The sequence below is a fragment of the Alosa alosa genome, chromosome 16 (genome assembly GCF_017589495.1).
Source record: "Alosa alosa isolate M-15738 ecotype Scorff River chromosome 16, AALO_Geno_1.1, whole genome shotgun sequence".
Taxonomy (NCBI): Eukaryota; Metazoa; Chordata; class Actinopteri; order Clupeiformes; family Clupeidae; genus Alosa; species Alosa alosa.
Window position 1 is genome coordinate 2,746,713 of NC_063204.1, and position 140,436 is coordinate 2,887,148.

Genomic DNA, 140,436 nt, shown 5'->3' on the forward strand with positions numbered 1-140,436 from the left:
CAATTAGGTATGATACTTTTGGAAATTGATCTTAATGCCTTAATTTAAAAAAATGAGGAAAAATCCAGCCTTTAAGGACAACAATTTTCTTTGTGAATGAATAATGTATCGTAAATAAATAAGTGTTCCTTAAAGGTTGGATTTTTCCTCATTTTTTTTTATTTATTACTTACATTAAGATCAGATGATTTTAAAATGTATGTGTATGCTAAGGTTATGTTAACTTATGAGCACAACTGTAGTACTCCATTACTTCTAACTGTTGCACCTGACTTCTAGGCTGCTATTGTGGGTTTGCTTTTATTTGTCACACAAGCTGAGTTAATTATATTCATGGACAGGGTCAATTGTAACATATGCTTTCTTTCTCTTTTACAGACACCTGACTTTTACTGAGTCCCTTTTCTGGTTTGTTTTGATGAACTAGAGTGGTGGGCACAGAAATTTTGTCGATGGGTCAAACATTCATACACTCACACTCACTCACACAACCACACTTGTGGATTTGTCAAGCAACAAATCTTTGTATATAATCTGTTGTTCATTGAATATGCTTAATAAATGTTGTCTTCTTTGACTTGTACATCATGTTTTATGTATATATTTTTGTATTACAAACCAGTTTGGTTAAAACAATGCATAGCAAAGGGCATTTGTCATGTTCACTTAAGCAAGAGTTAGGAAAACTTAAATTTTCAAGGCAACCAGGTTACTTTTGTGGAAAAGTTAGATCAACTTCATAAAGCTTGTTGTATTAAGTAAAATGTTTGGTCAATACAAATTCAAAATACTAGTCAGTACGACTTCTATGTTGTTAAGTTAATGACAACTTGAGTTGACTCAACTCAACTAGGTTAGTTGGCATGATGCATAATTTAAGTTGCATCCACTAAATAGAATGTTGTGTCAACAATGACTCCTTAGTTGATGGAACAGGTCATATTTGTCAGATCAACTAGCCATCTCAAGTTGACACAACTTATTTGCCTCATTTAGTTAACTCATTGTATTATTTTCAAGTAACTCAAAATTCTAAGGCAACCAGGTTACACGCGTTTTTAAGTTGAATCAACTAATATTTTTTTTACAGTGTATCCATAGTCAAGATTAAACGTTATAGTCTAGCTATAAGTGAAAGTGACATGACTCGCTGAGGAGAGACGTTGCAAGCAGGCTAGTTGACTTCGAGAAAAGAATATTAGGCTACAGAAAAGAATACAGGATTTTTTTCTCCCCCGGCAGTAAAGACAGTAGATTCAGTGTTTAAAATGTAAATGCCAACTAATGGTAGGCTAACTATGCATATGACCATCCAGAGGCTGCTGATCTGTCAAAAATTATGAAGATCAAGATGGTTTTAATGTTGCTGTCATTATTACCACAAACACGAATTGATAACGAAACCATGGCGATCGTGGGTTATATCTTGCCTGTTTATTAGGCCATGCACCTGTTAGAACTCTGTGTAGCATGCATAGCCTACTGCCAGTTATATACCATCACCAACTAGTTCGCACTTTGGATATATCGTTGGATTGTGAAAAGCCCAATTTCGAATACCAAACGACAACAGATGAGGTAGGATGCATCTTTTGCAATTAGTCTTTGGCAAGCCCACGACCTCACGTAGCCTACGGCTCAGTTTCTGTTGGTGTCAGGCAATGTGGCTGATCTAGCCCAAATCCACGAATTTCGTGTTGGTGAGACCTGTTGCCTATCAGTAGACATGTCATCTCGAGTTCCACGACAGCTTAGCTAGTGCCACCGAAATATGACACTGAAATCCTTTCACTATTGGAGTCGCTCAGATAGAAACCGCTGTAATTGGTGGTTAGGACACTTTTGCTGTGGAGAGGAGACGCCATAAGTTAGGCTACTCAGAAATTGTTTGCCATTTTAGGTCATTGCAGCCTAATTATATTTTCAAGCCAAACATCTCTGGTGTGGTTTTGACAATCAGAAAAGCAATATACTGAAATAGTTTAATGATGTAAAGTCACGTGCTATGGGTCTGGTGTGTGTGCGCGCGCAGTTTTTATTGATGAGTCGGAGTGGCAAGTGCTGCGCATGGTTGCAGTGGAATGTGGCTGTTCTCGCTCTTAGGTCTACCAGAGGGTCTACTCATACACGGCGCTGAAATGGCGTATTTAGCTGTCTAAATTCGAATCATATCATGCTAGGAGGGGAGAAATCGTCGGACATCCATTATTTGTTATTCAGCACCCCTGGTCAAAAATATGTTCCCGCGCGCCTGTTCTGTGTCTGCGTGAACTGCTACTCTCACTGCTCCTTGCACGCACCTAGGCAAGTGGGCGTGTCAAGCAGGCAGCTCTGAGTGAGTGAGTGCGCAGGCAACGTCAACATATAGTAGTTCTTTGCCGACCGTCCTCGGCCTTGTGGATAAAACAAAAGGTGAAGTGGAATCTGCAACTATTTCGGATACATCGCGAATAGTGAAGGCAAGCCATCAGGTATACAGAGGCCCGTTTGTGAAATATGTTTCAAAGTCATTTAAAAGCAGTAGGCTACGCATGGAACTTGGCTAAACACCTCGCAGACATATCCCAACATTTTTGTTCAAAGAACGGCAGGTTAACGAATATGCTATAGAAAACACGACTACATGGTTAGTGCCAAGTTCTCTTCTGTTTTAGTCTAGCCTAAGTGAAACGAGTAAGGTTCTCTGGGATAAAGCAAACCTTCCTTCATCAATGAATTTTGACGAGACATAACGAGCTGTAATCATTTTGGCGAGACATAACGAGCTGTAATCATAGCCCAGATAGCAAAATTTGACCGGCCCACCTCTGGCCCACTACCTTGCCTCAGGGTTTTGTGAGTGTTGGCCCAGTTCTGGCAACAATGGCCCAGTTACTGATAACTGACACAAAGAATTTCCTCTGGCCCAGATGTGGCCCACACACTGCAAAATGACTCTCATTGTTTCTGTTGGCCCAGGTCTGGCCCACACACTGTAAAATGACTCTTATTGGAACTGTTGGCCCAGGTGTGGCCCACACACTGTGAAATGACTCTTATTGTTTCTGTTGGCCCACACACTGTGAAATGGCTGTCATGCATTCTGTTGGCCCAGGTCTGGCCCACACACTATATAATTGAGTGTTGGCTGGGCCTCTGGGCCTGTACTGGCCCACGCACTATAAAACTGATCTGACTGAGTGTTGGCTGAGTGTCGGCTGGGCCTCTGGGCCTGTACATTTGTCATATACAAAAACACAAACAATTAAACATTTTAAAACTGTATAATGATTCAAAGAAATAAATTATTCTAAATTAACATACAAGGATACAAGGATACAAGGAAGTTTATTGTCACATGCATATAGTTACTGGAAGTAAGAAATGCAGTGAAATTATGTCTGGTGTCAGCCTATTTGTGCATTAATGGGGTCAAAAAGTGCAGTAGAAGAGGGGTTTAGTAGATTAAGTGGCAAGGGCTGCATTACATTAAACATTTACAGAAATATTCTATCTCTCTCCCTCACTCACTCACTCTAAAAGAGTAATTCCATTGTCAGTAAGTTGTGGGTTGTGAGTTAAGTGTTGTGCTAGTGCTTTAAATTCTGTATTTTTGTACCATGTACCATGACCTACCCAGCTACATACATGCACACACACTCACTCTCAAAGTATTTTTCAATAGCAGCAACCTTTGCCACCTGCCTTCTTTTCTGTTGTCAGCTTCATTGTTGCCTCCACCAGTTTCAGCAGCACTACCAGCTGGGGGTGTCTCCAAATTGCATTTAGGTATAAAAGAATATTATAAGATCATTATGAGGTCTAAAGCAAGATTTCAACATGTCATCTGTCAGAGAAGTTCTGTTTGTCCACTCAAATATACTTACAGAAAGCCACCCCAGCTCTCTGTGGGGTTGATCAAAGAGTTCTTTCCATCCATCCTTCAATTTGAGATGCATGGACAGCATGTCATTTCAAAAGAAAAGAAAAAAATCATTAAACTATTTATCCTTTACTGTCTGACAAAATATTACTAAAGCCCAGTCTTGCCACTCTGCAGCTGTCTTGGTAACACCTCCCTGGTAGTTATTTTGGGCAACATTGACATTGTGTGATTGTCATTGGTAATATATCAGCATTTAACAATCACCAAGAGCAAGACATATTTTTCAACACGTACAGACCTGAAGCACAAAGGCTTGTGGACTTCCTTCACAAGAGCCTTGTGGGTGCTCCAGTTGGTTGGCCATGTTTTCAACAGCGCATGTTTCCTGCCCACTCCTGTTCTTTGCTGACATAATGGATGAGGCAAACCAAAAGCATCTAAAAATGACATCACAAAACACAGGCCTAGATGAAAGCTGATTCCTATGATTTGGCTCATCTAAACAAAAACGGATTACTTATTCTATTAAATCAATGTACAACTTACCAAAAGCTCTTCAGGTCTCCTGTTTTTCCAACACAAGAAATGGTTCACACATGTATACACGGGTAGCCTTCTTCATCCAAAAGAGTGCAGGCAGGTCTCTGGTCAGTGTGGCCTGGATTCTGAGGTGTACATTTAAAAAAAGTCACAGTAACGTTAGGTTAATGGAAGTATATGTGTTCAAAATGATTACATGATCATAAACAACCCCTCAGTACAAAATACAGAACGACCTTAAAATACAGATTTTGATGAGTTTTACATGACCAGGACAGGACCCACCCTGCTACCATCTCTCTCTCTCTCTCTCTCTCTCACACACACACACACACTCTTAAGGCATACAGTCTCAGTCCTGCCTGCCTAGTGCCTGAAGTTGGATAGATAACGATGAAATGCCCAATTACCAATCGCTATATTCTAAGTCAAGCAATACTGGTTAACTGTTAAGCTATTTCTAAAATGATTAGATCACACTTTTCTTTGAAAACCACATAATTATGCAAGTATAGCTAACGTTACAGCACTGAACGTTTTTGACCACCAACACTGACGTTAACGGTAGCAGCTAATTAGGCCAACAAAGTAGGCTAAGAAATCATAACGTATGTTACCGCTTAGCTTCGGCCATCGTCAAGGGGGGTTAGATTGAAACACCCATTCTTGTTATGCTACTTGTTAAACTTTGTCTGCAATAACAAGCCTACGTACATTCATAATGATTTACATGCAATAACAGGTAAAGGTAAAGTTGCATGTTACTTACCACAGGCAGTGTCCAAAACGAGACAGTTTCGCGCCGTCCTGCTGGTTTCAAACTGAACAGTTGCTCTGCTCGTGGCTCTTCCACATGTAATAGGCCGACAGTCACTTTACAGAATTGGGCCATGTACGCTTAGCGCCCGGCTGTCGCTAAATGTTTCATTTTTTGCCGCCAACAGTCGCGACACTGATCAGTGTTCGTTCCTGAAGTATCGGGCCACACACTGTATGAAATCCGCCTGCCGAGATTGATTCAAAAACTGGCAGTAGCCCATCAAACCCCAATCGGGCCAAATAAAACACTCCAGTAATCAGCCCAACTACTGCGCGTCAGTGTCGGCCCATTCAAGGGGACAGTGCCTCAGCCGACCTGAAACTCCGCCGACAGTGGCAGCACTCAGCCAGGATCGGGCCGACTGTGTTTACTGTGCTTCAGCCGACTCGGACCTCAGCCGACACTGCCAGCACTCAGCCAGAATCGGGCCGACTATGCTTGCTATCTGGGAGGGTGCTAACGTAATGAAAGCGCAATGTTCACGCCAGAATAACATTACCATAACTTGTAAACAATCTATTTCATGTTCGGTCAGTACTACTGGTAATATTTGTCATGGCATGTAGACTGCAATTTGTTCAATAAGTATTGCCCAGATGTAGGATAGGCTACCCAAATGCGCCAATTAAAGCCCACAGCATATAATACCACCAAAGCGTGTTGAGTCCTAATAATAATAGCGGGTTATTGTTACGCTTGTAGCAAATCATGTTATCAAAGAAATAGACGAGGGCTAATGTAGGAAATGCACACAGACATATTGCAACAGGTAATGGTGTAGGCCTATTTGACGAAGACCTGAGTGGTTGGAACGTCGACGGTACACTGGGCTTAAAGAAGACTATCCTCACATTTTTCCCTTTGCAACTGTCAAAGAAATCCCATGAACACGGGAAGGCCTAGGGAAGCCTATACTGTACATCAGCCTAAAGATTAGGCCCCTCTGCATAGCATTCAGTGATTTGCATGCAGTAATTTCAACACTGACCTAGATCTAGCCTAGTTTGGCTATTTAAAGCTACTTTATTGGCAAAACACAACACAATGTAAATTAACTATAACAAAAAATAAAAGACTTAATCACACAAAGTAGGCCTATTATTTTACTGACTATAAAAATAATAATTATGTAGGAAGTTTAGAACCCAGAATTGACCGGCACACTACAAAAGTGCACTGAATTCAACTCAACAAACAAATGACTCAATACACTTGGAGGAGGTATGAGTCCTTTCTTTTCCAGATATCTTAGGATTTCGCCGTAGTATATCGTTTCAGTATCGAGCATCGTGATATTTATGTCAGGTATCGTATCGAAGTCATAATTTTGGTATTGTGACAACACTATTTGGAATTCTAAATGCAGTTTATTATGCTCAATGCAGCTCATTGCACTTCTAATGGAGGGTGATGTGGTACAACATAATGACTGAGCTAGGCTTAAGGCTACAGTAGAATGCAATAGGCACAGTGATGGCTCATGATGCAATACAAGGAACAATCATAGCCAGAATTTTGTTTAAAGAAGACAAAAGGTCAAAGTCTGGTCAATTGTGATAGAAATGCTGTAACTTTAGGCTTAGGCCTACTCATTAAAATCAACAGAGAGCCCACTACCTGTATATTGTAACCCAAAACTTAAAGACATGTCAAGATAGGCTACACAGTGCAGCTACTGGCCATTTTGGCACAAAAAATGTATGGTCGTCGGTCCAGTAGTGGGCCGGTCCAGGAGAAAATTGCCAGGGCCGAATTTTGTTCCCAGTCCGACCCTGTTTGCACCACTGGTTAGATGTAAAACAGCATTTCGTTTCAGACCACTGTTACTTAATTTGTGCATTGACAATAAAGTATTACATGAACTAAAGATGACTAAAATCTTATGTAGAAGAAGAAACATTCACAAAAAATCCATCCATCCAAAAATGACCTTTGTTTTTGATAGCTGTTGAAAACGGCATGGAACTGACAGAGATGTTTTTGTTAATAAATAAATAAATAAATAAATAAATAACATTATGCTGATACCTCTTGCTTTTCCCAAATACAATGTAGCCTACAGGTGTAAGTGACCTTTCATCAATCCAGTTGCAATGGATGAACTGTGATGAACTGCCCTACTTGTGATTGTTTAGAGATTTTAAAGGTTTTATAACAATGCTACAACTTCTTTGGCTATTCTACAATCTATTCACCTTTTCAGCACCAGTAGGCTACTTTCTGTGCAGCTGCACACACACACTCAGGCATGCCAAACAAGCATACACAAAAGTTTCAAGAGTGGGGGATGGAGTAAAATATGGAGACAAATTGAAGTGTGATTTATTTTCGCGGAACGGATGTACAGGACTGAGCGGCGGTCAAATTTTTTTTTTTTAGTTTTTTTTTTAGTTTTGACACCTGTGCCTTCCTTTAGCAACAAGGCATCCATGACAGCTAGTGGCCTTGCCAAATAGACGCACACAAATCACGACGCTAATATGCGAGGTTCTAGTAGGCCTACTGGTTATGGTTTTGTGCTATAAATGAATAATAGCAAGTTTTAAGTTGACTTTTAATTGCATAGTTATTTTTTGTCAACATACACGCACAACCTATACTGTCGTTAAAAGTGAGGCCTAAGCAAAATAGGCTACAAGGCTGTCTGTGCGTCACAAACACGACTGACCCCCTTACTCAACAGTTCGCGATGATGACAATATTATCATTATTATAATTTTATGTTAACACGCTCAGTCAAAACCTTCTGTCGCAAATTGTGAAAAACATTGTTGTACATGTCATAACAGACGGGATAATAAATTGCATAGGCCACGGTTTATATTGCGTCGCTTTACACATAATGTTAGTTGCATTGATTAAAAACTGTAACAATAATAGTACATCGGGTGGCATAGCAGGCTGTCTGTTCAAGTCATAGGTGACACCCAAAATGAATGACCTCCCCTGACAAGAGTTCGCGATAGTTAGAAATTGTCTACATTGATGCACGGAAAGAACACAGCCTACGTTTCTTCTCGCACGAGCTCACAATATCATATCCAAAAAAGTTATTGGGCAACCTCATCAGCTGTCTCGATTGTGTCACTATAATCCAACTTTTAGACAGTTAATCCTCCAGACGTGTTCTTTTTTTTTTTAAGCAAACGCCCCAGGCCAATGAGACAAGCGTGTAGCTACAACATAAACAAAGCGAAACTCATGGCTGACGTATCTGAGCGGTCACTGATTGAGACACATAAAGTTCTCAAGAACACTAAGGTCTTTAAACATTTACCATCACACACATTCATTCATTAAAAAAGGAAAAGAAAAGGTGATAGCCTCCCCCCCCCTCCTATTTTTTTTCTCATCGGATCTGCATCGATCTCAAATATGACATTTCTAAAATCAAATTGACGGAAATCCGTCCTTGAGCAATCCAGTACCTATTGACCCACCCAAATTATAGCCATAGTGGTACAACCCCCAAAATTAGTAGGCTATCTCAATTTGAAACACAAATTAAATCATGTCGCTCAAAAGACAAGTTATATAATTTCAAACATATTATCTTTCTCACTGTTTAAACAGGTTGAGGTGACCTTGTAGATCCTTGCCCTCTTCCTTCTTACTTGGGATTCCTGTGGAGACGGTCCGGTCCTCAGGCTAGGCCCCCACTCTGGTCTCAAGACGGAGACTATGGGGCTGGGGAATCTGTCCCAGGATGATCAGTCAGCTTTGCCTTGAATTCCGGACGTTGTCAGCCAAGGAATCCCATCCTCGTCGCCATGTATGTGGAAGAATTTTTAGCTTAAAGGTCTGGAAAAACTGAGTCTGAAATAAGGTTTGTCTTTCTTGTTAGTAGTTAATTCATCTCTGCGCAGAGAGGTCTCATTTGCATCAGGCAATCAGGATACAGAGACAAAGTCTGTGCACCCAAGAGACAATCAGTTGTTTTCTCACACACACATTTATACCTCGCACAGTATCATAATCTCATTGTATCATTGTATCATTACACCCTCTCTGAACATACACATGACTTGGTCAATACAATGGGTTATTTAAGAATCAAGGACATTAAGAACATTTCTAACGTCATATAACACACGATTTGCCATCGGACCATTATTGAAACCGAAGTATCAAATAATAAGAACTAATAACTTTAAGAACTAGATTAGTGTCAAACAGAAAGAGTGAATTCACACTGCATTAGAGATCAATTATAAGGAACATCACGAGCTAGGCTAAACACAGGAGAGTCCGTTCAAAAGTGTGAAATCATACAGAAACACAAGTATCAAATCAAAGTTTAAGGGGACTCTTTGTCATTTTCCCCTCACACTACACAACGCCTTTTCAATGTCCAATTCAGGCCTACAGAAAATGTTTGCTCTTCAAAGTAGGCTACACCCTCATGGTTTACAACATTAGTTCCCCAAAACTACCAAAAGTCTTTTGTTCCCAAAGACCACAGGTGGGTCGCAGGAGATTTAATTTGGATCGCCAGTATGTATTATGTAGCCTATAGTCATGATGTATGTCGTGCAATAGCCATGGAATTCAGCCAGGAAAGCTAGCAGCTTTCTATTAGGATCTAGTTACTATACCACAGTCATAACTCCATCTGTACATTACATGTAGAATATAGCCTAAAACAGTAACTCTCAAACAGAGGGGCAAACACGTGGCAGGGTTGGGATGACATGGACATCTCGCAAAATGAAACAATATTTTTGTGGGCCGCCTGCCACGGACCTCGCAGTTGCAAAATGCAAGCAACATGAATCAGAACCTCTTGTTCTCATATTTATTCATTTCACATTCTTACAACATCACAACACCAATGCTTAGCATAAACAAATCACACGTTTAGCTCCAGAGGAAAATGCGGATTTAACTTTCCAAATAAAGAAACCTCCACAATTAGGCTACAATATAACGATTTGAGTTATTTGCACAGGCTATGATTAAATTGGAATTGACCGTGTTATGGATCTATTTGCCGTGGCCCACTGGTTAGCACTCTGGACTTGTAACCGGAGGGTTGCCGGTTCGAGCCCCGACCAGTGGGCTGCGGCTGAAGTGCCCTTGAGCAAGGCACCTAACCCCTCACTGCTCCCCGAGCGCCGCCATTGAGCAGGCAGCTCACTGCGCCGGAATTAGTGTGTGCTTCACCTCACTGTGTGTACACTGTGTGCTGTTTGTGTTTCACTAATTCACCGATTGGGTTAAATGCAGAGACCAAATTTCCCTCACGGGATCAAAAAAGTATATATACTTATACTTATTTGTCTGTCTGCAACACAACATCTCTCTTTTAGAAATTCAGGATTTCAGGAACAGCTTGTTATGCAGAAGACCACTGTAACCCTTAGCATAGCGAGAATATCACTAAATTTATCGTTTCGGTAGGTCAGTCACTTTACACCTTTCCAAGCTGATTGTACACAAAAGGTAACACAATCTGTTCAAAGCAGGGTGAGGACAACCTGAAGTTGTGTCTACAAAACGCAGATAATTGAACAGCTTTGAAAATATTTAATATTAATATAATTGAGATAGCAGAATTGTGGGAAAACTGAGGAGTCAGTGCATCACCAAACCCTATATTAGTAGTAGCCTATTTACATATCCATCCAAGATCCAACCACCTAGATGGTGGTGGCAGCGCAAAACGGGAGCAAGGGGCCCTTCATGCACTGTAGAATGGTTAGATACGTTTGAGAATCGTTAGCATAAAACATCAACGTTTTGGGCAGTATTTGGTGGTTGCATGTTAAATCCGAAGTGAATTGGGTCGCGATGGTCTGTCATTTTTGAAAAGTGGGTCCCCAGAAAAAAAAGTTTGTGAAACACTGGTTTACAGTGCGCACAACGACATCACGGCGCAACGTGCGTTGCTATTGGCCTGAAATTTGAGAATCGTCACCAAATATTTCCAACCCCCGTGCCGCTATAAAAGGAAGAAAGAAACAAAGACAGCTTAGCACAGCTGAGTCGGACAGCATCAATACTGCATGCAATCTCCCTTCAGGAGGGTCAGGATCCGGTCCATGCATCAGCCCGACTGAGCAGTGATGACAGCATAGGATGACAGTCAGGTATGAAGCACTGCACCATGTTGCTAACGTTAACGTTAACTGCTTTCACACACACACAATATAAAATACACAATGATAAATATAAAATTCAATATCAAAACACTATTATTTACACGATTACTCCTGAAATAACTGCTATTAACTGCACATTCACTATATAAAAATCACTGTTTGGAGGAAAGGGTTCGCGTGCTGTCGCAGGTTGGAAATTGTTCAAATGCCAATTTTGCGCTGGTTTGTCCTTGCTTATATTATTCAGTGAGGCGCGGTGGTTTATGGGATGAGTAGTTCCTTCGCTCGGAAATGAAAATATGTACAGTCTTGTACCTTTGACTTTTTTTGGATTAAAAATATTTTTGGATACAAAATACAGAGCCATTTCCTTCAACCCAATAAAATACAAATGACAAAATACTATTTTGCATTTGAAACACATATGACATGTTTCAGAAATACTACCCATCCCTGGGAACAGGCAGATTACATCTTTATAGTTGGCCATATAATGACATACTTACTGTATTTCACCAGTTAGGGCACAAAAATGGCCAGTAGCTGCACTGTGTAGCCTATGTTGACATGTCTTTAAGTTTTGGGTTACAATATACAGGTAGTGGGCTCTCTGTTGATTTTAATGAGTAGGCCTAAGCCTAAAGTTACAGCATTTCTATCACAATTGACCAGACTTTGACCTTTTGTCTTCTTTTAACAAAATTCTGGCTATGATTGTGCCTTGTATTGCATCATGAGCCATCACTGCACCTATTGCATATACTGTTGTTAGCCTTAAGCCTAGCTCAGTCATTATGTTGTACCACATCACCCTCCATTAGAAGTGCAATGAGCTGCATTGAGCATAATAAACTGGATTTAGAATTCCATATCCATATTTCCAGATATTTTGGTAAAAGTAACTTAAACGTAATACAATAGTAGTGTAATTACAATTCAGAGACAGTAATATTATAATGTAATGAATTACTTTGAAATGACAGTAATAAGTAATACATAATATATTACGATTTTGAAGTAACTTGCCCAACACTGATTAAACCACATGTCACTGCTTGACTAAAGGAAAAATATAGGCTACTGAACATTCATGGAGATCGTCTATTAGGAATGTTTGGGTTCTAAAAAATCTAAATGTTTGGGTTCAGTTTATGAAGTGTTGCTACAGCATGATACTGTGTGTTTGTTATTTATGGGGGGGGGGGGATGTTTGTTATTTATGGGGGTCAGGGGATTTTGGTATCGGTCCAGTAGTGGGCCGGTCCAGGAGAAAATTGCCAGGGCCGAATTTTGTTCCCAGTCCGACCCTGATAGGGACTAGGCCTACGCGGGAAAACAATACCTAAATGTCCCCTTCTTGTATCTCCCAGTGAACCGAAGTCCAGTTCCCTCAACACCAGCGAAACGCCCGTTTACCTCAGATCTAGCGCTTCAGTCAAACGACGAAACTTAACTATTCCAGTTATACCTCAGATCTGGCGCTCCAACTCTACAGTTTAGCTAAACATTGAGGTGATTCCAAACAAAGCAGCAATCCGACACAGGGATTAAAGTGAAAAAAAAATTGTTTGACTGAACTTTTTTTAGGCCATAAGTCATATGTTGTTCATATCTACCTATAGAGATAGCAGGTTTTTAATGTACAAAAAGATGCAAACAGCAAAGTATAAAGGGAGTATTCGCCTTATTCACACAGCGGCCACTGTTTAAACCAAAACGAGGCTACAGGGTACACTTCCTATATAATTAATGCCACCTACAGGTGAATGCATAGCTCATAACAATCCTATGGTTTGTGTACCCTGTAGCCTTGTTTTAGCCGCCAATGGCCGCCATGTGAATAAGGCGAATTGAGAGTGTTCTTGATTGAGATTGAGTGTTCATGATGAACAAAACAATATTTCAGTACCACCCCTGACCATTGCTGATTAGCCATTGCTGTTCTTTTCTACTGCAGAAATATTGTAGAAAGGCTTTAACTTACACTCTTATTTAATTACTTCAGGCCAAAAGTGTTTAAAGGGGAGATTTTTTTCTTGTTAATATGCAATTCAACACCAAGTAAAATCTATAAAATTAAGTTTGCAAGACTTCCCATTTCCTCATCAAAGTAACGAATAAAAAAACCTAGATATTGTTCATATTTCCATTTGTTGCCTCATCCGCATTTAATGAAAGCATTGTAATTTTGAATTTTACAGACAACTCAGTTTTCCAATGAGCAGCAATACTGTGTGTGCTCATGCAGGAGGTCTGCGCATGATAACGACAATCTGGAGAGGGCGCTTTTGTCTTCCGCAACAGATTGAATATGGTTGACAAGAGGTTGCGATATGGTGAGGGACAGGTCGTGTTGTGCTATGAAAGAACATGCGTAGCCTACTTTCTGAGCGCAAAAACGGTCAGCCATAGATAAACGTAGCCTACCTCTGTCGTGGTGGCTAGTTGCACCAGGTATAGGGAAGATGTCCTGAAGTGCACGATATGGCGGTCTTCTGATTGTTGGCGTGCTAAAACGTTTTCCTATTGCATCCATAAACAATTTTCTTGCAGCAAACCGCGCAAAAGCCAACCCCTGGCACTTTCATTTCTTTACACCATGGCTTGTTAGTTCTCCCCCGTTTCCAAAAGCCGCACATCTCCATTTATTTTTTAACTTTTGACACCTGTGCCTTCCTTTAGCAACAACGCATCCATGACAGCTAGTAGCCTTGCCAAATACGCACACAAATCATGACGCTAATATGCGAGGTTCTGGTTGGCCTACTGGTTATGGTTTTGTGCTATAAATTAATAATAGCAAGTTTTAAGTTGACTTTTAATTGCATAGTTATTTTTTGTCAACATACACGCACAACCTACTGTCGTTAAAAGTGAGGCCTAAGCAAAATAGGCTAGGCCTACAAGGCTGTCTGTGCGTCACAAACACGACTGACCCCCTTACTCAACAGTTCGCGACGATGACAATATTATTATTATTTTATGTTAACACGCTCAGTCAAAACCTTCTGTCGCAAATTGTGAAAAACATTGTTGTACATGTCATAACAGACGGGATAATAAATTGCATAGGCTATGGTGTATTGCGTCGCTTTACACATAATGTTAGTTGCATTGATTAAAAACTGTAACAATAATAGTACATCGGGTGGCATAGCAGGCTGTCTGTTCAAGTCATAGGTGACACCCAAAATGAATGACCTCCCCTGACAAGAGTTCGCGATAGTAAGAAATTGTCTACATTGATGCACGGAAAGAACACAGCCTACACTTCTTCTCCGAATTCGCACAAGCTCACAATATCATATCCAAAAAAGTTATTGGGCAACCTCATCAGCTGTCTCGATTGTGTCACTTTAATCCAACTTTTAGACCGTTAGTCGTCTAGACGTGTTCTTTTTTTTAAGCAAACGCCCCAGGCCAATGAGACAAGCGTGTAGCTCAGTGGTCCCCAAACTTTTTCTTCCGAGGGCCAGCTCACTATGCCTGGCTCTAAGAGAGGGCCAGAAACTCGGAGTATATCAGTAACAATAGCTTAGTGCTGTGAACAACAACAGTCTACCTTAGTTGAATATTCCATTACTTTTAATCATTGGCTACTGCAATTTAATATCATTGTTAGCTGTGTTTATATTGCCATCAAACCATGTAAAATGAAGCTCAAATTAAATAATAAAAAGACATAGCATTCCCAAAAGTATTAGCAGGGAGTCCCAAAAGTATATTTTATTTAAAATGTGTGAACTCTGTGTTTTTGCATACACAGCTCAAGTTGTGAACAAGCAATATCCTACAAATAATTTAAAGTTCTCAAACTATGAGAGTTTAATGAAGTCCTGGCAAAAACATCTGAAATGACTACCATTAACTTTCACTCAGAACTTTGTGAATTTGTATGAACATTTGAAGAGTGAATAAAAAATAGAAATAATTATCCCAGAAATTCCCAGAAATATGACTTGAATAGAAGTTAGTTAGTTATTAACAATTAACTGATAAACTTTTAGAATACTTTGAGCACTGATGCAGTTAGCATAGGCCTCTTACATTGTTTGCAGGTAGGTTCATTCCGTTTTCAAAGGCAAACGCGGAACAGCGCCAAAACAACCACCAGTGGACAAAAAGAGTATTACATGTGTATTGTTAGACTCGCCATAGAGAATGAATGGGGAAAATTGCGGAGGTTATAGTTTGACGATGTCGTACTCCCGTGCGGGCCAGATGCTATATACACAGACATGTTTTGGGGGGCCACCCAGAATGAGGTGGCGGGCCGTAGTTTGGGGACCACTGACCTAGATGGTGGTAGCGCAAAACGGGAGCAAGGGGCCCTTCATGCACTGTAGAATGGTTAGATACGTTTGAGAATCGTTGGCCTAAAACATCAACGTTTTGGGCAGTATTTGGTGGTTGCATGTTAAATCCGAAGTGAATCGGGTCGCGATGGTCTGTCATTTTTGAAAAGTGGGTCCCCGGAAAAAAAGTTTGTGAAACACTGGTTTACAGTGTGCACAACGACGTCACGGCGCAACGTGCGTTGCTATTGGCCTGAAATTTGAGAATCGTCAACAAATTTTCCAACCCCCGTGCCGCTATAAAAAGAAGAAAGAAACAAAGACAGCTTAGCACAGCTGAGTCGGACAGCATCAATACTGCATGCAATCTCCCTTCAGGAGGGTCAGGATCCCGGACTGACTGCGAAGGGTAAAACTCCTGAGAAGCGGATGAAGAAACTCCTCCTGCTTCGGTTCACATACAGAGGACTTGTCAGAAAAGGGAAAAAGAGCAAAAGAAGAAAATGGCAAATTTTAATTTGCGGAAGGCCCAACCAAATGATGTACCAGACATATTACGACTCATAAAGGTAGGAGGACTCCTACTTCCTGTATGCAACTCGCACTACTCTTTTTTTTGTTTCCATTTGGTGTCTGTGAATTTGATCATATTGAACTATAGACTGTCAACTGTTGGCTGGATCAGCTGTTTTGCATTAGGCATTGCTGTGTGGGTGACGTGTAAGTTGGATGACAACTCCAACTTGCGATCACCTAGGCTAGAAACAAATGTTTTTGTTCGTAACATTTATACTTTAAATTAAACTATCCAAATCACGAGCCATTAGCCTACGTTACAAGATGGTATCACGGCTCACCGGCTCTTGTTTACATTTCTAATCTGTGGGCTGTCTGTAATTCTGCGCATGCGCTTAAACTTAAAAAATAAATAATAAAAAAAGTAGTTGGGGGGGTCACTTTTTTTAAATTCAAAGGTGATTTCATGTTCTGTTGACAGAAATCTTAATCATGCTTTTGTTCAAATTAAGGAACTTGCTAAATACGAGGAGATGGAGGAGAAGGTAATTTTGACAGAGAAAGGTGAGTTATGACATTAGGTAAAATAATATAATCCAAGTACTTGAACTGTTTTGAATTTATATAATAAACAACAAAATCTTTTAGATTTGCTGGAGGACGGATTCGGAGATCACCCGTTTTATCACTGTATTGTGGCTGAAGTCCCAGGAGAGCAGCAGAAAAGAGAGCGTAAGATGGACGTCTTTGATGGCTAGTTTTTGTTGGCTGGTTTTTGTGTCTCTCTGCCAACTCAAGTGTTTGTCTTTCAGCATGTTCATAATTATAGCTTCTGTTCACTCCATCTGATTTTCTACATTAACAGATCATGCAGTGATTGGATTTGCCATGTACTACTTTACTTATGATCCTTGGATTGGAAAATTGCTCTACCTTGAGGACTTCTTTGTAATGGAAGAATACAGGGGTGGGTGACCTTTCTATAGCCTAATGAAGCCTATTCCAATACTCAGCAACACACCAGAGAGCATTAGACAATGTCAGATACTGACATACTGTGTTTATTTGTCAGGATTTGGAATTGGGTCTCAAATCCTGAAGCATCTCAGTCATGTAAGTTTTCTAATGAGTTCCCTCTTTTCAGACCTCTTGATATCACGGCATGGCCACAATGGTAAACATCTTCATTAGAGTCTCTCTCTCTCTCTCTCTCTCTCTCTCTCTCTCTCTCTCTCTCTCTCTCTCTCTCTCTCTCTCTCTCTCTCTCTCTCTCTCTCTCTCAGATGGCTGTGAAGACTCGCTGCAGCAGCATGCATTTCATCGTGGCGGAGTCCAACAAGCCGTCCATTGAGTTCTACAAGCGGCGCGGGGCCTCTGACCTGTCACTGGAGGAGGGCTGGCGGCTGTTCAAGATCGACAAGAAGCACCTTCTCAAGATGGCGGTAGAAGAGTGAATGAGCCAGCACGCGACTGAGCTGGCCCGGCACCTGGCCGGGCGTGAACACAGGAGAATCCCTCACAGGGTTCTCTGGCTCTGTGGGGCTCAACTTGTTCATTGTCGTCATTTAATTGTCATTTAATTGTTATTGTTTTGCAAAGACATTTTTATTAGGTAGTGACTAGATTCAGTAACCATCATCTGTCATGTTTTTATTTGCCATAGAATCTTTCTGGAATGATTTTTATAGTTGCTTTTAAAATATTTTAAATCCTACTTAGTTACTTTATCACACATCCTACCCTATCAGTGTGCTCTAGGGAGGGTTTTTCCATATAGTGCATTGTACTAGAAATATGATCATTAGGTTGTGAATAAAAAAAGCTTTTCTTGAGTTTTTGGTTTTCATCTTCAAGATCAGCAGCAGTAAAGTAGGTCACCATGTGCTCCCTGAACCTGTTTGTGAGAGGTTATGCTTTGCAAGAGGCAGAGGTTCCAACCAGAGATGAGAAGGGCTGTTCTATTACATAATCACTCACCCACTCAGCCCATAAAAACCAATACAGAGGGAAGGGATCTCCTTCAGTTGGAGTCTCTCAGCTACTGATGCAGATTTCCTGAGCCCCATACAAACCCTGTAGAGGAAACTAGACAAATATAGAAGTGAGACTTGAGGACCTGTTTTGGAGGCAAGGAGTCACAAAATGACTGTGTGTGGAGAGTGTCTGTGGGTCAGGCCGTGCGGTGCAGTGTGCCTGAGAAGATACTGTATGACTGTTAAACTGCAGTCATGGTTTCAGTACTTCAACTTCCTGAAATTAAAAGATTTGCAAGTGACTGTGCACACAACACGCTTCAGAGGTTTAGCTAAGGAAGTGCGACACCCAAGAGACTTCCTGTGTGAAGTGAGACATATCTTGAGTTCAAAACCTTTCACTTTTGGATTTCATGTGCCTTCAATTGTTTGATCATTTGAGACCCCGTTAAATACAGTAACAGCAGAAATAGGGCATTGCTTCTCAACCTGTTTAGAAATTGCTGTTTTGAACTTTGTTTTATGGCATGGCCGTAAAATGTGGTTTGATTACCCTGAGAACATTCTGGTAATAGGTAACCACAAGCCAATTATAGTTTAGGCAATATTAAAATAATGAGTTGTGCTCATGTGCACCTGTCCAGTATAAAAGCATGTCTTCAACATCACATCACCAACATTGATGGCTTAGGATCTGGATCTAGGGTACCATGGATTACTCAGGTCCTTATATCAATCAGAGACACCATCATAAGACTCTCACAGGAGTAGTCTGTTGATATGATAAAGCCCTATTACATGTGAGATATCAATCAGAGACACCATCATAAGACTCACAGGAGTAGTCTGTTGATATGATAAAGCCCTATTACATGTGAGAGATGATGAAGTTACATAAGCTTCACTAATGGTATTGTGCTTGTGGTGGTCAGAATGATTTCTCAGGGTTTCTAGTTGATGTTCCTAGATATGACAGCGATATATAAGCTTTTATACTGTAAGAGTGTAGACGCAAATGAATGAAACTGCTCTGAGAGATGTGGCTACAGTGTCAAATATATATATCGTTTTTTTGTCAAATCCTCTCTGTGTAACAGCTCAATTACAACAGAATATGTAGTTGAATCAGTATGACTAACAGAAGAGTACACCATCCATTAAAACCTATCAATGCATGCCTATCCTGTAAGGAGCATTTATATACAGAGAGGTGCATGGCTGTATCTGCTTTATGAAGGAGTTCAGGGGTCGCCTGTCTACTTTTGCAGTATTCTTTATGGCTTTGTTTTGGGTTATACAACCTAAAATTACTCACTTAAAAGCCCTGCAACCATGTGGCTATCGAGGAAATAGGTGTGTCAGGAACGTTTGATGAAAATGTGTTTTGAAGTGATTAACACCGGGAAGGTTACAGTTGGTACCCCAGGGGCACACCTTCACTCTAGGGACAAATATAAACGTTAAAACTGACACAGACACGAACAAAGCCGACTATAGGCTTCCATCGGTGAAACCCAGAAGTATAAGCAAGTTATATGAAAAAATTAAGTTTATTAAAGTAATAAAGTAAAATATATTAAAGTACCGGTAATAAAGTTTGTATCTCTTATGGTTATGGTATTTTGCAGGTGCTTTTTTTTCCGAAAACGACTCAGAAACATCAGCTATTCTTGTATCCAAAGCAGATGCTCTTAAATGGAAGTGTGACACCAACCCATGTGCGCCACAGGAACAATGTGATGGCTTATCAGTAGCGCGCTAAACTTCCAGCCTAACTGAAGGTTCTCCCTATATTACACAAACAGAATGGCTCATTTAATTACGCAGGTTACAGGTTAACTTAGGACATATAAGTTAGAAGGCTTAACATTAACAATGTATTACAAGTAACACTATGCCAGCGCCAAACTAAGCCTTTAAGATCAAATTGTTATGAGCCAGCTGCCATACTAAATTACACTTCTTCTGGAGAGAACAATAGTATAGTACTAGTGTAGTTAAGAACACATTTCAGAGTCTAAAGCATTTTATTGAAACTGTAGTGAGTACTTTGGAGATAGAAAATAACTGAGCAAATGACTTCCTTTGAAGCCACAAACAAACGAAAAAACAGACTTACTTTCCATCTGTAAGCCGAAAGTTCAACTTTCACTTTTGAATCGCAAAGGAAGCTACCGCCTTGATGTTCTCCGACTCTTACATTAAACAGTGCTTCGTCTTCACCAATACAAAAACGTTGTGTCAACAAATTAATATAATGCATTTACTGTATATACAAAATATAGACACAAACAAAGCCAAATGACATTAACCAGAACCAGAACATCAGCGAAGCAGTCCAGCGAAGCAGTCCAGAACTTTAGTGTTTTAACTCCTTGATCCCTGATCATAATCTTAGTAACTTATCCTCGTCCATATACTCACTTACCATAAATTGTTTTACCCAAGTACCATGATGTGTGTGTAATATGACATTTAGAAGCAAAGTCAGATAACCCTTTATGTTTTTTTTAATTGCTTAACTGAACTTCCTTCAGCTAAACAGCTAGAAACCACATGGCTGTCTGAGACATGACATGATGGTGATGTGTGAGACATGACGGTATGTCACTTGAAGCCTCCCAATGTGTTATTAAGACCCAACAAGTAATCAAAAAATATTGCACACATCAAAACTCTCTTTAACGTGTTATCTCTTCAACATCATCCTGTAACTGACCACAGAATCTCGTGTTCTATACATCTACAGGTCTTCCGTCCAGTGCAAAAATAACGACCCTAGAAGTGGGTTTAATAAATATAAACACAAGCTAAACAAGGGTGCCTGTCACCTGCTGGGCGTGTGTGTGTGTGTGTGTGTGCAACACAGTGAGCATGGGTAAACAGTTCCAGGAGAAGAAACACACTTCATGAGAGATGGCTGACTGTGTTAGTGGAGGGTGCAGGAGACGACAACACTGCGGTCAGCCTTAGGACTTGGGGCTGCTGGACTTCTTCCTCTCCGTCTGTGGACGGACAGGAGATAAGGGCATTTGTTTAGTCCTTCGTCCACTACGAGACTGAAAGGTCATGTGTTATGTGAAACATAACAGCCACATCAATATGACTACATATGAATACATTGTAGTGGAAGAGTTGACACGGTCTTACTGTTCCCAAAAGAGAAGACATTTTCTTCCAAAGGTCCTCGGCGTGAACACGTCCCTGGGAGCCCCAGGTGTGGAGCTGGTCTTTGGTCGTCTGGACATCAAACAAAACAAGGACATTACCTTCAGTATGCCGTATTCGATAGGAATCACAGTTTTTGCTGGGCTTGTGGAAAGTTTACGGTGAGGTCAAGGTTATGAGAGCACAAAAAAATAAAACTGAAAACACTCAAGGTCATGCAAATACAAAACCCACACAAAGAAAACACCGTAAATACAAACCCTTTTGACAAAGTATGTGACTTCATTAAAAATAACATAACATACGCAGATTGAACATTTTCAGACCAGCTGGGATTATTTCCATGGAATACCATTGAGCTAAAAATGAACAAGACTTATCAGTCCATCCATACGTCTCTCTTTTCCTTTATCAGTGTAAAAAAGGGAACATGGAAAACTACTCAGAATCCCCCCAACCAGCGCCGGCAGCACCAGCGCCGGCAGCACCAGCGCCCGCGGTTTCCACACTTTGACATTCCCTCAGGAAGCCATCAGGAAGGGACGTGGGTTAATCAAAACACACCATTCACAGACAGCCCTGCCCTCGGGGACGAAGGGTCATGACCCTCAGCACTCACACTCAGAGACATGGCCACACACAAGAGGCCAGCTCTCCTGGCTCACAGGGGCCCTGCGCTTTCTCCCCTTCCTCTCCGTTAGAGGAACAACCAGCAAAACATTCTTGAAATAACCGTCATTGAACAGTGTTCACCTCGGCTCTGCTCTTTGGAGAGTGATAGAACTGTGTATTTTGCCTGGTTGTGACTGATTATAAATTGATTCGGGTCTGATGTTTCTTACTGAGAGAAGAAAGAAACCAAAATACTCCACAGGTACCAAAGAGAGTGAACCTGATGCTTAAATCATCTGAATTACGTGGAATAATCTGACCGAGGTCAGTGGCTCCGCGGGTGTAAACAAAGCAAACGCTGACGGACAGCACAGTCATCTTACCATGGCCAAGGACGCGGCATGCTGTGGGTAGAACACGGACGCACTCAGAGCCATCAGTGTTGTAGGAAATAGGAACCTTCTTACTCTGTAGCCTAAAACACACACACACCCCACACACACACAAACACACACACACCATACACACACTTGAATGAACATTTATATCCTCAGATACTATCCTACCATCAAAAACAGAATGCTAGCCTGATGTTCTCACCGTTTACATGTAATGCAGTTTATCCTGTTAACATTTGCGCAACTCTTGTACATATAATGAATAATCATCAAGAAAATGGCTTTTCAATCCTGTGAAATATAATTTGGTAATTCTCACCATAGCCTATGTATAGAAAGTTTCTGACAATAGCGTATTGACTAAGATACTACTGTACCTTTGGCCAGGTAGAGTCCAAGGATTCCCGAGAAACCGATAGCTCCCAAACTGGGAAACAATTTGGGTGGAGGGTCATTCAGTAGCTCATTAGCATCTGCAACCAGAGGAAATTGTGTTAGCTTGGCCAAACTCCACCAAATGTCTTCACTAATGACACTAAGTAAACACCGGTGTCTGTTGAGATACGGGTTTGTCAGGCAGGGGCTACCTTTTGCAAGTTGCAGCGAAGTGCTTATAGACGGCTCCACCGTTTCATACACTTCCTGTGATGAACAGACAGACGGAGATGAGGAACCCACAGGCAGGTCAAGAACAGATTAAAGTCAACCAGCAAACTACTGCTGGTTATTGTTTAATGACTGATAAAAGTCTAGACATATTGCATGTGCTGGTCATACCTGGACTTTCTCCATTGCAGTAGCACCTGTTTGCTGAGGAAAAATGTGCACAAATGTCAGTGAACAGTTAAGTCAAGACGGGTGCAATATCTCCCATATGCAACACCACAATATCAACTAGAAATGCAATATCTCCCATATGCAACACCACGATATCAACTAGAAATGCAATGTTGCTATTGAAGTGTTTAGTCCAGACGGGTGCAATATCTCCCATATCATATGCAACAACAAAAACAACAACAGCAAAACAACAACAAAACCAGAAGACAACTGCCCGCTGCTGGGTTGCATCTGGGCCCCAGCGTTCAGCCGAATGAGCACATGTCCATGGTGATCAAGCCAAACCATAGCTGGTGCCCACCTGGCACAGTGATGTGTAGGGCTCCGCCGCCTTCCTCAGCGTGGCGATGCCCTCCACCACATGCCCAGCCGCCGGCTCCTGGTACTTCAGCCGCGTCTGAGGAGCTGTGTAGAGGGACAGCTGCAGAAACAAGAAAAAAAGAAACAAGGTTATCGAGACAGGATGCAGCACTATGTATACACAGTTGCAAGATTACAGGAAACAACATGGCCTGCTGTGGACGTCTTGGCACGGTGTCTGCACTTCAGCACATTAGGGAATTGATAAGATGGCCTACACTTTAAGTTCAAATATTATTAGTCTATTCATGTGTTTGTATGAGAGAGACTCTTACTTCATCGATCATTAACGTGTCTTTATTCTGCTTAGCCTCATTGGCAGCAAAGACGGTCCCAGACATCATACCAAGAACAGGAACTGCCATTGGCAAAGCCACCTGTTCAGATGGAGAACACAGGAGAGCTGTCAAAGTTAGGGGGAGGACAAAATATCAATACAACAATAGATTCATCTTTATTAATCTTTTGCTATGTACTGAGTGTTGGAGAATCGCTGAATATGTGTGAACATACTTATTTAATCAGGTTATGGTTATGGTTCTTAGCAGATGGTTTTATCCAAAGCCACATACAATAGGCCTACAATTATACCAATAAAATAACCATTATCATTGAAAATCAAAAATGTTAAGCAGCCATATGTTTACATAAAAAAATAGCCTACTAAGAATTGCAATAGAGTAAATCATTTTAACAGAATGGAAACAACAGCAAATCGACACTGATTTGTAACCATAACCCTGTGACCCTGAAGGAGATTCTGGTTCACACTGGGGCATTACCAATCTACGTTTTTGATACCGAAAATGACCAATGTGTCCACAACGTCCACTGACATTGCCCATTGCCCATGGCCTAAAATGAAAATGACCATACATCTCCAAAATATAAATTATATAAATAAATACATTATATTAAGGGTCAGGACATGGGCAGAATATACTGGATGTAAAAGGCATTTTGATTAGGTCTGTCTTGAGAATCTAAGAATGCTAAATATTTGCAGCTTTTAAGAAGTGCACCCACAACATACAATGGATATTGATACTATCGAAAACGCCTCCCTGGATTTGCAGACCAGGAGACAAGCCAAGTTGATTATGTATGTTAATTACAAGCGTCTCTGGCATAAAGGTCTCAAGCTAGCGTTTTCCTTTTCCTCGTGACTTTGACGGGATATCACTGTGAGATGAGAGTGGAGGGTGATGCTAACCGGCTAACATACCTAACATCTATTCTAACAGGATCCCCGCCTTACAAAGAAGGTCAAAAACCACAGCATATTTGAACTGATTAATATGGCCAGACATTCATATATTTCGAATATTACTTTTTCCCAAGGCTTTTGCTACATTACCAGTTTTCCGACGTTTGACATAACGTTGGCTGGAAGCTGACGGTTCATCATCTTGAAGTCATACGGCAAGCATAGTAGGTCAGCCCATTCTCGTTTTCTTGTTTATTTGACATTCATGATTTTGATGTTCATACCAAATCCAACAGCGCCACACTGTGGACAGTCTGTGCCTAACAGTCAAAAGCCTCTTGCTGACTAAAACGAGTAGCGCACATTTTTAAATAGCCTACACAGAGCGTTTTTGAAATGATTGTCAACTAAGATCAACAGTTGTCAACAGTCACATTGAACCCCCTGAAAACATCTATGTAAGATTGTGAGGGGTCTTAGCCTTCTTATTTCAATATTCAGGTGCCTAACTTGCAAATACACTGCATTGTAGGTAGGCTACTCTCTATTCTGGTCAGACTGCTGAAATTTGAACTCAACAGTCCATCATATTCACAACTCGCTCTATTGCTACTGAAGATACATTTTTGATCAAAATTGTATTGCTTGGCCTGAACCATTTCATTTGCTCCTAAAAGTAGAGCCAGCCAGGGCTCTTGTGAACACCCGTTTTTGGAGAGAGAGAGAGAGAGAGAGATGCTGAAAATAAACTGTACTTGAATTGTAAACCATCCCTTTAACTCAAAGGTGCTTGTTCAGTTGCCTATTTGAACAAGGACAAGATCCATACTTCATTTTGGATTCCTCCATCAATACAAGTATAGATTTATATACAAATCCATTCACTGAACCTGATAAAAACACACTCAACTGAGAAGCTGAACAATATGAACATTTATTTCTGGAAAGAAATTACAAAGTGTCCAAATAGTAGTGAATAATTATGTTACCAACATGTTTCTTTAAGCAACTTGATTTAGCTTTTTTTTCCCTCAGATACAGTTACAGGGTGATGTTCTACCAGTACTGGTCTTTTTTTCCAACCTGCAAAGGGAAAAGGTGACAAGTTTAAAAAGCTAACAGCTGTGCCCCCGAGTAGCCTATTACATTTTGGTCTGCACAGTATATAGAATTTGTCAAAGACCGTTATTTTGGCATATCTATGTACATGACACTGACAGAACCAGGAAGATCAGATGAGAACAGGTTCATCTCCAGACGTCTCGGTCGCTTGGATGACAGGTGTAGGAAGAGAGGAAGAGAGGAAGGACGGACAAAACGCACACAATGTCATAAATATCATACGAGTCCTCTAATCCACTTATGCTGATTATAATCGTCAGTAGAAATGATGGACTGAGCGTGACATGGCAGGCTGCAGAAATGCTAATGTGCTTTAGCCCTTTAGCTCGTGGGGACAAAAGTGATGGGAGTCAATGGGATACAGCAGCTGGTTTCTGTTCAACAGATTGGGGGTGGACACCGCAAGCGGCCGGACCCACAGAGAATAAATAGAGAAGGGGACAAAATAGCATAAATACAGGCAGCAGAAGTTACAACCCTCAAATGATCAGTCCCTCTCCCACGTACGGGCAGCAGAAATGATCAATCCCTCTCCCACGTCCGGGCAGCAGAAATGATCAGTCCCTCTCCCACGTACGGGCAGCAGCAGGAGTTAAGACCCTCAAATGATCAGTCCCTCTCCCACGTACGGGCAGCAGAAATGATCAGTCCCTCTCCCACGTCCGGGCAGCAGAAATGATCAGTCCCTCTCCCACGTACGGGCAGCAGCAGGAGTTAAGACCCTCAAATGATCAGTCCCTCTCCCACGTACGGCAGCAGCAGGAGTTAAGACCCTCAAATGATCAGTCCCTCTCCTACCTGCAGTCCAGTCAGCAGTGAAGAACCCAGTGTTATTGCAGTGTTGACACCTCAAGAAGTGCAATGCTTGTCAACAGCATTTTCCCCATCGTTTACAAGAATATATCAGCTGACATCAAAAAAGCAGCCAGAGAAATACAATGGATAAATTAACGGGGTAGTGTTTATTTCCTCTCTCTTGTTTGTTTTTCATGAGATTGGGTTACTGACCAGGCCGAGGGGACAGGATGAATTGGTTGAAGCTTTGGGATAGGCTTTCCTGCAGATGTTTGCATATACACACATACCTTTCTCTAACATATACCCTCTCACTTCCCCAAACACATAGAGCGCTAGATGACAGGAAGTAAGAATGATGTCACAGGAAACAGGATGAGAGGGGTGACATCATGTAGTGGACAGGGAACATGGAAGTTGGTTCAACTGAGTAATGCACCAAAAAAATAACCCAGAACCTTTTTTTGTTGTTCTTTATCTCCCTTTTCTGAGAAAGCTAAATTTGAAAATGGCAAGATGGACCAATAGCCGTGGTCTCCCTTGAATCAGTTAAGACTAAAAAGTTGCTGTTTACTGGTTGTTCTTATGTTGTCTTTCTTTCTTTTTTGTTTCTTTGTTTGTTTGTTTAAATAAGCACTGGCCTACGGATTAAACGCTTCATCAGTAATGTAGTATTATTTTTCACACCTGTAAACGTTTTCTGTTCATTGTCCTGAAAACAGATGGTGGAACTAGAAAGGAGGGAGGTGGGGGGGTGGGGGTGGGGGCAGGAAGAGGGTCGGACGTCCGGACGCCCTCCCTGTCTCAGCTGCACCGCCTGACGTGTTCCAGCACATACTCCGGACGCCCTCCCTGTCTCAGCTGCACCGCCTGACGTGTTCCAGCACATACTCCGGGAAGTGCAGGCTGCACACCTGCAGCCCGTCCAGTTTGCAAGGCATCCTGGGATACTCGTCCTCCTTCCACTTGTTTTCCTCCGGGTCGAACGTGAGGATGGAGTCGCTATAGTGGCCGTTATAGCACAGGCCGCCCAGCACCATGATCTGCTTGTCTAGCACCGCCACGCCGTGGCCACTGCGGCCGATGGGCATGGACGCCAGGATGGTCCACTCGTCCGTCTCCGGGTTATACACCTCCGTGGACGGGCAGCCCTGCGACTCGAAGGAGGCACGCAGGATGACGCACACGCCGCCGAACACGTAAAGCTTCCCGTTGTGTGCGATCATCTTGTGGAAGCAGCGGGCGTAGTTCATCTTGGACTTGTTCTCCCAGCAGCTGTTGAGGACGGGCGTGCGGCGCGCACGGTGCTCTGGCGCCCCCTCTCTGCTGGGGTCGAACACGCACACCTGCTTGGAGGTGGACGACGAGGTGATGCCGCCGGTGATGTAGAGCTTGCCGCCGAGCACCGTGCCCTCGTGGCCGTACTTGTTGACCGGGTACGGGTCCACGAACTCCCACTTGTCCTCCACGATGTCGTAGCGCTCCGTCGAGTAGAAGGTCTCGTCCCGCGTGCGGCCCGCCACCGCGTAGACGTACTTGCCGATCACGCCCACGGCGAACTCCGAGCGCGGCACCGACATGTCGGCCATGCGCAGCCACGAGTTCTGCCGCGGGTCATAGCGGTACACCTTGGACGAGGCGTGGAACTCGCCGTCGGGGCCCAGCTCCTCGCCGCCCAGCAGGAAGACGAAGTTGTTGACGATGGCCAGGCAGTCGGGACGCAGCGGCACCTGCGGGCCCTCCAGCTCCCACCACACCTTGGGCCGGTGCAGCAGCAGGATCTTGCTGTTGACCATGCTGTGGCCGATCATGCCACGGAACACAGCGGTCTGCGGACGCACCGAGCGGATCCGGTTGGACTTGGTCATGGCCAGCGGCTGCTCGTTGACTTCGTGGAAGTAGTTGAGCGCCTGGTCCACTTCCTGCCGCAGCTGACGGGAGTACCGGTAGAACTCCGAAGTCTTGACCTGGGCAACGGAAGAGTGAGAGAGAGGTGAGGGACAAGCTGCAGACCAACTGACCAGCTCCAACTGGAACATAGAAATATGCAAGTCATCTCGTCTTGATAAAAAACAACACTCGGCTTTAGGCCTTTGATGTCGTTTTAATTTAGTGCAACTGTTTACATACTCTCTCTGCAACAGCTGAGTGCAACACCAAATAAGCATGGTTTGCCCTTAAGCTCAACAACACTTTGATGCTGAGGGCGTTGATAGTCCAGGTATGTTTCTTTGACAGGGGTGTTATTATCCTCTGAAGGTGATGTCATTTCTACGAGATCAACGAGGCACTCTTGAGACCAGGCTCTGCAATGGTCACTTTGGGTCATTGCATCTCACACAGGAATTTCTATTTCTAGATAATGTCTTTAAACACAGGTTGAACTTGAAGTAGCCAACACTCTAGGTAGGTCGATTATGTTCTTGAGCATTATATTATTTGACGAAATGCCAGAAAATGGTGAAACAATGTCAATGAGCGTTTCCAAAAACCCAGGAATATGTCCTCAAATGTCTTGCCTAGTCCACACACCAAAGATGATACGTTTACTACAAAAGAAGAGTAGGAGAGGAAGACAATATTTCAGTTTAAGGAGGTCAAATCAAAGACTTTTGAGGCTAATTCCTTAAAAAATGACACAAACTGATTAACGACTCCATCAACAACAACATATTTATAAAGCGCTTTCCAAGGCACCCAAAGTGGGAACCTCAGTAACCACCAGCAATGTGTAGCACCCATCTGGCTGATGTACGGCAGCCATTATGCGCCAGAACGCTCATCACACACCAGCTTGAAGAGGAGAGTGAGGGAATGGATGAATGAGCCACCAAAATAGTTGCCGATTAATTTAATAGTTGACAACTAATGAATTAATTGATAGATTCTTGCAGCCCTCCTCTCAGGGTCCAGAGTATATCATATCATATATCATTTTTTTCCTTGGTGGAGAAGAGGAGATACCACTGTCGTGATAATGACCCCACAACTATGATTTAACTGGTTGGGGGTCACAGAATGGAAGTATTGTTGATACTCTATGTGAGACGGCCATTTTGAAATAAGTCACATGGGCAAATGTCTGGGTGACTCATAAAGGTGACCCATGGTGACTCATAAAGGTGACCCATGGTGACTCATAAAGGTGGGCAATATAGACCTAAAACTAATCACGATACTTCATTAATATAAAAATAGAACCATTCCCAACTGTTTTCTCGGCCACAAATAAATCACATCCGCTTACAACTCCAGCTTCTGCCATGCTTGCTCTTGTTCCACCTGCAGACTGGCATCTTGCAGCGGATATGTAGACATGGCATCAACTAGCCGATATGACCCATGTAGACATGGCATCAACTAGCCGATACGACCCATTCACAGGGAGGAATAGCGCCACCACATGGCACCTCCCTAGTAGTGCTGCACAATGCACTGATACTACAAAGGTATAACAATGGCCTGAACATGTTATGATACCCATACACATGTTAAAATACCCCATTTCATAGATACCGTTACATTAACAATGATATATAAGTTTTATTTACTTCTAGTGTTATTAATTATATTACTTCTATTATTGATGTTTGATTGAAGGTTTTTGCCTGGTATTGTTTCAGCATTGATATTCAATTCAATTCAATTAAAAAGGGCACGGGGAGTAGCCCAGTAACCCTCCACACGTGGCCATAATGAGACAATAAAGGCCATACACACCTAAAGACGGGATGCATTACTGTCTAAAGTGCAATGAAATGCACTGGACAGTTCATGTTTAAAGGAAATTAAGTTCCATTGAAGTGCTCAAGTGCAGCAGTATCGAGATATTTACACCAGCGACAAAACACTTCAGTTCCGCGCCCAGTTTAGCCTACCTGGAAGGCATGATATCGTACCAGGTCATAATTCTGGCATTGTAACACAACACTAATCCCTGATATCGTACGAAGTCATAATTCTGGCATTGTAACACAACACTAATCCCTGATATCGTACGAAGTCATAATTCTGGCATTGTAACAGGACACTAATCCCTGATATCGTACGAAGTCATAATTCTGGCATTGTAACACAACACTAATCCCTGATATCGTACAAAGTCATAATTCTGGCATTGTAACAGGACACTAATCCCTGGCCTTCTGACTGACCTTCTCAAACACGTTGGCGGGCGTCATGAGGCAGAAGCGGAGGTTCTGCACCACGGCGTCGGTGTGTCTCCAGCGGCGGCGGTCGTGCCGGAGCCAGGACTGCACGGCCTCGTACAGCTCGATCTCAGGGAAGCGGCTCAGCTTGTCGCTGTCCAGGTACGCCATCAGCTTCTCCAGGCTCAGGTAGGACAGGAAGTCGGGCCGCGCCATCAGCGGCACAAAGTTCTCCAGCAGGAAGTTGTCCAGCTGCTCCTGCACGCCCTCCACCCCCACGCTGAAGTCCTCCAGCAGCCGCATGACCTCGGCGCAGTTGTCCAGGCAGATCTTGGCCAGCAGGAAGGAGCAGCAGAACTCCACGGCCTCTGTGAGCTGGACGTACATGGCCGCCTGGAGGATCTCCTGCACCGTGGGCATGCTCAGCTCCAGCGAGCCGTAGTACATGAAGCGCAGCACGTGGCCGAAGCCGGCCGCCGTCAAGCCCTTCATGTGGATCTTGTCCTGGTCGCGCTCGCGCATGTCGGCGGTGAACATGACCCGGAAGTAGTCGCTCTGGGTGGCCAGCAGGGCCTTGTGCGCCTGGAAGTGGTGCTCCTCGATCAGCAGCGTGACGTCCAGCAGCAGACGCTCCTCGTACAGGGCCCGGAAGCCGGACGACACGCTGCCGTCGTGTACCTGGGAGAGGTACACCTCCACGTCCCCCATCACACACCTGCACGGGCCGGTCGGAGGGGCAGAGTTAGGAATGTTGCCATGCTGAACACACACTTTGACATCCATGTGCATACAAACTCACTCACACACACACACACACACACACACACACACACACACACAAAAAAAAAAAAAAACAAGCAAGGAAGGGAATCATGCGATGATCTAATAGAGTAGAGAATTCCCACTAATTCCCACATCTTGTGAATGGCCGTACGCTGCATTTGTTTAAGGCTTGTGAATATATATCAGAATATATATCATGGTCGGTTCACCAAAACAGAGGCAGCACACTAGAGAATGCTAGCACAGCAATTAGAACTTAGAGAGAGCGCCAACAAAACCCAATGCCTCTATGTGTGTGTGTATATGTGCGTATGTCTGTGTCTGTGTGTGGTGTGTGTGTGTGTGTGTGTATGTCAGAGAGAGAGTGCAAGAGAGAGAAGAGAGAGAGAACTTGATGAGTGTGCACTGGCGAGACTATACTACTGTTAACACCAATGAGGAAAAAAACCTTGTGAGACCTTGGAGACATCGAAGCCTCAGCAATTTACATTGGGAGCTGCTCGAAGCCAAACAACCTTGGAAACACACACATATATGCACACACTATCCTTCTCATACACACACACAAACACACACTCACCTCTGATTGGCCACGGGCATGTCACGGGGGGGAGGCCGAGCCAATCAGAGGACAGTGCCCCTTGTGCCCGATGAGAGAAAATCAACTTGCTCTTTTCAGGGGTGATTCACCTGAATGACAAACCCGAAGACAAGCCCCAGCCAAGTAAGCGATTTGGAAACACACTAGTGAAATTTATAGGGCAAACAGATTTCAGAAATGATCGTGTCAATTTACAAGCAAACATCCCTAGATAAATTTCATAGAAGCGAAGCTGAAGCCTCAAGCCATGAACTTTCAAAGAATCATAACAGCACAGTCTGACCTGGACCACAGTGAAAAGGAATAAACAGTAGTAAGCTACACTGAAGCCTAAGAAATTCTGCTCAGGCTTCAGGAATCTGAAAAAAGGTTTAACTGCCATTTTTCAGGCCTCTTAAAATATGTAATATCTGCAAATGAAAATAGATGGGTGCCCAGGAGAGACTGTAGCGACGTGAGGATTCCTACAAGCGAGCAGTTTTGTGGGAGAGGGGTGTTTTGAGGCCTGTACCTTTTGGGGACGTCCTGGCCAGTCGCGGACTTCGCTGACAACGCGCTGAAGGGACGCTCACATTTCCTCAGCTTGAGTTTCCCCTGCTCTGGATAGGGGCACAGAGAACCTTCATGGGGAAGAGTGCATTTTGACGTACCACTGCAACAGGTGAACTCATAACTCAGAGAGCAAGGATTCAGTAAAGGAATGACAGCATTACGTCAAGTGCAAGGCACTGTGCAATTTCTGATACAAAGGATAACCTACGCGTTACAAATGACCACCAACAAACCTGTGTTGGCTAGTTTGTAAAACAATGTCGGTAAACTTCATATTACATTAATTGAACTTAAACTGGGATAGCGAATCGGGACTACAAAAAACATATGTAAATGTGTATTCGTAAACACATGTGCTGGCATAAGAAGACACGTTTATCTGGTGCTAGTACAGTGAGAGCACCTGTCATAACATACCTTTTACAATGGTAGGCGCCAGCTAGTTAGCTTACAGATAAGCAATCCTCTAACGTTAGGCCACCGACACAGGAATCTGCCTTTCTCGTCATATTTTATCGCGTGAATTATCAACCGCTAGTGATTATTGAAAATATGGTTGTAATTTTGCAATATAGCGGATACCCGAGTTTGACGAACAACACATCAATCAAGAGTATTGTCTCTGCACAAACTAGCTCTACCTCGGCGATGCGACTCCACACAACCCCTCTTCGACCAGGGAGCTCGAGGTTCTTCTGACATGGAGTGCCGGTGTGTATCCCAGATCAAGGGAACAAAATATGAAAATAAATCATCAGTGCCGCTTCGCTGTCCATTGGTGTCACTCTACGTCTTTCCATCAACGTTATTTATGTAGGATAATAAAATTGTGTCCATCTAATGCATCCATCGCCAACATAGACGCCATATTATTCTCTGCACTGACGTAATTTCCGCAAGTATAGCTCATTCGAACGGAACTGTAAACAGGCGTTGGGGGTTGTAGAAAGGACCTGAAAATGATAACTCATCGTGTCTATCTATCACCGCCTATGTCTCAGCAACATCAAGGAAGACTCTTTTACTTTTTAATGTATTCCCTATTTTGTGTGTGAAGGCTGCCCGCCGTTCTCTGCGAGTTTGTTGTCCATAGTCATTAAAGATGCTCCCACTGACCACTGTCAGTGAAATGGGTCAAGTGCACCTCGCAAATCTGACAGCCTGTTTGCCCTGCATGGAAATTTCATGACTTAACTGATAGACTGTTATTGTCCCTGCTGGCATTTGGATGCAGAAGGAAACAGATCAAAGCGTATGGGGGGAAGAATTATAGAGACAAACAGAGTGTGTGGCCCATGGCCCACAAGCTGAAATTGCCCAAATGCACCCAAAAAGTAATTGGGCTTGGTGGAGCAATTTGATCACCACAAACAGTGAAACACTACATGTTAAATGTTTCAAATCGTGTTTATCCTGACGTAGTGATAAAAAAAAAGCCTTTGCCATGAAGGTCATGCATGTTTTCTTATAGAGACTGACCTCACAGACAGACAATGGGAATTTCACCATAATTTCCAAAACAGAGCATCGTGCTGACAAACAGGCATCGGCACTATGAAAATCAGAATAAAATGTGAAGTGGCTGTTAGAAACATGTTCCCTTCCCTCATTCTCCACTCCCAACTTTGTTGTTGCACTGAATTAGCCTACAGCACAGCATAGGCTACTGATGGAAATCACAAAACTTTTATGTCGCTTTGTACCTAGGTATCTAATATTGGCCCAGGACAAATTGACTCATGGGGTATATAGTAAAGGCCCATATAACATCTAATGTTATTTTCAGTAAATAAAAAAGTAGAATTGTGGAACATTAATTAGTTAGGCTAATGATGATCCTGCATGTTCCTAATCTCAGTGGTATCTTTGTGCCACTAGTGCCACTCTTTGTGCACAGTTGAATTTCCCCTGGGGATCAATAAAGTATCTATCTATCTATCTATCTAATTACAAAAACTGTTTCTGCATTGAAACAGACAGAGCCTGTGTTAAGTGGTTCAAAGTGTCTCCACTTGGTGGTAGTATTATCCAATATCTACAGTGAGAAGAACTCTCATATGCCGCTGAAGTGCTATTGGATACCCGAAAAACCCGAAATGGTAAAAATAAAATCAAAATGACTTAACTTCATTTAAATAGCATCAACATGTCAGATGGAATGGTGGAGAGCACTGTACAAGGATGAAATCACAAAATGATACAGACATGTTCAGGGCAAATGGGGTCCAAGTGTGGACCCAGGTTTAGTGAAGGACGTGTAAGGCGTTAGATACAGGTCTGCAAAAGTGCAATATGTACACGATATGATACATAGATGGTATAAATACAAGTTTGAAACCCAATTGTTGAATCAAACGACGACAACCTCGAGAAAATCACACAAGAGTGTTTAAGGTAAAAAGGAAGGCATGAACAATGCCCTGGCCACATCCCCTGACAATGTACGCAGGCCTATGGAACCCCCCACAAAAGGCAGGAATACATTAATAAATCAATAAGGAGTGGGGTTTGAATAAGGAGATAAGGAAGGCATGCAAAATATACAGTTGTTGAATATTGACCTTTCTGACTGTTTTGCCTTCATTCATCTCAGGCTTTGGGTTAAAAATAAATAAAATGGACAGGGTTTGTATTAACTTTGAAAATATTTTAATTATACTGATTAGGGGTGTATTACTTATAGAAATGACAAATACATGCAAACTAAACTAAACCTATTTTAGAGACCAATGACAACTCTTGCTCCTATCTGAGCTTTGAAAGCTACCAGATGACCATCACAGTGACTTGGCTGGTGTAATAATCTGAACTGCATTCTATCCGGTTCAGTGAGGGATAAGGGGAACCTAACAATATTCTGACTTACTGATCACTGTGTTGGATCACCTGAAGATGGTTTGCTGAAAAGGGCGCATCAGGAATTGACTGATGTTTCATTTGCTCCTCTAAATCCTCTGTTGATTGGAGAGTCAGAGGAACCAAGTTCAATGAGGCGCAAGACTGTGACAGTTCCTTGGCTTTTGAATATGCTTTTGCATGCACATTTGACACACGATATGCTATGATTTTAAGAGCTCTCATCATCTTCACCAGCAACTTTTTTGTGCAATGGATCTTTTTCCTTCCACCCAAAAGCATTGGATCCAACACTGGATAAGACTCATAAAGCTTGGCCAGGCTTGGTGTAGCTATAGCAAATTATTATGATAATTTTTATAATTGTGTAAGTTGTCTCAATAAAAATCATTTTAATAGGCCTACAGCGGTACAGGCTGCTGTCAGTTCCTTGGCTTCTGAATATAATGGCTTCTTTTGCACATGCGTTTTTGTTTTCTGGCTGCCAGTATTTGGGAAAAAACGTAATAATAATTCAGTTGTCTCTTCCACCTTTGGCACAACATTTAACACAGATTTTTGGCCATTATTTTAAAGGCTCTCATTATCTTTGTGCAATGGTTATTTTCCCTTCCACCCATGAAAGCATTGTATCCAACATTGGATAAGAGTCTCATAAATCATGGCCTGCTTGGTGTAGGCTACCTATCATAATAGCAAATTATTGCAAGATAGTAGTCTATTTTTTGTCACAATAAAAAAAAAATGTAATACAACCTAAGTGTAGACTACTCCTTACCTATTCCTAGGTCCATGGGCTGTCTCAGTCAAGTTGAAAAACTACAAATGCAATGTGTGTGACGTATTTGTATAGGAGAAGGACCCGTAAAAGTTTGCGCAGGTTTTTGTTTGAAATGTGTCTAAACTCTAAAGAAAACGCGTGTTCTTCGTGGGACTTACCATTTTAACCATATAATACTTTATGCAGCTACCTTAAGATTTATAAATAGTTATTAGTTCCTAAACAAGCACCATTTTTACATATTTGCTTGGAGCTCAGGATTGCATCATCCGTGCCTGCGCTCTTCTGTTTTTAGTGTCTGTTAAAAACAAAACTGTATGATTTTAAAACGGCAAAGAACTTCAAATGTCTCAATAATTTAATGAAATTCTGGAATAAAATAGATGTTTCTCGTCGTTACAGCAACTAATTAAAATAACTAAAGCAAGCAGCCAGGCGATTTATTTGGACTACTTTAATTCCTTTTTCCGTTCAAGATGGCGGGTGACGAGTCTGGAGTAACGCTGGGCCAGCCACATCTAGCGAAACAAGACCTTGGTAGTTTAGTAAGTGTATATTTTATTTATCTAACAAATTGAAATGTGTCTTGGATTCGGCATAATTGTTTCTTGCTGTGTGAATGTATTCGTTTAGGGGCTAGACTGGTACCTCGCATGCCGGTAGCACATGATACTAGTGATGGAGCTTGTGAGGACCCCATTGATAAAAAGCTTTGGATGGTGTCAAGCTATGTCCACGACTGGCTACACCAGTTGAGCTGTAGCATATGCGCTTTGTTTTGGAATAATCAACAATTGTATTCTGTGTTGTCGTATGTGAAGTATCTATTTCACTACAAATGAAGTGAAACAATATAGCCACATCCATTTCCCCCATAAGATCAGTCGTGTCTAGCTAGGTAACGTTAACGTTAGCGAAGGCGTCAACGTGAGTAACAATATGTTCGACAGCTAACGTTACTCCTATAAATGACATCTCTATATTGTTTTGAATGATTTGTCATTTTTTTATGATAATGTTGGTAAGGTTGTTTGTGTAGATGACATTTTGATTAGCTGGTATTCTAAATAGAGGGGTTTCATATGACGGTGACACCCGACAGTCATGTATGCTCTTGTTCCATGTGTAGTATCAAGACTTAGTAACGTTAGTCAAAACAGCCAAACAGCGGATATTCTGGTGTGTATTTACAATGTTGATTCAATTTTCTTCATTATTGTTTCTTATTTAGGATGTGAGCACACTGACTCCGCTATCCCCCGAGGTCATTAGCAGACAGGCCACCATCAATATTGGTGAGATACTAAGCAACATTTTGGTAATTCAAAGTAACGAGTAATATGGACTTTGATAGAATGTTGTTCTCTGTGTTCACTGAGCTACAACGATTTGAATTTGCTAGTACTTTAAAACAATCTTGATTAACTAACTATTAGCCATATTTGATTGCTTTCTTTTCTAACATTCATTGTATGTGCAAACTGTCACTGCACAGACAGTAATATTTCCTGTTTTGTGATGTTAAGCAGTGGCTAACCGTGGTTGTCATTACCCAGGTACTATTGGTCATGTGGCTCACGGGAAGTCTACTGTGGTGAAGGCCATCTCGGGTGTCCACACCGTCAGGTTCAAAAATGAGCTCGAGAGGAATATCACCATCAAATTGGGATATGCCAACGCTAAGGTTAGTGCAGAAGCCACTTCAGTGATAAGTCGTGCATGTGGTGTAAGAAAGAATGCACTGCATCAGTGCAGCTTACTTAAAAAGTAAATAACATGCCATTTGTTTCCCATTTTAGGTCTACAAACTGGATGACCCCAGCTGCCCTCGGCCTGAGTGTTACAGGTCATGTGGAAGCAGCACACCTGATGAATTCCCCACAGACATTTCTGGCACTAAAGGCTACTTTAAACTTGTCAGGTAGGATTGTCATAGAAGTCTACTCTCACGGAAAGATGAGTTTTTTTTTTTTTTTTTTTTTTTTTTTTTTTTTTTATTAATTAGGTCTGCTCTAATGTGCTCTGTGTGGTCTCTTTCAGACATGTTTCATTTGTAGACTGTCCTGGTCACGACATTCTGATGGCCACTATGTTGAACGGTGCAGCTGTCATGGATGCTGCTCTTCTTCTAATTGGTGAGCTTTATATTTACATCACGCTTATGTCAGAATTTCTCTTGATGACAACTGAATTAGATCTAAAAAAAAAAAATGTCATATTCAATATTAATGGCGTTCTGGGCTTTCCTCTTCATCATTTACCTGCATAACTCTGACATCCATTCAGTTAATCATGGGACTGGGACACTGTATTGCACATTAGCTTTAATGGGGTTTTCCAGTTGAGTGTGGATGAGGGGAGCTGTGCTGTAACACCACGCTCAGGTCTAAGTGCCAACACGGACCCCGGTTTGAATCTGACCTGTTGTAATATCCAGATTCCCCCCATTCTCTCTCTCTCTCACTCATTTTCTGGTACTCTTCAGTTTCATATCTAAATAAAGGAATTGGTAAATGGATGTTGCAATTTTCAAATCGTTACAATTTCATGCCTCACATTCAGACATTGACACACACTCATACACCAATGGCAGAGGCTGCCATGCAAGACACAAAACATGTATATCGGGAGCTCTTTGGGGTTCAGAATCTTGCGCAAGAACACTTTAGCAGGCTCAGGAGGAGCCTTGCTCAAACTGAATGGCTCCTCCGAACTTCCTGAACCACCGCTGCAAAAGGCACTAAAAATACATTGGAAGAAAATAAAGTGCCCTGTGAGCATTGTCTGTCATTCATGAACAAGTTGGTGACAAGTCGGTCTTCTTTTTAGCGGGGAATGAATCCTGCCCACAGCCTCAGACATCAGAACATCTGGCTGCCATCGAGATCATGAAGCTGAAACACATCCTGATCCTGCAGAATAAGATTGACCTGGTAAAGGAGAGCCAGGCCAAGGAGCAGTACGAGCAGATTCTGGCCTTTGTGCAAGGTATGTCCGTCTGTTTGCTCATTATCTGGTGTGGGTCAGGACTGGTAGTGAGTTTGGGTCCGTCTGCTTGCTCATTATCAGGTGTGGGTCAGGACTGGTAGTGGGTTTGGGTCCGTCTGTTTGCTCATCGTCAGGTGTGGGTCAGGACTGGTGGTGGTGGTGGGTTTGGGTCCGTCTGCTTGCTCATTATCAGGTGTGGGTCAGGACTGGTAGTGGGTTTGGGTCCGTCTGTTTGCTCATCATCAGGTGTGGGTCAGGACTGGTGGTGGGTTTGGGGTGTTCTGGAGAGCATGGAGGTTATTTTCCGATTTCAAAAGGGATGAACTAGTACAGCGCTAATTAACTAACTCTGATGAGACCAATGCTTGTATTAGTGTAGGCTAGTTACTGTGACAAAATTGTCACTTGTCATGCAGTGATGTCTGTTTGAAGGTCAGCTGATGAATGGGATTCCAGCCTTCCTCAGTTTTTAGAATTTAGTCAGTATTGATAACTGATGCAATGAGTGAGTCAACTTTCATTTGACAGTATGTGGTTTTGTTACACCAACCTCTGGCTTCTGCTCTGGCGTCAGGGCGAGTTGTCCTCAGGCTCTTTTGTTTCAATTGTTTTCCTAATCTGCCATGTTGTTGTGTAAATCCGTTGAGCCTGCGCATCGCTTGTTTAACGGAGGACTGGAGGCTATCTGAAATGGCTTAGAACTGGAAATGAAGGAAGTCCACTACCGCAGGGATGTTCAGCCAGTGGCCCGCCCCAGTGGCCCACTAGTGATCTGCGGAGCCGTTGAGCCTGGCTCCTGACCACCAGTGGCCACCGTTGAGTTTGAGTTGAGAATTTGCACTCAATCACCTAGTTTTTGTCCAGTTTTAATGCAATCTAAATGGCTGGAAATTACAGGTGAATATTAGAGATTTGTGTCGTGGCAGTCATCGTGTATACAGGTGAATATTGGAGATTTGTGTTGTGGCAGTCATAGTGTATACAGGTGAATATCGGAAATTAGTGTCGTGGCAGTCATTGTGTATTATTACAGATGCATATTGAAGATTTGTGTCTTGGCAGTTGTAGTGTATTATTATTTTTGTGTCATGTTTCTGTCGTGCTCTATCGTGCACACGACGCAAGGTGGTTCAAAGCGCAACGCAAGGTGTATTCTTATCTTACACCCAGTCAGTGACGGATTTTGCGCTATGCCCTCCACTTTTATTAAACCTTACGCCCAGGGGTGTGGTAATTAGCAACATAAGTTGTGGTCTGGTGCATGATCCAAAATTCCAAGAAATAATAGAATAACCAAGAAAAACCTGGTCTATAGCTAAAGGCGCATATAAAGCACAGCTGACTTATCAGCACAGCTGATTATGTTTGGATAGAAATGAATAACATTTAGTTCTAAGGGAAGTTGAGCAACACCCAATTTCCGACGGCTTTCAAAGCAGTCTAGTCTTGAATTTCAGTGTCAATCAAAAGAGAAAGCAGCTAAGATCAATATGTTGCATGGCAACAGGAAAGGCGTGCCTTGCCAGTCTTCAAGGGCTTTCAACCAGTTATATACGGTCAATGGCTTTAAACCAAGCTTATTTTTGCAGTCATCTGTTTCTCAATGTATTGATTATTGTGTTGTCTATAGCATTTCATAAAATGGTCAAAAATAGCTGTTTCCCAAAGCCCAAGATGTCCTAATATATTTGTCGTCATCTCATAGATATTCAGTTTACATTCAGAGTTAAGAAACCAGAACATGTATAGCTTAATGCCTGTGCAGATTACACAAAAATCTTGCCGATTTTTGTCATGATTTTGTCGTAGCAGTCAAATTTTCAGTGTCGTGCCGGAATATGAAAGGTCCGGAATGACGCCAAAGGAGGAACGTGCCTTGTAACGTGACGTATTCAACGACCGGCGATTTATTGTCTGTGACGTTCCATGACCAAAAATCTAACATGTTAGAATTTTTGAGGAATCTCCTACGACTCCACGCGATGGGTAGGCTACAATAGGCTACCTGATCTTGTAATGTGGCCAATCTCCTGACCAAGATGTTTCAAGAATTTTTTTGTTCTCTGATTGCCTAGTCTGACATGGTCAATCGTATAAGACCATCGGTGAAGACAAAAATATGTAATCTGCGTAGACCATAAGAACATTAAATTATTTTTTTTCTTCTTGGCACTGCAATTTATTTAATAATTGACAACTAATTGATTACTTGTTGCAGCATAAAGTTATTTAAAGTTCTAAAACTTCATTTTTACATACTTAAATTTGTTTAGTTTGAACCTTAATTATCTTGTCGGTTCAGTTTTTTTACTTCAAGTTGTGGTTGTAAGATTAACATAAAATGCCTCCCATCCTTTTCAGGCACTGTGGCAGAGGGAGCCCCCATAATTCCAATTTCTGCACAGCTCAAGTACAACATTGAGGTGGTTTGTGAGTACATTGTGAAGAAGATTCCTGTGCCTGTTCGGGACTTCATCTCTGAGCCCCGCCTAATTGGTAAACACTCATCATGCCAGTCTTATTCCTGCTTGTGTTTATGTTGTTGTGTGTAAACGGTATGCTGTTTGCAGTCGGTATCAAGCAAGGCTTTTCATTTTGCAGTCATCCGATCCTTTGATGTCAACAAACCCGGCTGTGAAGTAGATGACCTGAAAGGGGGTGTGGCCGGTGGAAGTATTCTGAAAGGAGTGCTGAAGGTAATAATAATAATAATAATAATAATAGGTGAAGGCACTAAAGTGTTATTTCAGCTAATCTGGTTTAGTTTTAGTAAATGCTTCTTTTCCCCATGCTCTCCTTCCTTTCAGATTATCATCTTATCTCCCTAACATTAACACATTTCTAGGGGTGCACCTGAATCTCTACTGTGGTATGCATTTGGCCGTGTAAGGCCTGCTAGCGTAATGACACGTTAGGTTTATAGGAAGTGGGCAAGTTTTGCTTGGCTACGGTATGGCGTAGGTGTCTCCTTTCCTGTTGAGGAGTGAATTCTTTTCCTGGCTCCTTCTAAAACTCTATGTGAAAAATCTATAGTTTCAGTCTATGGGAATGATCCCTGAGGGTAATTGTCACATCATAGTCCGGAATGTTCTAATCACATATTTGTGACCGTACTCAACAGGTGGGACAGGAGATCGAGGTCAGGCCTGGTATCGTCTCAAAGGACCATGAAGGCAAGCTGATGTGCAAGCCCATCTTCTCCAAGATTGTGTCCCTTTTTGCAGAACACAACGACCTTCAGTATGCTGTGCCTGGTGGCCTGATTGGTATGTGTTTTATTGTATGCTGTGCCTGGTGGCCTGATTAGTATGTGTTTGAATTACTTGTCTGTCTGTGCCATCCTTGATACTTGAAAGCATCTTATGTCATTGCATCCATTATGTTCTGTTTTTTTTTTTATTGATTTTTTTCAAAATCGTTGACTTACATCATCAATGTATCATGTTAAATAGTTGTGTTCTCAGTATTGACAAAAAAAAAATCATGAGTATGACCTTAACCATAGGGCAATTCCACGGAAAATGGACTTTTTGTCACATCCATAACGCCAGTGAAATGCCTTGGCATTTGTATGATGTGAATGATAACATCATTTTTTGTGCATTTTTCTTATGTACATTCTTCAGCCAAAAATAGCAAATGCTCAAATTTCTTGTAATCATTCACATCATACCATACCATCACATTTTATTGCCGTTATGGATGTTACAAAAACCATAATTTTCCATGGAATTGCCTCATAATCGAGCCGCCCTGATCCTGTCTGCAGACTTTATTGTCGTTGCCGTGCTCTTAACAGTAAAGTGCTTTAACCTGCAGTTCAGATTATTGTTGGATGCCCCCTGCTGACACTGATTCTCAACACTTGTTTTGCGTCCCCAAGGCGTGGGCACTAAGATCGACCCAACACTGTGCAGAGCTGACCGCATGGTGGGGCAGGTCCTGGGTGCCGTCGGAGCATTGCCCGAGATCTTCACCGAGCTCGAGATCTCGTACTTCCTGCTGCGACGGCTACTGGGCGTGCGCACTGAAGGGGACAAGAAGGCGGCCAAGGTGAGCGTCGAGACTCTCACAGGAAAACTGTGCCAATGCAAGCGCCTGTCAGTGAAATTGCGGTATGACAAATGAGCAAAGACTGCTCTCAACATCAACCATGGCGATGCATTGCGTTCTGTAGATGGCCGTAGACGGCCATATTTGCAGATAAATGTCACTTGTTCAACTCGTTTATGCTTGGAATTAGTGTTAGTGAGAAATAGACGTTGTACATTCTAAATAAGTCCTTAAACACCAAAACATTGAAATGATGTGTGAGCCAATTATCTAATGATAGCAAGCTAACTACCCTCCACTACCAGCTAATGGTGGTGACTGGTTGTTGACCTGTCAATCTGGCTTCAGTGTATAAACACCCCTGACTGTCTGCAAAACCTACGGCAAGCGTTAACTCTGTATCGTTTGAGACTCAGAAGGCATATCTCATGGAAATGTGCCCTCCATTGATTGAATCACTCAGGAGGAAGAGCGCCAGCAGGGTTTTGGGAGAGACCTGGGTCAGGCCAAGGTTGCGGTCACTACGTCTCTGTGTTCTTTGGTGAAACACCGAGCCCCAAACTGCTTGAAATAGGATTTTTAAGGATGACCTGTGGCGGCAGTACAGCATCACTAGATAAATGCAATTACATTTTCAGTATGCTACTACTTTCTGTAACACTTTTGTTTGCTGTTAACAGTTGGATGGGTTATGCAAAGAATGTTTTGGCTAAATCCATTTTAGTTTAATTTTTATTGTTGGATAGTACCCAGATAGTAAAATCAGATCTGCAGATATCGGACAGAGATGTTCACAAGTCATTTTTTGGAAGTCTGAAGTCTTTGAGGGGCAAGAGTGGATGTAGACTTGTGACAGGCAACGTATCAAGTATGCTTTAATGGAGCTAGCTTCATTTTGTTGATCTTCTGCTACTCAACACATCCCTCTAGCCCTCGGACCTGGTGAAATATTAACCTAAGTCTGTCGCATCATATGGCCAACTAAAAAGATGCAATCTGCCTGTTCCCAGCATCAGCCCGACACTTTGCAATGGTTTGCTTGTTACCTGTGACTATAGTTTAAGTTTATGGTCTCTTTCACATTAGCAAGCGACTGACCTATCTGGATGCGTTTTGAGATGCCTGATGAAATTCAATGTTGTTGAACCGGCATCATTTATCCCTTTCATGTAGCACACCTTGCATGTAGCTGTTCTCTTATTTCATGCGTTATTTGCTTATGCATGTGTGAAGTTGCACATTATGGCAAAGGGAACATACAGCTCCTCATATGTTTCCCCAACGTATATGCACCAATAAAATAAAATACAAATACATGAACAAATTTAGATCTAAAAAAGCAATAGATGAAAAGCATGAAATGGATGAAAAGCATGAAATGCAGGTTGTTCACCAGTCTCGAAGCTGGAGTCTGAGTTAACTCTAAAGTCTTTTGAGGTGGACTCGCAAGTCAAGTATGAAGTCGCTGTTTGAGCGATTTAAGTGACTCGACTCGAGTCCCTGAGATCGGATTGCCGCTGATGACTCGCCGCTTCTAGGTCTCTGGACCACTATCGACTATAACTTAACTTCAACTAAAAAATAGAAAATAATTCACTGTTATTAAAAATGAATGAAGAAATACAGCTAAACAAATGAAAACCGACGTGCATTGACCACAAGTGGCAACCCACCAGTGGACCGCTGGACAACTGCTCCCTGCAGGTCGACAGTGGTCCACCGGCAGGTTGCTATCTGGGATTTTGAGCACCTCAGACCAGTGGTCCACCGGCAGGTTGCTATCTGGGATTTTGAGCACCTCAGACCAGTGGTCCACCGGCAGGTTGCTATCTGGGATTTTGAGCACCAGACCAGTGGTCCACCGGCAGGTTGCTATCTGGGATTTTGAGCACCTCAGACCAGTGGTCCACCGGCAGGTTGCTATCTGGGATTTTGAGCACCAGACCAGTGGTCCACCGGCAGGTTGCTATCTGGGATTTTGAGCACCAGACCAGTGGTCCACCGGTAGGTTGCTATCTGGGATTTTGAGCACCTCAGACCGTTTGGTTCCAATGCCTTATTGTATGTGACAAAACTGTTGTTTGTGAAAACGTGTGGGTTAATCCCTGTGGACTTTCAACAAAGTATCACCCCCCCTTCCCCCCTTTTTGGGCTACAGGTTCAGAAGCTGTCAAAGAACGAGGTGCTGATGGTCAACATAGGATCTCTGTCGACTGGCGGTCGCGTGAGCGCAGTGAAGGCTGATCTGGCCAAGATTGTGCTCACAAACCCTGTATGCACAGAAGTAGGAGAGAAGATTGCCCTGAGTCGCAGAGTGGAGAAACACTGGCGGTGAGTGAATCCATTTGTAAAACAGTTTTGGTTCATCAGAATGGACTCCACTTGTTCTCCTTACACACTGTGTTGTTTTACACGTGACTTGTCAGTGGGGAAAGCTTATTAATAATTAAGCTTTTAAGACCAGTGCACATTTTTCTGATATCCTACAGTGGCTGAGTGACATTTGATTGAGTTGACATATTCAAAATTAAGAGACCACTGCAAATTTGAATATGACCGTCAACTCATTCGAATGTCTCTCAGCAACCGTAGGATGACATCAGAAAAATGTACAGTGGTCTCATAATTGTTTTCCAGAGCTGTATGCATGTAGCAGTTTATAGAACTGCTGCATAAAGCTTGTACATCATGTGTAAGTCTATGTATCTAAATTAGTGACTGCCTGACTTTTTCTACATGCCAAGTGCCACCTTTCCTGAAAGAAGAGTTTTGTGTGCGTCATGCTCTACCTGTGCTGATGAAACGAATTTGATTGTCTTCCAGTTTGATCGGTTGGGGACAAATCAGGAGGGGAGTGACCATAACACCCACAGTGGACGACGACTGAGACGTCTGCTGAGAGAGTGTGTGTGTGTGTGCGCGCATTGGAAGGCTTTTGTCCCCCATCAACGAGACAACATGCTTATTAAACCATTTTACTACACCATGCAGCCAGTGAGCTGCAGAGTTCAGGGCAAAGGGAGGGAGCTGATCTCTCAAGAGGGGAGAGAGGGGGGAAGGTCTTGTGTTGAGATGAAATGTGATCTTGATGGCAAGACTGGCCTGATTTCTACATGCTACCCAAAGCTAATGGCAGGGTTTCACAGGTTTGACAACTATAGTGAACATCTTTCAATTATATCTAATAAAATGTTTTGGATCAAATGCCTCTTTGTGTTCATACTTCATACAACTGATGACATACAAACTCTTTTCACAATCAAGTTCCACATACCAAGTAATGGAACACAGACCAAGTAAATTGACATGGTCCATGGATGCTTTTCCTGTTAGAAATGAAAATTATGGAAATGGATGAGAGACTCATTACTGGCAATAATTTATGAGCTAAAGCAAAAGGTTTTGAAATATATCTTCATGGGTGCATCTTCTCTGAAGAATGGAACAGGACAGAACCTGGAAGAAGTTGTATTTAGGTTGAAGTGCATCTAATAACACATTTGATATATTTGAAATATTTTATTATTTCACAGCTATAGTGATTTTTTTTTCTAGTGTGAGTACGGTAAAACACTTCACCATGAAAACAATTCCATTCACAGGATCATTTTGGAATTCAATCATCTGCATACTGAATCTTGATGGGGTACTAATGCATTTACAAACAGATTGAAAGCCATAAAATTAACAAAAAAAATTTAAAAAGTAATTCTCTCAACTTAAGGCACCTCTGCATACGTATTTTTTCCTTTTTGCAGCGCTCAGCGTAAAACCCACATCGTTTCTATTAAATTTGAATAAATCAAAGGTTGCTTTCACAAACGGTGCATGTGCATTCGCTTATTAAATGCATTGTAATCAGACACCGAAACATAATTGCAGTTTCACAGGTTAACTTGCAGGTTTATAACATCAGTAACTTAACGTTAGTTGTACTATAAAGATCCGTTACGAATATAAATACAATTACATGCATGCGTTGACAGAAACATAAATACACATGGTACATGTCTGGGAATATTATAGTGTTTCATAATATAATACACAATTGCATTTTAGTGACTGTGCCAGCGTCTGAACGTTCCCTCGCATCTCACAGCTAACGTTAGCGCGCAAGCTAGCTAATAAATGAAAACTAGCTAATCATTGCGTCGGGCATCGTTCAGCATTTATGTGCCGTAGTGTCCACGATACCGGTTGACGTTAAAATGCATTTGGATACCTTCAATAAAAACGAAACACTTAAATCGCAAACATATCGTTCTTTATATCCAGTTTTAACCGACACCGAAACAAATTCCACCGTGGCCTGTTCGAGGAACTAATGCCAGCTGCTCCACAGCCCCCTTCCGCATTTTCCTGCGGCTCTAAGACTGTGACGTGTTGTGCTGACGGCGGCCTAGATGCTGGAGGAGCTGGGGGCTGCATCGTATCTTTGTGCATCAGTGGAGCTCCGAAAAGCTCGGCCCCTCCCTCCCGGAGCCTCAGCGGCCCGCCCTGCTTACACAATCCCCCGTCTGAGTCCTGCCCGAGTCTGGTGAACCTGTACGGCCTGTGGAACCGCGAAAATACAGGCCGCAAATTACCAAAATCTGGTAAGCATGCGAACTTGGTGTAATGCAGTGTTCATGTTAACTTGTTTGTAAGCCACGTCGAAAGGATTGCGTTTTCGCTACCGATGTACATTTGTTATTTTTTTTTAATCGAAAGAGAGAAAGTCGAGACGCGGGCCCTTGTTTGCAGGCAGCCCAGGCCTCAGGAGGCCGCAGCTAGGCCGTGAGGAGGATATGGAGATTCTTCGAATTTTGTGTTATGCTTTGTAGTTAGCTATTTACTCGTTATCGGTTGTTCATTGTTTGTGAATTCACTACTGCAGTGTTTTTGAAACATATATCAGGCTAATGGCGAATTTGAATAAAATCGCCATTACTTGAAATACGGTGTTGCTAAAGGGTGGCGCTCGTGTCGTGTTTTGGTGTTGTGAACTCGATTGTCAGGAGGTGGGGATTAAGCGCCATGTTAGCTCTGGTGTTACGCATTTTTGCGAATAAAAAGAGAGGAGGGTCCGCACCAACAGTGCTAGCGTGGTGTAGTAGCTATAGTTAATGGGCGGAGCAGTTCCTCGTCGGGTCTATGTTTACTATTATGCCTTGTTGCAACATTGTTATGTTATAGAGCAATGTAATCCAAAAATGTACACGGAAGTGCACTCATATATTAATGTACATAGGCATTTAATAGCACTTCTGTGATGAGCAAAAAGCAAAAGTTTAACCTAGAGCCTTTTCACGTTTTTACATTAAAGTTGGGGATTTTGCTAAATTATGCACTGCAAACCTATATCTTCACAGAATGTCCACCATTTAATAATAAATATGATTTGCAATAAAGTGTCTTTCTATCTATCTATCTATCTATCTATCTATCTTGTATGTGTCTGTTAAGTGAAAGTTTAGTCAAAAATGCGAAGACATTGTAGCTAACCCTGTGTCACATTTTTGGAGAGCATAGTGAATGCTTTTGTTTTTACGCTGTTTGCTGTTCTCAGTGTATCTACAAACCTTAATCATCCACCATGTTTATTTATACATATTGTGTATTTGTCTTACATTTACAACAGGACAACACCCAACACAGATGAGGAGGAAAGACAATGGATGAAGTGACTGCTCTCTCCATCCATTCTCAAGAGCCCAAGATCATCTTTCATGGATCAGGTAATCTTTTGTGGGTCAGTTTTTGGAAAATCTCTGTAGTTGACAACTTTGTTTGCGGTGATGCAGGCTTTGCTAGTTTAGTGATTTAATGATAACCCTGGGTAAGTTAACTCAGAGTAAGTGGCAAACCTCCTACAACAAGAGCCCTATGGCATTGTTTTGTTAGGAGAATGAAGCCATACAGCTCTTCTATTAGGAGGTTTTACCACTGACTCGTAGTTAACTTACCCAGGTTTGTCACTAAACCACGTACTTGGAATACCCCTCTGGTCATAATTAAAGCTATCATCGAGTCGTCCACTTGCCACCCCTACACACACACACACACACACACACACACAGAAAGTAAATCAGCTCTCGCCCTGATCTTGGTCGGTCCCTCAGGTGGCGATGGCGAGGATGATGATGGGGTGGTGGTGGAGCTGCAGGAGACCGTCCTGGTGTCGGACATCGAGGGCGAGGGCATGACTGTGCACAGCTTTGCTCCCGAGGAGCTTGTGATCCAGGATGCCATCGAGGATGTGGTCGCCGAGTACGTGCAGTGTACCGAGGATGACGGGCTGGAGTCGGCCATCGCAGTGGAGACATGCGACATGTCGCCCGACGGAGTGGCGCTCGAGGACGAGGGGCTGCAAATGGACGACAAGCCGGATCAGGAGGACGGATGTGGAGATTATCTGATGATTTCATGTAGGTGAAAATACTTTGTTTCCGTCTCACCACTCTCTGCTGTTGTTTACTTGGGCATTGGCCCTGTTTTGCAATGTTGCAACAGCCTAGCGAATAGTGGAAGGCAGAGTCCAGCTTGGCATGCCATTTATCTGGACGGATGACAGACCATGGTATAGGGCAACACAGGGAAAGTCACACCAGGATACCAAGTTACAACTTAATCACTGGACAGGTGCACAATATTCACACAATTGCATAATTATATTCACACTCACGCTCAGACTGCAGTATGGGGTCTCTCATTCGACAGCAACAAACTCTCAACCGAAAACCCCCCATTGCTGCAGTATATTTATCATAAGAAAACCCTGTCAAGGTTTGACTTTGTACCTTGTGGTGATGTTTAGATCTGGCCTTATTGGTAGAAGTGTAACTACTCTACGGAGGAGAAATGCTGAAGTTGATGTATGTAATTTACTGTAGTTCCCTCATAATGGGGCTATGTTCACACGTTTGGTCCTTCTGCAGTGGACGAAGCGGGCAAGATGGTGACGGGCGATGGGGAGAAGGTCACCATGGAGACGGCGTTGGCGGAGCAGGACGGGGAGGATAAGGACGAAGATGGCCAGGAGGTCATCAAGGTGTACATCTTCAAAGCTGACTCGGGGGAGGAAGACCTCGGTAAGATCTGAACCATTCCTGTTTCCATGACTACTAAAGATAGCCGTGTACAGCACCTGCAATAATGAATTCCTTAATAGGGTGGAAAAGTAGTTTTGTCATTAGGTTTGTGCTGCAGTTCATGCTTTTGAAGTGCTTGTGTGGTTAGCTTGTGTAATGAAGGCGAACTGAGCTAGCATGCTAGTTGCCCGTGTAAATCCTCACACCCCTAACCTTAAGAACGCTTCTAACCGCTGAGTTGGAAGACTGGGCTTTTAGCTCAGTGGTTAGAGCGCTCGACTCCCATGCCGGTGTGTGTGGAGGTGTGCGGGTTCGAGGGCCGTGAGCGGCGGACGAATTGCGACCTCGGTTACACTTGGAATGAGCTGGTGGACATGGTTTGAAGACATTTTGACATGAAATAGTAGGACAAGCACAGGAGTTACTAACACATTTGATGAAGTCTGCTAAATTTAAGTGTAGCAGAATCAGAACCTTCATTAATGTCATTAGTAACGCCTCGGCCTGTCACATATAATCTCAAAGATGGCTACGGTGAATAAGGGCCATATGCACTTTCCAGCTTCCTTAAACTCTCTGACATATTGAAAGCTATACAGATAAGAAATTTTTTTTTTTTTAACAAATTTAGGAAGGCTAAAGATGAGCAGATATTTAGTGAGTATAAGAAACAAAGAAATGAGCTGAACCGAATGATTAAGAAAGCCAAGACAGGGTTTTTCAATGACAAGATAGAGGAGAATAGGAACAACCCTAGAAAGTTATGGAAGGCAATAAAACTATTAGGATACAGCAACAGAGTGAAGACAAAATCTTTCAACCTGAGTTTGGAAATAGGAGGTACTGTTATATCTGACAAATTAAAAGTAACAAATAGTTTAAACAAATATTTTACAACCATAGCCAACACTTTGGTGAATATGTTGCCCAGTCAATCAGGGCTCTATGGGGAAAGTCATGTGCAGGATTTTTATCAAAAGAAGGGAGTCCAAGCAGATATGTTTTCCCTTGTAAAAGTAACAAATGAAAACATTCTAAGTAAGCTTAAAAATCTCAATCCTAGCAAAGCAACAGGTCTTGATAATATTCCCACAAGATTCATACGAGATGCTGCAGAAACTATTTCTCCTTGCATAACACATATTACCAACCTGTCCATAGAACTAAGTAAGTTTCCAATTGAGTTCAAAGGGGCGAGAGTAACTTTCAAATGAAAAAGGGAAGCAAAGTAGATCATGGAAACTATCGTCCCGTATCCATCTTATGTTATCTGTCAAGTCATTGAAAGGGTTGTTCATGAGCAAATAGATAACTACTTATCATCACACAATCTTTTGTACGAATTCCAGTCAGGATTTAGAAAATCTCATTCTACAGACACTTGCTTACTTTACTTAACAGATTACATTAAAAACAAGTGGATGAAGGGAAATACTGTGGCATGGTTATGTTGGAGCGTCTGACACTGTGAACCACTGAATTCTTTTAGTCAAACTTAGAGCCTTGGGTTTTAATTCTGCATCTCTACGTTGGATCCAGTCTTATTTGGGGGATAGGGAACAAGTGGTAGATGTGAGTGGTACTATATCAACTCCTCTTCCACTTACATGTGGGGTCCCCCAGGGAAGCATCCTAGGCCCGTTATTTTTTCTGCTGTACATAAATGACATGAAGTCAGCATGTGATTGCAATCTGTATCTTTACGCGGATGATTCAGCTCTTTTAGTGTCTCATCGCAATAAAGCAGAGGTAGAGAAATTACTTAGTTCAGAACTTCAGAAAGTCAGCATTTGGTTATCTGAAAACAAATTGTCTCTTCATCTTGGTAAAACTGAATCAATACTATTTGGATCAAATGATAAGCTAAGGAAGTCACCAGGATTCAGTGTGGTAGTTGGTGATTCTGAAATAACAACTAAGGAATCAGTAACTTACTTAGGCTGCATACTTGATAATAAATTATCTGGGGAGTGCATGGCTCTAAAAGTTCTGTCTAAAGTAAATCAGAAAATAACATTTCTCGAGATTCTTGCTGGGGTCCTAATACAATGCCACTTTGATTATGCCTGCACTTCATGGTACACAACCATTCCTAAGATTTTCAAACAGAAGCTGCAGACATCACAAAACAAATTAGTGAGGCTTATTCTTAAACTACACCCATACACATACCTCAACCCGGCTCATTTTAGTAGTCTTAAGTGGCTCAAAGTAGAGGATAGAGTAACATATATAAATATAGCTGCAAGCAGCAATGTGGGGGCCAAGCAGTTGAGCAAGAGTTGTCATGGCAACCCAATGTTGTTACATTATACACACACCCAATTAACCCCCCATCCCACACAGACACACATACACAGATAAACCTCCTCTCCCACACACCCCAATAGCCCCCCACACATACGCATACCTCAAACATCACCAAATGTATTGTGCATCCTCAGGTTGTAGTCACAAGTCCACATACCAAGTTTGGTGTCGATACGAGAAAGTGTTGATAATTATAGTGCCTCTAGTGGTCAAATGTCAGTAAATATATTGGAGCGTCTTCAGGATGTGGTCCCGAGTCCTTGTACCAAGTTTGGTGTCGATACGAGAAAGTGTCGCAAATTATAGCACCCCTAGTGGTCAAACGTCGCAAAATTGATTGTGCATCCTCAGGATGTTGTCACAAGTCCACATACCAAGTTTGGTGTCTATACGAGAAAGTGTTGATAATTATAGCACCCCTAGTGGTCAAAAGTCACCAAATTTATTGTGCATCCTCAGGTTGTAGTCACGAGTCCACATACCAAGTTTGGTGTTGATACGAGAAAGTTTTGCAAATTATAGCACCCCTACTGGTCAAAGGTTGCTAAAATTATTGTCTGTCCTCAGGATGAGGTCCCAAGTCCATATACTAAGTTTATTTTCAATATGTGAAAGCATTGCTGAAATATGAGCCCACTTCTTGTAATTATAGCGCCACCTATAGGTCAAATGTATTGAGCCTCCTCCTTATTGGGTCCTGAGACCCTGTACTGAGTTTGGTGTTGATACGCGAAAGCCTTGCTGAGATCACTTCACTTCCTGTTTGGCAGCTTTGCCGCCAAACGTGATTGGTCGTCACAGGCAACCGGTTTTGAATATGTCTCCAAAAAGCAATGCATTTATGAGTCAAGGTCTGACGATCATCTGCGTCAAGTTTCGTGAAAATCAGAGAAACTTTGTGACCTTTGATGCCTTTTAAGTGTTTTTGATGACATCCAACATGGCGGTTGGATCATTTATGTTGACGTCACATGTTGGCATGTGGCGGCCTAAGGACCTCTCAAGGTATTAACAGATATCACTAATATGCTTTAATTCTAAACACATGACCCGTTACAGGCTAAAACTTAATTTTGGTAATTATAGCGCCACCTATAGGTCAAAAGTCATCAAATGTATTGAGCCTCCTCCTTATTGGGTCCTGAGACCCTGTACTGAGTTTGGTGTTGATACGCGAAAGCCTTGCTGAGATCACTTCACTTCCTGTTTGGCGGCTTTGCCGCCAAACGTGATTGGTCGTCACAGGCAACCGGTTTTGAATATGTCTCCAAAAAGCAATGCATTTATGAGTCAAGGTCTGACGATCATCTGCGTCAAGTTTCGTGAAAATCAGAGAAACTTTGTGACCTTTGATGCCTTTTAAGTGTTTTTGATGACATCCAACATGGCGGTTGGATCATTTATGTTGACGTCACATGTTGGCATGTGGCGGCCTAAGGACCTCTCAAGGTATTAACAGATATCACTAATATGCTTTAATTCTAAACACATGACCCGTTACAGGCTAAAACTTAATTTTGGTAATTATAGCGCCACCTATAGGTCAAAAGTCATCACATTTATTGAGCCTCCTCCTAATTGGGTCCTGAGACCCTGTACTGAGTTTGGTGTTGATACGCGAAAGCCTTGCTGAGATTAGTGTTAATTTCGTCAGACGAGACGAGAGGAAATATGTTAGTCAACAACCTTTTTTTTTCATGACTAAGACGAGACGATGACGAGACAGCAGTAATGTCCTGAAACACTGACTAAGACTATCTTAAGATGCATTATTGTTGACCGAAAAAAGACCGAGACTAAAATGTTTTGCATGAAATAAAAACTAAGATAAAATCTCTCTTCATTTTCATCTACAAAATGAGAAGACAGAATATCTAGCTGTTACGTTTTCAAAATATTCCGAATGAGTTCATACGCAACAGCTTTCCTGTAGGCTAGTCTACGTGCTGTTGCTGCAACCCTGTGGCTGCAACACGAAACTACATGGAACAAGAACACTGGAGATTTCTGCCAGAGTTAGCAAGCTAACTACCTAAGCTGTATGCCACAATGCTATATACCCAGAAGTTGAAGCTTCTCTCATACAAATTAACATCCCCCAGAATGTCCATACGAAAATGTTCATCATGTAATGTCAACTATTTAACTAGTTAGACTGATGATGCAAAGTTTGCTAGCAAGTAAGCTAATATGGAAAGTTCGCTAGCAAGTTAGCTATGGCTAAGATGGAGAGTCTGTTTGGGGAACGTGTTGTGTTTACGATATAAGCCATCTAGCGAGGCGGAGTAAAACATTAATACTTTGGTCTACGACAGTGTTTCTCAAACTTTTTCAGTTTCAGGACCACTTAACTAACCCTAGCTAAAAAAAAAAAAAAAAAAAGATTATACCTTCTTCAACAGTAGCCTATAATTAGTCTACACTATAGGCCTACTCACTGAACCACTTTGCTTATTGTGTGGATTCATACTGTATGATTTAAACTGGCATATCTTACATAGACAGTGTTGCAGAACTGTTTTTACATACAAGTTGGTTCAATATTGCAAACAACTCATCTATATTATATTTTACCACGCCTGCTCGCTGGACCACTTGGGATAGCTTTATGGACCACCAGTGATTCCCGGACCACACTTTGAGAAACACTGGTCTACTTTAATATGACAGTGGTCCATTCAAATCTTTTTACATCTATGGTCAAATCCCAGCCGAGCTATAACTGTAGCTCGACTTACCTGTGCATGTAAACATACTGACTGACAAAAAATCAGAATGAGTAATTATAACAGACGAGTAGCCCTGTGGACACACAATATTGTTGGAAAATTGAGATGTGTGAAACACTATTTGACTCAAATGGTAATCAGAAATAATTTGTTATAAAAAAAAAGACTAAAATGTGTTGACTAAAACTGACTAAGACTAAGATACCTTTAGTTTTCTTTTGACTAAAACTAGACTAAAATGACGAGACTTTTAGTCGACTAAAACTTGACTAACAAAAATTATATTTGAATGACTAAATATGACAAAGACTAAAAAGGACATTTCGTCACAAGACTAGGACTAAATTAAAAATAGGTGACAAAATTAACACTAGCTGAGATCACTTCACTTCCTGTTTGGCGGCTTTGCCGCCAAACTTGATTGGTCACGACGGGCGATGGGTTTTGAATATGGCTCCAAAAAGCAATGCATTTGTGAGTCATGGTCTGAAGATCATCTGCGTCAAGTTTCGTGAAAATCGGACGAACTTTTTAACCTTTGATGACTTTTAAGTGTTTTTGATGAAATACAATATGGCGGAAGATCCAACATGGCGGAAATTGACGTCATGGGGTGCGTTGAGTTCGGTCTCATCCAAGGATTCCAAATATACCTTAATATTGAAAATGTGATGTACGGTAAATGCATAGATGCAATTCAACATTTGAAACGTTGGTGGCGCTAGAGCACTCCAGGTGCAGACATCAAACTTTGATAAATTAAAGATATGACTGTACCGAATCAATGTGCCAAATTTCTCAACTTTTTACTGTACAGTTCAATGGCAAATGAGCGTTTCGTTATAATAATAATAATAAGAAGAAGAAGAATACGTAGAATCACTATGGGTTGCCTCGCAGCTTCGCTGCTTGGCCCCCAAAAATGTGTATGGTACATAGAATAATTAAAAACAAAGTAGCTACATATCTTTGTAATTATTTTTCTCAGGTAAATGCTGCTCACAGTTACTCAACAAGGGGTAGTACCACTGACTTTGTTCTATGTAGATTTAAAAGTTGCATGGGTAAGGGCTCTTTTCTGTATTCAGCAGCCATCATATGGAATAGGTTACCAGCAGCAGTAAAGTCAACAGACAATACTGATCATTTTAAGGCATCCCTAAAGAGCTGGCTGAGCAGTAGACCGTAGTATGGTTATTAGAGTTACATGCACTGTATGTACTGAGCAGTAAACAGTAGTATGGTTATTAGAGTTACATGCACTGTATGTACTGAGCAGTAGACAGTAGTATGGTTATTAGAGTTGCATGCACTGTATGTACTGAGCAGTAGACAGTAGTATGGTTATTAGAGTTACATGCACTGTATGTACTGAGCAGTAGACAGTAGTATGGTTAGTAGAGTTACATGCACTGTATGTACTGAGCAGTAGTATGGTTATTAGAGTTACATGCACTGTATGTACTGAGCAGTAGACAGTAGTATGGTTATTAGAGTTGCATGCACTGTATGTACTGCACTTCCTTCTCTGTTTTATGTTGTATGTCTGGGGATGCCTGGTCCTTCTCTGTTTTATGTTGTATGTCTGGGGATGCCTGGTCCTTCTCTGTTTTATGTTGTATGTCTGGGGATGCCTGGTCCTTCTCTGTTTTATGTTGTATGTCTGGGGATGCCTGGTCCTCTCTATGTTGCCTTGTTTTATTTTTGTTTTATTCCTCCACATACCACCAACATAATTACATTCACTTTAAGACGTATGCCTTCACCACATGCCTACACCTGCAAACACTGACACACACCACCAAATGCACACATCTTAAGGACCACAATGGAAATAAGCCCTGTGGCTTTATTGTGTTTATCCTTTTGACTGATAATTGTACAAAGTCATTTTATTTATTTATTTATTCATATAAGCATCATCCTTTGTACAAAATTCATCATGTCAATAAAGAATTTCAATCAATCAATCAAACAGCCCCTTCTGTTTCCTTACCCACAGGCGGGACCGTGGACATCGATGAGAGCGAGCTGGATGTTGATGAAGGTGTGGAGCTGGTGGACTCGGCCGGCCTTCCTATCAGGGAGAAAATGGTGTACATGTCTGTCGGAGATGCCCATCAAACTCAGGATGAGATCAGTAAGTGCCGCTCACATCTTTGACCTCTACGACATTAAGCTGATATCTGACACATTTAGGGCAACGTTGGTTCTGTCACTGTATTGCCCAGCAGATTGTACGGTTTGTCGCCATTACTAGATGACCTCCAGAAGATCTAGTAACAGGAAGGCTGCTCCGGGCAGGTAACTGAGGCATTCTGTTTGCGTAGCATCAACTAGTGTCCACTGTAATCTAGACTACACTAGATCGCGGTGCGTATGTTGGGGGAAAAAATAGTCCAGTCTTCTAAAACTATTGTTACGCTACGTGAACGGAGTGCTTCAGTTGCAGATCCGGTGTAGGCCGGGCCCGAGAGCTACTAATCTGTTTTACGAGCCCGTGTCAGATATTCAGAGAACTGACCAGTTTATCTCTCCAGCTGCAATGTAGACTTACGCAGCGACTGTAACTGCATGACCAGTAACAGATAGACATGACCGACTTGACCAGAGGGAGGGTCACAAAGGAGCACCCCTGTTCTGTGTCTTTGACAGATGTGGCAAAGATTTCGGATGAGGTTTACATGGAGGTGGTGGTGGGAGGAGAGGAGGCGGGGAGTCACCAGCGCTCGTTCGACAGCGCCTCGCTGAGCAAGGAGTTCATGCCAGTGGCGTGGGCTGCGGCCTGTGGTCAGTTAGGAGCATGCGTTCGCTCATCAACAAACAACCAGCTCATTCATCCTTTTAAGCACGCTTGTTAGCGGCTGAAATGTAAAGGGGCATGTGGGTTTGGGATGAATATTGGAAGTTTGGCTTTAAGAAAGTATTGGAACTAAGTATTGGAACTAAGAAAGTAATTAAACGTTTTAAGAACTGTTAACCCTTTGTATAAAAAAAAAAACAACTTGGGAAGAAATAAATAATCGCCTGTGTTTAGAACACTCTTGACCCCTGTGGCCGTATTTAAATGGTCAACCATTGAATTACTAGTGAGTAAGTTGGGCCTGCGGGGTCAGTGGACTCCAGGTCACTCCTGCATGGTGTAACTTTGGCTGGACATCTGCTTTCAGGTGGTGAGGAGAGTGAGACCTGCGAGACGAGGAACGGGGCAGCCAGCGCTCTGCTCCACATTGAGGAGTCGGATGTTCTCGAGAAGATCCACCGCCAGCGGAGCAAAAACAAGAACCGAAAGCGCTCGGAGCTTCATCACGTTCAGACAGGTACACTCTTCCCCTGGAATGCTCTGAAATAACTCGCTCTACCTGACACGGAACATACCACTCACCTCCTCCCGTGTCTCTCTCTGTCTCCCGCTCTGTCCAGCCATCATCATTGGGCCGTACGGTCAACCACTGACCGTCTACCCCTGCATGCTCTGCGGCAAAAAGTTCAAGTCGCGCGGCTTCCTGAAGCGCCACACCAAGAACCACCACCAGGACTCAATCAACCGCAAGAAGTACCAGTGCACGGACTGCGACTTCACCACCAACAAGAAGGTCAGCCTCCACAACCACATGGAGATCCACGCACTCAGCAGCAACGCGGCGGTGGCGGCGCCCTTCGAGTGCGAGATCTGCGGCAAGGAGTTCAGCCAGCAGGCGGCGCTCTTCTCCCACCGGCTGCAGCACCACCACCGCGAGCCCAAGCTCCAGATCTCGCCGCCCGCCACCACCAAGATGCACAAGTGCAAGTTCTGCGACTACGAGACGGCCGAGCAAGGGCTGCTCAACCGCCACTTGCTGGCCGTGCACAGCAAGAACTTCCCGCACATCTGCGTGGAGTGCGGCAAGGGCTTCCGGCACCCGTCGGAGCTCAAAAAGCACATGCGCACGCACACGGGCGAGAAGCCGTACGCCTGCCACTACTGCGACTACAAGTCGGCCGACTCGTCCAACCTGAAGACGCACGTGAAGACCAAGCACAGCAAGGAGATGCCGTTCAAGTGCGACCGCTGCTTCCAGACGTTCGCCGAGATGGAGGAGCTGGTGCAGCACGGCGTGACGCACGAGGAGGCCAAATCGCACCAGTGCCCGCACTGCGGCCACAAGAGCTCCAACTCCAGCGACCTTAAGCGCCACGTCATCTCGGTGCACACCAAAGACTACCCGCACAAGTGCACCATCTGCGGCAAGGGCTTCCACCGGCCGTCGGAGCTCAAGAAGCACTCCATCTCCCACCGCGTTCGCCGGCTGCACAAGTGTCGCCACTGCAGCTTCAAGATCGCCGACCCGTTCGTGCTCAGCAGGCACATCCTGTCGGTACACACCAAGGAGCAGAAGGCGCTGTCCGACAAGCAGGCGGCCGGCACAGCGGCGAGCCTGGCCGCGGCTTCGGCCAAAAGGACCTTTGGGGTGGCGGCGCCGGCGACTCTGTCGTCGGGGCCCAAGAAGGCCTTCTCGGCCGGGGCGGCCGTGATGAAGGGCCCCCGGGAGCGCCGCGTCTACCAGTGCCAGTACTGCGAGTACAGCACGGGCGACGCGTCTGGGTTCAAGCGCCACGTCATCTCCATCCACACCAAGGACTACCCGCACCGCTGCGAATACTGCTCCAAAGGCTTCCGACGGCCCTCGGAAAAGAACCAGCACATTATGAGGCATCACAAGGACCTGGTGTCTCCAGAATGAACTGACGATGTAAATGCCTTGCGTTTAAGGGAAGGGGGGGAGGGGGTGGGGAGAGACTAACCGCCACCACTATGCTGATTCCCAGCCAAGCCGCTGGAAGAACATCAGCTTCCCTGTGGGTCAGTGTTTGAAGCAGCCCAGCCATCACACTGCTTTGTTTGGTCCCTGTTGAAATTGCTGTTAAGTGCTACGTTAGGACTCTGAAATGGAAAGCTTCCACAGAGCATGAACTTGGCTTATCTGTGAGGCAAAGACTGAGGTGTCGGAGCCAGAACTATTTCCTGTTTGTTGAACGTTACAAGTGGTTTTGTTTTCCTCGATTTAGTTTTTTTTTATATAAATATATAAATTCTTTTCCATCAATGCTCTGCAATGTGCTGGCTCAAGTGTGAATGAAATGTAAAACGAATGTGCCGGATATAAGTTGCTTTGACTTCTAATGCCTTCAGCAAAATACACGGCACTCAAGGAAAGAGTTCCATCATGCAGCCTAAGTTCATTATTTTTAGTAATTATGTTCACTAACAGTATTTGGACATGATGTATCTGCCATTTCACTTAGACAATCATGGGAAAGACTTTTTCAGTCACATACACACACACATAAACTCGAAATGGAAGTTTTAAGAGGCCGGACTATCCACTTATTTAGACCTTTAACTTTTGAATTAGTCGTGTCTCTATTCTGAAAGCAGATCGAGAGTTCCAGTAAAGGCCTGAGCTCTCTGTATTTTCAGTTTTATTGTATGTAAGGTTTTCATTTGATGTCTAAACACTTCCACTTCTGCCTTTCCACTTGGCTGCTGTTTTCATTTTCCTGGTGTCATGGACTCATCTTGTGATGACGAGGTGTTGTGCGTTTCTCAATGTGGATGTGTGCTGGCGTGCTCCAACAATGAGAATCATCCTCACTCTACCTGCGGTGCTAGTGATGTTTTTGTTTAAGAGAGTCTAACAGAGAATAATTAGTTTGGACAAAATTAGAAACGTATATAAGGCTGGTTACTCCTGAAGGACATGGTATAACACTATTGCTTTGACCTGACCGCTATTTAAATTAGTCTTCTTGCCCTCGCTGCAGAGGGAGAAGTGCTATGTTGTCCGTTTAACCAGCAGCACAGGCACAGGGCCAAATGTAGCCTTGAAAGGTGGAAGACGCAGTTCAATGAGATTACAGTACTGCGGGTTGTTCATGGTACCTTTGACTCCCCCTAACCGATGTCACTAACCCCGATCACAGTTGAATGGTCGCTCAACAATAACATCTTTCAGACCCTACTATGGCCACCTGTGGTTACTGTTTTCATTTTGTTTGCATTGTCAAGGGGAACATGAGTATATATTAGCATTTTTTTGTATGCAAAGTTTCACTTACAACTATTGTTGATGTAAAACATTTTAACAGAGCTAAAGAAATATGTTGTGTAATTGTATTGGAGGTAATTGTAATAGCAAAACGAGTATTAAACAGCAGAAGATTTTTGCCTGTTTCACTATGGTTTCCTTTTCTAGAAGTTGTTTATCCCTACGTATCATATTTTACACACTGTGCTATGCTCTACATGTGTAGGAGCCTCACCACCTATACATTACAAGAGCCAGAAGAACACAGCAGCACACCTTGTGTTTCTCACTTATTTTAATATCACCAAAAATATTTAAAAATGTACATACAAAACAAGCTGTAAAAAAAAAAAAAAAAAAAAAAAAAAAAGAATACATTGTATGAAACAAGTGAGGGAAGTTACATATCACAGTGCGGAATGCATTTGCAAAGGTTATAGAGTAGAGCAGGGGGAATGCATAGAGGAGTCGCCACAGGTGTGTGTGTGGATCGCAGGCTGGATTTATTCAGCGGCACACTCACCTTCAGAAAACAAAGCAAGAACAAGTTTTTTTTTTTATTAGACTGAAAAACGCCAGCAGAACTAGTTGCTTGTTCACTACTAGATGTATTGTTGTAGGTGTGTGGTTGTTCCCATGCTTACCATTAGGGGGCAGAATGGCAACGTTCTCGGGGGCAATTCCAGTTTCCAGGCTGAACTGTTTGAACTTCTCCAGAAGCTCAGGGCTCAGGTCAGCACTGCGTCCTGCATCGGAAGCAATAAATAAACGGTCACAAAGCCATGCCAGCTGCGATCTCTTATCTGGACGTTCTAGTTAGTGTCTTTATAGTATCATGAGTTGAGCCCATACCGTAAAGCTTGTTCAGGACCTCAGAAACGCCATCTTTGGTTTTGACCGTGTAGACGAGGGCAAACTCGTCGTATTTGGCATCCACCACACGCATGTCATTGTCATTGTTCCAGCCTGTGAAGAATCCCCCAGAATATGGCACACTGAGTGGCATGCAGTGTACAAAGCCGCCCGCTCACTAGGATCTGATCAGTCATACAAATAGTCAGAGGTGTAAAAGTCCAGCCATGTTTTGGTTACACCTGTGCGCGTAACACAGGTGGTTTCACTATCTACCTGGCTTAAGAGTTGTGCAAATTAGAATCAGCTGATTAAGTGAATGGTTGGAACAAAAAATGTGGCAGGACTTTTACTTTCTGAAGCCAGACTTTTACACCTGTGCAAACAACACATTTCAGGCACATCACACATCGAGTTGAAGACTTACGCTGGCTGCGGAAAGTGAAACGTCCAGGAGTCTCGGTCTTCTTGGCCAGGTGGGTCATCCTCCAGCAGGACCCATCCGAGCTGAAGAGAGAAGAAACTGGTCATGAGACTCCTTAAAACAATGACAGTACTTTTAGTCTGTGTTGCAGTGCAGTGTTTGGAGACTTGTAGTGGGACAAAAAAATAAAATAAACAAATAACTGATACAAATAGGTATTCATAAAAAAATATGCAAAGGATAATTCATACTAAGTTCTAATCAACTTACTTCAGGTTGGCATAGGTGAGGTCCAGATCACCTCCTGCAGTAGGAGTGAGAATGGCATTGCCCATCTTCATGCTGGCTTTGTGGTTGACAAACCACTGAGCATTTGTGGCGAAGCCAACCATGTACCACTTTCCTGCCATCTACAGAAAGGTGCAGAGAGCAGCTGTTAAGCAAAGCCAAATCATGTTCAGATCCACACACATCTGTAGAAACATTTCCAGTCCTCATCCCATAGCTGAAAAGCATTGGGGCATTTCACATTTTGAACAATGCTTCAGCTCACCTGCTGTAGGTCGAAGTGAGCCATGGGCATGACCTCGGCGAAGGTGAAGGCGGAGCACAGGAGGACTCCTAGCAACTGGAGAACGGCCATCGTCATGGTAGCGCTGGAGAGGCTTCCTCTGGGGACGAGTGAACCAGGCTGGTGTGGGAGATGTGAGACTGCACTCGTCTCCGACTCCTGTTTTATGCACCAAAGAAAGCCGGCCCCCAAACCCCCCGGACTCCCCTGCCCTGCCCTGCCCCCCCTCCCCCTTCCTGGGTCTGTCTCCAGCGTTCAGTCCCACCCTGCCCTGGAGCTCTGTCATGCAAATTGCAGCCGTTACACAACCTGCACATGTGGGCTCTGGACTCGCTTGTGGCTACAGGGTATCAATAGGGTATGAATTACCCCCACTCCCACCCCCACCCACTGCATGCCTGCAGGGAACAGAACCTAGTGCTTTCTGGGGGCTGATAGAGCAATTTGATGAATAAGCAACAGGTTTGCATAAGGGCTTTTAGTTTCCTTTGTCAAATAACATGCACGTTTTAGAAGCATGTGCTTCTCTAACATCGAACAAAATCATTGCAGTGCTCAGAAAATGAATACAGGCTGGATGAGAACTCTTAACATTTAGGGGTGTTTATTTCTACATTTTTAATGTATTTAATACAGATGTTATGGTTATGGTTATAGTATTTAACAGACACGTTGTCCAAAGTGACTTACAGAATATGAACACTACAATAGTTAAATAACAAATGTGTTTTTCATTAGTTGTGTAACCTTTTTTTTTTTTTTTTTGAAGGTACAGGCCGAGTCTTGTTGAAGGAGAGTTATATCACAGAGTGAAAATGGCCGGAGACGTTTTTTCCTCCCAGGAGAGGTGAAATGGGGCCACTTAGCCTAATCTCCACCTGGTTTCATATGCAGCCTTTATCATATCATTCATATACAGCCCAACTTTTAGTGTTAATATCTCAATTATTGGTTCAAAATTTACTGGGATGAAAAATGGGCTTTGTTAATATCTTTGAATTTCTTCTTAAATATAAAGACAGTCACAGAAACAATTTTGCAAACAACTCAACTAAAATTGCATTGGGACTACGAAGATCCGTGGTTGTGAACAAATGTGATTTCACTGTTGCTCCCAAACCGGCTACTCCAGGAATGTCGTTCAGGACAGAGACGGACAATGATCCATTACATGACTGAAAGAGAGCGACAGAGAACACGGTTTCCATTACATGAGTAACTGTATATAAATAAGCGTGAAATTATTCCAGGATCTAACCTTTTGCCAATTAGGCTATTATGTCATATTGGTCCAGGCTTCTTAAGTAAAAGTTATGCAACAATGACAACATGTGCCTGTGAAAACAACGTGATGTTTTCGGGAAGAAGTATGCGGCTGGATTGGCCTCTTGGCTTTCTCCAAAATGTGGTGCTGCACCAATCTCCTTCCTGTGATTCGCTGAGCTAAAGAAGCAACTAGAAACCCCGCGCTGTATTTTGCCACTAGACTAGTGGCTATACCTGTGACAACATGCTTGCGTGCGTAAACGTAATCAAAATCGATACATCCATAGCCTAAATGTAAACAGCTCAGCTTGTTACAGTAACACTGTTTCATCAGGTCATGTGGCAAGGCGCAAAGCGATGGAAACGAATGCAGTGTGTAGGCTATTGCACACAACGGTGCCAACTTGTGGTTTTCCTTTGTTAAAATAAAATATCTCATTGACCAGCATAAATGAGCAAAGTTGAATTCATCTGAAATTCAGGTTGCAAAACGATGAATAAATAAATCTACTTTTATAAAAACGGCAATTCACAGTTGTTAGATCTGTTACATCCATATTCATATTGCCCTCTTGTTTTATGAAGTAATTTTCATTTTTTGCAATAAAAAAAATACTCCAGAAAACACCTTCTTTAATTTATTAACAAAATTAATCAGATTGTGCCCAAAGCTCGTGACCGTGAACCCCTTCAGATACGATAATTATTGTTGTAGGCAAAAAAGAATAAATAAAAATAAACACAAATAAACAACAATTTGTAATGCAGCAATTTGAAACGTTACTCATTCAACACATAGCTCATTTTGCAATGCAGATATTCAAAATAATGGACACAAACAAAAACATCATCGGCTATTTATATTTTCATAATTTAAAGTGGTTGCTTAAACAAAAACTTGCACGCAAACATGTGAACCCCTTTCAGTTTAAAGCCTGTTGCATCTCCAGCATTCACCAGCTGCCTCTCAGTCTCTCGTATAGGCCTATCTTACTTTGGGCCTCTCAGTCTCTCGTATAGGCCTATCTTACTTTGGGCCTCTCAGTCTCTCGTATAGGCCTATCTTACTTTGGGCATTTTATCACAGGCATTCCCAGAACCACATTGTGATCTGAACTAACTTACTTGGCCAGATTTCAGTATGTGAGTCTTGTTTTTACCAGTCTAGGGTTTTTACCAGCCATTCCTTGGTTAGTGTTCAAAAGGAGGCTCGTGAGACAGCCACCCCAACTTTTCCTAAACCTTTCCTCAACTTTTCCTCAACCTTTCACTACAGTCTACTATAGTTTCACACCTCCATCAGTCTACAGGTCTCACACCTCCAACACCTCACCTTCTTTTTACAGTGAGTGTTGTCAGAGTGCTCTGGTTGTTTTCTTGTTGTATGACCCATTGTCGGTCCAGCTTCAAAGGACTGCTGATGTTCCATTCATGCATATCTTTATAGGCCACAGTTCACAGTTCCCTTAATTGGGCTGGGGTCATCCATGCCCAGAAGAGAAAAGGCAGGCCCATATTCTCATTATTATACTTCACTGAGCGAATTCTGTTTTTGTTCAAATTTGGACTCACCTGTCTTATGTCTTGTGGAGAGGGTTTGTCCAGGTGCCCCAAAGTGGAAATGGGCAGCATGGATATTTCTTAGAGCTTAAGAACAGATAATCTTCCTATAGCAAGCCTCCCATCACTGGTGCAGCTATTTAATGTTCTTTACATTGTTAAAGTGTGCAGTGAAAAGTCTGCAAGATGCTATGATTGGACCGGCTTTTATCTGGTTTATTAAGTGTCTTGGGGATATTTAGAGGGATGTCCATCTGGAGGCAGGGCGAACCCTCACTTATCCTTTTTTGGGACTGGATGACCCCCATAACTCCTGAGAAATTCATGAATGGACCACTATATATATAGTATATACAGTGGCCTAATAGTTTGAAACTGTGCTTACAATGGGTCATGTAACCCCCTCCCCACACACACACAGGTACGCCCCCCTCCTCTACACACCTACCCTCCCATACACACACAATATACCTTTTCAATTACTACTTTTAATTTATTCTTTAAAGTTGAGCTGGCTCTTGAGCACAAGAATTTCATTACTTATCATTCTTTTATGAGTTATAATTATTTTATGAGTACATGGCAATAAACTTGAATCTTGAATCTTGTAACAAGGAAATGACCCAAAAGGGGCTGTGGTAGTGTAGTGGTTAAGGAGCTGGGCTAGCGTGCAGTAGCCTGAAAGTTGTTGGTTCAATTCCCGGCTTCCACCGTTGTTCCCTTGAGCAAGGCACTTAACCCCAAGTTGCTCTGGGGACAATGTGATCCCTTGTAATATGACATATGTAAGTCACTTTGGTCAAGAAGTGTCTGCTAAATGTAATGTAAAAACATCCCAACAACACATTCTGCCCATGTAACATTCCAGACCTATATTTGGTTCTGCAGGAGAAGAAGACTATAGATAGAGATAGATATCTAGATAGATAGATACTTTATTGATCCCTAAGGGGAAAGATCATGTTTGATTGAAGTCATTGTAAGAGCTGCCGCAGGTTATTGACTGAGGGGCTTCCCATATTTGCACATGTTGGTCTGAGTTTTTTTTTTTTTTTAAACCAACTTTAAGCGATGAAAGTGAATAGATCATATTTTTTGTTTGTGTCCGTAATTTGGAACGTCTGCGTTATATTTATGGGCAATAAGGTTTTTCTAAAAGATAATATAATGATCATCTGATGAGTTCACGACCTGCAAGTGGCGCAGTACATGAGCATCAGATCTCCTGCACTCACCAAGCACATAGTCCTCATCAGCGGTCTCACAGAAGCCTGAAAGCACAAGTTATTATTGTGAATATATGAAACATAATGCATCAGGGTGAAACTTTGAGTTGAAAATTGGGAGATTGAGCCCTCTGTGCTCCTTTACAGTTTGAATAATCATGATGATATGGGGGGGGGGCATGATGATATGGTTATTAGGGGTAGGCATGATGATATGGTTATTAGGGGAGGGGGGGGGCATGATGATATGGTTATTGGGGTAGGCATGATGATATGGTTATTAGGGGTGGCCATTTTCTTTATTATTGATCAAATATGTATCATATTTTAGACATATGAGAAATATGTTAAATTAGTCCACACATTAATTGCAGGCAGCTGCGAGACTTACTGTAGCCTGGGAACTGGAAGACATAGTCCAACCCAAGGCTCTGTTTGGCTGCAAGCTCTTCAAATTTATCTGCAGTAGAGTCGGGCACTTTTGGGGACCGACCTGGGTGATAAATACAAACTTAAGATTTCCATCAGTTCCCCCAGTTTCACCATGCAGTAGCGTCACTACAATGACTCCCATGTGTAGTGTGTGAGAAGTGGTTTTAAAGGTACCAGGTACCTACCATATAATTTCATGGAGATCTTTCCTTGCCTTTGATAGTACAATATGGCATAGGAGCTGTGGTCTGTTTCAGCAATCACAATATCAATGTTTTTCTTAGGATTCTTGTCTATGAAACATAACAAGTAAAGGCATTATACTTTTATTTAAAAATTATTTGACTGAATTGTTTGCAGACGCTTTGAATGGACTAACATTTCTTAAGTGGCCAACAGGTTGTTTACTAACTTGATAGGGTATAGGGTGTGATTGTATTTGTGGGCAATACTAACTTGAGAGGGCATGGGGTGTGATTGTATTTGTGGGCAATACTAACTTAAGAGGGCATGGGGTGTGATTGTATTTGTGGGCAATACTAACTTAAGAGGGCATGGGGTGTGATTGTATTTGTGGGCAATACTAACTTAAGAGGGCATGGGGTGTGATTGTATTTGTGGGCAATACTAACTTAAGAGGGCATGGGGTGTGATTGTATTTGTGGGCAATACTAACTTAAGAGGGCATGGGGTGTGATTGTATTTGTGGGCAATACTAACTTAAGAGGGCATGGGGTGTGATTGTATTTGTGGGCAATACTAACTTAAGAGGGCATGGGGTGTGATTGTATTTGTGGGCAATACTAACTTGAGACGGCATGGGGTGTGATTGTATTTGTGGGCAATACTAACTTGAGAGGGCATGGGGTGTGATTGTATTTGTGGGCAATACTAACTTGAGAGCAAAAGTCTTCCTTTGGATTTAGTGGTTTGGTACTCTTGCCTGATCTCCCAACACTGCTGGTTACTAAAAATGAAAATAAAAAATGGATGAGGACATATTCCTTTCCCTTCTTGCCAGCATTTGTTGAAATAGATGATTAAAAAATAACAAATAGACTACTGCTGACATCCATGTTGAAGTACAGTTTGTTTTGTGAACATTAGAAAATTAGGAGCTATTTAAGGCTACATCAATCACACACACATTAAGTGTTGAATAACAAGTGCCACTTCTGTGGTAAATACAACCAACTATCCACAAGCCCTTGTTGACATGTTTATGTCAAGTTAAGTAAGCTGAATTTCGGTTGTTGCTGCCGCGCAAGACCACAAACTATGTGTGTCACGTCGGTAAACACATCTCCTCAAGCCCAAGCAGGAACTCTGCACTCCACTCTTTAACCATCAGGATGGGACTGCATGTTTTTCAGAGACCTTTTAGGTCTATGAAACTGCATGTTTATTTCGCACAGGATAAACAACAGATGGGCTGGTCGGCAACTTGTTTTCATTTCAAATGTGCAGAGGCTGTGTCATTGCATTTAGGACACAAAAACCATGCCTACTGGCCTCTGTCTAAAATACTTGGTTTCATTTATCTTCTCCACATTGATTTAAAACATAAAACCGACATGTGCGCTTGTGTTCTGCATGCACAAACCTCCCTCAACTGGCAGGGAATTATTCAAGGAAGGTAAAGGTAAACTCCTGCCTTGCTTTGTATGACAATTACATCTTCATTTCAAAATCAATACATTTACATTGGGAAGATACTTGTATTCCGGCTGCTTTTAAGGTAGATTAAAGTCCTACCACTGGAGAGTAAGGAGAACCCACCTTGTAGATAGATAGATAGATATTTTATTGATCCCCAAGGGGATCATGTATGAGTGCAACAATTCCCAGTTTCAAATCAACATGTGACAGCATTGCGCCATACTAAATCAGTGTAATGTTCATTAACGTTTCACTTTTACATGTTGTGTTTTAATACTGTTTTTAGAGAAATCACACTTCACAGTTTTACCCAACAAGGCCCCCCCTGGTGGTGAACTCATATACTCACAGTTTCCTGAAGGTGCTCACCAACATGGGAGCATCGAAGGTGGTGGGTGGTGTCAGGGATATGGTGGTGCTCTCCACCTTAAAACCGTTCTCTAGGAGGAAGGGGCATTTGGAGGCAGCGCTAATCAAGTACCATTTCCCCGCCACCTGGGGAACAGAGATGATCTGAGCGCTACAGAGCAGCTTCAAACACAGCAGAGGGAATGTGCAACAGCACACAGATGGTTGATGCCAAAGCATAACTGTACCTGGTCCAGGTCGAGGTTGGGTGCTACGGTGATCTTGTCAATGGTGTTCTCCGTCTGGTTGCGCTCAGTTCTCCTGCCTTGGGTTCTGGAGGCCCCAAGTGTGTTCGGTTCTCCAAGTACTGTAAGCATGGCTATACAAATCCATACGTGCTGCATCCTGCCTACTTCACTCTAGAACAATACTTACAATCTGATGTCACCTGATTCTTTTTCTTAGATAATTAATTCATTAATTATTCTGAAGAAATAACCTTGCTGGACTTTATGTTGATCTCACAGTGTGCATGTCCATATGCCTGCTTCCACTGGCCTGCTTTAGAAAACACACGTCTGTTTTTTCACTGTCATCGACATGTCAGCAGGGTTTTCCCGTGTTGACACAGATTGGACAGCTGACCCATAGTCTAAGTTTATTATTAACCCTGTTTTAGTGAGACAAGATCATTCTTCTTACTGGGGCACTCTGGGCCCCAACATGCATAAGAACAAAGAATAGAACTGTTACTCTTGTGTAGAACAATTACTCTTTCATTTTTTTTTCTAAAGAAAATTCCAAACATGAAAACCATTTTAAAGTAACTAGAGACAGAGAGAGGTCAGTACACAGGAAGTGATAAAACATGGCATTTATTGACTTGAAACAAACAGCATTTTGAAACCGATTCCTTGAAAGAAGCAGTCACCCAAAAGCAAATTCTTTTCACACGCATAATCATAACGACATACGACTGAGGGTTAAAAAAAAAGACAAAAAAAAAAAAAGAATCTTTTTGGAGCTTTGTTTGTACTGGTCATGGGGAGGCGTTACTTTGCCCTGGGTTTAAAGTTTAGAGCCACACTGTTGATACAGAATCTTTCGCCGGTTGGGTCTGGTCCGTCCTCAAACACATGACCGAGGTGGGCATCACACTGACCAAGCAGAACAACTCGTTATCAGTCAGACGTTTGCACACAGGCATTTACAAAGCAGTTTATTACTGTACTGTATATCTACGAAGGGTAAGGGCAGACTACACTCTAGCATAACTCACACGTTAATGCCACTCTTGTTTGATTGACATGTAATACTCCTCTTGTTTGATTGTCCAGTTTGACTACACATTAGAGGAGTGTGGTAGATTGACTAATAGCCTTGAGAAGAGTCAGCCACTTACGTGTTTGCAGATGATCTCTGTTCCAGTGTTGCCAAGTGAGTTGTCAGGGCGACGTATGATGCTGGCATGACTTTCATCTCGCTCCCATGTCCCGTGGGCCTGGTAGAAAGATGGCCAGCCAGTTCCCGAATCGTATTTTGTTTCTGAGCTGCAACAATGAAACATGGAGTATGAAATTAGTTAATCCCTTCACTAGCAAACACACACACATTATACTGTATATTTCAGATTCACTTTTATTTATTTGCCGCATTTCTGTATGCACAGAGTGCAACCCAAAGCGCTCAATTAAAGCAGCAAAAGTCAATAAGTCAACATTGACATGAGCATTCTGGTTGGTAAGCGTTCCTTCTCAGTCAGTCAGGTGAGTTGTGACAGGGGGTTCGACTGGTTTACCTGAAGAGGGGGGAATCGCAGCAAACACAGTGATACATCCCAGCTTCACTATGGTGGACGTAGATGCCAGTGAAAGGCTGTGGAACCACACACACACACACACAGATACACACACACAGGGATTTCTACTCATTTGTCTGAAGTTTGAAATTGTAACCTGTAATGTCAGCTTTTTGTCTCATGAAAAAAACAATGCCTATCTGAACCTTAAAGCATGGTCTACCCGAAGCTATTTGCTCCAACTGACAACTTACATAATCACATTGTGATTCTGCACCATCATGTTCAAACCAGAGATATTGCCCTAACCTGCCTTTGCTATGTGTTGTGCTATGTGTCGTGATGCGCACCCACTCACCACCTCTGTGCCTTTCTCCCGGGTGACCACATATTGCTCTGGGGTCAGCTTCTTCTGCCAATCAGTGGCCTCTTCATAACGGGTCAAAGACAGCAAGCCTTGGCAAGTGCAAAGGTAACATTAAACTCAACACACATTCCTAAGTGACATGGTAGTGGTGGTCTGAGGTTACTCAGTTCACCACATACAGTAGGCTACATGGTTGATGGCTTTAAGGAGAATTCTCAGGTGCCTGGCCAGACTACACACTTGGGACAACTCATATCATTCATTCACATATGGCAGATGAACAAGTTTAAAGTCTCGAAATCTTATTCCTGAAAAAATGAACATTAGAGATGTCAGTGCATTTCCTTTTGTAAGAAAGAAAAGCAATGGATAGATGATATCGGTTAGGTTGCTCCAACTTATCGCCTACAATAAAAGGGAGTCTGTAGGACTACATTTTTCCAGCGACCTATGAACTTCCCCTTAGTTGTTTCAGTCATGGCTTTTAACATTTCTTGTTGGTGTTTAATTAGATTTTTTAGTGAGAACATTAAAATGTCTGAAATATTACTGTAATTAGGCTATAAGCTACTAAATGTTTTTTGTGTGTGTAAGTGGATATTGTTGCTGTGTAATAATATGTGCACATATTATTAAACTCTTTAGTCTTTTATACATCTGGTCCAATGCTGGCTTTGCACAATATAGGCTACGCCTAAAGACACTGGCGCTATAATATCAATTTCACATTTTCCCTCATTAATCATAATGCACTTTCTGAAAAGAATATTCGTAATGCATGAACTATTCTTTGAGGTGGTCTAGACATGTTCACAAGACTCCATGTCCGAACGGGCGTTTTGTCCTGGGAAGTCTGGATGAGATCTGTCGCGATTAGGGCTTTATGCTGCCCAAATTTGTCAGTCAGCCGCCTCCGGCAAAAGACGCAAGCAAGCTGAACCATCATGTTCAGCCCCAATATATGGAAAAGTTCAACTGTCCTCCCACCACATGACAAATATGTTCATTAACCGCTGGGAATAGGCAATTTTCTACAACGATAGGCTGCACACTTCGACAGGCGCAGATAAATCCATGCACCTGCTGCCACAATCAAAGCTAGAAAGTAGCCGACTAAATGTTAGTTTAATGCAGATAATCTTGCTGTAAAGAAGAGCAAACGTTATATGACCATTGCAGAGCAAAACCTACCCGAACATGTGTGAATAGGACGAACTGCAGCGCCCCGTCTTGCTAATACTACTTTTGTAGAGGAGGTAGCTCCTTTAGTGACAATGCTCGTAAAACGAAGGAAAAGACGTGACATGGTGTCCTGTGTAGTCCACAAAGTTAGCTGAAGACACGGTCGCGCTGTTGCATTTAACGACGTTTAATTGCTCGGAGGTACTTCGACCTGGGGGACAGTGCGCGTTCCCCTCCCTCCCTCGCAACCCTGTGAAAGAGACTGGTCAAACCTGCATCTGGGTTTGTGATATGGGTCATAGCGCACTCTTGATAATAGTAACTCACTTTGCACCAGTGTAAATACCTTGTTTAAATGCTTGCATTTAGGTTACAGGGCGATGTAGTTATCCACAACAGAACCGACCCATCCTCTTAGGTCTCCACTCAGAACCTATAGTTATCCAGCAACGGATGTAGTCTACTGTTCCCACAACCACATACACACTATAGCCAGAGAGAGAGAGAGAGAGAGAGGGAGTTTCACGATCATTAACTTCAGCCACACCAGTTTATGCTTTGATTAAAAAAACTTTATTTTATTACATTTCAAAGTAGTTACTTCATCTTCGTAGCAATCTTGCAGACTTTTGGATGTTATGTGCAAAAGAGCAGTCTTTCAAATACGCTGATATTTAATAGCTGCTGGTGAGTTGCTCTTCATGAGCTCTCCAGGGCTGTGTATGAGATCCACCACATACACGCACGGCTGGCAGTAGCATCCGGGAGTCTTTGGGGGGCCCTCGGTGATCAGCACCTCGTTCCACGCCCGGTTATAATCGCCCCGCACCAGGCTGCAGCCTACACCGATCCTGTCCGCCAGGACCTGGAACATACACACGTACCCATGGCAACGAACATATACAGACATACCCATGGCAACGAACATACGTACAGACATACACATGGCAACGAACATACACAGACGTACCCATGGCAACGAACATACACAGACATACCCATGGCAACGAACATACGTACAGACATACTAGTAGCGAACATACACAGACATACCCATGAACATACACAGACGTACCCATGGCAACGAACATACACAGACATACCCATGGCAACGAACATACGTACAGACATACTAATGGCAACGAACATACACAGACATACCCATGGCAACGGACATACGTACCCATGGCAACGAACATACACAGACGTACCCATGGCAACGAACATACGTACAGACATACCCATGCCATGGAATATACACAGACATACATTAAGCACAATTTAGTACAACCTGGAAAATCATTGTGTGGTGGTCAATGTTGATATTGTGGCGGGCCGCCACAAATAAGTCAATGTATAGGAAACACTGCGTATGCTTATTCCACTGTGTCATGTTGAGGGTCAGTTCTGTCAGGTTACTAAGGGCACTGGCTGATGTGGAGAGAGGGCCTCAAGTGTGTTACCTGTAAAGCAGGTATGTTACCTGTAAAGCAGGTGTGTTACCTGTAAAGCAGGCCTCAAGTGTGTTACCTGTAAAGCAGGCCTCAAGTGTGTTACCTGTAAAGCAGGTGTGTTACCTGTAAAGCAGGCCTCAAGTGTGTTACCTGTAAAGCAGGCCTCAAGTGTGTTACCTTGTAAAGCAGGCCTCAAGTGTGTTACCTTGTAAAGCAGGGCTCTGTGGATGTTACCTTGTAAAGCAGGCCTCAAGTGTGTTACCTTGTAAAGCAGGCCTCAAGTGTGTTACCTTGTAAAGTAGGCCTCAAGTGTACCTTGTAAAGTAGGGCTCAAGTGTGTTACCTTGTAAAGCAGGCCTCAAGTGTGTTACCTTGTAAAGTAGGCCTCAAGTGTACCTTGTAAAGTAGGGCTCAAGTGTGTTACCTTGTAAAGCAGGCCTCAAGTGTGTTACCTTGTAAAGCAGGCCTCAAGTGTACCTTGTAAAGTAGGGCTCAAGTGTGTTACCTTGTAAAGCAGGCCTCAAGTGTACCTTGTAAAGCAGGGCTCTGTGGATGTTACCTTGTAAAGCAGGGCTCAAGTGTACCTTGTAAAGCAGGCCTCAAGTGTGTTACCTTGTAAAGCAGGCCTCAAGTGTGTTACCTTGTAAAGCAGGGCTCAAGTGTACCTTGTAAAGTGTACCTTGTAAAGCAGGGCTCTGTGGATGTAGGTGCCTTTCTTGATCTTGCCGATGGGGATGATGTTGGACTGCTCCTCGTGCTTCAGCTCGCTCAGATGCAGCTCCCACAGGAAGTCGTGCTGCTGCTCGGCACTCAACGCCCCGCCCATCGCGTTGCTCACCAGGCTGCAGAGCGTCAGAAAGGCAAAGGCAGCTGCAGCTGGGGATGACTTGTCAGAACACACTAGATTGCTATCAATCTCAGTGCAGCTCGTTAGAACACACTCCTAGATTGATATCAATCTCAGTCCAGCTCGTTAGAACACATTCCTAGATTACTATCAATCTCAGTCCTGACTATTTAGATCACACTGCTAGATTGTATCAGTCTCAGTCTAGCTCGTTAGAACACACTCCTAGATTGCTATCAATCTCAGTCCTGACTCATTAGAACACACTCCTAGATTGCTATCAATCTCAGTCCTGACCCGTTAGAACACACTCCTAGATTGCTATCAATCTCAGTCTAGCTCGTTAGAACACACTCCTAGATTGCCATCAATCTCAGTCCAGCGCATTCTGATTCCGATAATCTCACCTCGACTGTCAACCTTGATGCCAGTCAGAGGTGGCGTCACAAGGGAAAACAGAACTCAGAAGGCTGCTAGCCTACATGTTGTGGCGTCACAAGAACTCAGAAGGCTGCTAGCCTACATGTTGTGGCGTCACAAGAACTCAGAAGGCTGCTAGCCTACATGTTGTGGCGTCACAAGAACTCAGAAGGCTGCTAGCCTACATGTTGTGGCGTCATAAGGGAAAACAGAACTCAGAAGGCTGCTAGCCTACATGTTGTGGCGTCACAAGAACTCAGAAGGCTGCTAGCCTACATGTTGTGGCGTCACAAGAACTCAGAAGGCTGCTAGCCTACATGTTGTGGCGTCACAAGAACTCAGAAGGCTGCTAGCCTACATGTTGTGGCGTCATAAGGGAAAACAGAACTCAGAAGGCTGCTAGCCTACATGTTGTGGCGTCACAAGAACTCAGAAGGCTGCTAGCCTACATGTTGTGGAAAACTATTTGGACTTGGTTATTATTGAGAAGAATTGTTATTATTATCTTGGGTTAATTTGGAAAAGAGAGTGTGTTATTATTATCTTGTGTTAATTTGGAAAAGAGAGTGGCCAGTCATTTCACCCTGTAAAACTCTGTGCTTCCCCCTACTTCCTCTTTCTTACATCCACCACGCTGTTTCCATAAGCTCCTGACAACTCTGCTGGTTCTGCTGGTTGTAAACTCACACAGCCAGAGCTCTGAGTTGGTCCCTCTCCTCCTCGAGTGGCAGTATGGACTTGGTTGCCTCAGTGATCAGTGAACAGAGTTGGGAATCCCATGGCAACAGCCCCTGGCGCTCATCTCCGTGGCGCTGCTGAGGCTTGCTCACATCCTCGTCTCTTTGTTTGGCTTTACTAGAAAAAGGGAAGAGAAAGAAAGAAAGAAAGAAAGAAAGAAAGAAAGAAAGAAACAGTGTGTCTGTATTTGGGATATAAACATTTCCATTTCCCCTTTTCATTCTGTTTTCTGATTCTGTGAATTTAGGAATACTACAAAGACTCAATTATGGTAACAGAAGATGCCATATCCAGCTAACTAATCACTGTATAAGTAAGTATATATACTCTTTTGATCCCGTGAGGGAAATTTGGTCTCTGCATTTATCCCATCTGTGAAACACACTCAGCACACAGTGAACACACAGTGAGGTGAACCGACGCAGTGAGCTGCCTGCTACAACAGCGGCGCTCGGGGAGCAGTGAGGGGTTAGGTGCCTTGCTCAAGGGCACTTCAGCCGCTTCCTACTGGTCGGGGTTCAGAACCGGCATTCCTCCGGTTACAAGTCTGAAGCGCTAACCAGTAGGCCACGGCTGCCCCTGTTAGAGGTCAGTTAATCCTCTGCTCTGGATAACACACCTGGGGGCTCTGCTGTTGGACCTGTTGCTCTGGGCTGAGGCGCCCCGTGACTCGCTGGCGCTGTCTGGCTGCCTGGCCTCTGCCAGGCCATGGATGCTCCTGTGAAACAAAGCCCAAATCTCAAAACATCACCGAAATATAAAAATAAATAAATAATAAATAAATAATCAGAAACAGCTCCACTCCACAGGCAACGAACACAAACATGGCCATACCGAGGCTGCAGCAACCGCAAACGGGAGCTGCGCGCAAGGGCATTCAAGTGCCATTAACCTTTATGCTGACTTGGCTGCGGAACTAGAGGACGCCACTTGCCAGCTACTACCAGCTATTAGCAGTTCAATAGCCGTGTAATCTGCTTGTCATAAAACCTATTTAAACGTCCTCTGTGCCGTGGAGTATCAGTGCAGACACTTGTCCTTAAGGGCAAACTGATGATCTGATTTCACTGCCATGGTTTATTAGCAGTGGTAAACGCCATATGGTTACAATACCAACATTACGTAACTGACTTCTTAATATGCCGGTGGTATAGCGCCAGTGTAAAGGGCTTAATGATGTGGAAGTGGCTGGCCAGTAGAAAACAAAGGGGCCCACTCCTTTAGAACAGGAAACGTGTTGGAACGGAGTCGACTAGAGTTCCACAGTGGGGGGTGGCGCAGAGCTGGGGCGCTATCTAATATGCGTAGGACAAGAAAGAGAATAGACAAACTACAGCAACCATTAGAAACCACAGCAGTAAATCATCCCTGCTTTCAAAACATAAGCTAGTTTAGGGGAAAAATCCCAAGAAAAAGATGATTGCGCTGTATGATTGCGATTTTGTGTCTATATTGGTTGAATGGGCCAAACATACAGTAATTCAAGGCAATTCTGACAGAATATGATAATCCTCCTTTACACACACCCACCATAACCTGGCCTAGAATGGCAGCACAGATTTGCAGAAGACACGTGTCCTTTACTACACAACCAGCTTGAGTTGAAACAAATCGGACTAGTTGTTGCAAAACAGCCCTTGGCCTTCACTTACAGGTCTTGTGGTTTTCCATTAACTGCGATGACTGGTCGACGCTGGCTGATGACCTGGTTAGATAGGTCCACCAGATCTGGAACTTTCTGACCTGCTCGGGTCTGTGGTTAAATGCAATCAAGAAGACAAATGTAAGACTCACAAACATTCGGACACACACACACACACTACACTGGGGACAGCCGTGGCCTACTGGTTAGCTCACTGCTCCCCGAGCGCTGCTGTTGTTGCAGGCAGCTCACTGCGCCGGGATTAGTGTGTGCTTCACCTCACTGTGTGTTCACTGTGTGCTGAGTGTGTTTCACTAATTCACGGATTGGGATAAATGCAGAGACCAAATTTCCCTCACGGGATCAAAAGAGTATATATACTTACTTGAATATATATACTAAATAACCACTCGCCTGAGTGTTGTCATGCAATGGACTTGCCTGCCCAGGGTCATAGAAGCCGTCTGCGATGACGTCCGTGGCGGAGAGGTGGCCGGTGAGGCTGTACTTGGCCGACAGGTTGTTGTCCAGCAGTCTCTGCAGGGTGATGTCACTAAATCGGTTCCTGCGGTTGGTGGAAGAGTTGATCTCCTGCAGGACCTCCAGAGCTCTGAGACGTGAGGGAGAATGATGCCTTAGTTTGACCTTTGCTGCTTACATCTGTAAATGATGTCCAGGGAGTCGCTTACAGGAGGATTCCTCACTCATTAAAGAAACCAACCGGGGGAGGAGACGGACTAAATGTTGTGGAGGTTGAACTAATAGTTATTCTGATCTGAGAAAAATGTCCCTCACGGGATCAAAAGAGTATATATACTCTTTTGTATATATACGGACTGAAGAACAGTTTTTAATGGAGTGCTAATCACTTCCTGGATCTAGCAGGCCCATGATGTCATAATCAATCACAGTGATGAATTTCCTACATGACAATTAGCTGTAAATTCTAAATGAGCCAGAACAGTAGGGGCTGAAGCCTACACGTATAATTAAGTTAAATGGCTGTCTATTTCCATTTCAACCTTCAACAGTGGCTTGTGAAATCCAACCAAGTTAAAGTGAGAACTAAGGAAAGAGAGACCATGGCTAAATGTTGATGTTCTCCTTAAGGTCTAAGCCCTGAACCCTCAAACACGTCACATCAAGTATATATGGTTATGGATTTAGCAGACGCCTTTGTCCAAAGCGACACATAAATACAAAACAACATAATAATATTTAAAAATGAACAGGGAACAGATTAAAATGTAGGTCAAATATAGTAAGGAGAATAGTTGTAGTACACAATAATATCAATTCAAGCAATAGCCTAATAAAAAGCAATGTAAAAAAGGGGAAAGGCAATAATAAAACAATAATGTCCATACAATCAATAATATAAAAACAATGACATGCTAAGACTACATTAAGGAGAATATCAATAATAAACAATAATGTCAAATTAATTAACAGCCCAATTAAAATAAAACAACATTGTATAAACCATAACACATAAGCGCTTAAACATATATATACTCTTTTGATCCCGTGAGGGACATTTTTCTCAGTCGCTTTGGTGCTTTTCTCAGATCAGAATAACTATTAGTTCAACCTCCACAACATTTAGTCATTTGTGCACATCATAGTAGCAATTTCTCCTTCCTCTGAACAAATTGCAAATGCTTTTGAACATGTATCAGTTGCTTTGTCATGTCAGTCAAAATTAACTATACTTATGGATGCTGAATAGTCGTTTCCAATAAAACTAATAGTCTTCATTTCATTGCTTGAGTCATTAAATTACATTACATACAAAATTGGTGAACTAGTTATCAAATTTTGTCACAATGCTGTAATTGCAAAGAGCATATACAGTAAAACTGAAACGTACATATTCAGTGTCTTGTACTCACTTACTCCCCTTACTACAGCAATTTGTAACTTTACTGTATTTTTCAAATGACTGTACAAGTACTGTATAGTGCTGTCTTGAGCATTTTCAGGTCACCGAGTTCTGACCTTTTTCTGCATGGGAAAACACTGAGAGCATAAACTGTCATAATGAAAACATGACAAAGCCATTTGACTGTTTTGTTCATAAACGATGGAGTCAAGACTTCCCATTTTGATGACACTGGCAGTTTCATTGACATAAATACTTGCTTTTGAGGAATGGGCTATCCATTTTGAGCAAGTGACGTGCTTTTGCAGGTTATCCACTAGGTTTTGAAGTTTGCACTAATTGTTTTGAGAAATGCACTAACTGCTGTGCAAATGTTAATAGTGATGTGAGAAAAGCACCAAAGCGACTGAGAAAAACTGTAAACACAAAGCACACACTAACCTCAGAGCAGTGAGGGTGCTCCGGGAGCAGTGAGGGGTTAGGTGCCTTGCTCAAGAGCACTTCAGCAGTGGATGTGGGCATGGGAGAGCAGTGAGGGGTTAGGTGCCTTGCTCAAGGGCACTCCAGCAGTGGATGTGGGCATGGGAGAGCAGTGAGGGGTTAGGTGCCTTGCTCAAGGGCACTCCAGCAGTGGATGTGGGCATGGGAGAGCAGTGAGGGGTTAGGTGCCTTGCTCAAGGGCACTCCAGCAGTGGATGTGGGCATGGGAGAGCAGTGAGGGGTTAGGTGCCTTGCTCAAGGGCACTCCAGCAGTGGATGTGGGCATGGGAGAGCAGTGAGGGGTTAGGTGCCTTGCTCAAAGGGCACTCCAGCAGTGGATGTGGGCATGGGAGAGCAGTGAGGGGTTAGGTGCCTTGCTCAAAGGGCACTCCAGCAGTGGATGTGGGCATGGGAGAGCAGTGAGGGGTTAGGTGCCTTGCTCAAGGGCACTCCAGCAGTGGATGTGGGCATGGGAGAGCAGTGAGGGGTTAGGTGCCTTGCTCAAGGGCACTTCAGCAGTGGGTATGGGCATGGGAGAACAGTGCTCAACCACTTCCCTCGCCCACATTTTTTCTATTGGTCAGGGATCCAACCGGCAACCCTTCGGTTACAAGCCCGAAGCCCGAACCAGTAGGCCACGGCTGCCCCTAACCAGTAGGCCACGACTGCCCCCAGTGATAGAGTGTGAAAGGCTTTAAGGGTTCAAAATGCTAATAACAGGAATGTGACCTATTATTAAATTGACAACACCAAAAACATGTTGCAAACACGTTTATGTTTCCGTTTTATGCCATTTGTTTGTTTTCAAGCATCCAGCCTCCCTTTGGGTAATCCTGTGTTTCAAGGCTATGAAATGTTACTCATTCCCTTGGGTAAACTGCATACATGCCAACTTATGGAAAAGGCCCAGAAAGAGTGCGAGCGAGCCCTCGTGCACTTCACAGTTTCACAGTGGGTAGCCTTAAGCCCTCATGAAGTTAGCGGGAACACACATTTAAATCTGTTAGTCTGTGAGTGTGAACATGGAGATTCACCCCATTCTCACCCAGTGTTCCTTACTGTTTTCTGTTCTTTGGGTGTGGCGCCATCTACTGGTTAATTTTGGAACATTATTTCGAGATCACAAAGCTTGTCCAAAGCTGATTGTACATGGACTTCAAATTGTTTGGTAGACTGACACATTATTTCTCAGTCTTGAGTTTGGATTTGATGTGAGAAGTATAATGGTAACGGTCACAGTGGTTACGTTTAAAGTGGTGAATGGGAATGAGCACCAGCCAAAAGCTGGTCAAATCGGATAGTGGCTGATATATTTCAAACACAAAATTATGATTTTCTAATGAGTGGCTGGTGAATTTGACCATTTATTTGTCACATTTATTTACCACATTGTTCACATTTTAAAAAGTGGATTTCCACCACTGGTGACAACACCACAGAGATCCTGACTTATGTATGTGAGGTTTATGAGGTCATTTCAATTCCTTACACCGTCGCTTGCAATGATATTACGTAAAGCATAGACATTGTAAGGAGGTACATTACACCAGAGCCATAGAGACATACGCATTGTTGTGCATTACTTACACCACTAAATATTCAAACTACTTCCAAAATTATTTAAGTTTATAAAGGCAACCACCGTATTACCACGTACAGCCATTCCACACTGAGCATGCCCAATGTCGGAGACGAAGCGATGTTGGGCCTAGTTAGTGCTTGGATGGGAGTCTGCCTGGAGATCCCAGGTGCTGTAAGCATTTACTTAGGTCCTTTTGTCATATTAACTGTTATTACACTCTATCGCGAATCCAATCATGGTATTTATTTATGTATCTCAGAAATTATATATAAACCAAGTGAAAACATTATACTCCTGTCTAACTGTTATGGAATATGTTGCCCCCTGGTGGCCTGATCTGGAACTCTATTCCTCAATTTACAGTAAATGTAGGCATTACTGAACATTATCTGAGGATACAATTATTTAATCAATGATTCTACAACTATGAGCACTACAAGAAGCTAAACCAATTTATGCCATAACTCACCCTAACTTGCTGAGTTCAGAAGCAGCAGACTCGTCATTGGCACACACACTGAGGGCCCAGCATGCATTGCGGCGTACTTCTGTGTTGTATGAATGAAGCAGTTTGACCAAGTGTGGCAGACCCCCAGCAGTCCTGAACTGTATGCAAAGGGAAGCTATTACAGTATTAACTAGGGTGCAGCTTTGGTACAAAATCATTTCAACTTCACTTTACATACAGATATATATATATATATATCTATATATATATATATATATATATATATAGATAGATAGATAGATAGATAGATAGATAGATAGATAGATAGATAGATAGATAGGCAAATATATATAGATAGATAGATAGAGAGATAGGCAGATAGATAGATAGGCATATATATATATATATATATATATATATATATATATATATATATATATATATATATATAGATAGATAGATAGATAGATAGATAGGTACTTCATTAATCCGGTGGAAAATCTAGGCATCCAGTAGCTAATACGACAAAAAAAGGATGGAAAAATACAACAGTGGGATGATCTATCCACCAGACTGCACATTCCAGGCAGGGAGCTGCCGCTGAGCGCAACATGCACATGAGGGAGTCCTTTTGACATTTGCATTTCTTTTTTATTCACTGGTTGCTTGTGCATTTACTAACCTCAGTTCTGCCCTCTGCGTCAGAGGCCAGTGTGGCCACTGCCTGGATAATGCTGACCAGCAGGTGTGTATCCTTGAACTGCAGAGGCCCCACCAGGGTCTGCATGACTCCCTGGGACAGGATGTTGCGTCGGAGGGCCTCCTGGGCCGCCATGTTGGTAAGGACAGACGCAGCATACGCCACTTCCCTGGCACCGCCGTCTTGGACCTGCTGCACCAGTGCCTCATCACCCTCTGCCTCAAACACAGCCCTGAACAGAGAGAGAGAGAGAGAGAGAGAGAGAGAGAAGAGAGGAGGGGAATTTATAGACAGTGTATGTGTGTGTGGGATGATATGGGCAGCAGTGTAAAAGAGAGAGGGGGAGAATACTGTTTCCTCTACGTAAACATCCTAAAGAAGTAGAGCTGGTTGCTTTAAAAAAAACAAAAAAAAAACCAGTCTGTCAATCAGGTGTACCTACACATGTTTGGACTGTGAATCATGCCGCGGTCTCGGTGCTGAGACCTTATTTACATAGATGCTATCAGCAGCCTGGGAACAGAACGAGGTTTGTGCAAACTCACTGAGCATTCAGCTGGTTCCCACTGGTCAGACTGGACAGCGCATGAGCCGCAGACTCCCGCACCTCCGTGCTCTCACTGCTCAAGAGCTGGACGATTGGCTTTATGCTGCCTGGAGGAGCAAATTGCAGACGGTTCGCTCAGTGTAATCACTCTGATGTTCAGGGAAATGCACCGGTTGCGTCAGAAATGTATCTCTGGCACGCATCACATACCCAGATGTCTGAAGGTGTCCTTGCTGGCCAAGTGCTTGCTCATCACTGCCACCGCTTGGCAGGTTGCGGAACGCACGCGGTTGTTCTCTACGGCCAATAAAGCCATCAGCGACTTCTCCACATCTTGTTCGTGAAGGATTTTCCTGTTTTCATCTACGACACAACAGGACAAAATATCGAGTGAATAAATGATGAAACACCGGACGCCCCTCTTTCTGTCTCTCCATCTATTGGCCCTTTTCACTCATCATGGTCACAACCGTTACTCACAGCCCACCGTCTTATTTCACCGACTGCATCTTATTTGCAAAACGACACAAACCTACATAGGCCATAGCATTAGGTGAAGGTGATTTTGTGGTTGTCATGTAAGAACACTGGAAGGAGACTGAGTCACTAGAATGCACATACAGCTCTGTGCCACTTTGGTGATGGCTTTCACTGCATTGCTTTGCACTTCAGGCAGGGTGGGTGTCGTCACAAACGTCAGCAGTGTCTGCAGACCCGCCCTCTCCCGGACGTACTGCAAGGTGTCCACATCCTCCAGGCAATTGGAGACCACCTGTAAGGCCTCCACGTGCAGGTCATTGTATTCCTTTTTGGGAGAAAAGGGGCAAACAATAGAATTATATTGTTTCTAGTCATATGGGTCACACAAATCTAACATTGCGGCTCAGTGTGCTACTTCCCTACTACATAAGAACAACATCTTTGGTACCATATCTAAAAGTTATTACATTTGTTGACCAAGAAGAGTCAGAGATGGTAATTTATCCTAAAAGTTAATCCTCAAATCTATCCTCAAAATATGGTATTCTTTGTATGAATAACAGCTGTGAAGACCGCTGAATATGTAACTTATGTCCAAATAAGGACATTCCTGTGGTCACTGTTGCCTGGGTTATTACCTTCTTTGTAAGGACTTCCAGCAATTTCTCGAGGCCCTGCTCCTCCCTGAAGGCCAGGCGCGTCTCCTTGTCGGTGGTGATGTGGCCCAGGGTACGCAGCGTGAGCTCCTGGATGACGGGGAACTCGGAGTGCAGCTGCCCCAGCAGCTGGGGGATCCCGTTTAGCTCACGCACGGCCACGCGACTGGGCAGGTCCTGCGGGAGCAAAGCCACAGGCTCTTACGCACTTACCCCCCACACTCTCTTACGCACTTACCCCCCTTCAGAACACTCATAGACTGCATATATAGAACTGGACAGTGTGGCTGCATTCGGCAGTGTTCTATGGAATTGAAAAAGAAGATGAAGGTCTGATGAAGGGCTGGGGCCAGAAACGTCACATGTGGTGATATAGCCTACCAATAAAAAAAACGCTAAGGAGTAGATTCTGGTGTGCGGACTCAACGTTCTTCTTCTACATGCTTGTGCTTTCCTGTCCAGCACCCAGTACTCAAATATTTGGATGCACGTGCTGCACCATTGAAGCCACTGAGGCTCTTCCTCACGTACCCCCACACTCCTTTAGAACACTGAAGTGGATGTCACATGTATGAATGCATATTTTGGGGCTTTTTGCCATCATTTAGATAGGACACGGAAGAGTGACAGGAAGAGAGTGAAAGAGAGAGGGGTGGGGGTGGGATTGAGAAATGGCCATGGGTCGTACGGTAGAGGAACTACATAGTATTGCTTCCATCTCCAGATGTCTGATCTGCATAAAAGATGTGGGATATAAGCTTGATAGATAGATAGATAGATACTTTAATGATCCCCAAGGGGAAATTCAAGGTCTCAGTAGCATACAGACATCACACACAACATGCAACATAATCCCATTAATAACTGGTACAGCGCCATGATGATAGTATAACGCTGTAATAAGGGGGGAATTATGCAACAGCGCAGGAATGTAAACGTTAACCTGACGCTAAGGGGGGAATTATGCAACAGCGCAGGAATGTAAACGATATGCAGCAGGATTCCTACCGGTCTTAAGTCTCAGATCTCACCTGAACAAGGTTGTAAATGCACTCGACAGAATTCTTCACTACGTCTGGGTCGCTGCTTGAGAGGAGATGGATAAGGGGCCCTAACGCTTCACTGTCGAAGATCTGAACCTTGCAGGCGAAGTCAAGAGCCAGAGACGCGAGACACTGAGTGGCAAACTCATGGATCACCACATCCTCTAATGACAATATTCACAAAATAAGCAGAACATGACAACACATCATACAACATACTCTCCTAATTACTACAAACAACACAAATGCATTTCTAATGATGATCCACACCTTCAGGAGAGAGCCTTGCAATGATAGAAGGTATGACATCCAATTTTTTCAGCATTTTTTTGACATCACCTGTCAAAAAATAAATAAATGCAGTTGAAGTGTTGAAATGTGGATACACCAATATGAATGCTGCAACCTCTGTCCTAAAAAGCACAGGATGTCAGAGGGTGCAAGGCTTGCCATTGTGAGCCATGATCCCCAGGGCCATGAAAGCATTCTTTCGGACAGATTTGTCATCATGAGATATGAGGTGTGAGAGAGGCTCCACTGCTCCCAGGCCCATTAGAGTGATCCTGTTCTCATCACCTGAAAAACAAACAAACAAACAACTGTGTAAAGGACAATAGAAAACACATTTTCAACAAAACAAGGTGTTGTCATATGTGAAAATAAGTGACATAGATAGATGACAGTTTACTTACACAAGAAGAGTTATAAAAGTGCTACATACCCTTTTCTGCAAATTTGCGAATTGCTTCACAAGCTTTTGCCAAGACCCCCTCCTCTGGAGAACTGAGCATGAGCACAGCTGTGTCTGCCCTTCTACTCTCAATGGATAGAGGGTCGAACTAAGGGCCACAATGAAAGAGAATCAATATGATCACACAGCCTAACAGTTACGTTTAACACGCATCATGTCAACTTACAATGGACTAAACTTTTCAAGAAAGGTTAACGTTAATATAGGCTATTCATACCGGGATATACATGGGAGCCGTTGGATGGTTTTGTGTTGGTAACATTTTATCGCTAACTTAGTTAGTGTATCGATCAGACATCGAGTTAAATGTTAACAATAGCTGGAAGCTGAAGGCAATTTTAACCTTTTAAAGCTTACGATGTATGAACGTTTGAAACGACGATATTTTTCTTACCTCATCTTTAGTAGGTGTCTCTGGTTCCTTTTTCGCCTTTTTCCCCATCTTGAAATGTAAGTTACTGGTATTTGCTGGCTAGTTATCAAACTAGCTGGCTAACTGTGCCTGAATGAACAGGAGCTGTTTAGTTGACTTGAGAGTTTGGCACTGTTGCTAGGATACGGATTCCAGGTTTCCTTGTGATCTGCACATGTTCACTTGAGGTCGAGAACACTAACCAAGGCAAGTCTATCAGCGCATCGTTTCTGGGGTCGGGACCCTGCGGGGTCGGCTGAGATATTGGGTAGGCTATCTTACAATTGACCAGTAGCCTATTACATAAAAAATATATTAAAATAAAAATGAAAACCTCCAATATATTCAAGTTAAATAGGCTAATCGCATTCTTCCTTAAAATCAAAAATAAACTAGAATCCCGCATGAGATCATCATGGGCGATAATGCTTGATCAACGTTTAAAACAAAGCCTAGCAAAACAACCAGGCGAGTCAAACAAACGAATTAGCTTGGGGAGTACCGCTCTCAACTGTATGCTGCAGAGATGAGATGCGCTCTCTCACAACGTGTTGTGAATGGGGTCCCCAAAGTTTTGGGACATCAAACACCATCGATACACTTTCCTCTTTTATCCCATGTAGCATGTAGTTTAGCGCATTATTTAAATAATGTTATGTTTTATATAACATATATATTATAAAGTATCTATCTATCTATCTATCTATCTATCTATATATCTATCTATATATATATATATATATATATATATACATACATGGTTTTATGTAATCATACAACAAGAAGATTGTGCGACCAAATTAATAATTTCAAACACTTAATCCACCTTGAACAGGTTTGAGAATCGACAATCAAGCGTGGAGAAAATTGAAGGGAAAAAAAGATTTCTGGTGGACTAATAGGCCTAGACCTACTCGAATGTCACTGCCCTGGAAAAGATTTACATTGTCTAACTTACAAACTCTAACTGTAGTAGAGGCATTAGTGGGTAGACTATTTTGCATGCAGCCTTTGCATGTGCAACAACAGTAATGTAGGCTACGTAAATTCTAACTGGAACAAAATAGAGTCAGACAGTTTAATTAGTGGGCTTCACTTGAAATATGTATGTTGTGGCAATAACTGCTTCAAAATGATACAATTCTATTTAAAAAGATTTAGGAAAAATAATTTGTTTACCCTGTTGATCAACTGATCTAGTCTGAATCTATCTGAGAGATCACCGGTGTGACGAAAATGCTGTAAAATGGACATTCTATCTGGTTCATAGAATTCAACATGGAATTGTTGCAGAACGGAATCTTTTGTTAGATTGTTCAAAACTCCCCTGCTGAAGGGTTAAAAACTTTGAAGTCAACACCATACATTTTCATTGACACATTTTTACCAAACCTAGAGAGCGCGTAGGCCCACTGCTCTAGATATAACGAGAAACAGATGCAGAATGAATTTGACTGCGAGCAAACGCCGCCCCGGCCTCCTCCAACATCGAGCTGTCAGTCAGCGCGGAGAGCCCAGCCGGAAACGCTGGAGCTGACCTAACACCAGCGCACAGCTATTCTGCCCGACTGATCTCTCTTTCTCTCTTGGAGGATTGACTAATACGCAATATTTCGCAGCTCATAGCCAATTTTGGAGGTTCTGGATTTGAAAGAGAAGTAATAGTCCACGCATAACCTCGGGATAGTTCATTCTTGGGTGTGCTGGCCGCTTGGCAAATGGATTCAATGGATAGCATGTCACTAGGGGAGCGCCGCAGTGACTGACTTCAGCCGGGCTGGACCATCTGTAGTCTGGGAGTTGTATTGCGTGGAGCATAGGTTCTGCAATTGGACGTATCTAACGGGAATTGAAATCGAATGTTAAGTGTTGTGTTGTCATCTTTGTGTGAGTCAGGTAGGAAGAGCATAGTCTGTTTGCCATGTTGCTAGCGTTGTGTTAACTGCTAGCTAAGTTACTGGAGGGGGTTGGTTGGTCGCAGCTGGTGAATCGTGGGGAAGGAAGGGGAGACTGTCTGGTGATGAGGGAAGTGTTGCACCAGCGAGATAGCGATTAACACACCAAGTTGGACAGTGAACTCTATGAATATTACAAAATCGTACGGCTTTTTCGATCTCGCAAGGTTGGATGCTAGTTACCGTTTCAGGCTTAGAGTAGACAGATATCTAGGTTTACTGGTGGCTCACAAGCTAGCATAAGTTTGCAAGCTATGTTAGCCAGCTAGCTAAACGTAAATGTCAGTGAACTGAGAGGCGACCAGGACCCCGACAGCCTGCTTTGTAACGAGTTTTCACTGTGATAGTGAGTCAGTTATTATAGCAAACATGTCGATTGCTGCTACAGCTGGCAGCATTGCTGCATCTTTTGCGAGCAAAACAAAAACTAAAAAGAAACATTTCGTGGCCCAGAAAGTGAAGCTGTTCCGTGCCAGCGACCCTTTGCTGAGCGTTCTTATGTGGGGTGTTAACCATTCGGTGAGTAGCCTTCAATCGATCTGTTTTTCTAATGTGTCTTGTCATTGGTGCCAGATAATTTCAATATGGAAAGCTACAGACGCGAAGTTTCTCATACGTTTTCATCAGTAAGCTTAGATATCCACAGCAAGCTTGATCTCAATGAATATTGTTTCCCTCCATAGTGTGGACAAAGTCTGCTTGTGGCATGGTTGATTAGACATATGTTGCATCTTAAATAAACAAACAGTTAAAGCGCCACTTATGTCGATGTGTCTTAAGTGCCACAAATAGAGGTCTAACGTTAATAGCTGCTTCATACAGGTAAATATTTTAAAAAGTTTGTGGCCCCTGAACTTCCTGTTTTGTACCAGAAGAGTTGAGCCGGGTCGTTTGGTACGGTTAACTCCCCTTATGTGCATCACGGATGTTCTCTATTATCTTTTGGCAAGGACCTTGTTTATAATTATTGTCAACAAAAAACTACACTCGTCCATCATGCACTGTTAAATGATAAATGTAAGCAAGGGTTTGTTTCAGAGCTTGTTGATGAGCTTCAGTGACGTACGTATTTTTTTTTTACATTTTCTTTTAAAAGTACTGCAGCACTCTGTGCCAAAGCTGCTGGACCACCTGCAGAATATTAGTCACTACTGTACTTGGCCTGTGGGTGAACAGCAGAAGCACAGGAGTTGCTCAACATTCTTTGTCATTCCCTGAAGCAAAGACTTTTTCCAAGATTTCATTATCTCTTCAGGCAGGCTGGTTTAACAGTAGTGTTTATTTGGTGATGTCATTGCTGTTAAGGCTGCTCTAATGAGCTCTGTGATTGGTCTGTTATTGTTTGCCACCTGTTTTTGCCACTGTCTCCGCAATCTGCCAGGGCATCGGTTCAGTCCAGTGACCTAAGTTAGCTGTTTCTCTTGGCATTGCTCTGGATTTGTGCTTAAGATCTGTCTGTTGGAAAATGAAGGAGGAGGCCTGGCTTGGCTGAAACTCCACAGTCTAAGACTGGTCTTTTAGAACGGAACTGTTCTCCTCCCCAACATGGCAGGCAAACGCTCTGCGTCCCAGGTTATAGTGGACGGAGGCCTGGCCAGTCCCAGGTTACAGTGGACAGAGGGCTGGCCAGTCCCAGGTTATAGTGGACGGAGGCCTGGCCAGTCCCAGGTTACAGTGGACAGAGGGCTGGCCAGTGGACGGAGGGCTGGCCAGTCCCGGGTGTTCCGCCACACTCATGGAATGGACGGAGTGGGAGGCAAAGAATGTGGCGTCCAGAGTGCCTCGGCGGCTGGAGAACAGACCCTTCCTTATCTGTTGAGGGGCCTCCATCAGTTCCACACATTGACCGCCACTTCCTGGAGCCTTGCCACTCCACCGCACTCTTCCAGCGCTAGCCCTGACAGCGGGGAGCCATTATTGCCATTTGTAGAAATCTTTTAGTTTTCTCACCAGCGGTCAGTGAAATGTGGGCCTGGTCAAATGGTGGAGATTATGGGACCCTGCAGGGGCTCTCCTGTAGGGAACAAAGAGTTGGAGCGCCAGGGGTGTGTGGCGCTTGCCACGGCGCGCAGCACTTGGTGCGTTCAGCACTGGGGCGTATGAATCATGCACACAGCTGGTCGCTCGCGGCGGACTCGTGCTGTTAGATCGAGTGTGCCAGCGCTTGACCACTCAAGGCGAGGTCGCGGGCTGTATTTGATGAGTATGAAAGCAGGATGATGACTGCTGTGTGCTTGAAGTAGTTTAATGCAATCTTTTCTTTTTGTGCGTGTCCGATGTTTTCGCCAAGCATCAGACAATCTTACAGATGTTATTGTTTTTTCCTCGAAGCTTAATGGAATTAAGTGGTCATTATAAGGAAGAGACAAATATCTGAGTAGTTTCCTCACTTACAAGAAATGGTTGTGATTGGATTAGCCTTTAACTGATTCGTTATTTCTTTCTTTTTCTTCCTTGCTCCTTCCCTTTCTTTCTTTCTCTCTCTTTCTTTCTTTCTTTCTTTCTTTCTTTCTCTCTCTCTCTGTCTCTCTTTCTTTCTTTGCTTCATCCTTTGAAATTCCCAGACTTTCCTTCTCTGACTCAGAGTTGCTCTGTCTGTTCCAGTGTTACATAAAGAGTCTCTATAAATAGCCAGAACTAAAAGCTAATATGTGGCAATGGGTGAATGCACACACTTTAACGTCAGACGTATCCTGGCGGCGGGCAACTTCATTATTTTCAACTTCATTATTAAGTGTGCTTGCTGAAAGCTTGCTGTTCTTCTTAAGTTTTCTTATTCCTGTAAGCCCGATTTTTGGCCAGCTCCTGCTCCAAGACCTTTTGAGATATCGCCACCGGTCCAACTCTGGAACGTCCGGCCGGAACCGGTGTAGTGTGGAAATTGAAAATGATGTCAATGACCCTTGTCATTCTTTTTGCCATATTGGATTGAATAGAAAGCGAAACTAAAGTTTCACAGGTCACAAATTTGGTCCGAACTTCACGAAACTTGACATACATGATCCTTGGACCAAGCCTCACAAAAGTTACAGAAAGGATTTTGATTTTCAGAAGCGCTTTTTGCCGTCACAGCCAAACGAAATCGGGCGAAGTTCAAACAGGAAGTCGCCCATATCTCAGGAACACTGTCACATATCGATACCAAATTTTGTATATGAACTCGGGACTCCAATGTGAGGGTGCATAAGCTAAAAAAAAAAAAAAGAAATATTCCAAAAGTTTCCAGCATTTGGCAAACCACCCACCTGTATTTGGTAACTGCCACCTTTCACCTTTGTAGTTGCACCTCTATCACAGTGCCTTCTAAGTATGCACAATGTCTCTGGGCAGCCCTGCCCAATAATGAAATCCTTGCTCAGCCATGGGATAGTATGGACTTACAAACTGAAATTGCAAGGAGAACATTTGCTAACATTTGCATAATAGCTAACGTAGTACAGTTATTTTCACATTGACGGTATTCAAAATAAATGTTTCATTATTGTTAAATATCATGATGGGAGAGTATTATTAAAAATGTTACAAGTATGCAAATTCATATGTTTACGGGCATTTAGGTTTTACTGTGTTGTTTTGTTGTAAAGACATGCAAGGCATTCTGGGCCATGTAATAGACAAACAGTGGTCGGCAGTGTTAACTTGATTTCCATATAATATTAATATGAATAGGTGTTTCTGTAAACCTAGGGACAATAAACAGCCATCTCTGTTACAAAAAGCGACCTGGTAATCGCTCACTGAAGAGGAAACTATGATAAAAAGATTGTTTTCCTCAAAGCATGGAGTTGACGACATAAGCAGGAAATGTCACGTTAATGTTAAATACATCTGAACGCTAGGTGGCAACGTTGTATTACATTTCACATACATACGGTGACATTAGAATTATGTGAGCTTCACAAGGAAGGAAGGTGCAAATATTATGTAATTTATAATGGGAAATTATTGTAAATGTTATTTCTTGTTTATTCTAATTGCAAACCACACACATCCATTCGGAATCACACGTACACATTTAATACTGAAAGACTCTCATTTTGTTTATTTGATGTTGCCTAGCAACGCAGCCTTCAGAGCAAAGATTCTAGAACAGGGCTTCAGAGAGACACTTTTTGAGTTTGTGGCCAAGAACCTAAAATATCGGTTTCCATGTGTATGTGCTGGATGGTGTGCGTCCTTTATGAAAGTAAGTGTTTTATACAGTTACAGACATAATGAGTCATGTTGTAGTGGTCAACATAAATGTGCCCCTACTGTTATTAGAATGCTAAGCGGAGAAGCATGCTAAGCAGAGATTTAGTATCATTCATTTCTTGTGTGGCTAGCTGTAGGGAGCAGATGTATGTTACTAATTGGGATTTATGTTGTTTAGCGTAATGCCATGGTCATTTGATATGAGATGCTTGCACTCGTAACTTCGTCACTTGTAACTTTAGGACTGCTATTTTTTTTTACTAACAGTAATTCACGAAGAACTTTAGCCCTAAAAGTAGCACCTAAGTCTGTGACCGCTTAAAAGAAGTGGCGAGGACTCCTAACGCGATGTTTTGAAATGCGTCTACTATTGTCTACAGGAGCTTCCAATTGCGAGGGAACTTGCATTGTAGGCATAACTAAAGGATGCAATAACACCACCAACAACCAGAACTAGCCTACTCATTGTCAACATGCACATTAAATGTAACGTTTCATGTGAATCAAATTAAAATGTTTTCTTTGCAAACGTAGGCAAAGGCATATAGTGACAGATTAATTTAATAATGCTGCTGTGTGAATCACGGTAAGCGCGAATGAAGTGGCCACTTCTTAATGGGACCCACTGAATGGAAGTGGGCTAAGTAAAATAGAGATCAGAGAGGGTTCAAGCGGAGCGAGAGGCGCAAACGTTCGACAATTTCCGCGTTCGATTATTGCAAGGGGGAGGGGGGGAAATCCCCCTTTATGCAGACCAGAGTAAGCCCTTGCTGCACTAATGCAATGGAGACTTGTGGAATTTTACCAATAAATTGGTCATTTTGTCTTTCTGGATTTGTTGAGGGTTTTTTGGAAAATTGTGTCATAATCTGTAAGTGTTTGGGATCATTTCAAGCCTAATAGTGTACTTTTTTAGTGTTCGGATTTGTAATAAAATAACTTAATATTAGACCATGCTGCTGCCAGTTACTGTCTGGTTGTTATCATGCTAGCTAGCCTCTTAGCTAAGGTAACATTTTAAACGGAGAAGTGTAATTTCTTTGAAATGACAACTAGCTGAATAACACTACTGACATTAGTTAAAGTGGATAGTTTATACTCAAAGCTTAATTTGCAACAGTATATTAAGTTTAAGCGAAGTCCTTCAACTACTAGTCACTTGTTAGCGCATAGCTGTATTGCCATAGCTACTACCATCCACTTGTATAGCATTTTAAGCTAGCGTTAGCTAGCTAGCTAGCTCGGTTCACAAGACTAATTAAATTATTCATATCATGTCCTTAAGAATGATTCATTGGTATCATACATGATTATGGACAATAATACTGTGAACACAATTATGTTTATCTGTTGTTATTGCTTATTAAGAGAGAAAGTTTATTTAGTGACTAGGGTGACACTCCCACTTATGCAGACCGGAACTGTCCGTTTTGCTCCCATAGTAACGAATTACGTTGCTCTATCTTGCTAGTAATCAAGGATCTTTGTAGAGATGTTTCAAATAAGATAAGGTTAATCAGAATTCTACGATATGCCCCTTGACAACGGCAGAGATAGAACTGGCCTTTGGCCGTAGCAACCATCCATTTAGAACGATTGGCCTTCATAGCAACCAAAGATCTGAGCTGTGTTGCAATGTGAGGCACAGTATAGAAAGGTGATGAAATATACAGACAGGTCAAAAATATAGTGCAATGTAGACAGTAGTATACAGTTGATTTACAGACGGTGGTTTAGAGTAATATGAAGTATTCCTTTATTCTGAGATACATCTGAGATAGGCTACATAGGCTCTCAAAACAACCCCAGGCTCACAAAACAATCCCAAACAGACATAAGGTCTTTATAGAGCAAATCCATATAGATTATTTGTCAAATAAACCAGTAAAACATCATTTGTGGGATGGAATATATAACATTCATAGCTCATATTTTTTAAAATAAATCCGTGAAAAATTATCCTGACAAACAAGCAGCTTTTTAATGCCTTGGTCATATTTCATAATTTCAATTCCTCTGTAGGTTACCTGATAGCCCAGTTTGAGAGGTGCAAGATGCGTGACATTATTTATTTTTGCAGCCAATCACTGCTGTCATTTTATTTTATTGATTTGATCTCAGTCATAGAAGCTAAATTCGAAGGCAGGCCCAAAGGTAAAATCCAACGAACCGCATTCAACCCTCAAGCCAATAGTTGAATAGCCCTCTACTAGAGCTTTTGAGGTATTGCCACTGCTCTAACACTGAAAGGCACTGTTGCTTGGATCAAGCCAGGTTCAGCATAGCCCAGTCACTGTCTGCTCACGTTGGTGACCGGACCAGGGCAAGCACACTTTCGCAGTTCCCGCGGGAAATGCAGTCTAGTTCAACTGTATTAATTTTCAAAGTTACTGTGAAAGTAGTGCAATAAATCCATAGAAATATCAACATCTGTTAAAATGTTGAGACTTAACATGAGATGAGTGTAGCAGGTACTTGATAACAACACAGCGATGTTCTCAACTTTAGTGTGTAATCCTCTCAATCATCTGAGATCGGGAGGCCTGATATAGACTCGGTCACTTCCCGTCCGCTCCGCTGAGCTTATTGGGCCTGCGCTGAGCGCTGGGCGGATTGTTTGATAGCGCTAGCGTTGAGAACCTAGCCTACACTAAGCCTCTGTGCGGCAGCTCATCTTATGTAGAAAACAGATGCTTTCTGGGACTCTGGAGATTTCTCTGGTTGCTCGAAGTTCAGCAGAAAGTTCTCTGAGGAAAAGTTTTTCATTGGACTATACTGAAAGATAAAACAACTGACCACTGATCAAACAACGTTATGATATTAAACCCCTTTGAAACTGAGAGATTGTAATAGCAAAGAAAACCTTTTGATAGCTGTTTCCATTATGGTAGATTTGAATCCAGTGGCCTTTACACTGACTCAAAAAAGAATGTGCATGTGCATTCTATAGCCTGTCCATTATTTGGTGTCTCAGGTTCTGTATAAATATCAGACATCTTTAACAAGAAACAAGAGTAAGTGCACTTGTGTCCCCCTGGTTTGTGTGTCTCCATTTGAGACTGCTTTTATATGACCTGTTTTGATCATGATGTTGTGCTGATCCTCCCATCTGTCAAATAGGACAAAGTTATGGAAGGCAAACTCATATTTAGACGGTGATGTTATGCTTTTAACACAGAGCATTCATATCTTAAGCAGTCTGCACTGTTTGTGTATCTGATTACATTGTTTAAAAGATCCCCTTGAAGGTCACTCACTGTAAATAGTGTTCTGCCGGGCCCAGACGTAGGTCAAGGGCTAAGGCTACCTCCCAACAAAGGAATGAGGCCTTCTAGTAACCTTTTTCAGTTTTCGCAGTGCTCTCTCTCCATGTACACGTCTAAATAGCATAGCAGCTTATCAAAAAATATACATTAGACACAGGCCTATTCTTTTAAGAAATCTGTTTAACTCGATTTGTTAGGTTATGTTTCAGCAATGAATGAAACACAATGGGGCCACATTGAGTTGCAAATTTCCCCAACATGAGTGAGTTTGTGGAGTTGATTGTAGTGTGACTGAGAGGAGTGGGTTTGTGGAGTTGGATGTTAGTGTGACTGAGTTGATTCGCTGAAGGTGTTTGTCAGTGGCAGGATAAGCACCTTCTCTCTGCACCTTCTCTCTTCCTGTCCTGGCCAAGGGCAAGCGTGCTCAGTTTGAAGCGGAAAACCTTAGCCCGCTGCCATGGAGACAAACAGGAAGTGGTGATGTTAAACTTGGACTGCGTGAGGCGACTGAAGAGAGATAAGTGCTGACTGTGCAACAGTTGCTGAATTTGTGCCAGAGCGTTTGATTTATTTGATACCCCCTCCACACACACACACACACACATGCTTACTCTTACTAAGTGAAGCAGTAAATGCAATCTCTTTGTGTCTCAGGGTGTCATTCCCTTGATTGTGAATCAGTCTAGAAATATGATTTAACAACAAAGGATGCAGATCATTTGCTAAATGCAATTTGCCCACGAGAGTCTGTGGAATTGCATAATGATTATCTAATATTCTTCAGTTGTATGTTTCATGTCTTTAGACTTCCCTGGCTTAAAGAAGTTTACAGTGTTGCTGCAAGTGGTGATATAGATATTGGGAATGCTGAATCAAAACTCTTTAGAAGTCTTGAATTGCCAACATAGTTTGGCTAACTGTCTCAACTGGGGTCAACTTCTGTAAATTCTCTAAATAACTTCTGTTTTCAGTTTTCTTTTCTCTGTAGCCATTACAAATATCAGATCAATGTTCAAGTTATGGTTGTGGCTTGTCAAAAGTGTTCAAATGAAATAGTGAAAGCCTATTTTCAGCGATGTTGTGGTAGCCTGGTGTGTTTTAGTTGAAGTCTAGTGGAAGTAGTTGAATGCGCAGACCAAGATAGAGATCGAGATTGTGTAGTTTTTACGCATACTCATTCAGCTGGCCTTTTAAAAAAGAGAAGTGACTGCAACTAATCGTATATTGAGCTTAGAGAAAGCAGTAACGTTTGCAGGTAGATGTGCAGAACTGTGGTAAGATCATCCGAGAGATAAGAATCTGAAGATCATCACCTTGCCTAACTCGGCTCCAGTTGATGATGACTAACTTTCAGTCAAAGGGAAATGATCCCTGATGTATCCGTGACGTTAGAGAGTACTTTATGAATGTACCAACCTGCCTATTTGGATTTGAATCTCAGTGAAGCCAATGAAGAAGACTCTATCATAAGCTATCATAGTCATTTACATTCATTGATTTCTTGATTCTTTCCACTGACTGCAGGTGAATGTGAGCTGCTAGCACTGCTTTGCCCACTGGCTTTGTTTGAACATTAAAATAACATTGGAACTGTGAGATTTGTGGCTGACTGTGGTGTAGCTGTGTCCACCACTGTGGGACTGGTCTGTCTGGGGGTGTGCTGAGTGGCGTTGTTGTGCTCAGCTGCAGTGTATGATCTGTCTGTCTGAGCCAAGACGCCTCTGATATCAGCCAACGGGCCCTCGAGTCCACCCCCAGGAAGCTCCACTCCCCAGTCTTCATCGAGCTTGCACATGTTGCAGCAGGGGAGGAGAGAGAGAGAGAGAGAGAGAGAGAGAGAGAGAGAGAGAGAGAGAGATGTAGCAGCCCTTGGATCCAAAAAGAGAGTCTCGACTGATGCATAAGGTGTTCTTTATTTAGTTCGCCAAACATCACACACTTGCTTTCACGGCTACAAAACATCATTACGTGAATAAACATTTAGAGCGACACATTAATTACACAGCAAAACTAGACCATACATATGTGCAAACATTTCCTAAATAACTACTGTATGAATGAAACGTACCTCGCTGCGCTCACCAAGGCATGCAAAATATATGATAGTCCTTTCTTCCGTCATGAAACGGGCGTCAAGTCATTTAAGTTCATGAGTGAAACGAAATCTGATAAAATCCTGTAGGCCCAAACACACTCGTACTACTCACACCCGCCAGCTACCATTTAAAAGCTCATCTTCCCTTGTGCAAACTACGGTGCCACCAAAGGGACAAATTTCAACATTACAGGTGCACAGAATTTCCGGTCAATCACATACAAATAACATTAAAGGCACATACGAAATATAGAATTCATTTAGATTAAGTTACACACATTTACAAACATATTTTACCAATAAACCAACCCATACTTATTTCATTAGATCAAAAGCAGATATTAAAACTCCAAAGTGGTCCTTTACAATTGAATATGAATGTTCTAAATCAAATGCATCATGCATCAAGGTTAACACGTTTAGAATAGACACTAGGGTTTTAGTTCTTAGTTTTGGTTCCGTCACATTTGAGCTAACTTATTGTTTTCCTAGGTGAAGGCCTCCTGCAAAAGTTGTTTTCCCCTTTCTCTCTGTCTCTCTCTCCCTCTCTCTTTCTCTCTCTCTCTCTCTTTTATAATGAAAACAGTCTGTGTGGCTGGTTGTAATTTCCATGGTTAGTGATTTACGACTGTTCCATGTCAGGTTGTCAGAGGCTTAGGGGTCCAGAACTATCACATCCATCATGCACCTATTCCCCTGAAACACACACTGTAACCTTCATCTTGGATGTCGTAGTGGACAGAGAGAGAGAGAAAATTGCCTTGTTAATAAATCATAAGCTAATAAGTTTGGGGCAAGTTTGGATGACTTAAAATAGAGCGGTTTATATTTGATCCGCTGAGGAGGAAGAGTCATGACAGCCCGTGAGACATCTGTGTTAGCTGCTTCCTCCTCTCAGAAATCCTACGTTCTGAAGGAAGATTTGATGTTCCCCACTGGAGGTAAACAATAAATAGTGCCATGAGTCATGTGGCCTCAGGGGCCGAGCCTAATAAGTGACAGGCCTGTTGGACCCTTGGATGTCAGCGATATCATTGACCTGAGCAGCCCTGCTGTCTCTCGACCTGCATACATTTGTATTGCCCCCAACACAGGGCCTGTTGAACTTCTCCGCGTTTTTTGTTGATGAAATGGGCCGTTACCAATTTTTAACAGTGACACTGTTCACACTGATGATGGATGTACCTGTCTTGAGGAATGATCTTAGCTGTGGGCCATAGTTTACAAATGAGACGTTTTCAAATGTTGAGATAGGCCTAGTACAAATTCATTTATTTAGCTGACTGACGCTTTTATCTAAAGCTATGTACATGCGTCGGTTAATACAGGGCTAGTGTCCCTGGAGTCATTCAGGGTGAAGTGCTTTGCTCAAGGGCACAAAAGTGTCAACTGAGAATCACACCCAGCACTGAGCGCAGAGATTTTATGATTTTATGATGGTATGACTTTATGATGAGCACTGCAGAGATTTTATGATGCAGAATCTTTGATAATGAACTGAAATTGGCAATGCATTGTTTTTTTGTTTTTTTAACTAGCCTTGTATGCTGAATCTCACAGTTTGTCTTCCAAATTTGTGTCTCACAAATGTGTGAACTTTGGTCCCAGAAGCAGCTCAGGTAAAATGTTGAATGAATAAGGGATTTGATGTCCAAAATAGACCCGCCCCTTCTCAAATAGACCACGCCCTTCTCACGCCAGTCTTGTGGAACTGCACTAGAACAGCATGATGGAAATCCCCAGTGCTGAAAGCCGGGGGAAGCATGGAGAGAAAAATGAGTTGCAATTAAATTTCCCCGGACTGAACAAATAAGAACTCTGCCTGCCGTTGAAAGTCTCCTTGCACCGGTTCATAGGAACTTTTTCACCCCTCAGATTCCTTGGAGTTGGGACTTTGCCAGGTTGAGATGAGGGCTGTTAGGGACCTCAATCCCAGTCTACCCTCCCCAAGGTTGTGTCCTGGTGGATTGATGACTTGTTACTTTACTGTCCCTGTGAGAAGGCACATTTTTCCCCTTTTTTAAACTGTGCCGTGCATCTTAATCACTGTCAAAACTTTACGCTGTACTGTATGTAAAAGTTGGCCTGGTTCTTATTGTGTATATAGAGTGAAGGTCAGGCCTGAAGGTGTTGCCGCTCTTTCTGCAAGTGCTGAAGAGCAAGAAAGTAGTCGTTATGTTTTCATCACTTTATTGTGGTCCAATATTGTTATGGCAGTAAGCACCAAATCAGCAGAGTCTAACAGCTTCAGTCGTTAAGACAATAATTTGAATGAGCTCACTGGATTGAGAAACGCTTTATCCCCAAAGTTCAATTACTGTGAGCCTACCGACCTCTGCAGCCTGTAACTACAACACCTGAATGTTGTTGTCACAGCAAACCTGCTAATAACACTAAAGAGTTACACATATGTATGCGTTTGAACTTTGCCACCTTTCCCTGCTGCTGCTGCCTGCCTATTGCAGGCGTTCAACTGAGCACTTGGGCTTTGGATGTGGCATGGTTGGTAACAGAGAACAGTAGTTGTGTGAGATGCGTGAGGTCAAGGCATTGTCTTTGGCCCCTGTCCTTGTCTCGCTCGCACGCCATCAAGCTGCGCTTTGTGTGCCCAGGCGTCGCTCCGAGACTGGCACCCTGGAGCACCATGGGCACTGGAGCCCTCGCCAGTCCTGGACCCTGCAGAGCGCAGGGCTCAACCCTGTGTGTGTGTGTGTGTGTGTGTGTGTGTGTGTGTGTGTGTGTGTGTGTGTGTGTTTGAGAGATTGTATATAAAACACTGAAAGGACAAGAAGACCTTAGTAAGTGAAAAGTGAATTTTGAGGTCGCTCAAGATTGCGGTCATTGAATGTTGAAAAGATTCACCTGCGTTTGTGTTAAACCAATGCAAGAGTCTCGACTGGCAAAGTGTTGTCAACTTAAGTGATGTGTCTTATGACTTGTGATGTCATTTCCTGTGACTGACTGGTCTGTTTTCTGTCCTGTACAGATAAATGAGCTGAGCCACATCCAGATCCCCATCATGCTCATGCCGGATGACTTCAAGGCCTACTCCAAGATTAAAGTGGACAACCACCTATTCAACAAGTGAGCGCTCGCATTTCAACACCAAAGCACGAGGCCACTACTGCTGAAAGGGGTAGACTGCAAGGGTAGCCTACAAGTCACAGCTAGTGCAGGTCATGCCTGGAGGACTGCTGACCTGCGGTCATTTGAAATATACATCACTGAGTGACAACAAAACCCTTTTTCATTCGACCCCTAAATTCAGCTCACAGAAAAGTGTTATTACCTCTTGTGCAGCTGTACTGTATGATATGACTGTGTGTTGCACTGGGTGTTTATCGGTGCTTTTGGAAGAGGCTGATGTTTGTGTTCTTTCTTTGCAGAGAGAACATGCCAAGTCACTTTAAATTTAAGGAGTATTGTCCGCTGGTGTTTCGTAACCTGAGAGAGCGGTTTGGCATCGATGACCAAGACTTCCAGGTAAACGCAGGCACACGCACGAAAGGGGAGACCGTAGCTGGCCTGGGTCAGGGGGTCACTGGGGTCATGTTTGGCATATGCTGGGCATAGTGTGATGGTGGCATGGTGGCATATGCATACGCTGGGGATAGTGTGATGGTGGCATATGCTGGGCATAGGGTGATGGGGGCATACGCTGGGCATACGCTAATGGTGGCATACGCTGGCATAGGGTGATGGTGGCATACGCTGATGGGGGCATACGCTGAAGATAGTGGCATACGCTGGGAATAGTGGCATACGCTGATGGTGGCATACGCTGGGGATAGTGGCATACGCTGGGGATGGTGGCATACGCTGGGGATGGTGGCATACGCTGGGGATAGTGGCATACGCTGGGCATAGGGTGATGGTGGCATACGCTGATGGTGGCATACGCTGGCATCGGGTGATGGTGCCATACGCTGATGGTGGCATACGCTGGCATAGGGTGATGGTGGCATACGCTGGGGATAGTGGCATACGCTTGACATAGGGTGATGGGGGCATACGCTGATGGGGGCATACGCTGGTGGTGGCATACACTGGAGATAGTGGCATACGCTGGGGGTAGGGTGATGGGGGCATACGCTGGGTGGCATACGCTGGGGGTAGGGTGATGGGGGCATACACTGGGTGGCATACGCTGTGGGTAGGGTGATGGGGGCAAGGTTTTCTGGCATGAATGCTGTACGCCTGCAAACCAACGTGTATTTGTGTGTGTAGAGTGACTATGATTAATGAGTGGCAGTCTAATCATTAGATACTCAGTCTGTTGTCTTAGTATGCCCCAATATGTTACATCATGATGCCATAAGTACAGTCTGTCAGTCCTCCGACATCCTGTCCACCCACATGGGTAACAGAGGCTGGACTGCAATTTCTGAACTCTTCATTTCCCTTTACGGTTCAACCCATTCATTGATCCTGCAAGGCTTGGGCCAAGACGCTGGTCAATGGTGGTCAATGGCAAGACGCTTTAGGCCGGGCCACCTCTAGTAAAAGCTTATGAGAAAAGATTGCTCGTTGGAGCTCCAGTGAGAGGTGATAAACCACCGGCGTGGGTGCCCGCCTCGCCCCCAGCACGCCCTCTTGTCTTCGCTATAGCGGTGGGCATCGTGCCATTATCCCGAGCAACGTCTGCAATTATCCGCTCAGAGAGGCTGACGTTCCGGGCACAAGCTTGCGCTCTCCCTCTCTCGCTCTCTTGATCTCTCTCTCCCTCTCTCGCTCTCTTGATCTCTCTCTCTCTCCCTCTCTCGCTCTCTTGATCTCTCTCTCCCTCTCTCTTCCCCCCACCCCCCTCTCGTTTTGGAGCTCAGTTGCCTGTGTGACCCACCGCGGAGCTCCAGGGATTCCGTTGACTGCTGGCCAGAGGATTAGCCGGTGGCCTGACCTTGTTTGAAGTCAAACGGCTGTCTCGGCCAGGCTGGGGACTGAGCTTTAGCCAAGTGGGGGGGGGGGTGTGTGACAACTGTGAGCCTCACTGTCAGAACAGGAATGCACGAGACGGTTAAATCAGTACTTAACTTTGCACTATTGGTTTTGTAAATCAGACACGTTGTTATTGTGTACATAACTTTGCACTATTGGTTTTGTAAATCAGACACGTTGTTATTGTGTACATAACTTTTCACTATTGGTTTTGTAAATCAGACACGTTTTTATTGTGTAAATAACTTTGCACTATTGGTTTTGTAAATCAGACATGTTTTTATTGTGTAAATAACTTTGCACTATTGGTTTTGTCTTTCAAATTGAGATTGAAAATAGACACATTAAAAACATTATTCTAAACTAGTTGACCAATCATAATACAAGTAAATGATGAGAAAAACGAACAATGCAAAACAATGTGCCATTATTGCCAAGTAGCCCTAAAAGAGTCGCCCCTACACTGTGGGGTCCCAACACTTTCCAAACACGTTGAGGGCCTGTGCTTTTGACGAGCTCCGCTCAGCCAGAACGCTCAGCCAGAACGCTGTGCCAAAGGCCTGTCTCGTAACTCTGCCGCACTCCTCTGGGTTCACACTTCCTACTGTAGAGGAAAGAGACCACGATGCCGCTGCCGCTGCAGGCTGTCCTCGGCCATCGTCCCGTCCCGGTAGTTCTCGGCTGGCCTGCCTCAGCTTCTGCTCAGGACAGGGCAGGCACGGAACACGGAACACGGAACACGGAACATGGCTCCAGACCGCGCCAGCTGCCTTGTGCCTCTTGTAACAATGAGAGAAGGAGAGGAAGGAGAGAGAGAGTTAAAATGAGGGAGAGATGGTTTGAGGTTAGTGTGTGTGTGTGTTTGAGTGTGTGTGTGTGTGTGTGTGTTTTGAGTGTGTGTGTGTTTGAGTGTGTGTGTGTTTGAGTGTGTGTGTGTTTGAGTGTGTGTGTGTTTGAGTGTGTGTGTGTTTGAGTGTGTGTGTGTGTGTTTGTGTGTGTGTGTGTTTGTGTGGTGTGTGTGCGTGTGTGCGTGTGTGTGTGTGTTTGAGTGTGTGTGTGTGCGTGTGCGTGTGTGTGTGTTTGAGTGTGTGTGTGTGTGTTTGAGTGTGTGTGTGTGCGTGTGTGTGTGTGTGTTTGAGTGTGTGTGTGTTTGAGTGTGTGTGTTTTGTGTGTGTGTGTGTTTGAGTGTGTGTGTGTTTGAGTGTGTGTGTGTGCGTGTGTGTGTGTGTTTGAGTGTGTGTGTGTGTGTGTGTGGAGTGTGTGTGTGTTTGAGTGTGTGTGTGTGTGTTTGAGTGTGTGTGTGTGTCGTGTGTGTGTGTGTTTGTGTGTGTGTGTGTGTGTGCTTGTGTGTGTGTGTGTGTGTGTGTGTGTGTGTGCGCGCGCGTGAGACACATGGGGCTCTGAAAAACAGCAGGACCTCAGCAGCTGTGTCTGCCAGTCATCCTCTCCAGCAGAGCAGACCAAGCCTGTGTGTGCTTTGTGTGTGTGTGTGTGTGTGTGTGTGAAATTGGGACACAGTTAACACACACATACACATACACATATACACACATATACACACATACATGCATTCAAGCTTGCAGTCACAAGCTGCTGTTACACACACATACAGTGGCAAATGTCAAGTTACCACATACACAGACACATACAAACATATCACATACACACATGCACATACACGCACACATACACACACACACACACAGTTCCCAGGCTTTGTGTTTTTCTGCAGTACAGTTAACAGCCTTTTTCAAGCTGATACCTGCTGTTGTAGTAATTCATGTTACCAATTATTCAAAAATGAGAGTTTTGGTACTATTAAAGCGATTTTGATACCTCCCACTGTGCAATTCATGAAATATTCATACGACACAAAATCCACTTGAGGCTGTTGACTTCTTCCATTTGAGGCTGTTGACTTCTTCCATTTGAGGTTGTTGACTTCTGTGCTTGGATTATGCACCTTTGATGACTCCGTGGTGAAGTTTTCTGCTCTGTTTGATGACTTCGTGGTGAGGTTTGTTGTTGGTTGTTTTTTCCCCCAGAATTCTCTGACGCGGAGCGCGCCCTTGACCAGCGATGCACAGGGCCGCAGTGGTGCGCGATTCCACACCTCTTACGACAAGAGGTACGTCGTCAAGACCATCACCAGCGAGGACGTGGCCGAGATGCACAACATCCTCAAGAAGTACCACCAGGTAGAGGCTGCCACTCCCAGGTGCAGACTACAGGGCTTTGGTGGCCAGAGCGCCTCATCTTTACAGTGCAGTGCGGCTTTACATTTACATTTACACTCAGAGCGCGTAATCTTTACAGTGTAGTGCGGCTTTACATTTACACTCAGAGCGCGTCATCTTTACAGTGCAGTGCGGCTTTACATTTACACTCAGAGCGCGTCATCTTTACAGTGCAGTGCGGCTTTACGTTTACACTCAGAGCGCGTCATCTTTACAGTGCAGTGCGGCTTTACGTTTACACTCAGAGCGCGTCATCGTTACAGTGCAGTGCGGCTTTACGTTTACATTTACACACTTTTATCCAAGGCCACTTACAGAAAGGCAAACAGTCATGGTACAGTGCGACAAGACATTCTAGTGCATTAAAGGGTCATTTTCACAGTGGAGTGTGGCTAGTGCATTAAAGGGTCATTTTCACAGTGTAGTGTGGCTTTAAACAGAAGACATTTCCTTCAACTAGGTTCATGTATTTTTTTTTAAGTGTCTGAAGCCTATATCACTGTTGGTAGTTTGAGTTCATTTTTATCTTGGAGCTTGTATGCCAGATTCTTGACAGTAGTACGTTTGGAACTGTAGATTTGGGTTTGTTTATTTTCTAAATCAAATACTTCTTTGGAGACCACTCATAAATTCAGATTATAGGACCTTTTCTGCTGTTCATTTGCTGTAGTTGTGGTAAAGCTGATCCTACAAGTCCTATATGATGCAGGCACCATTGCCTTTAAGCCCCAGAGGAACCACAGCTGATGTATTGTTTGCTTACTCCATGCCCCAAGCTGTTACTGATTAAAACATCTGCTAAAAGATGAAATCCAAGAAGTGACCCAGCTGGTCAAACAACCCTTCTCTTACCAGGAGGGCAGACTGGCATTGCCTGGACTAGATTGATGCCCTCAGTGAGGGGCTGTTACCCTCTGCTCATCTCTGGGTTATTGCTGTTACCGTCAGCCAGAATCTGGTTATACATGACTACGGACGCTTTCCCTGCTCTGAACCCTGTTTTTCTACCTCTCGCCCCTTTAAACACGGACGCTTTCCCTGCTCTGAGCCCTGTTTTTCTACCTCTCGCCCCTTTAAACACGGACGCTTTCCCTGCTCTGAGCCCTGTTTTTCTACCTCTCGCCCCTTTAAACACGGACGCTTTCCCTGCTCTGAACCCTGTTTTTCTACCTCTCGTCCCTTTAAACACGGACGCTTTCCCTGCTCTGAACCCTGTTTTTCTACCTCTCGTCCCTTTCGCCGCAGTTCATAGTGGAGTGTCATGGCAACACACTTCTCCCCCAGTTCCTGGGAATGTACCGTCTTACGGTGGACGGCGACGAGACCTACATGATTGTCACACGCAACGTCTTCAGCCACAGGCTATCAGTGTATAAGAAGTACGACCTGAAGGTGAGCCGCAGAACACCCACCCCCCACCCCCACCCCCCCGTGTGAATGTTAACTGCAGTCTGCTAAAACCCGATAAGCCTCCATCACCTTTTTAAATGCTTTCTTTTGTTTCACAGGGTTCCACTGTTGCCAGGGAGGCAAGTGACAAGGAGAAGGTGAGTGTAACTCTAATCCGTCTAGAGGCGGCTGCTCTGCTCTAACCCACACCCTAACACTGAGCACTGCATGGAAATGCTTTGAATGCACTGATGTCATTAGTGGTCCAACCAGTTAGCACTGCTCTCCGAACGCCTTGTAAATATATGGGTGGGACATCTGGGGCGGCCAGCACCAAAGCTACACTAATAGACAGATCAGTGCTTTGAACGTGTTGCCTGTGCATTTTCTCACATGTACATATCTCTGGGAAACTGCTTTCCAGATTTTCTGTGTTAGCACAGTTTATTTGTTTGATTTAAAACTCTTCCAACATCTTTTCTTGTCTTTATTCGTTTTTTTTTTATTATTATTTCCAACTGCAGAATCATTTCAGCATTTGTTGACTTAATCTCTGAAGCACAACACACTCATTCCATATACGTGTCGTTCTTAAATATTTTATGCGTCATAAATTGACACGTCTTGGGGCATATAATGTGTTTTCATGGTGTTGACAGTTTCCTGGCTGTATGTGTGGGTGCGATGGCGGATGAGTATTCATGTTCAGGGTGTAATCTGGACAAGGGCATGTTATATTATGCCCATTTCATGGTACACGCACGCTGCACATTCTTCAGATGAGCAGTGATTTTCTGGGTCACGTCTCTATTACCCGTCTCAGCCAAGTCGTTTGGGATGGGGCGCTCCTGGACCAAGGACATGCCTGTTGCCCGTGGGGTGGGGTGGGGTGGGGTGGGGTGGGGGGGGGTGGGGGGTGGGAGGTCTGATCTTTCCACGCTGGGACACGGAGGAGCTCAAGTGTGTGTGGTGAAGTGAACGCAGCGAAATGTAACTGTAAAGGTCTCCAGCAGTCTTAATTTAGCCTTTCAGTCCTTCACGCTAGCATAGCTCAGTGACATAAATGGTAAAAGTTCCAAAAGATTGCACTGACAGAAGGATCCAAGGTCTCGTACTCTTCCTCTGGTAGTGGTTTTGTGGGACTTGCGTTTGTGTGTCTAGCCTCATACGTGAAGCTCGAAAATAGGATCCAACACTTAGCAAGCTTGATATATTTTGTTTTACGGATCAAAAGAGAAGAAAGAAACACAACTGATAATGATTTGACTGCTACTTCCCTACCTTAGCGTTTCAGTTGTTACTGCTTGCAGTCGCAATCATATAATAAACAAATCATACACATTTGCATTTCACATTTGTATTTTTGATGGTGAATATGCATATAAAGTGATATTGCCAAAGCTGCTCTGTTGCGAGAGCAGGAGACTCACTCTGTGTCACATGTGCAGCTGCTCCTCTCTGAGACAAGCACATAATATAATTATTACACACATAATATAATAATTACACACATAATATAATTATTACACACGCCTTTATTACAGTCTTACACACATGTTTTTATTACAGTCTTACACGCATGTATTTATTACAGTATTACACGCATGTTTTTATTACAGTCTTACACGCATGTATTTATTACATGCTAACGTGCTTCTCTGAAGTTAAACGCTCTGATGTGGGAGAGTCTGAAGTTCACACACACTCTCTGTCCGTGCACATGTACACTAACGTGCTTCTCGCTAGTTAAACGCTCCATTGTGAAAGAGCCTGATGCTCACACACACTCTCTCTGTCCGTGACTGATGCTCACACACTCTCTCTGTCCGTGCACACATTCATTTTGTACTAATGTGCCTGTCAGTAGTTAAACGCACTGATGTGGGAGAGTCTGACGTTCACACGCTCTGTGACCGGGCCAGCACCTGCCCTGCTGCATCTCCCTGAGACGGGTCAGGTGGACCCGTTACGCGCGCTACCGTCAGGCTGTGACGAGTCAAAGGTGGCGTAAGGTGACGGGCTCCAGGGTTAATCCCCTTATTCTCCCACACACACACACACACACACGAGAGCCGCCCAGGCAGCGCAGCACTACCTAATCTCTGCCCTTCCCTGGGAGCAAGGGCACGGCCTGCGCCCGCGTGTGGAAACTCACCCCCGTCCTCCCAGACACAGTGGCAGCACAGAGGAGATCAGAGCAACGCAGCGTTGCACGCCCGCACGCCCGCACTGCACACCCAGCTGCTCCCGAGCCTGTCCTGTTCACGCTTTATCTTTCCACAACATGCGGGAGAGCCACAGTGTGTGTGTGTATGTATGTGTGTGTATATATGTATATATATATATGTATGTATGTATGTATATGTGTATATATATATATATATATATATATATATATATATATATATATATGTATGTATATATATATATATATATATAAATATATATATATATATATATATATATGTGTGTGTGTGTGTGTGTGTGTGTGTGTGTGTGTGTGTGTATATATATATATTAGTGTGTGTGTATTAAGCGTGAAAAAATGAAATCAGGGTGGTGGACTGCTTTCATGAAGCATTTCCTTTTTTCAGTTGAAGGAGAAACACAATGGGCTCCGTGTTGTTCTGTTTAGTAATTTTATGAAGCGTGTGCGTGCGGTATGCTTATTAGGAGACCTGCCTCTCGTCTGTTCACTTATCTCATACTAGAGCTTATTATGCAAGCAGATAGGTCTCAGGCACATCCACAATGTCATTTGACATCTTGGAACATCGGGGAACAATCTTGCAGAAAGCTGAACGTTTTTCCACATCTAATTGATGAGGTGTTCAAGGTAAATAGTCACAGCCTCCATCTTGTGTCTTCTGTTTCATCCTCTGTAGGCTACATCAGAGATATCAGTGCATCAATTCCACACTCTCGCTTTGAAAACCAAAAGCACCTACATCTTAACAGTGGTGCATTCAAATTCGGAAAACGTAGGCGAACAGGTTTCTGTTTGCCTTGAGTTTTTGACGAACATTTGCAAACACTCACAAACAGTCTGAGTAGGTAGTTCACAGTATTAGTGCAGTGGAGCTGGACGAAGGTCAATTTTCAATTTAATTGTGCTTATAGAGTGCCAAAACATTACGCATGTCTCATGGCGCTTTACAGAGTGTTAGACAATCAGAGAAAAGCAAAGAAATGAAGGCCCATGGGTAACAGGGTCGAGGAAAAACTCCACGAAGGTAACAATACAATTACCGTTACAATGGAATGTTAACACCAAATCATTCAAATTTAACTGTTTAGAAAAAACATGTTCACCACAAACCTTCACCAATGTTTGCCGAATTTGAACGCACCTCCGACTTCACGTTTTGCGAATCTCTATATATATTTTTTGTGTATATTTCCCTCAGATAGTCTGCTCCAGAGAGGTGCATGTTTGTTGACATTAGTGCATCTATTTTGGTCTTCCATTCCTGCCCATTTTAGCCTGCACCAGCTGGCAGACTGTTGTTCAGTGCTATAGCCAGACAGACGTTCATCTCTACGTGGTTCTTAAATAGCAGCGCGCTCCGCCTCAGACGAGGCCTCACACTCGTGTGCCTGCACATCACAGATTGCGGATTGGCCTTTGTTCTTAGGAAACATGTCACAGCTTAAAATACTTCTTTACTGGATGTTCCTATCTTGGCCACAAAGCTAAGGGATTGCTGAGAAAATGGCTTAAAGAAGAACAGGGGTTCTAGATCTGTTAGGCCAGGGATCTAAAAAGAAGAACATGAGTTCTAGATCTGTTAGGCCAGGGATCTAAGTAAGTATAAGTATAAGTATATATACTATAAGTATATATACTCTTTTGAAGAGGGAAGAGTGATCCTGTGTTAGGCCAGGGATCTAAGGTATAAGTTGGTCTCTTTTGATCCTGTATCCCAATCCCAACTGCGGAATTAGTGAAACACACTCAGTACACAGTGAGGTGAAGCACACACTAATCCCGGCGCAGTGAGCTGCCTGCAACAACAGCGGCACTCGGGGAGCAGTGAGGGGTTAGGTGCCTTGCTCAAGAACACTTCAGCCGTTCCTACAGGTCGGGGTTCGAACCGGCAACCCTCCGGTTACATGTCCGAAGCGCTAACCAGCAGGCCACGGCTGCCCCCTAAAAAGAAGAGGAAGAGTTGTAGATCTGTTAGGCCAGGGATCTAAAAAGAAGAACAGTTCTAGAACTGTTAGGCCAGGGATCTAAAAAGAAGAACAGTTCTAGAACTGTTAGGCCAGGGATCTGAATCATTTTCTTTCTGTTTGAGAGACGTTGGCGACTTTGTAAACAAAAAGTAAACTGTCATACTGTAGAATCAGGATTTCTAGTATGTGATGCACCAGGTTGACAATAGGACTATTAATAGAGTCTGTAGGATTAGTTGGTCTGAACGTAAACAAAGACTTACTTCAGATTTGCAGAGACCTGTATTATTGTAAAAATAGTCTCGTCTTAGTCTCGTCTTCTTTATCTTACCCAACACTCCCACAACTACCCGAAATGGCATTGCACATTATAGAGAAATGTCTCCAAGCGAAAAACAGTAAAAAAAGTAGTCCCATTTTTCGTATGTAGTCTTGAATTTCCCCTTGGGGATCAATAAAGTATCTATCTGTCTGTCTGTCTGTCTGTCTGTCTGTCTGTCTGTCTATCTGAAACTCGTAGTATTGAAAGAAGTCTATTTGATTTGATGTGTCTTTGATGATAGCTGCCATTCTATTCTTTTTGACATCAATCTATATATATGTATATATACACGTGTGGGTGTGGTTTAGTGTTGTTTTCTTGCTGTGCTTTCATGACATCTCAGAGACAAACACACCTCAGTCCAACTGCATGTGTGTGGGATTAGCTGGGCAGGCGAGTGCGAGGTGGTGGGGGTGGGCGTCTGGTCTTAGCCACTTTCGATGACCTAGATCCAGCATTGATTTCTCACTTCCTCACTTGCTCTGCTCTCAGAAGGGAAGAAGCCTTTAGCGAATAGATGATATGGGTGCAGTTTAATTAGTTTAACAGTTTAATTCCCTCAGAAGTAGTTACCTAGGTCTGACGTCTCAACAAAAATCTATGCTTTCTATTTATATTCTGCCTTGAACCAAGGAGCTAGAGACCAACAGATTAGATTTTGATGAATAACCGCAAAGATAAGGAAAGTCTCGTAGTGTCTCATAGATAAATGTTTCCTTTGTCCTATCATCGCTCACTGTATGGACAACCCTTCCATACCGAGATCAACCCTTCTGTCCAGCTTATTGTAACTTGGCAGACCAGCCTTTTATGGTACTTTTAAAAGCTTATCTGAGGGCTTGTCTGAGTCGCTTGGTTTGCTGTCTTGTGACCAGACAATTGTGACACGTTGGGCTGGGTTGCCCTCTGTATGAGTCAGTTTGTGAGTGTGTGTGGGTGTGTCTATGTGATAGTTATTTCTGATGAACTGCAAATTTGTGTGTGTGCGTGCGTTGTGTTTTTTTTTTGAGTGTGTTAAATCACCCTAACTCTAAAAGGTGTCGTCTTCACTATTATTACAATCTTAATTTATCCACCATGTTTAGTTACTTCCTCTGTCCTGTCCTCTTTGGCATCTTCCTGCGTGGTGAGGACCACTCATAGTGTAGTGCAGCAGTGCCCTCTATGGTGTCCAGCGGTACTGCATGCTGAAAGAATTGGACCCTGCTAGTGGGGCCACTGCAATTACAGGGTTACACGTGTCACCCGTCAATCAACAGATCTTATCTTTGTCCGCTATTTGTTTAGCTAAGAACTCTTTTACACGCCATTAATAAAACGGTGCGTTGCAGAACTGTAGCATCCGCCATAGTACAACAGCAAAATCATCACGCGTTCCCTCGTGTGTGTGTGTGTGTGTGTGTGTGTGTGTTGTTTTGCGTTCCCTCATGTCTTCTCTTGTTTCTGCTCTGTTTATCAATAAGGCCAAGGAACTTCCCACCTACAAAGACAACGACTTCATCAACGATAGACAAAAGATCTACATTGACGAGGACAACAAGAAGATGTTCCTAGAGAAGCTAAGAAAAGATGTTGAGGTGAATGGAATGAATGGCAATCCTTGTGTGTGTGCGTGTGTGTGTGTGTGTCTCTGTGTGTGCGTGTGTGTGTGTGTGTGTGTGTGTTTTTTTTGTCATGGTGACCTGATAACCATTAGGGAGTCAACATGAATGCACACGTTTGTGTGGCTTGTGGTTTTGGCAAGTTATTCAGTCAAAGGGATTGCGCAATTCCTCTTCCAGACAGGAAGTGTGGAGTGGAACTGAAGTCCGCTAGTGCACATTGTTCCACCCATAGACTGTATATATAGAGTTCTATGGTTCCACCAGAGCAAACTGCTTCCAGGAAAAATAAAAACCAGCAGGAGAACAGTACTTAACGTTTCTTTTGAATATTTTATTGACAATTTTAGATACGTAAATGGGAAGCAGTTAATATGCTATAAAATTAAACATACTATTAAAACAAGCTCCTTTGAAAAGCACTTTTACTTCAATTCAAATATGAAAATGAGTTGTGCTATGGAAGTGAACTTGCCGTGCTTCTTCCTCCCTGTGCCCAGTTCCTGGCCCAGCTGAAGCTGATGGACTACAGTCTGTTGGTGGGCATCCACGACGTGGAGCGTGCCGAGCTGGAGGAGGTGGAGAGCGAGGACAACGAGGAGGGGGACGAGGGAGAGAGCGACGGCGGCGTGGGGACCCCACCAGACAGCCCGAGCAACACGCTGGACAGCAGCAAGCCGCTCTCGCCCGGCGAGTTTGACCCCACCATCGACGTCTACGCCATCAGGAGTCACGACGGTTAGTGGACACACACACACTACTCCACACCAACAACACAACACGTACAACACGTTACATTTATGTAGCGCTTTTATCAACACTTAAAGCGCATCACATGGAAGGGGGGACCTCACTAGCAACCACCACCAGTGTGTAGCACCCACCTGGGTGATGCACGGCAGCCATTATGCGCCAGAACGCTCACCACACACCAGCTTGAAGAGGAGAGAGAGGGAGTGAATGAGCCAATTACAGTGGAGGATGATTAGGGGGCCAGAATGAAATGAGCCAGGTTGGGAATTTAGGTTAGGCTGTTTGGGCCGCTGTTTTCTAGTTACTACCAGATACGACGTTGCAAACAGTCAAATAGTGTGTTAGTGTCACAGAGTTTAATTTACACACCGTGATCTAAAAACGACACTTTCCTCATCCCGTGCAGAGTGACTCATTTCTCAATAGAAAATGTCTTGAAAAGCCTCTTTACCTCCACAACAGCTGCCCCGAGGAAGGAAGTGTACTTCATGGCGGTCATCGATATCCTGACGCATTATGATGCCAAGAAGAAGGCAGCCCATGCAGCCAAAACAGTTAAACACGGAGTAAGTATCTGCCTCCAATTGATTACAGACAAGTGCACCACTTGTGTCGCACAAATGAACAAAACAGGTGGACATTTTTTTTAATGAATTTATCCATGCTGTCAAGTTATATTCCCTATAGATTTTAGAAGTAGGTTGCATATGACCGTTCTACTGTAAGAATGTCAGTTGTTACATGGTGATTATAACAGCACGTGACATTTTGAAAATTATATTTAATGGTGATTATAACAATACATTTCATTATGAAAAATATATTTAATGGTGATTATAACAATACATTTCATTATGAAAATAGTATTTAATGGGGCAGCGGGTCAAGGCTTTAAGTCTGTTTTGGCACCACATTTGGCCATTTGTTCAGATCTGAAAATAGATTGCATTTTTTCTGAGCTATCTTACGACATCTTTAACATTCAGTGGGAATGTAGCCGAAGGACTTGCAAAGACATCAGTAAGGTACCCCTGCAGTCGCTGGTGCCTCAAGGGTTTGCTAGTCTACCACCACTTGCCAAAAGTCGCTCAAAAAGGAACGTTTTCTCACTCATTGTGTTTCACTCTGTTGTGGTAAACAACAATAGGGACCCTTAGCTGTTCTAAATTCACTATAACCTACAACCTCCTTTGGGCTCATTACACATCTCTACCTAGTCATCTGATTTCATAGGCTGACACCAGTGTTCACCATTATTCCCTTGTCTCATGCCCTTCTCTAACTGCTGAAGACACATCTTCCGCCACATTTTGTATTTTGCCAAAATGCACTCTAGTTCTTTAAACATACCCATAAGTGTAATGATAATACACTTTTCAAGATAACTACTTCAACTACTAGCTGTGCTGTAATTCATTCGTTGGTGCCATAAACATAAATGCTCCACCACGTGGCACGCGCCATCGTTGGCAGTTGCACTCCATCATCATGCATGCATGCTTAAATGTAGCACTGAGCTCTCATAATTGAGATGCCATTATACTGTATGGAGACGTGTCTCTAGGCCATACATAGACACATGCTTATGAAGTTTCAACTCTTTTACACGCCATTAATAAAACGGTGCATCCCCCCCCTCCCTCCCTCATCCTCCCTCATCCATCCCCCTCCCTCCCTCATCCCTCCCTCATCCCTCCCCCCCTCCCTCCCTCTCTCCCTCCCTCTCTCTCTCATCCCTGTAGGCCGGGGCGGAGATCTCCACGGTCAACCCTGAGCAGTACTCCAAACGGTTCTACGACTTCATCACCGCCATCCTGCCCTAGCTGGGCTGCCTGGCAACCAGCCTCCCGAGGAGGGGGGGGGGGCACGCCAGAGGAGGGGGGGTATCGGCCCCACTGAGCTCCACGCCGCAGCTATACCACCACCATTCGTTTACATTTTACTGTTTGCTTTTGTTTCTGTGTTGGTTTTGTTTTGTTTTTGTTTTTTGTGTTGTGATTTTGTTTTCCTTCATTTTGTTTTTGGTTTTAATGGGACCATGAGCGTGACAAAGGAGAACTCGTGTGTAAGTGGAGACCGTTTGGGGTGGGAAATTGTGGCTTCTTATGGCTTCGTAATGCATGTCTGTGACTGCGTTGTTTTAATATGTCCTTTTGTTGTTGTTGTTGTTGATGTTAATGATGTTGTTATTATTCTTTTGCCTACCTTGTTGGAGGTTTGGAGGAAGGAGATGGACAATGTATTTAAAAAAAAAAAAAAATACTTTACAAAAAATAAATATGAAAACATTATAAATAATAATAAAAAACCCATCCACTGAGGAGTGGACAAGAAGTGCATCATCCCCTGCAGGAAGCTTCACCTGCTACCTGGATGCGAGTCCGGGTCCCTCTATGCGGATTCATGGGACCTGGTCTTCCATTGAGAGGTGGCATCTGGCCACCCACAGCGCCCCCTCCTGGTTGGCTCTCCCGGCCCGCCGCTCCCGCTCCTGCACCCGCTCTGCTCACTCTGTTGGCCCCCATGGGCATGATGCCAACCCGGCATCCAAAGACTTATTGCGAGGCACCTACTGTCTACTTGCCCCCCACCCACCCACCCATCACCCACCCATCACCATCACCATCACCATCACCTATCCCTGACTGTAACTGCCCACTTCCGCACATCAGGGCTGTGACCTTCCAGGGGAGGGGAGGGGGGTGGGGTGGGGTGGGAAGGGGGTGGATGGGGTACGAACGAGGCCTTCAATGGACAATGTCTTACTCGAGCGCTGCTTGCTGCAGCAGCTGCCTTGTGTTTATCTCGGAGCACTGTGGGCACACTGTGGTGTGTTGAAGGGGACAGGACGGGCGGTAGAGACAGGTGGAGCAAGAGAATCTAATCATTGCACAGTTTGCATCCTCGAGTCTGTTACAGGAGAGATTGACCTACATTTGCCATCTGCACCTTAAACAAATTGTTGCACTTTTCCCTTTTTTCTTTAAAAACAAAAGAAAGAAAGAAAGAAAGAAAGAAATGGCTGTTTATTCTGTTACTTGTTGCAACAAAAGTTCTATTAAATGCAGGCCATCATTTGTTGTTCTGGGAACAGGAGAGAGCTCTGTGTAGATGAATGGACAACCATACGTTACCTCTGTCTCGTTAACAGCACACACACCTTGGTGTGACATGTCAGTGTTTTAAGGTAGGGGGTGGGCTATTTGGTGTGACATGTCAGTGTTTTAAGGTAGGGGGTGGGCTATTTGGAGAGGAGTTGCTCATCGGAAGGGGAGCTATGTTGTGAATTTTTATTTGCCAATTGATGACCGTTTTTTTTTCTGTGTTTTGTGTTTTAGCCTTTTTTTTTTCATTGAATGTTTCTGTGTGTAACTATTATGTGTCCCTTGAATGTGTTGGATTGGCAGTTTTCAATTGACAAGAAATGGAATATGTTGTATATTTTGCACATAACGAAGAGAACCAAACGATAACCATTTTGTCCCACCAGTCGGCTTCTACTTACAAGGGAAATGAAAAGATAATGAACATGACTGAGTGCTGTTGGTATTGGTATTACCTGAACTAGGTAATGTGCATTCAAAACTATCTACCCCCCCCCATCTTTCTCTTTGGAAAGCCTCAAGTGTTGAATTTGGTAAGAGTTACAGATTATATGCACATATATTTTTTTTCATTGCTTTTTATTCAAAAACTGCTATCATGACTATTTAAAAAGAAGTTAATGCTGCAGTGTTCGGTTAAAGTGGTCTCATAAATGAAGATTGTTTCTGAAATTGTACAATGCTTAAGTACTGTAAAGTGCATGTTGTATAAAGCTTTTATTTTCTGCATTATATGTGGTCGAGTCCTACAATTTTATGTTTTACATGATAACACAGTTTTTCTCCCCATAATATAATTTTTTGAAATGGTCCAAAACTGCTTTATACTGTTTTCATACACACTGTGCAAAAAGTGTGCCTTTTTACTCAAGATTATTTAATTTTGTATTTTGTAATATGTTTTCTTTCTAAGGTTAAAATATTATTTTCTAATATGAGGGTGGCATGGATATTTCCCAGTTTTCTTTCATCCTTATTTGTGGATGTATTGGATGTATGATATCGATACTGGAAAATAACGTCATTATCCCCTCGGCTTAAAAAAAAAAAAAAAAAAAAAAACACGCTTAATGATCTTTTCCCTGAAAGACATCAAGACATGTGCTGTGACGGACCGGCGGTGTGCCCATTTTGATTAGGTGTGTAACTTGCTATGAGTACAATATTGTGTGGTAATAGCCCTTCTCATAAAAGCATTTTCCTCCCAATATTACACATGTGCTACAGCTTTTTAAACGGGCTAACTGACCCTTCCATGGTCTTGGGATTAGCCTATCTGCAAGCATTGAAAGGAAGCGTTGATATCCTCATCACATTTAAAAGGTAGCCTATAGGCTTATGCTTCTCTCAAAAATGGCTCGTTTGTTGTAGATTCACAGAGGTATACAGGTAGGCTATAATCTAATCGTAATGTCCAGATATTGATATCCTTTCCCGTTGTTCTTAAACATCAGGCCTATTTCTCCATTTTGCATCCATGCGGTGAAAACAGAAGCTTATAATGAAACAGTGTACTTTTATCATTTAGCTCATGTTTTTTGATTGTGTTTGAATGCCGCAGTTGTAGGCAATGTTTTGTGTGATTTTCAAACGTGTAAACGTTGATGGAAAATAGCTTAATTCCATCCATGTCTATTTCTAGTTTGTTTCAGCCTAAATTCTTTTGAAAAGGGCAATGATGGCCACAATAAACTTCCTTTCCGATGCGCGTCTGACTCAAGAGTCCGGCTGCCTGTGCGGTAGCATTCATGTAAAGCGAATTAATCTCAAAACAATAAAGCACTTTGTCTGCGCTCCTGCCTTCACATATTCATCCTTCCCTTTTGTCATTTATCACTGGATGGTGTTGCATTTATTTTTCGACATAGAATAAAGGAGCACATGTTCACACTGATGAAGAACGTCTTGGTGCACATCGGCAGCAATTATTAAGAAATGTCTCGTCAAAGGTCAGTAAGCTGCCACAAACCAGCAGGTTGTGAGCCAATCGAAGAATTGGCCATAGGCTACTGACTATTAATTAATCTCATTGACTTGAATGTCTGCATAGCATTGGCTACATTTGATAATATTAACCTTTGTTCAAAAATAGGGCAGCGTGTTTAACAGTGGCGCGTCTATCGCAAGTGTGCACCTGGAGGCACGTTATTAAACTCCTCTCGCGGAGCAGCAATGTGACAGTCCTTAGCCTACATTTAAGTGAAGTTCGGCAAAGTGGGGGTAACTTAAGTTATTAACCAACATCAGCGCTCATAGTCGGTTGATACGAAGACTGTGTTTGAATCCAGTTCAAGCACAATTCTGAATTAAAATCCCCCATGTTTTCGTGCTGGCAATAGCCTAGTTTCATTTGGTTGTTGGTCACTGCCTTGTTAAGACAATTCCAGGCGGCAAAGTCTGGAGGTTTTGATAAACCAACCACCATGTGATATACCAACCCCAAGTTTTTGACAGGCATAAAGTAGGATATGACAGACGTAATTGGATATGTCGACAACAAATAAATGTTATTGAGTGTGTGTGTGACAAGTAAATGTTATGGAGTGTGTGTGTTTGCGTCCGTGCGTGCATGCGTGTGCGTATGTGTGTGTGTGTGTGAGAGAGAGATCCCTTCGTCAGTCAATCTCCCCACTTGTTTTTGTGTAAAATTGTCTAGGATTTAACCCTACACAGCCAAGTTGTTTTCTGTAGCCTATTGAAGTGTTCTATTTTAGTTCAGATCAAATATTATTTTGATTATGTAATAAATAACTGACCACCCAAAGGCTATGCTTGCTCTGATTCGTGTAGCATTTGGCGATATCTGGATAAATGAGCCGCATTAGAACCCTTGGCCTATTTGGTCTTGAAAAACATGAACACCAATGAATAAACTAATGTTGGTAGTGTGAACTACCATATCCGTCTTGCAAGAAAACACCGACTTCCTTTAATCCACCAAACATGCCAAAGGTTCAATTACACGACTTTATATATGCGATAAACATTTTTGTTAAATTAGGCTGGATTGGGTTGATAGAAAACCTCAAAATAGAATATGTACCCAGTAGCCACACTAAAAGATTTCTTACACAATTTGAATAATGTCTTCTAATTGTCTGTTTCTACACTGATTTAGGGTTAGATTGCTAACTGTAATGCTCATTTCACCTTTGGACCACTGGACCACTGTTTAAAAAATATGCTCAACCTTTCCATAGGCTATTTGCGAACAAGCTATTAGTCGAGGCGTCTGTGCCTTGGGCCTACCGTAGAGAAACTATTCTTTTGGGGATCCACATTTCTCAGCCTATGAGACAAGGTGCTGTTTTTACAATAGAGTCATTGAACAAACTATCTCTCCGTTCCTCCTTAAATTCCACCCCGTCTGTTCAACCTCCCCTTTAAGAGGTACTTTCATTCATTAAGATCACCAGTAGGGGGAAGCAACACATAACAGTTGCGGGTCAGACTCTGCTCTTATGATTTTCATTGTAAAATCTCTCACTTTATTGCACTCGAGGTTGCAATAGACGGAAGCGATTTTATTGATGTTGCGCTTCGTTAATGTCAGGCCATTGTATCGCGAAATTTCCCAGTAGGTTTTTAAACAACACATTTGTTTTTGTTTTTGTTGTTGAAGTTAAGTTACATAACTGCCATAATCGGTTAATGATTAGCCTACACGCGTGCGAACACACACGGAGATAGATTGGCGAGAGAGAGTGAGTGAGAGAGAGAGAGAGAGAGAGAGAGAGAGAGAGAGAGAGAGAGAGTAAAAGTATGTTAGTATGAAAAGGTCCATTGATTGGTGTGTTTGGAATAATTTTATCTCCAGACTATTTTGCTGAAGAACTTTCTGATGATGATCATTGTTCTTGCCCATAGCCTAATTATATGTTGCAGCCTAAGCCAAATAGTCTGTCATTTATCTAGTGACACTGTAAATATTAAATGTATGTATTTGCGCTCCAAACAGGGTGTCTTGAAAGGCCAATATAACATCAGACGGTTAGAAAGTGTTAAATGTTTCATATGTATTGACTTATTTATTCATATTTTTGTGAATTAATACCCGTGTCCATTGCGTTTCCTTCCGTGCCTTCTCATAATTAGTAGCCTACCCACCAATATGTAGGTAAGCTTTATTCTTTATTTAATATGCTAAATTAAAATATCAAATGTTAGTGTAGTCTAAAATTCAACAACCATCTAGGCTTACACATGTTCTCACAATTTTAGTACGTTATGAAAATTATCTAAAATAGCCTACATACAATTTTTCAGTCAACAACTGCCAATACGGCAGAGGGGTTTGGGTCTTATTTTTAACCTTAAATAACTATTGTTAATTATTTCTGAATATAAACTGATTTGTTTGGTCTTAGGTGGTTGATCAATTAAAATGTAAAGTGAAATTAAACAATATATGCCTAATAATTTGGAAATCCACTGAAATAGAAGACAAAAAGCCTTAAACGTGAGTCGATTTTTAATGATTTTAGTTCATTCAATTAGCTTTGAATCAAGTTATCTTTGCGCATTAAATGAACATGCACGGCTGTCGAATTCTTTACATTATTTTTGTTCTTTGTCAGTTTTTGATGATTACAATTTCACAGAAAAACAATTATACATACAGAGAGAGAGAGAGGGAGAGAGAGAGAGCAAGGGAGAGAGAATGAATTGACTTGTGTTTGTCTATGTGTGTACAGATTCTACATACACACATGTGTGTACACATGTACAGCCAACACACACATGCATGTGGACGCACGCACGCACGCACGCACACCAGAGGCTCCATGCACAGGCCTACATACACATCTACAATGGATAGGTAATTAGCCTACAATTTCACCCAGGTATCCACAATACAATATTAATTTTGAGGAAACTAACTTGGTCTAATGTAACTATTATTTACTGGGTCTGTGGGAAGAATGGGAGTCTGTACAAGTCATGCGTGGGATCTTGCTACATCATGCATGGGATCTCTGCCCTATGCTAGCTCTGATCTAGGCAATGCTTTCAGATTTCTGTGCGATTGTAAAAACAACTGCCTCTCCAAATGCAACCGATTTGTGCTTCGCTGTTGTTTCGGAGCAGAGGGCCACAGTCAGTGTTTTTATTTTTTTCCCAACGCAGCTTTAGTATTTGAGAGTATAGCTTACCTAGGAAACACAGGTAGACCTAAGCAACATTGACTTTAAAATGACACTGCATAAATATCTTCATTAGATATATGACGTCATGTTTATCATAGGGTATTTTTAAAATATATTTTAATATATTTTTTAAACGATCTCCAAAGATGTCCATGTCATGCCCTAGGCCTGGGTCTACTTTATGTTGTCATCAGCAATTAACTGCGTGAACGGATGAGGGGAAAGAGGAAGCAAAGAATAAGCGAATGTGAGAGACTGAAAAGGGTTTACCAAGCGCGCAGCTACAGCTACTTTATTTGCTTCATGTGGTGGATAGCCGACATTTCTTCAGTTTAGTCCTTACGCAGTGTTGTGCCTATATTTGGATTGAGTCGAGGTCAAGCAGTTAGACAGAGCTTATTTGAGTATGAGTCATCTTGTAACTGAATTTCATTCGGTGAATGACAGATCTTCAAATTGCGTAAAATATTGCCGTGTGTTTTCTAAACTAAATCCAATGCCTGATCAGTTCATTTACAAATGGTGCTTTTATCCTAGGGGTCAGACAGGGTTCCGCTGTCCATCAAACGTTGCTGATTCAGAAATGTCATTGTAGTGGACTTGGTCAGAAGCGCTTTCCTTTTTTCCCTTTCCCTCTGATTGCTGGATCTGAATGCGCGCTATTATCTAGGCTATAAGGAACTGTTCACCAAATGTTCGGATTGACGCATGGAATGCAACATGCACAAGCTACCCCAATGTAGCCTATTAATCTTTTTTGCACCTATTTAAATCATGACAGAGTAGGCCCATATAGAATTAGACCTACTCAAGGCAGCCACGAACACATTAGCACTCAACCGGTTTTTAGATAACCCGATGAAAACATGGAGTGGGTTACGGAAATCTCACTATAGGGTACACGTGATTACAAACTGTACGGATATTCCATCAGAATTGAGCAATTCAAAATAAAGAATTTTAGTTATCATAAAGTTCATAGTTCAGTAACATTGTACCCCTTTCCCATTTTAAACATAGCCCTACGTTAGCCTATGCTTAAATGACGGTGTGGGCCTGCAATATTGAGCGTCCCTAAACAGCCAACGTTTAATTTATAAATCTATGCATCTCCAGTGCTAGGCTTCATGTAATCTCGGCGTAAATATTTGGGAATATCACTTTCGGATAAACAGCTAGACTGATACAATTTTAGGTTGTAACATTCAAAATGAAGGCCTGGTGATAAAAACTAAACATTTTATAGCGTTTCTGTGGTGTCATTAGTTGCCTACAAGATGACAAAGTCGTTATGATCTTCAAAGAATGGAGTTTTTATGATAATGTCTCATATTGTTAAAACGTAGCCTAATTGTGTTGTGCCATAGGCTGTTCTATGGGACTAGTGTACAAAGCATTATATATCAGCGGCTACAGACAAGGAAAAGTAAGTTTGTTTAGGGTGTGCCATGCTTCCTCCGAATGAATGGAAAACTTGGACTGTTCCCGTCGCTGTGGCGCAATATTGCGATAAATGTAGGCCGTGTCCGGTGACAGCCTCCTGTATAGCCTGAATGATATTGGACGTAGGCTACTTGTAAGATGCGGTCTAATTTGATGGCGCACAAGGCCCACAACATACAGACTGCAATGGCCTACTGTGGCAAAACCTAAGAATAGTCAATGATGAGAATTACCTTGTAAATGAAAAAGAAACAATAATTAAAAACTGAAACTATCGTTAATTAACTGAATCTTTTGTGCTTAGGCACCGTCACCATTTTTTTCAGACTGTCCATATGAACAAAACAGGGGAGGTTCACGAAATGGAAACCCAACACCAAGAGCTAAATAATTAAGTTGCAATAGACCTACAGGTATTAGCATGTGGATATTTGATTGTGGTAAATTCAAGAGATTTTGGACTTAATCGATAGCGTTATGGAATAGGTTGACAAAGGGATCTAGGCTACAAAGTTGCCAGACGAAATCATTGCTTGCGGATAGTCTTTGTTTCCCATTTTAAAGCCCTATAGTCACATTTCCAGAAGAGTCCATAATGGTTTATGTTTGTAGGTCTACTTTGAAAACGCAAGTTGGTCATAAGCAAGTTGGTTAAAACACACACTCATGGACTGAAATTGAATGTGCAAGTTCACATCGTCAGCCGCTCGGCAATCAAGGCAGTAAGGCGATCAGGGCGGCGGGACCAAGCGCATTATCAGCCGCTCTGCATGCGGCAGTGCACGGAGCTGTAAAAAACTTCATCACGGTGAAACATAGGCAGGCTAGGTGCCGTCCCGTTCTCCATATTATGACATGCTGGGAAGGGGGGTGTCTTTCCGAACAGAATACACTGATTACAGTGACCAATTACGCCAAAACTGAAAAAGATGGCCGTATATGCAACATGTTGTATTCTTGACCAGATTAAGTCTGCAAGTCTTACTTTGCTGAAATTGATTTTTAACTCTATACTTGTCCCTGTGCTTGTGTGCCCTGCATCATTTATTTGCTTATTTATTTATATAGCCTATTCATTGCATTACGACCTTTGCCTTAACACTTAACGCAAATTGAAAACATTAAATCCATGCTAAATCGGCGTGTGCATTCCTAATTGTAATATTAATTAATTAATTAGGGATTTAACGCGTGACGTTATATTCAACCATGTCCGTGCTGTGATAGGCCTACTTCAGAGGATGTTTATTTAGAGCAGAAGACAAAAGAAGTTATGAACTTCCTTTGTTTAACACCGGACTAAACGGACACATCCCGTCCAATAACTGGTGTTCAACGGTAGGCCCGAATCCAGTTTAGTGTGCCTGTCAGTCACTTAACATCTCTACTCTCGATGATTCGGAGACTCAATATTGCAGCACATTGTTTAATACAGGAACGTGACCGAACAGCAGCTTTCTTCACAACATTAGAGTCCAACATTTGACCATTTCGCTTAATTAGCTGGTAAGGCCTTTGTCTTTCCACTGTGTTGAGGGTGCCTTATGTTGCTGCCGAAACGTTTTCTAAGGCCATGACGAGTGAACACGTTTGAAAAACATTTTATCAAATAACATCTTAAGTGAATGTAGTGATTCTGACGTAGTCTTAAAATGCCTACTCAAATCACATCTACTTTATCCTACAACACAAATCAGACCTTCAAACAAGCATTAGCCTCGTAAAATTCTTTAGGGCATAGTAATTCAGAGTAAAAATGTTCCCCACTTATAAATAAAACTTGTTTTGATACACCAAGAATCAGTTTGGACACGGCCTCATTTAAATGTGTGTCCTTGGATGTCTCCAAAAAAACTGTTTTTATTTTATTAAACTTTTGCATTACAAAAAAAAGCAGTTTAATATCCAATTCATTTTACAAATGTGCATCAGAAAAGGGTCAATATTTACTTCGCCAAACGCCTCGTTCGCTGAACATAATCAAAACCTTGCCTCCTAAAGTTGTTGTAACTAGATCCTTTTAAGTCGTACGGATCATGTTGCTCCAGCGAACTGCGTACAGCGTAATAGGCCTAGTCCCCTACAAGCGACACGCGGAGTATTCACACTTAAGAATTACATTCATGTACACGCTTGGTCATTGTGGGCGCATGCTTTTCTGTGAAGTTTTTTGGGGGACCACTGCCCCTCCCCCACGTGTGTATATGCATTTACTATTTACAGTTGTAACCTCGTGTTTTCTCTTATTCCAAATTCCAACAGTATTGTGCCGGCGACTAAGATGTGGTCACCAAATGAGAATAAGGTCCTGAATGACCCAGTGTGTGTGCGGTTGACATGTAGGCCTACAGTAGGCTCCTTCACAGGAAATAAGACTCACTGACATCCACACCCAAATGCGTTTAATTAACCATTCTTAGCTTAAAAAGAAAGAGAAAGTGCTTCAGAATCCACCATTCAAGTTTTCATTTCGAGTGCGTTCATTCTACACAACAATGGTAGGCCTATCAAAAAAAGAAAGAAAATCACTAAAATAAATATTCAGGTTTTCATATAAACAACCAGTGACTTCAAAATTCAAGTCATAATTTGACCTCAAGTATTATTATTTTTTTTAAAATGCAGAAGGACAAAGGAAAGACGTTCACACATGAATCTGCATCTACACCACTTTAGTGTTTACGCGCGACTCCTCGGCCTCGTGTTCATAGTAGGACACTTACAAATGCTATGGAACCACGTGCTCATTTCCCTTAATCTGTTCTAAATTCTACACGGCATTTAATTTGGCGATCCTTCCGTTGAGATACCTTGTTCTTCACCCCGATTGCAACGCTACGTTCCCTGGCCTCGCAGTGCACTTTGACACGGGGATTACGGGTGAAAGGTTCCTTGCTGAACTGGTCCTTGCAAGGGACGTGTTTTTTTTTTTACTATGATTTAGAGAACGCCTTCTCTTCACATTTTATATTGGCCTGTGTGGTGTGCTTCTACTTTTGCGTAACCCCATACAATCAATCTGCAAGGCTGGCTTTAACTTCTTAAAAATAGGCTACGAGCGCAATGCTTTATGTACACATCCACACCTGAAATACAAAAATACATGGATCACGAGGCCCTTACGCGTAGGCCTACGACCTACATTTAAAAGTCTAGGGGTGTGTGCTATCTTTACAAAAAAACCTGTTCTTTTTCATTTAAACCAAGACACGTGAAGCCTAGTTTGGTGTGCTCTACAGCCTACACAAAAATGGCCTCTGAATGAACTCTGAATGTCTGGGACAGTGACTACATTTCAGCAGAATATCGCTGCCATTCTCGGCCAGGAGCTGAACTGTGAGCATTTGTAGCAACCCTGCTTTGCGTTGCTATGGTAAGCCCCGATGCATATTGGAGGGCTGAAGTACATTCATGACATATCATCCACAGTGTCCATTTTGACTTGTATAACTAATGGCTCTGAATGAGCACACAAAATATCATTTCATTGGCAAACAAAAAAACACAATTCTTATCTCTTTGACATTCGAGGACTTACCCTCCAAGGGTAGCCTAGTAATTAAAAATAGCACTTGAATAGTGAGTCAGAGCGTACAAAATCTCAGCTGGGCATAAAGACCAGTGTGATTATGGGATTTCCCAACCCATGATTCACAAAGGTATATTACACAATGTACAGAATATTTTGCGCAAATAATTCATATTTGCGCTGTTTCTGCTGTATAACCTCAGCCTACCATAATAAACAAGTATTGATGAATGATAACCATTTCAATAGCAGAAAAAGGGTTCATGGATAAAAAAAAAGATCTAAATTTAGTCTGTTTTCTGGGCACTTTATACCTGCTATTGTTATAGGAGATATGAGTTTCAGAACATTCCTCTTATAAAATTCATACACTTGATGTAGGCCTCGCTATTGTGTCAAAGTGCAATGGTGAATTTGTGCTCATCTGTCTGTCTGTATAAACCTAATGTGTGTGTGCTCACAAGACATCGATTTGGTGTGTTTTTCCATTGTATGCAATCGTGCAAATCAAACAACTCCTGATTGTCGGTTTTGAGGCCTACAGACGTATTGGGATGCTTGTGCTCAGGCCTATACAAACACACAAGGCTATGGGGAGTTTCTTTAAACAACAACAACAACAAAAAAACATTGTACAGCGACAAGCCATTTCAAACCAAATCACTTAATTTAAACATCTCCAAACAAAAGATCATGTCCAAACCCCTGTAAAAAACAAAGAACATATCCACGTCAACAGTGGGGGCTTTTGATTATCACCCAACGGTGTGTCCATGTCCTGCTGATGCGGGAACAATGAGAAATCCACTGGTTTTAAGAGGCTTTTTCCACAACTGTAAATAACTCAAGGTTTGCTTAATATTAACAATGACAACCTAAAATCCAACAGGTCGAGCACCATGGCAAGTACACAGGGCCAATACAGTGGAAAAACACGTTAGCAATACCACAGCCATTGCTTGAGGGAATAGCCTATACTCTCCAGCGTCTGATCAGACATGACTCCTGGAACGTGTCTCACCCAGTCCAAATGATAAGACAGAATCGTTCAGAGGCCCAACTCGATATTGTGCACGTTTAGTTCCATGACAACTCGCCAATCCTCAAAAGCACATACAAACGAAGGTGGAGCAGAGGCTCATCAGTGCACACATTTTAAGACGCGGTTATAAATAAACAAAGCACATTTTCACGAGATGAGAGCTTGTTACATTAGCATTTCCTGAATCTCTGACTGGGTGGGGGAGGTACGACAGGTCCACCAAGCTGCCATGTCCAAACAGGGTGAGACTTATGAGGCAGTTCGTTGTTTCTTAAAGAGTTCAAAGAGTAAGCTGGAGTCAAATCTCCATCACTGCCAAGAACTAGTGATGGCGGAAATGGAAAATTCGCCATGAAGTTGAAGGTTTTTTTCCCACATGTCCCATGACTAGTCGCACGCTTGCGCTTACTGGCCCCCGTGCAACCCTCGCCTGATCCTACATTACTATCCGCTTTACCGGCTGGGCGAGGACTCCTGTCAACTCTTGCAGTCACCCTCGCCTGAATCCGCGGAGCTTCAGCCTGACTTCCCAGTGCCAAACTCCTGTAGTTTTTCCGAACTCGTGCACCATTTTTGTACTCCCCCTCCACTGGACAAGCAGTGTTGAAAGTGCTTTCTGCCTCCTGGTTACTGCGGGTCTTCCTGTGAACAGTGGCAGTGCTTTCGCTAGCTTTAGAGAAGTTACTTGACCGGTCAGTTGGTTTTAACTCATTAATAGGGTCTTGACTGTTGTTTGTTTCTGACTCTTGTCCTTTGGTCGAGTACGCATAACCCTGAGTCTCATACTCGTACTCGTCATATGTACTTTCCACTTTGATTTTTACATTATTTAATAGAGTGGTAGGTGTTTTCACCGGTCTGGTCTCGTTGCTGGAACTTGTAGCCGAGAGGGGCTCCCCCGCCTCTGTTTTGATGGCTTTCAGAGGTGAGGGTTGTTTCAGGCAGTGGCTATTTTTCACTTCTCTTTTGAAATGGGAGGCTAATGAAAGATTGTTTTCAGAGGACGTCGAAACTATTATTTCATTGTCTTGGGCACAGTGTGAAATCAAGGCTTGAGGGCATTTGTTTGTATGTCCTGATGTCCTTTGTTGCAGAAATGCTTTGTTTCCATTTACGCAAGATGGGCCTGTGTCTTTACCTCCATTAGCTGTAAGGTCCTCCGTCTTTGGATCATGTGGGAATTCAAACTGTGGTTGTGTGCTGGAAACTCCTTTTCCTTTAGAATCAATGAAGTAACTCGCAGCAACAGACGTGTTGAATTTAGGCAAATTTAAGGCATCGCCATCTCCGCGGTTATCCCTGCATTTGGTAAAGCCACATTTTTGCTGTTTTTTGCCTTTGTCATCATTCGGTGCAGTTGTTCCACTATGTGCGCCTGGTCTTGGCTGGAGACTGTAGTGGAAGGTCGGCTGCAAAAGCAAAGGTGCTTTAGTGTTAAGACTCGTAAATCTTGCGCGCCTGAAGCGAATACTCTGTATGGACACTTGGCTGGACACAGAACTTGAATCAGACTGGGACGAACTCTCCTCGTCGGAACTGACTTCCGATGACTCCGAGGGGGATTCGTCCTCCTCCTCATCCGAGGTTCCGGAGTTGCTAGTCGTGGACAAACTTGACCCAAAATCCGAGTCATTGTTTACGTGCTCCGAGAAGGAACTAGATTCAGTGTCGCTGCTGCAACTCTCCTGAAAATTCCCAGTGTGCTGGTGGTCGAGGTATAAGTCGTGATCAAGATGAAAAGAGCCGTTGGGTATTTTTGTCTTGCAGCACTTCGGAACAAACAAAAGCTGTTGACTGGGTCTGCTCCTGTTCCAGAACTGCCTCCCGGTGCTCTCGCGCTTCCTTTTCCTCTTGTAAAGTAGGTCGGTGGTGCCTGCGAGCTTGGACTGAGCTGCAATGGCGGACTGGTAAAGAACTGGCTGTCGGCTCACAGCATTCCGAAAAAACGAGTGTCTCTGATTAAAGGCTACATAGTTGCTAGGTATCGGAGTTGTTTCATAGTTTTTGAACGTTTTACTTGCAGACTTTGTGACAGCTTGGAAGTCATGACGAAGCGATTTGCTGTAAATTTGAGGTAGATTGGAGTCGGGTCGGGAGGCAGTCTCTTGCCGGCCAGCTTTGTTTTTAAATGAAAAAGTCTGTGGAACGCTGTGCAAACTTAACCAAAGTTTTTCTTTCCAAAATCCATCCGGCGAATCATTGTGAACCTGGCCATTACGTACACTCTCCGATGGCTTGGCTTTTACCTTCCTTTTGTTGGATTTAAGCACACGTTCAGTTTTGCAAGAAAAATACAGTGCCTCTACATCCTCTCGTGAAATCAGGGTACATTTAGCCGCATGGAAAGCTATTGAATTTATTGCTTTGAGCTTTCGCAGTTCCTCTAAATCACAGTGATGCTTCTTTACATTTAGGTGATCCATTCGTTTGTGCACAGTAGTCCTTGGGATATTTTTCAAGAGGTCAGTGAAGACTTGCGAGAGGGCAAACATTTGCTTGCCTTTAATCACCAGATAGCCCAACTTTACACCCTGCATCTCTTCAAAACCAGACTCCAGGTCTCCCATGTTGCTCACCACGTAAATCCCAACATTTAATGCGTTGAACGTCCATGCACAGCAAACTCCTGCGTATTTATCTCAAGGCATTCTGCTGACGAAACCGCAATTAGTAGTTGAGTTGATCTCCAAACTGCATCATGGATGGAACTTAAGGATGTGAAAATAAAAACGAATGATTTTTGAAGAAGTCACACAATCAGTCCGTTGACCCGGGCCCAGCATGATTGATGGAATGTGTGTGAGGTTGCCGACAGGCTGGCTGTAGCCTGTCTGTGCCGCTGTACCTGCGGTCCCTCAATTCTTTTCTCATTTGCTCAAGAGGAGAAGAGGAAGGTGAACAGCACTGCTAGAGTGAGTGGGATAAGAAGAGAGAGAGAAAGAGAGAGAGGGAGGGAGGGAGGAAGAGAAAGAGTTCGCGAGAGAGAGAGAAACAGAGAGGGAGAGAGAGAACATAAGAGCCCAATTGCAGCTGCTATTCCCGCTGCTGGTTTAGCTACAAATAAAATGACAGAGAGAAGTGAGCAAGCCCGGAGACACCTTCATCAATTAATGCCCCGAGAGTCGGCCCTGATTGGACGCCACTGACAGGTGATGCAATAAAAATGGATATTCCACCCCCTCCCCTAACCACCCCCATCCCAGCTGATTACCATACTATTGTATTCCTACCTCTTGTTTAGTAAATATTGCGTATTTATGACATTTATGCTTCATAATCAAATATTTTCCAGAAAGCTACTTAAATTCGTGTCATTGTCCACCACATTGTGGGCAAAACGTCGGCACACTGCACGGAGTATGATGCATTTCCCATACCTTACCCAAGGTGTGTGTTGTTTCATTTGTAAAATCTGAATCATTAATATATTGTACTTAATCATATTATTGCCTTCCTCTAATCATCTTAAGCAAATATATATTTTACAGACTAAACGCCGTTGTTGTGTAGCCTATATTACCAGTTAGGATTCATTTCGTAAATGATATACCTTTCCGCATATTCTTAAAATATATTTGGGAGGAAGATACAGATAAAAATGGTTAATCCCGTAAAGATTATAACTATCATGTCTAATTTTATAAAGCCCAAATATGATGAAACACTGTGTATTCTTTTCTTCGTCTCACGTAGATTTCATGTCGTGTAGCCTAATGTGTGTGTGTGTGTGTGTGTGTGTGTGTGTGTGTGTGCGCGCGCGCGCGTGTGTGCTCTTATTCCTATGTAAAAAAAAGCTCCAAAGACCGGACCCCTCCCCCACGTTTCGCGACAATGACAGACTTTAGAGGAAAACCTCATATTCTGTGCAAAGATAGACTGGACATTTGCACTAAAAAGTCACTAATGCAAAACACGTAGTGATAGACTTTCACATGACACATACATTCTTTGCGCCAGTGGGGAGGTTTTATTTATCAATTCTGCGCAGTTTTATGGCTTTGCTCTCCTCTGGTACAAGTTGCTTTTCCCTTCAACACCGACCTCCATTTCAGCAGGTCTTGCTCTCACTCGAATACCGTGTCTGTGGAATTAAATGGTTGTTCACTTATTTACTATTATTTCATCGCGTCTATTTGTAATTGTAATTATTGATTATAATTTCACTAAGACAGTAACAAGCTATTGATAGGCTTTGGATGTTATTATTTACTTTGCTTTACCCCACTGCTTGCCTCGACCGCAGCCAAGTATCCTCCAGTCTTACAGCATTTAAATCATTCTTTAAAACAGTGGAGCTGGCGATGAGATTGTAACGTTAACGTATGTAATGACGAACAATGCAAAAGCATTTAGTAGCCTATAGACAACGTCTGGAGGCCGGGAGTCTAGGGGTCATCTATACCCGTGTGTGCATTCGTGAGCATGTGCACATGCCTGGAGGTGCGTATATGTGTGAGTGTGTGTGTGCATGCAGAGGGCGTGAGCGCCTCTATCTCTCGGTGTGTGTGTGTCTCTCTCTCTCTCTCTCTCTCTCTCTCTGTGTTTGTGTGTGTGTGTGCGCGCGTGTGTGTGTAAGCCTATGTGTGTAACAGATGAAAATAGAAAATGCGTCCACGCCAATGTATTTTTCCCATAAACTCATTCACGCTTAGACTAACTGCAATGCATCTGGTAGGTTACCGTATATTCGAAAAAAAAATCGCGTACTTTTCCGGGAATGGCATTTGCAGAAATGTCTTTGTCTGCACATTTACGCACAGACATATGCGGCCCTCTAGTTGGTTTACTGAAACGGGAGAGGGAGGGAAGCTCACACTGAGCCATATCATCAGTTAAGAAGCACCTGGCAAATATCGTTAATTATTGTGCTATTGGGGACGGCACACACAGTCCTCTTCTGTGGTCAAGATCACAATTACAAATTTAGACTCCCCTTAACTTCGAAAATAGGTGGTGCTGGCTGCGTAGCCGGGTGAATTAACACCTGCTCCAGTATATAAGCTACAGCAAGGTGTCAAACCAGTTTATATCAAGAGCCAACGAAGACCTGGCTTTATTAGAACAGTGGAAGACCAATGAAATGGTAGCCACATGGTCATTGAATAAACGACAGAGCTTTAGTTAGTGAACATTGAGTGGGTTGGCAGCAATCTTGTATCGATTTAAAACAGGTTGTTTATTTTATTCTATTCAAGTCGAATGAGTTAGGGTCTTTGTGAAGCGAGATGAACCGTATGTCTGTGTGGGGATGGGGATGCATTCGTCACATCATCAGTTGCTGTCTCTTAAATGCAGCCATTGTATTAGGCTACAACATTAGGCTGGTACATCCAATGGACCGATGGCCTCCCAACTGTTCATGCAGGTATGGTGATATTGTAGTTCATCATATCCTGTTCAGATAGGCGGAGGAACAGTGAAAGCATTTCAGTGGAATCCAAGGTGGTTTTTAGACTTAATCACATCAGCCTATTGCACCAGATTCAACAACGGCATGAATTAGAATAGACAGGCACCAGGTTATGACATCGCGAGGACAGAATCAAACGTATTCTATTTATTTCTCTCTCTGTTAATCGGCGCGCGTCCTCGGCGTTTCCGCACGCGCGCATTTCTCAGTATGCTGTGATCCCTCGAAGTTATGAGACTTTCAACAGACTTTGTCCTAATTGTAATAAAGCACTCTATGGAGTTGGGCGGACTGAAACACTTCCTGGTGACATACGAGATACGATATCAATGCAAATCAGAAGGTCACTCTCTATTCCACGTGAAGTCTTAATGAGTTTCTTCCCTGCGCAGTTCTGGAAACACCATGACCATATAGCTAATCATGATCATCTCTCTCTCTCTCTCTCTCTCTCCCTCTCTATGTGTATGTGTGTGTGTGTGTTTGTCTGAGTATGTACACATTCTTCGTACTCAATATAGACATCGCATGCAAACATAAGGCCATTTTGATTCTTCCTCTCCAAAAGTCCTCTCCTCAACCTTTTTTGTTCTGTATCCGTCACCTTACAGGCCCAACTTTGCGCGACATTCTGGAGGCACTTGTTGTGATAGCGGATCAGGAAAGAGGAGTATTGCACGCGTGGGTTTAACAACTAGCATTGTAATATTTTAGCAATAACGCAGTGCAAAAGATATCAACTTTATATCAGCGATGGACGCAACTCTGTGTCAATATGTGCGTGCGTGCACGAGTGTGTGTGCGTGTGCATGTGCATGTGTGTGTGTGTGTGTGTGTGTGTGTGTGCGTGTGCAAGAGAATGTGGAAATGTCCTTTTTGTTTCCAGTTGTACATTGACGTCATAGGATATCAAGGTAATTGTAGTTTACCCCGAAGACATCAGGTGTGCACTATTTTAACGAGAGAACTGTGTAACCATCACAAAATCTTCAATCAAAAAATAGTATCGACTGCTCGCAGCACATTTTCCCAACGCAGCTAGTCGACTTGCAAACAAATGATACACACTGCACATTTATCCTGCTTTAAATTAACCTCAAGCAACCGAATGCTTGCGCCAGGAGGATTATTGCGGAAAACAAGTTGTTCAGATGTAACTGAGGATTGCAGTGCGTGGACAACTTAACCAAGTCCCGTTGTCGTCCTTGAATACTTGGAATCTCCCTCAAAAAGAAAACGATAAAAAAAATTCTAGAATTTTGCGTTGCATATTTAAGAGAAAATTCTACAAATATTCCCATGCCAAATGTTTACGCATAAGTATTGTAATGAAATATAACAATATAATACCATAAGATAAACTATAATACAGTCTGTCATAACAATGCTATACCATCACGTTATTAATACCAACCCAAAAACCATAGAATTATGTGAACATGGGTACACTTTTACGAGCCCTCGCGCATTAAATGTAGTTTGGATGGATGAGCGGAATTTCAGTTTCATCTCACTTACAGGCTACCTGCGATTTTTCCGAATTAATGTTCCTGCTACAGACTATAAATATATACAAATAAAACACAATTATCTAATTATTTATATATATATATATATATATATATATATATATATATATATACATAATTATGCTATATCAATCTTAAAAAATACAAGTATGTTTTATTAACGAGTGGTCTGTTTAGGCTAATTTCTCGTACAACCCACAGATTCCACTCATTTCTTGCAGTGACATTAGGACGGGCCTTGGGGCTGCGAACGTGACAGACTCGCCAAGTGGGGGTCCGCATAAGCTTTCAACAACGTGCCTGGATTCTGAAACACCGACGGAGAAAATACATCGTACGCAAATTAAAGTTTCATTTGAATCATTCAAGAGTTGTGTGGATACAAGAATTGTGCATGATACTCTCGATGATCGTGTGAGCAAAGTTTGATGGAGAAGATTGTCGTGTTAGAACGAGTGTAAGGTAAGAGGAAGCGAATTGCGCGCTTTAAAACAATGAAAGAACAAAGAAGGGGTTCTCAGTAGCGTGCTCAGGAGAGGCTAGTTTAGAAACACCGGCCATAGTGACAAACGTGTTGAGCTCCACTTGCCTCTAGCCTACCATAGCTTTCAGAGACATTGTTTCATTTTCCAGCGTAGCGCTTTTGAATAGTTTATGTTGTCTTACAGTTACTGGGACAATTCTGACAAAACTGTTGAAATTTGGTTGGTCCATGCTTTTATAACACACTTTGGGATTTTGCGAATAGTTTACGTTACGCCCCACTCAGGATATTCTGTTGTTTTTTACCACACTGTTTTAAATGAGTCTTCCCTTAAACCAAACGTTGTGGTAGTGTGCACATCTTTTTACAACTTATGCAGCAAACGGACACTGGCCCATTGCAAGTATTGGAGTCATATATGAATAACAAAGTCCCGCTCCTCTTTTGCCACTTTAAAGTAAGTGAACTCAGTTTGTAGAGCAAACTGTAAAGCTAGATAAAGTACAAATATTTAAGAGTCGGTGAAATATAAGTCAACTTGGGTACCTGCGGTTCAAGATGAGATACCTCGAGGACGACATTTTTACATGCAATCTGACACCTTGTGTGAATCGGATGGGGGTGGGCCAAAATAACCTTTCACCCCGCGGTGTCGTGTCTATTTGTATATCTTGTGCCCCTGCCTTACCCACAAGCCTTTGCGTAAATGCAGCTCGTGCCACAAACCCAGTCCTTAACCCTTCACGATGCAAGATGGTTGGGTGACCACTCTAGTCGTCTGTAACACCACTGATGGCACAGGCCAGACAGACATCTTATAACACATGCACCCCAAGCAATAAGCTATGTGCCTGGCGTCCAGACCGTATATACTTTGCACAGTATCATAAACCAATCCAGTTAAGATGGGCACGTTCAAAGAATGATGATTATGCAATCGTTAGGAGACCCACCGAACATATGTTATATCCATTTATATTGCAAATGAAATTATAATTGACAATCACGTTTGTCAACAATTTGAGTCCAATTCTGAACGAATACTTCGTCATTAGAAAGTGTTTATTTTCTTAGCGGTACGCGCGAGCAGATGTTGCGTCTCCACAGTCAGCATCATGGATTTCAGAGTTTTGTGGGAGTGATATCGGGCAGTTTAAATGTGGGGGAAATGTTTACATTCTGGACAATCTGAATCTCTCCTCAGTCCGTAGGGAGCAGGTGTGCCTTGGGCATGGAGAGTTTTGGATGATAATTTTGCAGGCCTACAATGTCTGAGTTAAACACGGAGAAGGAAATAGGCCTATGTTGTATTATATTATTATAAGATGACCACAGCACACACCAAATTAATTGATGATAACTTAAGCAATTCCTGAAAAAAGGTTGACTACAAGGCTATTCTACGAAAAAGTCACAATATTTGAAATGCTCATGAGTATCCATGTCTAAAGCGTTTGGCATGAATTATTTTAATGATATTAATTAACCAGGATGTGTTTTTAACACTTTGAACGCTAATGCCAATTTCCCTTATAATTGTTGGTTAAGTATTCTCTTTGAAATCCTTTCCCTTTCCTTTCATTTGATGGGACTTTGACGTGCGTTTGTCTTGTGGTCACTTACACGGGCTCAGGTCTCGTAACAGTTTCTAGGCCTCGTGCAAAGACGACACGCAATAAGTCCTCTGAAAACATAACTGTTCTCAACTATGAATCCATGCTGTAAAAAGGCATACCATTACGGTTATTATATCATGCATCATAGCCGTGCTTCTTATTGTAGCCTGACAGCATATGGGACGCGTTGTCTCAGGTCTATAATCAAATTCCAGGGTATCGTTCAGTAAGCTAATTGAAACAATTAAAACGTAAATCCGAACAGGAATTTAACACAGTCTTGTGAATAGAGAGAAGGGAACTGTTATCTTTCAAAAATAGAATTTAGTCTACGTTTGAAATATTGCATTGCAGTGTGTGAGACCATAGATCTGGGGTGCAAGCGTCATTGCACCAGAATCAACAGGTCAAGGCCCAGTTATAATAATCACTAGACCACGACATCTGATCGTAACTTTTCATTGCAGATCAGGGCATGTGCTAATGGGCTTCTATAACCTTCCAAAATAAGTGGCTTAATTATTGTGGCTGGCATAGTTGCAGTAGGCTATAGCCCATGCGTAACGATGGCCTCGCTGCGCTGCTCCGTGTTTCTAATGCTCAGGCTATGGTCTGTCTTATCTTAGGTGCTTAATCAGTTAAGTTACCTTGCGCATCACACGCGCGCTTTGGTTCTCTTCCGTATATTATATAGAAAACACAACAACGTAGGCATTGTACGCCTACACTGGCGATATGCGAATTATAGTTTTTTAATCTTCATCAGCTACCGAGGCATGGACTATCTTGTAGATATATCTCGCGTATACCAGTGAATACTGACATTTAGAATGCACAAAGAGAATGTGGCAGATGAAGGCTTTTGTCGCAAGAGGAGAGAGATGACTCACTGAATCGTCCAGCGGAAGTTGGCTGCCAACGTCTGGCCTCATCCCAAAAGGGAACGTGGCATGTCCAAGCATAACAGAGTAAAATCTACGTGTAAATGTGAATTTTAACCATATGCATTTTAACTACATATCATGAGATAGAGCTTTTCAAATCTGAAGCCTTTTCCAGGGAACTATAGAAAATACCCTTCTTGGGGAATATCAACAAGTTATACCTTCAAAACAAAGGACTGGGCAGAATAACTGGCCCACCTCACTAATCACCAATTACATGGCCTGTAATTATATGTTGTGGTTATTGTACCAGCTTGGAAACAGACTAAATCAGGCATGAATGCAGGAAGAAATGTTGGCTGGTCACTGTCTGTGCTCTGTGATACTAGAAGCCCCCAGGTTCAGAGGGAATACCCCTCCATTTTGCCCATCCCCCATCTACACACCCACCTTTACACACACACACACACACACACACACACACACCTTTACACACATACCTTTACACACACACACACACACAAATAAAAAAAGTGATAGCAAAACCCAGACACACACATTCATTGCACACACACAACACAAACACACACACACACACACCACAGAGAGCTTATTTAATTGTACTAATTATATATTTTTTCTTTGATAAGAAAATATTTATTTACATTTGAATGTTCAATACATTCAATGTGCTATTTATTTAATATTTAATATTACATTTGTCAACTTGTAATAGAAAAATATTGTTTTTTTTGTCCAAATCTATATTAAAACTATGTTTATAAATATAAACACATGTCACTTTGGAATTTAATTCTGTAAGCAACTATGTATTTTTGTGATTATGTTATTGCAAAGTTGACTCATACTTCCTCTCACTTACCCTGTGCATGCTTTGACAATCTGTCAGTATATTCAAAACAAAAATAACAAAAGCCAGTGATTAAGAATGAAAAGAAGGTCAAAGTGAACAAACAAAACACAACAAAACAAACAAACAAAAAAACAACATAGAGAGAACACGTGCAGCATATAGCGCATGCATTATTCAGAATATCATTATTTATTTTAGTAATATATAGCATTGGTGTAGTTCCAGTAATATACCCCAGGTGAGTGTTTTCTAGTGTGCTGTGGATGATGCATGATAGTGTGTAGGTCATTGTGTGCAATAGAACTTTACTAGTATTACGGAACCACCTCATAGCAAAACTGAAGACTGCAATGCAAGATGGTATAACGTAATATGCACAAGCAGACAAACAAATAATAATGATTAAAACTAAAGCCCCCAGATGTGTCTTTATGTCCTTCTTTCTATGGGCCACTGGCAGTATACTATGATAACAACGTGTCTGTAAGATGACAATGTGTCTGTAAGATATATGGCTTTTAGATGCTGACAACAAGCAAGCCGGTACGGAATGTTGGAAGTTGAACATTCTAAAGAATATCTGAGTTAATTTAATTCCAGAGCCTTATCAAAGATCCTTGATTTAACCCTCTCTGGCCTTATCTAGGGCTCTGAATTCAACATGGACTTTTAGAACCTTACATTGTTGCGGAACAGAATCTTCTGTTAGAATGTTTAAAACTCCCCTGCTGAAGGGTTAATGAGACACTCTCAGGAAAACAGGTATGAGGAGGATAATGGGCAAATAAAGTTTCAACACAAGCAATAGCCAAACTGGTGAATTTCAGATAGTGTGTATCTATGCTTGCCATTTGATTCAGTGTGACACTAACCATACGACTGCCATACTATTTTATACCACTAGCAGCAGCTTCAACTGTCATTGTGTAGCCTAACCCAGTGATTTGAATTCTAAAGCCTCACATAGTGATTTTGACTATATGCTGAAACGATGAAGCCTGCAGCAGTTTTGAAACTGTATGTGGCCAATTAGCATAAGAGACAAGTAATAATAAACACTTGTTTTCACCAATGCTGTTTAAGCCTGTCCTCTCATGCAGCATCACACAACAGTTGTCCAGTGCTATCCACTA

At 42.7% G+C, this 140,436-nt stretch overlaps 11 protein-coding genes and 2 long non-coding RNA genes across 24 annotated transcripts in view; 5 read left to right on the forward strand and 8 right to left on the reverse strand.

The window, feature by feature from the left end:
- The window catches only part of LOC125309914, a 3,156-nt gene extending 2,743 nt beyond the window's left edge, over positions 1–413 (forward strand). Inside the window, exons 5-6 of the long non-coding RNA XR_007196211.1 lie at positions 1–7; positions 379–413. The exon at positions 1–7 is cut by the window's left edge and continues 126 nt beyond it. This is a non-coding gene — a long non-coding RNA (uncharacterized LOC125309914). The remainder of the gene's footprint in view (positions 8–378) is intronic.
- Positions 414–3,884: 3,471 nt separating this feature from the next.
- Positions 3,885–5,259, reverse strand: LOC125309818. The gene is made up of 4 exons (XR_007196194.1): positions 5,175–5,259; positions 4,412–4,530; positions 4,164–4,302; positions 3,885–3,920 (listed from the first exon to the last, which is right to left on the reverse strand). It is a non-coding gene; the product is annotated as an uncharacterized LOC125309818 (long non-coding RNA).
- Positions 5,260–15,934: 10,675 nt separating this feature from the next.
- sat1b (spermidine/spermine N1-acetyltransferase 1b) lies at positions 15,935–17,969 on the forward strand. Its single transcript, XM_048266287.1, has 6 exons — positions 15,935–16,190; positions 16,650–16,701; positions 16,786–16,869; positions 17,003–17,104; positions 17,210–17,250; positions 17,421–17,969. The coding sequence occupies exons 1-6, from the start codon at positions 16,125–16,127 to the stop codon at positions 17,589–17,591; spliced, it is 516 nt and encodes a 171-aa protein (XP_048122244.1). The 5' UTR covers positions 15,935–16,124; the 3' UTR covers positions 17,592–17,969.
- A 2,149-nt stretch (positions 17,970–20,118) lies between these two features.
- apoob (apolipoprotein O, b) lies at positions 20,119–24,961 on the reverse strand. Its single transcript, XM_048266357.1, has 9 exons — positions 24,846–24,961; positions 23,764–23,865; positions 23,430–23,549; positions 23,066–23,098; positions 22,876–22,930; positions 22,666–22,761; positions 22,274–22,365; positions 21,261–21,350; positions 20,119–21,115 (listed from the first exon to the last, which is right to left on the reverse strand). The coding sequence occupies exons 1-9, from the start codon at positions 24,894–24,896 to the stop codon at positions 21,080–21,082; spliced, it is 675 nt and encodes a 224-aa protein (XP_048122314.1). The 5' UTR covers positions 24,897–24,961; the 3' UTR covers positions 20,119–21,079.
- A 652-nt stretch (positions 24,962–25,613) lies between these two features.
- klhl15 (kelch-like family member 15) lies at positions 25,614–33,757 on the reverse strand. 5 transcript variants are annotated; one of them, XM_048266805.1, is made up of 5 exons: positions 33,114–33,757; positions 32,656–32,743; positions 32,124–32,233; positions 30,767–31,475; positions 25,614–28,579 (listed from the first exon to the last, which is right to left on the reverse strand). In XM_048266805.1, exons 3-5 carry the CDS (start codon positions 32,141–32,143, stop codon positions 27,470–27,472), a joined length of 1,839 nt encoding a protein of 612 aa, XP_048122762.1. In that variant the 5' UTR covers positions 32,144–32,233; positions 32,656–32,743; positions 33,114–33,757; the 3' UTR covers positions 25,614–27,469. The 5 variants fall into 5 exon arrangements, with proteins under 5 accessions (XP_048122762.1, XP_048122763.1, XP_048122764.1 ...); XM_048266806.1 differs by having other exon boundaries at positions 32,656–32,764; XM_048266807.1 differs by having other exon boundaries at positions 33,338–33,388.
- A 3,012-nt stretch (positions 33,758–36,769) lies between these two features.
- eif2s3 (eukaryotic translation initiation factor 2, subunit 3 gamma) lies at positions 36,770–46,578 on the forward strand. The gene is made up of 12 exons (XM_048267053.1): positions 36,770–36,878; positions 37,565–37,628; positions 37,890–38,017; positions 38,133–38,254; positions 38,374–38,468; positions 39,163–39,321; positions 41,683–41,817; positions 41,923–42,017; positions 42,443–42,587; positions 43,205–43,374; positions 45,533–45,705; positions 46,198–46,578. Exons 1-12 carry the CDS (start codon positions 36,810–36,812, stop codon positions 46,259–46,261), a joined length of 1,419 nt encoding a protein of 472 aa, XP_048123010.1. The 5' UTR covers positions 36,770–36,809; the 3' UTR covers positions 46,262–46,578.
- Positions 46,579–47,427: 849 nt separating this feature from the next.
- zfx (zinc finger protein X-linked) lies at positions 47,428–61,690 on the forward strand. Of its 2 annotated transcripts, XM_048266592.1 has the most exons (8): positions 47,428–47,969; positions 48,995–49,091; positions 49,476–49,781; positions 50,292–50,444; positions 57,486–57,623; positions 58,139–58,273; positions 58,654–58,803; positions 58,907–61,690. In XM_048266592.1, exons 2-8 carry the CDS (start codon positions 49,028–49,030, stop codon positions 60,205–60,207), a joined length of 2,247 nt encoding a protein of 748 aa, XP_048122549.1. In that variant the 5' UTR covers positions 47,428–47,969; positions 48,995–49,027; the 3' UTR covers positions 60,208–61,690. The 2 variants fall into 2 exon arrangements, with proteins under 2 accessions (XP_048122549.1, XP_048122550.1); XM_048266593.1 differs by lacking the exon at positions 58,139–58,273.
- Positions 61,691–61,831: 141 nt separating this feature from the next.
- On the reverse strand, positions 61,832–63,545 carry LOC125309522 (lipocalin-like). The gene is made up of 6 exons (XM_048266504.1): positions 63,381–63,545; positions 63,098–63,237; positions 62,831–62,910; positions 62,404–62,517; positions 62,196–62,297; positions 61,832–62,074 (listed from the first exon to the last, which is right to left on the reverse strand). The coding sequence occupies exons 1-6, from the start codon at positions 63,474–63,476 to the stop codon at positions 62,055–62,057; spliced, it is 552 nt and encodes a 183-aa protein (XP_048122461.1). The 5' UTR covers positions 63,477–63,545; the 3' UTR covers positions 61,832–62,054.
- Positions 63,546–63,985: 440 nt separating this feature from the next.
- c8g (complement component 8, gamma polypeptide) lies at positions 63,986–70,483 on the reverse strand. 2 transcript variants are annotated; one of them, XM_048265654.1, is made up of 7 exons: positions 70,138–70,483; positions 69,891–70,036; positions 68,779–68,849; positions 68,068–68,130; positions 67,842–67,943; positions 67,460–67,495; positions 63,986–64,573 (listed from the first exon to the last, which is right to left on the reverse strand). In XM_048265654.1, exons 1-7 carry the CDS (start codon positions 70,291–70,293, stop codon positions 64,566–64,568), a joined length of 582 nt encoding a protein of 193 aa, XP_048121611.1. In that variant the 5' UTR covers positions 70,294–70,483; the 3' UTR covers positions 63,986–64,565. The 2 variants fall into 2 exon arrangements, with proteins under 2 accessions (XP_048121611.1, XP_048121610.1); XM_048265653.1 differs by having other exon boundaries at positions 68,068–68,175; positions 70,138–70,480.
- A 265-nt stretch (positions 70,484–70,748) lies between these two features.
- Positions 70,749–73,699, reverse strand: msrb2 (methionine sulfoxide reductase B2). 3 transcript variants are annotated; one of them, XM_048265996.1, is made up of 6 exons: positions 73,583–73,699; positions 73,246–73,486; positions 72,046–72,143; positions 71,688–71,764; positions 71,292–71,439; positions 70,749–71,046 (listed from the first exon to the last, which is right to left on the reverse strand). In XM_048265996.1, the coding sequence occupies exons 2-6, from the start codon at positions 73,358–73,360 to the stop codon at positions 70,942–70,944; spliced, it is 543 nt and encodes a 180-aa protein (XP_048121953.1). In that variant the 5' UTR covers positions 73,361–73,486; positions 73,583–73,699; the 3' UTR covers positions 70,749–70,941. The 3 variants fall into 3 exon arrangements, with proteins under 3 accessions (XP_048121953.1, XP_048121955.1, XP_048121954.1); XM_048265998.1 differs by lacking the exon at positions 73,246–73,486 and having other exon boundaries at positions 73,583–73,695; XM_048265997.1 differs by lacking the exon at positions 73,583–73,699 and having other exon boundaries at positions 73,246–73,493.
- A 91-nt stretch (positions 73,700–73,790) lies between these two features.
- On the reverse strand, positions 73,791–87,441 carry armc3 (armadillo repeat containing 3). The gene is made up of 17 exons (XM_048265990.1): positions 87,301–87,441; positions 86,877–86,994; positions 86,606–86,731; positions 86,426–86,494; positions 86,144–86,319; positions 85,095–85,289; positions 84,598–84,781; positions 84,187–84,339; positions 83,975–84,083; positions 83,412–83,661; positions 82,751–82,887; positions 78,779–78,947; positions 78,348–78,448; positions 77,315–77,413; positions 76,645–76,812; positions 75,370–75,532; positions 73,791–74,101 (listed from the first exon to the last, which is right to left on the reverse strand). The coding sequence occupies exons 1-17, from the start codon at positions 87,346–87,348 to the stop codon at positions 73,895–73,897; spliced, it is 2,472 nt and encodes an 823-aa protein (XP_048121947.1). The 5' UTR covers positions 87,349–87,441; the 3' UTR covers positions 73,791–73,894.
- Positions 87,442–87,500: 59 nt separating this feature from the next.
- Positions 87,501–116,832, forward strand: pip4k2aa (phosphatidylinositol-5-phosphate 4-kinase, type II, alpha a). 4 transcript variants are annotated; one of them, XM_048265994.1, is made up of 11 exons: positions 87,501–87,586; positions 101,815–101,912; positions 102,215–102,311; positions 104,374–104,607; positions 105,809–105,961; positions 107,246–107,392; positions 107,509–107,547; positions 113,351–113,464; positions 113,989–114,226; positions 114,704–114,807; positions 115,984–116,832. In XM_048265994.1, exons 2-11 carry the CDS (start codon positions 101,848–101,850, stop codon positions 116,062–116,064), a joined length of 1,272 nt encoding a protein of 423 aa, XP_048121951.1. In that variant the 5' UTR covers positions 87,501–87,586; positions 101,815–101,847; the 3' UTR covers positions 116,065–116,832. The 4 variants fall into 4 exon arrangements, with proteins under 4 accessions (XP_048121951.1, XP_048121949.1, XP_048121952.1 ...); XM_048265992.1 differs by lacking the exon at positions 87,501–87,586 and adding an exon at positions 88,791–89,792; XM_048265993.1 differs by lacking the exon at positions 87,501–87,586 and adding an exon at positions 93,439–93,459.
- Positions 116,833–126,007: 9,175 nt separating this feature from the next.
- skida1 (SKI/DACH domain containing 1) lies at positions 126,008–131,566 on the reverse strand. Its single transcript, XM_048266950.1, has 3 exons — positions 129,645–131,566; positions 128,916–129,422; positions 126,008–126,015 (listed from the first exon to the last, which is right to left on the reverse strand). Exons 1-3 carry the CDS (start codon positions 131,071–131,073, stop codon positions 126,008–126,010), a joined length of 1,944 nt encoding a protein of 647 aa, XP_048122907.1. The 5' UTR covers positions 131,074–131,566.
- Between the last annotated feature and the right edge of the window lie 8,870 nt (positions 131,567–140,436).

Excerpts from the sequence above, each read along its gene's own strand:
- sat1b (XM_048266287.1), top strand. The coding sequence starts at position 16,125 with ATGGCAAATTTTAATTTGCGGAAGGCCCAACCAAATGATGTACCAGAC. Across the intron at positions 16,191-16,649 it reads ACATATTACGACTCATAAAG|GAACTTGCTAAATACGAGGA; the intron begins GTAGGAGGACTC and ends GTTCAAATTAAG. Across the intron at positions 17,251-17,420 it reads TCCTGAAGCATCTCAGTCAT|ATGGCTGTGAAGACTCGCTG; the intron begins GTAAGTTTTCTA and ends TCTCTCTCTCAG.
- apoob (XM_048266357.1), bottom strand. The coding sequence starts at position 24,896 with ATGATGAACCGTCAGCTTCCAGCCAACGTTATGTCAAACGTCGGAAAA. Across the intron at positions 23,866-24,845 it reads TGTCAAACGTCGGAAAACTG|GTGGCTTTGCCAATGGCAGT; the intron begins GTAATGTAGCAA and ends CCATCTGAACAG. Across the intron at positions 22,366-22,665 it reads TGGACTCTACCTGGCCAAAG|GCTACAGAGTAAGAAGGTTC; the intron begins GTACAGTAGTAT and ends TGTGTGTTTTAG.
- klhl15 (XM_048266803.1), bottom strand. The coding sequence starts at position 33,398 with ATGTCAGAAGAACCTCGAGCTCCCTGGTCGAAGAGGGGTTGTGTGGAG. Across the intron at positions 32,765-33,337 it reads TGTGGAGTCGCATCGCCGAG|GTTCTCTGTGCCCCTATCCA; the intron begins GTAGAGCTAGTT and ends TTCCCCATGAAG. Across the intron at positions 31,476-32,655 it reads GGCCAGGACGTCCCCAAAAG|GTGTGTGATGGGGGACGTGG; the intron begins GTACAGGCCTCA and ends CGGCCCGTGCAG.
- eif2s3 (XM_048267053.1), top strand. The coding sequence starts at position 36,810 with ATGGCGGGTGACGAGTCTGGAGTAACGCTGGGCCAGCCACATCTAGCG. Across the intron at positions 38,255-38,373 it reads GGCTACTTTAAACTTGTCAG|ACATGTTTCATTTGTAGACT; the intron begins GTAGGATTGTCA and ends GGTCTCTTTCAG. Across the intron at positions 39,322-41,682 it reads GATTCTGGCCTTTGTGCAAG|GCACTGTGGCAGAGGGAGCC; the intron begins GTATGTCCGTCT and ends CATCCTTTTCAG.
- zfx (XM_048266592.1), top strand. The coding sequence starts at position 49,028 with ATGGATGAAGTGACTGCTCTCTCCATCCATTCTCAAGAGCCCAAGATC. Across the intron at positions 57,624-58,138 it reads TCAAACTCAGGATGAGATCA|ATGTGGCAAAGATTTCGGAT; the intron begins GTAAGTGCCGCT and ends TGTCTTTGACAG. Across the intron at positions 58,274-58,653 it reads GGCGTGGGCTGCGGCCTGTG|GTGGTGAGGAGAGTGAGACC; the intron begins GTCAGTTAGGAG and ends ATCTGCTTTCAG.
- LOC125309522 (XM_048266504.1), bottom strand. The coding sequence starts at position 63,476 with ATGACGATGGCCGTTCTCCAGTTGCTAGGAGTCCTCCTGTGCTCCGCC. Across the intron at positions 63,238-63,380 it reads CTCACTTCGACCTACAGCAG|ATGGCAGGAAAGTGGTACAT; the intron begins GTGAGCTGAAGC and ends ACCTTTCTGTAG. Across the intron at positions 62,075-62,195 it reads TGCCATTCTGCCCCCTAATG|GTGAGTGTGCCGCTGAATAA; the intron begins GTAAGCATGGGA and ends TGTTTTCTGAAG.
- c8g (XM_048265653.1), bottom strand. The coding sequence starts at position 70,293 with ATGCAGCACGTATGGATTTGTATAGCCATGCTTACAGTACTTGGAGAA. Across the intron at positions 68,850-69,890 it reads GTGAGCACCTTCAGGAAACT|TAACCAGCAGTGTTGGGAGA; the intron begins GTGAGTATATGA and ends TTTCATTTTTAG. Across the intron at positions 67,496-67,841 it reads CTTCCAGTTCCCAGGCTACA|GCTTCTGTGAGACCGCTGAT; the intron begins GTAAGTCTCGCA and ends TTGTGCTTTCAG.
- msrb2 (XM_048265996.1), bottom strand. The coding sequence starts at position 73,360 with ATGTCACGTCTTTTCCTTCGTTTTACGAGCATTGTCACTAAAGGAGCT. Across the intron at positions 71,765-72,045 it reads GGGAGAAAGGCACAGAGGTG|CCTTTCACTGGCATCTACGT; the intron begins GTGAGTGGGTGC and ends GTGGTTCCACAG. Across the intron at positions 71,047-71,291 it reads CAGAGATCATCTGCAAACAC|TGTGATGCCCACCTCGGTCA; the intron begins GTAAGTGGCTGA and ends CTGCTTGGTCAG.
- armc3 (XM_048265990.1), bottom strand. The coding sequence starts at position 87,348 with ATGGGGAAAAAGGCGAAAAAGGAACCAGAGACACCTACTAAAGATGAG. Across the intron at positions 78,948-82,750 it reads TCTGAACTCAGCAAGTTAGG|AGCTCTGGAGGTCCTGCAGG; the intron begins GTGAGTTATGGC and ends CTCACGTCTCAG. Across the intron at positions 77,414-78,347 it reads AATGGAAAACCACAAGACCT|GAGCATCCATGGCCTGGCAG; the intron begins GTAAGTGAAGGC and ends TTTGTTTCACAG.
- pip4k2aa (XM_048265992.1), top strand. The coding sequence starts at position 89,643 with ATGTCGATTGCTGCTACAGCTGGCAGCATTGCTGCATCTTTTGCGAGC. Across the intron at positions 104,608-105,808 it reads TGAGGGAGAGATGGTTTGAG|AATTCTCTGACGCGGAGCGC; the intron begins GTTAGTGTGTGT and ends TTTTTCCCCCAG. Across the intron at positions 105,962-107,245 it reads TCCTCAAGAAGTACCACCAG|TTCATAGTGGAGTGTCATGG; the intron begins GTAGAGGCTGCC and ends CTTTCGCCGCAG.
- skida1 (XM_048266950.1), bottom strand. The coding sequence starts at position 131,073 with ATGGGAGACCTGGAGTCTGGTTTTGAAGAGATGCAGGGTGTAAAGTTG. Across the intron at positions 129,423-129,644 it reads GGACCTTACAGCTAATGGAG|CCATCAAAACAGAGGCGGGG; the intron begins GTAAAGACACAG and ends CACCTCTGAAAG.